Source organism: Hyperolius riggenbachi, chromosome 2, assembly GCF_040937935.1.
Source record: "Hyperolius riggenbachi isolate aHypRig1 chromosome 2, aHypRig1.pri, whole genome shotgun sequence".
In the NCBI taxonomy this organism is placed as follows: Eukaryota; Metazoa; Chordata; class Amphibia; order Anura; family Hyperoliidae; genus Hyperolius; species Hyperolius riggenbachi.
In genome coordinates this window covers 284,660,286-284,773,900 of record NC_090647.1, presented here as the reverse complement: position 1 = coordinate 284,773,900, position 113,615 = coordinate 284,660,286, and the positions used below count along the sequence as shown (strand labels likewise).

The window sequence follows — 113,615 nt, the reverse complement described above, 5'->3', positions numbered from 1 at the left end:
AGGTTCAAAGCACCACCCATGAAGCAATATTACACAATCTCAACACTCCAGTGCCAAAATCCAAATTCCAGCCATACAAGGTTAGATCCAACAAAATATATAAATATGAATTAGTTCCCTTTTCCCTGGTGGCAAGATAGTTGGTGTCTGATGTACATGAAAGGTGCTGTAGGCAGGATTAACATGTAAACCTTGCAGAGATATGAACCACATCATGAGTCTGTCAGAAGGGTGTAGTAATACATTGTGATTTACTGTACTGCAATAATTGCGCATTGTCACAATCATGTATTCCGTATAGTTTGACTAACTTAGGGCCGGTTCACACTTTGCGGTTCTCTGCCAAACGGACCGGATGACCTGACCGGATCCGGATCGGAACCGTACGGTTCTGATCCGATCCGGATCCGGTTAGGTTGCATCAGGTGTTCATCAGGATGCGATCCGGATCCGTTTGGCAAAAGATAGTAGAAACCGAATAAAAATGTTGGGGTCTGGGAGGTCAGCAGAAGGTGGACCTGTGGAATCAGGCCCTCCGCTGTTTAGCACTCACCTCCACCTCCGACATACTGCCAACATCTCCAGCACGTTTAAAGTCACTGCTGCTCCACTCCAAAATGGTTGCCCATGTGTCCCCATCCAAAATCGCCGCTACAATACGCATAGGAAGTGGGGTAGAACATCCGGATTTTTAGCCAGTGTGTTGTGCGCTCTCCGGTTCTCATTGGTTTGTATTGGCCGGATGGTGCAGTCCGGCTCCGCTCCGGATACGGCTGCCGGAGGACCTGGACCAAAAAATAGCGCATGTTGGGTCTTATGCCGGAGTCCGGATCCGGTCCGGACGAAACGGACGCATGTGAACGGACGCATAGGCTTTCATTGCTATGCCGTGCGTCCGTTCCGCATGCGGTCCGGCTCCGGCACGGCGATTCCGGACGGCGACCGCTAATGTGAACCGGGCCTAAATTGTCATCCATCATTTGAGTGCAGCAATACTGGTACTTTTGTTTTCTTTGACAATTTTGTTAGTATATTTTACCAGTCTTGGCACCATTGCCATTTATATTGGTGTGGTGGATTGTGATATGAGTGTATTCTTTATTTGTCTATTTACCAAGTAATCCCAAAATTGGGCATGATACACAAAGCATTTTCACCTGTTTTCCTCTGTTTTCACCTTATCTGTTACATTTTTAAGCTTCTAAAGAGCAAAAATATAGTTAAAGGGGAACTTCAGCCTAAACAAACATACTGTCATTAAGTTACATTAGTTACGTTAATTATAATAGATAGGCAATATAATCTCTTGCCCACCCTGTTTTAAAAGAACAGGTATATGTTTGTGATTAATGGGGGCAGCCATCTTTTTGGTTGAAAGGAGGTGACAGGGAGCATGAGACACAGTTCCAACTGTCCTGTGTCCTGATAACCCCTCCCAGCTGCACACACTAGGCTTCAAATGTCACATTCAAAATGTAAAAAAAAAATTACACCAAAACAGCAGAACGAGAGCAACAACATCAAAAATCCCATCATGCTTTGCACAGCATCAGGGGAAAAATGCCCGGGCAGTTTTCTTCTGTGCAGCTAAAAATGAGGCTTGTATAAGAGAAACAAAGTTATGATGTTGTGAAACTGTTAAAGAAACACCAGGCCTTTCCAGTGCTGCTGAGTCGATTTTTAGTCTGGAGGTTCACTTTAAGGTAAGAAAAGTAATATTGAAATTAAGTTAATAAGCAACAACTTACCGTACTTTGAGTGATTATTTTGCTTGCAAATGTGCTGAAAGGTTATTTTTAACAATTAGGTGATAAATAAGTCATTTTACAGGGGTCCCCAACCACCGGACTGCGGCCCACTGCTGGTCCGTGGGACGTTTGCATTTGGGCCGCTACAGGAAGCCGCGCTCTCTCTCCTGCTTCCTGCCTCATCACAGCAGCCGTGGGGCGCGCTGCTGTGAATCAGTTACACGGGCAGGAGAAGGGAATATAGAGGAAGCAGGCATCGGCTAAGGTAACAGCAGCGGCGGCCGCGGGGGGGGGGGGGGGGGGGGGGGAAGTGGTGACACGGCTTTACTGGGGCACTACCTACCCATACTAGGGCGCTATACTGGGCCACTATACTACCTATACTAGGCACTATACTAGCCATACTGGGCACTATACTAGCTATACAGGTCACTATAATAGCTATACTGGGGCACTATACTGGGCACTATACTAGTTATACTGGGCACTATACTACCTATACTGGGGCACTATACTAGCCATACTGGGCACTATACTAGCCATACTGGGCACTATACTAGCTATACTGGGCACTATACTAGCTATACTGGACACTATACTAGCCATACTGGGCACTATACTAGCCATACTGGGCACTATACTAGCCATACTGGGCACTATACTAGCTATACTGGGCACTATACTAGCTATACCGGGTTCTATACTAGCCATACTGGGCACTATACTAGCCATACTGGGCAGTATACTAGGCACTATACTAGCCATACTGGGCACTATGCTAGCTATACTGGGGCACTATACTGGGCATCTATACTAGCTATACTGGGGCACTATAGTAGCCATACTGGACACTATACTAGCCATACTGGGCACTATACTAGCTATACTGGGCACTATACTAGCCATACTGTGCACTATACTAGCTATACTGGGCACTATACTAGCTATACTGGGCACTATACTAGCTATACTGGGGCACTATACTAGCTATACTGGGGTACAATACTATCTATACTGGGCACTATACTAGCTATACTGGGCACTATACTAGTTATACTGGCCACTATACTAGCTATACTGGGGCACTATGCTAGCCATACTGGGGTAACTAAACTCCCTAAACTGGGGCAACTATGCTAGCTATGCCACCACACCCCAGCCCTCCGCCCCCCCCCCCCCCCCCCCACCCGTAACCCGCTGCGCCACTACACTGTCCACTAGGACAAACACCCCGCGGTCCCCAGAGAAAAATTTGGTCAGAAAGTGGTCCCCGGGCCATAAAAGGTTGGGGACCCCTTATTTATGAGATGTTTTGTGGAGTCCATTGTATTTTTTAGCTCCCAAATAGAGATAAAAGTGCCTTTACAAACTATAAATTACAAAGTACAGGACAAATGCAATATTAGTTGAGTACACACCTTCAAATTCTGAAGCCTGCCGTAATTGGAACCCGATCCTTCAGGCGACAGTTTGGGGCATGATGCTGTAAATACACATCGCTAGCCTCCAAGCTAGTGATGCATTCTGTTGCTATGGAAGGGGGAAGGCGGAGAGTTGATGGCACGGCTTACGCTGGAACAGACAGGGGGAGTATAGGACTTCCGCCAGGCGCGTCAAGGGGGATCAGGAGCCAATGTACACTCGCTGGATTCTTAACAGATTACTTTTAGACAACTACAGAGCTACCTGGGTACCTTGTATTGATACACAGCTGCTCAGTCCTTTTTTTATTTTGGTCTTGTTGCCAGCTGAATCCTGAGGTAAGATATGATCTGCCGTGTACCTCTATGACATGCCTCATAATAGCAAATCGGTGGTTCACTTGACCTTAGCTGTTCTAGCAAACTGCTCATATAAAAATAAAAATGATGTAGCCATCTGTCAGAGTTGGCCCTGTACTGGCCAAATTAGTACACTAGGAACCTGTGTGGTTTTATCAGTGTATCCAGGGTAAGATTGCTTTGGTTTCAAACAGGCTAGAACTGCATGCACAGCTAGCGTGTCTGAAACATGGTGACAGATGGAGAGCCCACGTAAGATTCTATTTTCATTCACTTCTTTTTTATTATGGCCCAACTCCAAGAACAAAAAAAAATTGGAAGATTTGATTCCATGTCTCTGTGAATCTCCTAACCATTGCACATCCAAGTAGGGGCAGGACTGTATGATCACTAGGATAATACCTTTACGGAGAAACTTGCTCCTAACATAGTTATGCCCCCAGTGATGACACTGATGTGTTTAGAAGACTCTTCTTCCTCAAGATCTTGAGGGTGTGGCTATGTCAGGAGCAGCTGCTTCTGTGGTGGAATTTCCCAGTGATTAAGCAGTCCTACAGTGGTATCTTACTTCAGATATGGACTGCAGTCCATTTCCTTTTTTTTTCACAGCACAACTGTGAAAGTAGACATACCACCCAAATAGAGGAGGCGGCAGAAGGCTCTGCTTGACAGTAGGAACAACATGATAACAATTCAAAACCCTCAAAACCATTGCACTGACACACTCCCATTACCTGAAGGGAGTATCTCTGTGTAATCTAAATGTATTTTGCACCTGCACTTTACAGATAAGGTACTGGGAATGTACTCAGCTGGAGGATAGTCAGTAGGACATCTGACAGGGTGGCCAGGTCTGGGTGGTTTGATGATATATAATCCGCGTCCTGGTCTAAGGTAATTACACACGTCCAACTTTTTCAAACAACTTGTCATCCGACTTGTCGTTTGAACGACAAGTTGGACGTGTGTACATGCTGTCGAGCTACTTATGACAGCCGGTTTGACCAACTAATAGACATTCAAACAACAGGTAATTTGATCAGTCATTTAATCTAGCCCTTTGTTCTATTCAGTCCATTGTCCATTCTCAATTTGGTTAAACGACATGTAAATTAGGTAAATTAGCATAGCAGCCGCTTTGTTGGTCAGTGTGTACATGACGTTTGAATGACTTGTTGTTTGCACTTCAACCATTCAAACGACCAATTTAAACAACAATCAGGCATACAGTTGGACGTGTATATGCACCTTTAGTTGTGGTGTGTGAGACACAAATACACCACTCTCTGGCATACCCAGTCCCCTGGAGAGCGCAGTTTTTATTGGTATATTCTATGTTAGTAAAGGACCTCTATTTGTTTGGTCGTACAATTCTTTTGCAGTTGTTAAATGAAATCAATCGAGTAAACAAGGAATTTTAGGTGGTCTTCTTGGTCTGATCCATCAACCAAAGTGTGCAAAGCATTTATGAATCTGATGATATTGTGAGAGGGAGGAAGATTTGAAGGGTGTTATATCAAACATCAAATTGTGCAAGTACTTAGAGATTAATAAACAATTCAGAAAGATTAGTAATGTTTTCTACTTCTCTCTGAACTCCAACTTGGGTCGACCACACTTGTGAATTGAACTTCACAGATCAATAGAATATTGCTATTGTGAGATTTAATCTACCGTAACTGTAATTGGGTTGTAAAACCCTCAGTAGAGGGGGGGAATGTAGTAATTATGAAAGCCAAGTCATACAACCGCCATGAGATGTCATGAAATTTTAGACAATTGTGGTGGATAGTACCATGTGCTCACTAGAACTAGGATACGCTATTTGATTTGACTGACACATCTGTTGGCGAGGGGATGATTGTTATAAAAGAGGCAGAGTTTCCAAAGTAATAAATCCCATATCCCTATATTGGATGCACACCTAAAGGTGCATAAATGCTCATTAACTGAGAAAATGACTATTTGCTATTGATAAGCACCTGCAGCTACACTTTGAGAGACTGTCCTGGTACATACATAAGAGTAGGATTTTAAAATGTTTTTAGTGCAGAACTGGGCATATTTATTTGGTTGGCATTCTAGGGGTGATGTTAAGTAGTGCTAGTAATAAGGAATAGCAGAATTGGAGAAAATGTGTGAGCTGCCAGATATGGCAAGAAAAAATCGCTTATAACAGACGTAGCCATCTGGTCAGGCCACACCATGATAACAGTGGAAAGGATGAAATAAAGGAACATTTGCAAAGTGCCTTTCACTTGTAGAACTCTGAAAAGCTGAGGAGAGCTGTTACCTGGCTGTGTGTATGTAATGTGTGTGAGTGTACAATCTGCCTCCCCCGCTACAGTCTAGGGTCAATTTCTTACCAGAAAGCCAATTAACCCACACCATGGTAGTGTAATGGTGTTGTGGTTAAGGGCACTGCCTTTGACATAGGAGACCTGGGTTCAAATCTCAGCTCTTCCTATTCAGCACCTAATCAGTAATAAGTCCTTGGGCAAGACTCTCTAAATAAAGCCTGGTTCACATTATTTTCTGGCAGATTTACTGGCAGATCGATTATTTCCAACATTTCCAATCGATTTCCTATTGACGTGAACGGAAAACGGTCGGAAATCGATCGGAAAATGATCGGACATCAGATCGGACATTTTGGAAATAATCGATCTGACAGTAAATCTGCCAGAAAATCTGATAGTGTTTACCTAGCATAAAGGGGCCCATACACTGGTCGATTTCAGCGATCGATCGATTCTATAGAATCGATCGATCAAAAATGGAATTGAATATCGATCGATTTGTGGACGATTTTGATGGATTTGATCTATCAGGCAGGATGGAAAATCTAGGTCGATTTGCTGCTTGTAGCACATCCATGGCCTATAGAGTTGCATTGGATCTAATGGTCCAATAATGCATTTAGGTAGATTTCCAATATATTTCATTCGAATGGTGCCCATACACGACACAATAAAAACATTTGATTTTCCCGTTTATTCGATCTAAATGATCGAATCGAATGAAAGTTGAGAACATTTCGATTATGAAATTTGAACGATTATCCTGTTTTTCGAGAAAAATCTGATCGGACATGCAGGAAAAATCTTTATAATCGATCTAATGGAATAATCAAACTAAATTATCTAATCGGAAAAAAATGAAACATTTTACCATGTATGGGCACCTTAAAATCTATTGGAAATCTGTTCCTAGTGTGTGGCACACATCAGATAGATTCCTGTCAGATTCGACTTGGCAGGCATCTGACAGAAATCTATCTGGCCCAACTGACTACTAGCCACTTCTATGCAGAGAAACATTTGGAATGTCCAAAGAGCATCTTGCTTGCATAGGCACTGCTGGTGTCTGTCTGCTATGGATGCCTTGCATAATATATATAAAACACAAAACAATAACAATTTATATACATATGTAGAAATATTTATTATAAACTAATAAATACATGCATACTGCAAAACTGCTTTTTATCATCCACATCTCCTGAGATTATATTTGTGCTGAAAATTGCAGGATTTTCACTTTATTATTGCTGAACAAATAACTCTCTTCATAAGTCATCCATGCATCTACTACTTGTGCTTGTAATTTCTATTATAACTAGCTGCATAGGAAATTCTTCCTAGTCCCTTACTATATTAACCTTCCAGTAACAGCGCAGGTCCTGTCACACTAGCAGTGTCTTCTCCAGAGATTCCACCTCTGCCACTTCATAGGATGACTACATTTTGCACTTTTTGGGGGTTTTGTACCACCAGTCCTACTGGAGACTATCCGGCACCTCTTCACTAGGCGAAGGGGGAGTATCCTGGTTTTCTGCCAGATTTAACTTTTGTCTTGGTGAATTGTTAAGGGATTTACTGCAGAGCTGCTGTATATAAATACATCAGAGTAATATACAAAGTTACAAAGACATAAAGTACTGGTATTAATTACAACATAGTATAAATAATGAAAGCATCGCCAGCAAGAATAATTTATTTATTTATTTACAAACTTTAGTCCTTTATCTCCAAAGCAATGGTTTGTGATAGTCTGATATTTGTCCATACAGTACATGCCCTTTCCTAGGCTCATACACACGTCCAACTTAATGCAGAACACACTACACCACATGACCAACTGTACAACAAGCTGTTTACAAGTACATACACACAAACCAACCAACTAAACAACCAACTCACTTAATACTATGGGTGCAAGCTAAAGAGAACCAGAGATGAAGCACCCTGGTGTATTTTACCTTATAAATCAGTGGGAACATGACAGTAAACACCTAATCTGCCCTTTGTTTCATTGTTCTCTGTGTAATCTGCCTGTAATCACCTCTGATAAGAATCCCCGACTGAGAAGTCAGGCTGCTCCGTCTAGCTTTGCTACAGAAAGATTATAGCTAAGTCTGTCTTCTGTGGTGTTATTTCAAGCCCAAGCCTGCCCCCTTGTGGCTTTGCTATAATGACTCAGCAATAATCATTCCCAGCAAAGCCAGATTTAATTGCTCAGTCTGGGATTCTTGTGACTGCTGATAACAGACACTTTTAGCAGTGAGGGTGAAACAGAGAGCATGGTAAGTGTTTTCTCTAATGTTCTTACTGATATACATGGTAAAATACACAAGGGTGCTTCGTCTCTGGTTCCCTTAAGCAACAAACTGCGCAACATGTCTGCACTCATAAATAACAAAGTTGTTCAAAAGACTTGTACACACATTCCAACAGGCATGATAGTTGGCCAGATTGATCCTCCGGTTGGATCTGGCAAACAAACAACCTGTTATCAGCTGGTCATCTGGCTGTTTGTCAGCCGTACACACACCCAACTTATTTTCCAACAGAGATGTTTGGAATCTAGTTGGACAAATTGTTGGTGCGTGTGTATGAGCCTTTAGTGGTTGTATGGTTTGTTTGGGGCCCATAACGATTGTATTCTTTCACGCAGGGGTCAAACTTGGCTTTCGTGCACATTTTCTGCACAGATTTTAACTGAGAACTCATATTAATCATTAGGCTAGGTCACACATGAATGCAGATTTCACGCGCAGAAAAACAACTGACATCTTGCGCAATTTGTCAGTTTTCTCTATAAATTACATTAGCTACTGTAAGGCAGGGGTCACACTTGTTTTTCAGTTTTCTGAAAAGTGTAGAAAACTGAAAGACAAGTGTGACCCCTGCCTCACAGTGGGTGACCACATGCTGCTTTCGTCCTATAGAACAGTGAACTCAGTACAGTTGGTTAACAAAAAAATGCACTTCCTGTTGATTTTGATTTGTCCAATTCCAAAATTAAAGCAAACCTGAAGTGAAAATAAACCTATAATTGGATGTGATTTACTAATGGTAAATAGAACATTAGTAACATAGAACCCAGACTCATATTTTTATTTTAAGGTTACTCTAAACAGCAGCCATGACAGTCTGGTGTAAAATCTTCTTCATTCAGCCGCAAAACAAACAAACGTAATGACACACTAAAAAAGGTTTTGCCTCCTATTTACCTTCCAGAAAATGGACTGAATTCCACAGGTTTTTGGACAAGCTAATTTACATATATTATAACGCTAGTGTTGTTGTGCTGGAAAACAAAAACTTCAGGCATAATAAAATTTTAATAAAAAAAAATTACACAAATATTTATTATAAATAAACAAACAAACCTGGGGGGGGGGAGATCAGACCCCACCAACAGAGAGCTCTGTTGGTGGGAAGAAAAGGGGGGGGGTCACTTGTGTGCTGTACTGTGCAGCCCTGCAGCTTGGCCTTAAAGAGACTCCGTAACAAAAATTGCATCCTGTTTTTTATCATCCTACAAGTTCCAAAAGCTATTCTAATGTGTTCTGGCTTACTGCAGCACTTTGTACTATCACAGTCTCTGTAATAAATCAACTTATCTCTCTCTTGTCAGACTTGTCAGCCTGTGTCTGGAAGGCTGCCAAGTTCTTCAGTGTTGTGGTTCTGCTATAATCTCCCCCATCCAGGCCCCTCTATGCACACTGCCTGTGTGTTATTTAGATTAGAGCAGCTTCTCTCTTATCTTTTACAAGCTGGATAAATCGTCCTCTGAGCTGGCTGGGCTTTCACATAGTGAGGAATTACAGACAAGGGCAAAGCTGTTTGCAGGAAGAAAAGAGCAGCCTGAAACTTCAGTGCATGAGAGATGCAGGGGGAAAGAAACACACAAATGATCTCTTGAGATTCAAAAGGAAGGCTGTATACAGCCTGCTTGTGTATGGATGTATTTTCTATGTGTGGACATACTGTACATCAACCTACTTCCTGTTTTGGTGGCCATTTTGTTTGTTTATAAACAAACTTTTTAAAACTGTTTTTAACCACTTTTAATGCGGCGGGGAGCGGCGAAATTGTGACAGAGGGGAATAGGAGATGTCCCCTAACACACTGGTATGTTTACTTTTGTGTGATTTTAACAATACAGATTCTCTTTAAAGCTGCAGTGGCCTATTTTCCCAAAAAAGGCCTGGTTTTTAAGTGGGGGGGGGGGGGGGGGGGGGTGGTTAACACTGTGGTTCTCGAGTGGTTAAAGAGACTCCGTAACAAATTTTTCAGCCTTAGCTCTTCTATCCTATAAGTTCCTATACCTGTTCTAATGTGCTCTGGCTTACTGCAGCCTTTCCTGATTGCACTGTCTCTGTAATAAATCTTATCTCCTTTCCTCTGTCGTGTCTGTCGGGCTAAGGCTTGAATGTGTGGAATGTGCAGGGTTGCTTGTGATTGGATAGAAGCGATACACACCCTCTGCAGGCCCCCTGCACACTCTGTATGACTCACACACTCTGTTTATGTGAGCCTATCACAAGCTGGTTAGTTTGTTTGTAAACACTGCCTAAAACTGTTAATTCCAAGCCAGGATTGCAACAGAGAGTGGCAGAAACAGCACAGAGGGGCACAGGAGAAAATAAGGAATAGAATGGTATGCTTTTTAGTGTAAGAATATTAGAGGACAGATTCTCTTTAAGGGGGGGGGGGGGGGGGTAATGTTAGGAAACCTGCAATTCCCTGTCCTACCTGTGGATGGCATTTTGGACTTGGACTGTCATGTACATCCATTACTCACCACCAGATGTCCTCAGCAGGACTTTCTCTGCAATTATGCAGTCATCTGCAGTGAGTCTATTTGAAGACTCCACTCTGCTACACACATTGCCAGAGCTTCAGTTCTAATAGGCCTCTGCTTGCTGCCAGCTGCCCGAACTCCTGGTCCCATTGACTGTTCCCAATTCCCCGGTCTGACCTCTTGCCTGATTATTTACTTGTCTCTGGATTCTGATTCTGTACTGCATTGCTCTCCTGGTTTGTGATTTTGTGCTTTATCTTGACTTGCCCTTGGTAACGATTTGGTACTGCTTTCTTGGATCTGTATATAGTCCTGTTACTTCTAGTATTTAGCTTGTGTGGTGTGCATTCACTGTTGTATATATTTTTGCACTTGTTCAATAAACATCATTGTTACTTGCTTTTTCATCTCTTGTATGTGCTGCAGACAGTGGTCACCAGCTCTGCTATCAGTGAGGTTTATAACAGCCATTCCCTGTTTATTTGCACAAGAATTGGGCACATCTCAAGCAGCCTAATATGCTTCAGCAATTATGCATGGGGTTCTACTTATAACGCCTGTAGATATTTGCCAGTTTATAACTCTTGTCATTTTTTTTCCTCTAAAACCGCTGCATGCCTTATTTCCTACTTTAATACATTGTAAAAACGTGTGCAATGCAATGCACTGCACTGATGTAGAAAGAATATTTATAAATGTGCCCTTTGCTGCCTGTTTTTTTCTTTTTGCTTTTTAGGGCGGCATGGTAGCTTTTTTTCAGATGCCTAAATGGTTCTCTGCAAATGCATCTGACAGAGTATTGGCCTGGCCCCCCACTGAATGGTATATGTGACAATTTTCTGCTGTGCAGTGCAACTGCTGCCATGTGCTGTCTGCAAAAAGGTATCATTCAATTGCATAACTTTGCCACCAGATGGCGATCATTCTCCAGCAGTTGTGAAAAAGCCTTCAATTATCAGCTCATCTAGGAGTCAGCCATTGACATTCATTGTATTCTGATGAAAATATCTTTGCGGTATACAGTATAAATTCAAAATTATAATAAACTACAATAATTGTACATACACAGTACATGTTTCTTTGAAATGAGATGAACTGCTTCTTCAACATCTACTCAGTCTTCTCTGCTGTGAATAGATTTGAATCTATCATCCTTTTTCTCTGACAAAGAGCTGGCTAACAAAAGATCTAATCTATTTTTTACTCATCTGGGGCTTCTTTCAGCCCCTTGCCGTCTCAGTCCCTCGCCGCAGCCCCGGTCCTCCTCGGTGTCCCTACTGGCCGGCCGTTATGACCACGACCCACCGTCGGGGTCGGCTCTTCTGCGTCCACATCATCTGGCGGGTACTGCGTCTACGCAATAGTTGTGTGCAGTAGACCATCCAGAGGCTTCCCTGGATTTTAGGGGGACAAATGAGACACAGAGGCATGTTCCATGACATGCCTCCGTGTTCTCTTGGCACCACTCCGTGCCCTCCCTTCTCTCCGCTATTCCCCTCCCACCCCTGAATCCACTGAAAGCAACTTGTTGGTAGCTCAATAGGGGAAGAGGCGTCCATTGCAGGAAAGGTATTCCTGCGCAATACCCCCTCTGGCATTAGGAAAGTCTCTTCCCCACCTCTCCCCCACACACTTCCCCCCCACACTTTTCCCACCTGTCTGTGATCTCTGCTCTCTGATCAGAAGCAGATAGTTGAGATGCTGATTCTGGGGTTGTGGCTATTTAGGTGCGTTTCCACTAGGAAGCAAGATCGCATGGGTGTAGGAAAGCGAGGTGGGTGATTGCAATTTGAACAAATACAAATCACACTCGTGGAAAAAACAGCACCACAATTTACGTTAAGCTCGGTGCTGATGCGATCAGTAAAAGGGCCGTGATCTGCTTTTTGTTGCGAATTGCAGCTAGTGGAGAAGGTCCCATAAAGAAATGAAAAATCTTCCCAACAGATGAACAGAGTGACGTGGGGCGGTGAGGAGCAAATCATTTGACTCATGGAGGAGAGTTACTTCAGGTAGTACACTTTTTTTTTTGTATTGTCTCTCTGCTGCTTTGCGTTTTCTCTAAATAATAGTAACAGAGATGAATTATACAACATCAACACCAGATGGTGCAATGTTCCTTTGGATGAATCAGTGACTCATGTAAATTCATCATGTTGAAAGAGTTGAGATGCAAAAGTAAAACAATTGTTTCTGCAGTTTGTTTGTTACCATGTCAGCCAAGAGAAATATGTGGATAGGAAAAAATAACAGAAGAATTGCAAAAATGTTGTTTCTTATTGGATAACTATAAATGTCTATAATTATAGTTTCCAGAGAAGTGTCCTTCTACCGATATGTATTCAGACAGTCAGTGCTCCAGAAGGAGTAGATTCCATGCTTGCAAGGAACAACAGATGAATGTTACATGCAGTTTTTGGAAAAGTAATCAGCCGCTATCTCACTTAGCAAGATTCTTGCAAAATTGGCAGTAAAGTTCACCATGTGGCTGCATTAACCACTTGAGGACTGCGGTGTTAACCCCCCCCCCAGTGACAAGGACATTTATTACTAAAATGGCCTCTGCAGCTTTAAGGCCAAGCTGCAGGGCCGAACAACTCAGCACACGAGTGATTCAGGACCAAGAGAGCTCTCTGTTGGTGGGGTCTGATTGCCCCCCCCAGGTGTTTGTTTGTTTTTGTAAATATTTATCTTATAAAATTTGCTATTTTTCTTATATCCCTCACTTCCCTGGCCAGCCAATCACTGTGGATCGCTTCCCTGTATCCCGCTTCCCTGTGGCTGTCACACGGCTGTCCCCAGTACAGCGCTGCTGCAGATCGCAGCGCTGTACAAAGTAATTAGACGGCGGTTTCGCCGTCTAACAGTCTCTCGAGCGTGCTCGCAATCTCCTACTAGCCCCATAGACGTGGAGCGGTCCTGGGGCTGACGCACTGCTCACGCCAATTGGCGTGGAGCAGTCGGCAAGTAGTTAAGCAAGAACAAGGGTTTTATGAGGATATTCCGTGTAAATGATCGTAAGGTATACCTTATTAACATTAGCTGGAACCTCTAATCGATTTTACCCCTTCACCTCCTGGGCAATACAATAATATCACCAGGGGGCGGCGCAGCACTTTTTTTTTTTTTCATGTAGCTAGCCTAGCGCTAGCTACATGATAGCTGCTGTGCAGCGGCATCCCCCCAACCCTTCGGCGGTCAGAGAAAACAGGGAATCCCGTTCAGAACGGGAATTCCTGTTTGGCTTCCCCCATCGCCATAGCGACGATCGGGATGATGTCAACGACTTTGTGACGTCAGAGGGAGTCCCGATCCACCCCAGGCTGCGCACGGGGTCTGGGGCGGCACGGCAGGTAGCGGCGAATCAGCGCAGAGTGGCGGCGATCGGTATATACTGCGTGTAACAAAAAAAATTATGCAAATTGGCCCACCAGGGCTTGAGAAATCCTCCGCGGCGGCTTACTTAGCTCGGGATTATCGCCCAGGAGGTTAATATGAATCGAAAGATGTGATTTATAAAAATCGGTTCACTTCAATTTATGATTGTTTTCTCTAACTGAATAGGCAAGTTTTGCACAACAAATTTGCAAAATGCTTGGGGACCCATTGGAAGCCCAGTGAAAATCTTGCAAACTTGCCAGCCACAATTTTGCTCAGGTGTTACAGTAAACCCAAAGTACCGAACCAACAAATGTCTTGGCTTTAATGGAGTTTTTCTAAATAAACAGCCTTCTGAGATGAGTGATATGTATTATTTCCTTGGGTAGTAACAGGTTTAGCAAGTGACAGGTTTAGTACCCACCAACCCTCATTTTTGAAGTTAAACTATGTCTTCCACATCTGAAAGTAAAGTGCCCATACATAAGATGTATGGGCAAATCAACCAAGAGACATCTGTTGCCTGCCCATACAACACATGTCGATTGCCTTGTGATGCCGCCTCGCTTCCCCCTGCGCTGTCCCCCCTAATGTAAAATGTTCCCCCCTGGTGCTCGGTGCAGTATACTTTACCTGTCCGTGTTGCCGCTGGGTCCGTCTACATAAACGTGGTTGCCGGTGTATACGTGGGCGTGTGTGATGTCTCTCATGTGCCCATGTTACACCGCCAAATGTGGTAGTTATCATCCGCTACTCTTTACTTACTTGGATCAAGCCATTACAGATTCTCATACACTAGACAATTGCTAGCAAATGCTGTCAGGTCCCCTTCTGTCACTATTACCGCGCTGCAAGAAAAGGATTATACATTGAATAAAATATTTTATAAAGGTTTTCACACTGAATAAAGTGGTATCTGTTTGCAATGCTAGTTTTTGAATAACTTTGGCTCCACTTTAATATTGTAACCTTGAAATGTGTAGAAAAACGAAGCAATACTGGACATGTTTTCGTTTCCTAAAATATCCAAGCCTTGTGCTAAACATTTTAAAAGGATACATTGAGTTACTCAGTTCTTCCAGCTGAAAAACACAAAGCAAGAGGGAAAAAAACAAATTACGTGAGCAACAGATTTCAAATGTACTTTAAGGTAGCCATATATCAGGCGACTTGGCGACCGATCAACTGAAAATCGGTGCTGCCAAGTGCATGCCCGACCGACAATGCGACCAATTTCAGGACCAAGTTGGTCACATAAGTTGATCATGCATGCTGCAAGATGTTGGGCCGACTTGCTCGATTGGGTGGGCGACGGTAACGATGTGCAATTTCAGGACGATCGACAAACCCCTGGCACTGTCCTCCTTAATGTTAAAGGAATAGTTAGGCAAAAACAATAAAAAATCAGCATTACTCACCGGGGGCTTCTCCAGCCTCTTGCAGCCGACTGTCCCACACCGACCTCTCTGCTGCCGTCCCTGGGTCCCTGCACGTTGCAGAGGATGACCTCGAGGTCATCCTTACTGCTCCTAGAAAGCCACATTAGTAAAATGTGGCTACATGGGTGGGCAGAGCATCGTAAGTCCCTCATAACTAATTCTTTTATGTAGTCAGGTCAGATAAAGTTTAATAATTGTAGTGAAAGTGTATATGCATGTGTTTTCCCTGCCGTTAGTTCTGCTTTGTTTCTTTGTTTTGCAGGTGCTGTGATAAAGAAAAACAAAAAAAAGAATTGTATGTGTGTGTGTTACCTGGACAGTGTATTCTGCCTCTGTTTTAGTTGGCTGGGGCTTGTCGCGGGTAAGAGTTTTTGGTGGTTTTAGTAAAGGTTGGCATTACCTGGGCCTGGCTTTTAAAAAGTTTGTGTTTTTTCTTTCTTTCATTTCTTACTTTATTTCCTAGCACGTGTCTATGACCATGTTGTATGGGTAAAAGTCACCCACTAATGTGGGTGGGCTTTGTTGTTGTGCTTATTGGAAAAGCTGTTAAATAAAGATTCTGCAGTTTGGTTATTTATTTAAATTATTAATTATTTATTGTATCGTTATTAAAGGTTTACATTTTATAAGATTTTAATTCCACCAATAAACCGCCCGCAGCCTATTTTTATCCAAGAAAGGGTGTGTCGGTGTCTTTATTTATTTTAAAGTTTGGTTAATGTACCTTCCCAAACGGTATGCACTTGCCCTCCCGTGCATGACGCGCTGCTGTCAATTTTTTTTTGCCTGACAACCCCCGCCCCGGTGCCCAGTGCATATACAGTACTGTCTGCCACCTCCACTTGTACCCACTGGCTCCGCTCTACATACACGCGCCCCATGTGGTTGCCTAGTAAGGGTGCACATATTACGTCAGAGGTCATACACACGCCCATGTTACTAGGCAACCACGTGGAGCGCGTGTATGAAGAACAGAGTGCACCTGGAAGCCAGCGGGGACAAGCAGAGGCAGCGGACAGGTAATGTATATGCACTGGGGGGGGCACTTAACATTAGGGGGAAAGCATTGGGGCGGCAATGCGGTCGGATGCGACGTCACAAGGCAGATTTCAGCATGAAATTCATCAGGAATGGGCCAGCGGTGTATGGGCAGCCGACAATTCTCTCTCTCTCTAATCAGATTCAATAAGAGAGAGATTTTGTCTCTTAGTCGAATCTGCCCATCATCGCCTGATGTATGGCTACCTTTATAATACAGCTATAAAGAAATGTGATTGTAGGCAACAGATATGAACCTAATACAAACCCAATTAAGCAGCAGCGTTATCACAAGGAAGTATGACACTGGTTACTCCTTCAAGCAAATTAGAATAATTTAGCTATCTATTTAATTTTATTCACATGAATGTAATATTATCAGGGGTTTATTTTATTTTTTTTGGGGGGGGGGGGGGGGGGCATTTGTTGAGCTCTTAGCTCCAATGCTGTTGGGCATACAATACATTTATTCTGATAGTATTTATTTATTTTCTAAAAATTATTTATCTAATAGAAGTGAATCACTCGTCTGGGTCACTTTTAGATAGAATGTATATTTGCTGGCATTTTAGATTTTTCTACCTGAGGAATCTGGCGCTGATTGGCAAAATAAGTCATAACAAGTCCTAGACATTCATAATTCAGAGTTATCCTCCCAACAAAAGTTTTCCGTTATAATCATTTTATATGCCATGGGACCTCATACTTTCTGTACACCAGAATTAAGATTTGCTTGAAAAAGCAGCCACTCTGATATTCTAATTTCCTCCCTTGTGGTAATATGCAGAGAGTCTCTGCATGCCAGTATTCAGCCACATCTTATCTAATGGCCTAGAAGCTCCCTCTTTGTTTAATGCATGCATGCTCCCTCTTTGTTCCTAATGCATGCATGGCAGCACCTATGGGTAGTGGCCCCGCCCCTAGCCCCCTATAGGACAGGTATCTAGTATAAATTAAGTGTAGCCTGACTCCACCCTGTCTATGTTTTTCGTCCTTGCCCTCGACTAGTATCTGGTCTACGTGCACCCTTACCTCCTCTAAGACGCCAGGTTCAGCCTCTCCTGGTGAAGCCTTGACTCTAATAGTCTCACAGGGCTGCCCCGTTCTGCTGGTCTTGGGGGCATGGTGGCCGCACGGATTACGGGCTGTCAGGTGGAGAGATAAACTCTCTCCTTATAGGCGAGCCACCCTAGTCAGGCTGGCTAATAGCTGGCGGGGCAGGATCCATGTCGGCCACACTCTCTCCCTGTTTTCGCCGGGCAGAGTACATCGCTGCAGAGGAAGAGAGGTGCCGTTCCGAGTACCAGTGACGTCACTTCCGGATGCGCTCCGCAAACCGGAAGTAGGAAGTAGCCTCCGATCCGGAACGCGGCTATGCGCTCCACGACTCGGTATTGGCACTGGGGGGCGGGGAGGCTTAGTGGAAGGGCCTGATAGGCCTATTTAAGCAAGCAAGATGGCGGGGAGCGGCGTCTTTCGCCGAAATTCAGCGTGGACTCTGCGGTGGCCGCTTCCTGCCTCTTGCAATCACCGTAGCCCAGTGTGATTTTCCCTAAAAGGTAGGTCTGGCAGCCTCAGCACCTCACCTTTATATTTGCCCTCATGGCCGCAGCCATACTTAATGCTGGTGTTCTTTTTATCCCAGCATGTCCCAGGCGGATATGGATCCCAATTTGCCCGTCACAGACCAGCAACAGGATATCAGGTAAGGGTGCCTTAGGTGAGTTTTCTTTCTTCCCCTTAGCAAAAGAGAGCGAAGACTAAATGACATGTTCCTTCATGTCTCCTGACAGCCTGGCTACAGTCTCATCGGAGCAACCTTCACACTCCTCGCAACGGTCAGCTTCCACTAAGAGAAAAAAAGGCTCCAAAAGTGACTCGTCGAGAAAACATCATCACAATCGACCCCCAAAGAATTGTTGGGCTTGTGGGGAAGTCACATTGCCAGGAAAATTAGTATGTAGCAGATGCTTCAACCAAATGCCACATGAGGAACAACAACCCGTCGAGGTGTCACACCTAATCAGACAGGCGGTACAGGAATCGATGGCAGAGTACATCGCAACACTACCACAATCAGCTCCGGCTACAGAACCTATACCGTCCACTTCACGCCAGGACTCGGACTCCCAAATGGAGGAAACGGAACTAGGATTCAATTTCGCTATGGTAGAACCGTACGTGAACGCGGTCAGACAGGCCATTGAATGGGAGGAGGAGTCTGAGGACGAATCAACGAAAGAAAGAAAACAAAAAAGAACATATTATAAACACCTTAGGAAGACCTGCACTACATTCCCGTTCATGGAAGAGATACAGGAGGTCATCCAAGAGGAATGGGAAAAGGCGGACAAGAAAATACCTCTGAATAACAGGCTATCAAAATTATACCCTTTACCAGCAAAAAAATCAGTTACTTTAGATAACGCCCCGGTGGTGGACGCATCGGTCATAAGATTAGCAAAACACATAACTCTGCCATTGGAGGATGCCATATCCTTTCGAGATCCCATCGATAGAAAGATGGACATGGATCTGAAGAAATCATACACCGTGTCAGGCGGAGCAATGAAGCCAGCAGTTACTCTAACGTCAGTCGCAAAGGCCTTACGAGCCTGGACGGATAACTTAGAGGTAGCAATAGCCGATGGAACAGATAGGGAGGCCTTGATCAACTCGTTACAAGAGTTCAAACTATCGGCAGACTTCATTGGAGAGGCCGCTGTGGACATCATACGCTCTATATCCAGGGCAATGTTCTATTCAATTACCACCAGGAGGGCTCTATGGCTAAGAGCGTGGTCAGCCGACATGAATTCCAAGCAAAACTGGTGCAAGATTCCTTTCGATGGAAAAAATCTTTTTGGAGAACTTATGGACAAGGCTATCACCAGAGTGACAGGTGGGAAGTCCGGCCTTATACCGCATGATCGCAAACCAAAGAGACCTCACCCACCTCAGCAAAGCCGAAATCAACAGACACGCTTTAGGAATGCCAGGTCTTACCGTCCAGGGAGGGACTATAAGAAGACATGGCAGGGAGGCCAGGCAACATTAGCCAGACTCAACAAACAGAAGGCTTCCAACACTACTAACAATGCACCTAAGGGGTTTTGATGGGACGCCCGCTCAGGTGTGTCCTGTGGGCGGAAGGTTGCAATCCTTCGGACACATCTGGGCGGAGGACTGTCGGAATCACTGGGTGATAAAGACAATTCGTTACGGTCACAAATGGTCATTCAGACAAGAACCACCTGTTTCCCACTTCGCACCGACAAGAATCCCAGGCTCTACACACAGAAGAAAGATTCTAGAAGAGTATATTTAAGACTTGTTAACCACGAGAGCAATTTGCCCTGTTCCAGCCCTGGAAAAGGGAAACGGAGTCTACTCTCCGTTATTCTTTGTAACGAAGAAGACGGGAGACCTAAGACCCGTGCTAGACCTCAGAGCCCTCAACAGTCTAATAGTACTGCCCCGATTCAAGATGGAATTCCTCCAGTCCATTATATTGGCAACCAAAGTGGCAGATTGGATGCTATCAGTGGATTTGGAGGACGCCTACTTACACATTCCAATCCACAAGGACTACCAGCAGTATTTACGTTTCGCCATAGGGGACCTACACCTCCAATTTACGTGCCTTCCTTTTGGAATAAATACAGCACCCAGAACCTTCACCAAAGTACTAGTTCAGACAGTAGCTCTCCTGAGACTGAGGGGGTTGAGGATATACCACTACCTCGACGACATCATACTGCTAGCACAGAGTCAAGAGAAGATCCTAGAACAGAGGGAACTACTCCTCAATGAACTACAACGCTTCGGATGGTTAATAAGCTGGAGAAAAAGTCAACTAGCTCCCACACAAGATATGATATTCCTGGGAGCACGGTTTCTAACCAATCAGAATGCGGTCCAACTACCGGAGGAAAAGAAGAACAACATCTTAGAAAAGATACGGCTCACGATAGATGCACCCAGACTTCAAGCCCGACAGTGTCTGAGCCTGTTGGGAACACTAACATCGACCATCCCCATGATCAAATGGGCTCAATGGCATACCAGAGTATTCCAGTGGGGGTTCCTGACACAATGGGGGAAGAAGAAGAGTATGTATCAATGGATATACTTGGATATTACGATGAGGAACAGTTTATGTTGGTGGTTGAACCCCAACAACCTGAACAGACATCAGCAGATCCAACCACAGAGGGAGATTCTGATCACAACCGATGCAAGTACAAAGGGCTGGGGAGCCCACTTAGAGGGCCAGTTTGCTCAGGGACTATGGTCACGGACGGCGACTACAGAACCAGCGAATATACTGGAACTAAAGGCAATCCTACATGCCCTGGAACATTTTCAGAACCGGATAGTCAACAAGCCAGTCCTTGTCAGGAGCGACAACACAACAGCAGTAACATACATCAACAAGCAGGGAGGAACAAGGTGCTTACGGTTACTCCAGCAGACTGCACCAATTATGCACTTCGCAGAAACTCATCTACTCAGCTTGAGAGCAGTCTACATTCCGGGCAAGTCGAATGTGAGAGCGGACTATCTCAGCAGACATCAAGTAGACAACAAGGAGTGGTCGTTACACCCGGACATATTCCAGAAGGTCTGCAAGAAATGGGGATCCCCAGACCTGGATTTAATGGCAACAAAGGACAACACAAAGTGTGCCCGTTTCATCTCCAGAGCTTACTGTCCCCAAGCAGAAGCAGTAGATGTTCTCACTGCGGACTGGAAATGCAAACTGGGATACATGTTCCCGCCGACACCAATGATAAACAGGGTACTGAGAAGGTTGGCACAGGAGAACACAACGGTCATAGCCATACTATCATTCTGGAGCCACCGTCCATGGTTTCCACTACTTTGGGAACTGAAGATAGCCACTCCGTGGAAGCTTCCGGTCACCCCGCAACTTCTATCACAGGGCCCAGTATGCCACCCAGACATTCAGAGACTACATTTGATGGCTTGGCTCTTGAGGGGGAGAGGCTGAAACAGGTCGGCTGTTCAGATGATGTCATTAATACAATCCTGAGAGCCCGTAAACCAACCACAAACAAGACATATCATCGTATATGGCAAAGATTCATTCAATATGCAACTGAAGAGGGGTTCAACTCTTCGAAACCAGAAGCTTGTAACATCCTAGCATTTCTGCAAACAGGTTTGGAGAAGGACTTAAGTTACTCAGCACTAAAGGTCCAGGTCACAGCCCTCTCTGCTCTGACTAATGTCAGATGGGCACTTAACCCGCTAGTCATACAGCTCCTTAGGGGCGTGATTAAAATCAAGCCTCCGAATAAGACGCTGTTCCCAAAATGGGACTTACCGGTAGTCCTAGAAGCACTAAGGAAAACTCCTTTTGAACCCCTGGAGGATTGCAGTCTCTGGAACGCAACCATTAAAACTGTTTTCCTGACAGCCGTATCCTCCGCCAGAAGAGTTTCTGAACTCCAGGCAATGGGCATAAAAGAACCTTACCTAAGTTTTTTCCCGGATAGGGTAGTCATCAGACCCATGCCACATTTTGTACCTAAAGTGGCGACAACATACCACTTCAACAAAGATTGGACTCTCCCCACTTTTCAGGAAGAAGATACTCACTTACCGGACACACTAGATGTTGGCCGAATGCTCAAAAGGTACTTAGAACTAACGGCAGAAATTAGGAAGACAGAAAGATTCTTCATCATTCCGACATGGTATAGGAAAGGGGAACCAGCTACCTCTAGAACAATTTCATCATGGATAGTGAAAGCTATCCAAACTGCTTACAGGCTCTCCGATCTTGAACCTCCCACTAATCTGAGAGCACACTCTACTAGATCAGTAGCAACGTCCTGGGCAGCATATGCCGGAATTCCAGCAGATCAAATATGCCAGGCAGCAAACTGGAAAACAATAAACACTTTCATGCAACACTGCAGGGTTGACCCCGCAGTGAATTCAACTGTGAACTTTGGAAGGACAGTATTGTCTATTTAAAGGTCTAACGGTATTGTGATGTAATACATTTTTTCTTTGGTGCACTTGCAGACTGTCTCCCGCCCAAATCTGTTCTTAATACTGTGACTAGTTAGATCCCATAGGTGCTGCCATGCATGCATTAGGAAAACGGAAAATTGTATACTTACCTTCCGGTAATTTTCCTTTCCTGATGCATCCATGGCAGCAACATAGGACCCACCCGGGTCTCGGCAAGTCCGAAATTGATAGACAGGGTGGAGTCAGGCTACACTTAATTTATACTAGATACCTGTCCTATAGGGGGCTAGGGGCGGGGCCACTACCCATAGGTGCTGCCATGGATGCATCAGGAAAGGAAAATTACCGGAAGGTAAGTATACAATTTTCCGTTTTCTATACACCAGAATTAAGATTTGCTTGAAAAAGCAGCCACTCTGATATTCTAATTTCCTCCCTTGTGGTAATATGCAGAGAGTCTCTGCATGCCAGTATTCAGCCACATCTTATCTAATGGCCTAGAAGCTCCCTCTTTGTTTAAAGGGGCACCTCTATTTTTTTAAGCCAGTGATTGAGAATATTAAGACCATTTACAATAGGGGCACAGTTAAAGGATCACTATCACAAACAAATTGTAACATTTAAAATATGGCGGTATGCACATGTATAGGATGTTCATTTGTCCCAAAGTAAAAAGGACTAGAAATTACTTTCTTCCTATGTTGCTGTCACTTACAGTAGGCTGTAAAAATATGACATATCTGACAGGATTTGGACTAGCCCATCTCCTCATGGGGGTTCTCAGGGATGATCAATTAGATGCAAATTGTTTTGAAATTATACATATGTATGCAGTTTGAAAATGGACCAGTCAATTTAAACCCAGGTTTAAATTGATTGGTCCATTTGCAAGCTGCAAATACTGTATTTGCATAAGAATTTGCATACATTTGTATCAACTTGGAATATTTTGCATATCTGTGATCATCCCTAATTCTCAGGGTATTTTCAAAAGCACTTACTTTATGGGAGTTGCTCAGTCCAACAGCAAGGATAGTGTGCAAGTGATTAGGGAGGCTGGTTTGCATCTTTGTATAGATCCTTCATAGGAAGTGCTTTTGTAAATAATAAAGGAAATACAAAGAATCTCCCATGAGGAGATGGACAAGTCCAAAACATGTCAGATCTGACATTTTTACTGCCTACTGTAAAAGACAGCAACAAAGGAAAAAAGTAAATTATAGTGCATTTTACTCTGAGAGAGATGTACATACATGTATTTCAAATTCTACAATTTGTTCGTGATAGTGGTTATTTAAAGGGTAGTGGTTGCTTACATCAGCACCCTTATGAGTATTCTGTCTGTTAAAACACTGCTCACTAAAGGCCTGAGCATGCTTGTGCACTTCTGTGCATTTTTCAGCAACAGTTCAATGATACGCAATGCTGAAAAATGCACAGAAGCAATCAGGTGTGCAGGTGACTAAAACTCACCATGTGGTGTAACACAGTGGCATAGTGGATACCGCTGTTACCTTGGAGCACTAGTATCGCCAGTTAAAATCTGGGCCAGGACACTATTTGCACAGAGTTTGTATGTTCACACTTGTTTGCATGAATTTCCCCTCGGTACTCCCACATCCCAAAAACATACAAATAACACCCTCTCCACCCCCTCAAATTGGCCTTAGTCTTCTCTTCAATAAGGACATGCGACTATGACTATGGTGAGCTCCTGTATGGGAAGTTAGCGATATGATTACAGCTCTGTAAAGTGATGCAGCAATGTCAGCTAGATAATGTTAAAGCGGATCCGAGATGAAAAACTAAATATAACAAGTGACTTGTCTATATATCTTATCTAAAGTTTAGATAGTTTACACAGCAAATCTAGCTGCAAACAGCCTCAACAGTATATTAATATTTTTCCCTGTGATACAATGGGAGCAGACATGTTTTCTGCTTGTCACTATTACACAATTACACACACAAGCAAGCTTATCTGTATCTAGGCATGCTAATCTGCATATTCTGTGAAAACTCCACTCTTATCTCCTCCATTACACAGGCAACTGATCTCTATCTGCACTGCAGCTCTCAGATTGTGAAAACTCTGCCTCTGAAATCTATAGCTAGTAACACCTTTTTCACCTGCCCAGACTGAAATCCCACAATCCCTTGCAAGCGCCAAGGCACTCTGGAGAAGCTGTGGGTGTGGTTTGTTTAGTTTATAGGAAATTAGGGTATTAAAACAAAACAAGTATTTGGCTTGAGGAATGCCCTATAAACTATATGTAAGGAACACAATTATGCAAGGAGTAAAAGTTCATCTCGGATCCACTTTAAAAAATAATGTGTGGTCTCTCTCCTTTTTTTTTTACATGTTTCTACAAACCTGAGTACTGATGAAAGCACATTCCTATTTAGTAGAATTGGGGTCACAGGCCTGTCTGGACATTAAAGGGTTCATATATAAGTAGGTCTAATTTAAGTCCCATTTTAAAAAAATATATTTTTTTTATAAAGCTGTGAAGTGTCATCTGAAACCTGCAGAGTGATTATGTGAATCCTTTGCAACGTTCAACCACTGGAATTCATTCTGTAGTCGGGAGTCGGCAGACAGCACAAACCATCAACCTGCAATATTAAAGTCACCTTTTCTCTAGTGTGCTGTTAAAGGGGAACTGAAGTAAGAGGTATACGGAGACTGCCATATTTATTTCCTTTTAATCAATACCAGTTGCCTGGCAGCCCTGCTGGTCTATTTCTCTGCAGTAGTATCTGAATAACACCAGAAACCAGCATGCAGCTAGTCTTGTCAGATCTGACTTTAAAGTCTGAAACACCTGATCTGCTGCATGCTTGTTCAGGGGCTATGGCTAATAGTATTAGAGGCAGAGGATCAGCAGGGCTGCCAGGCAACTGTTATTGATTAAAAGGAAATAAACATGGCAGGCTCCATATACCTCTCTCTTCAGTTCCCCTTTAAAATCCCGAACTCGGACTCCTGGGTTTATTGTTCACTAGCAGTAAATGGGGTTTTGGATGCATGCCTGTCTGACAAAGGCAAAAATTAAACTTTTCCCTTAATCCTGTAAAGATATTGGATATCTCACGTTATTTAGTAGCTGCTCCAAGTTTCTTTCCGCGTGTGTCTCTTCTCTTAGTTCTTCTGCACACACATCTAGGCTGAAATGAAGGCGAGCTAGCTGTTCTTGCATCTCCCTCACCCTCTCTAGCTGGTCAAATGTGCACACCCGCCCTAAAAGAGAATGGATATATGCATTAAAAATAAGAGTCATGGTAGAAGTACAGTAGGCTCAGGGCAAGGAATGAGGAGACATGACAGCACTAAATGGGATATGTGGCAAGGCCATACAGGCATTTAAACTACACATCAACAAACGATTCTGCTCTTGTCATCTCCACCTAGAAAACTTCTCCCACATCTGCCCTTTTCTCACACAGGACACTACTAAACTTCTTATGCATGCCCTAATAATTTCACAACTAGACTACTAGCCCTCTGCTCTGGGGCCTTACTGCTAAATGTTCAACCCCCTACAGTCCATCATAATCACTGCTGCCTGACTCAACCACCTCTCCTCCCACTTCTCCAGCCCTAAACCCCTCTGTCAGTCCCATCACTGACTGCCAGTTACACAAAAGGCTACAATTCAAAACCCTGACTCTCCTCTACAAAGCACTTTACAACCTAGCTGCTTATTTAAATAAACATATTTCCAGATATCATTATACATGCAGTCTACGCTCTACTAACAATATTGTCCTGCCTTTCTCTCTGATCACCTCTTCTCACTCCTGTTGTAAGATTTCTCTTGACCCTCTCCCCTCCTCTGGAACTCCCTCCCTTAGCACATCTGCCACTCATCCACACTTACCCTTTTTAGGGCTGAGACGCACCAGAAGAGCTCCCCAAACGCTAGAGGTTTCAAAAACTCTTCCCAATGTAATGCTATGGTTGTTTTTTTTTACAAAACCTCATCACTCCAGTGTGCATAGACACATAGGATAACATTAGCAGGAGGTTTCAAAAACTCAACATGCCCAGAAAAACTCCTCTGGTGTGCACCAGGCCTTAGGCACAACTTAAAAACTCACCTCTTCAGGCAGGCATACTCTCTCTCTTAGGAAACTTTGGCCACTGACCACCACTTTAACATCTCATACACAGCTTCCTTTTACCTACTGTCCTGTCCCTTAACCCATTAGAATGTAAGGTCAATTGGCCAGGGCTCTTTCTCATCTTTGCCTCTAAAAACTGTGTAATGTGTGTACATATCTTCCACCTTTATGTAAAAACCTGTGTAAGGTCAACTGGCCAGGGCTCTTTTTCCTCTTTGCCACACAATACTGTGTAATATGTGTACATATCTTCTGCCCCTATGTAAAAAATCTGTAAATTATTTGTTCATTGCATTACCTGTAATCCACCACTGTCTTGTATTGTTAATTGTTGTATTGTTTATACTGTACTATGATACCTTGTATTCTGTTGTATGATGCTATATAAATCAATAATAATAATAATAATAATGGTCTGGAGCAGCAAAAGTACAAGGCGAGAGCAGACTGGCTCTTGTTTTATTACCTTATTCATTTTTTTAAATGTGTTTTTAGAATAAAACTATATAAGATTTAATTTACTTATTCTAAACACCAAATAGAAACAGTAACTGTTAGCTGTTATATAGCCCAGTGCTGGCTATCAGCTACAATGCACAGTGTGGGAGCTGGGAGTCAGCTATAACACTCAGCTATATAATAGTCAGGCACCAGTGTCCCCTCTGTTTACTCTATCTACCCAATAGTTGGCACTAAATTATTTATTTTATTTATTACTTATTTATTGTGTTTATAAAGTGCCAACATATTACGCAGCGCTGGACATTAGTTTAGGTTACAGACAATGTTTAGGGGTGACATACAGCAATATGACAATACAGGAATACAAGAAAAACCAGATCACGCAGCACAGTATGAGTACAAGGCAATGCTTAGTCAGTCACTGGAGGGGAGCATGGAGATTAGGCAAGTTTGGTTCACTCAAATGCATAGCATGGGTGCACAGTAATGGAGGTGCATGATCAGGTAGGACACAAAAGGAGGAGGACCTGCCCAAAGGCTTACAATCTAGAGGGAGAGGTAGGGACACGAAAGGTAGGGGTCCAGAGTTCTGCTATGAGTTTGGAGCACTTGTGAGGGGTGGTAGGCCAGAATGAAAAGGTGAGTTTTGAGGGCCTTCTTGAACATGTTGAAGGAGGGAGCTGCCCTAATGGGTGGAGGTAGGGCATTCCATAGTGTTGGAGCAGCTCTTGAGAAGTCCTGGAGGCGTGCATGGGACTGAGTGATGCGGGGGGCGGTCAGGCGAAGTTCATTGGAGGAGCGGAGTGAGCGGCTAGGTGTGTACCTCTGACTAAGATCGGAAATGTAGGTTGGACAGATTTTGTGGACAGATTTGTAGGTCAGACACAGTATCTTAAATCTGATTCTGGACTGGATAGGAAGTCAGTGGAGGGATTCACAGAGGGGAGCCGCCATGGTGGAGCGATGGGAGGAGTGGATAATTCTGGCTGCCGCATTCATGATGGACTGCAGCGGGGCAATTCAGGTCATAGGGAGACCAGACAGAAGGGCATTACAGTAGTCGAGGCAGGAAATTATGAGGGCATGGATGAGGAGTTTGGTGGTGGCAGAGGTCAGGAAAGAGCGGATCTTGCAGATGTTACGGAGGTGGAAGTTGTAGGACTTTGTGAGGTTTGATGGAGAGTGTGGAGTCCAGGGTGACACCCAGACAGCGGGCTTGAGAGGTAGGGCGAATGGTAGTGTGGTTAACAGTGACATGCACATCTGGAAGGTTCAGGGATGGCCGGGGTGGGAAGACATTACACGCAATAATTCAGTATTTATAAGTATCAGAAATCAAAAGCCGTCCCCTGAGGAAGCAGGCTGTGGCCCAGGATTGGGTGATATATCACCGGCTGCAAGTAAGAGCAGGAGGGAGAGAGTAAGCAAATGTGAATGGGTTTTAACCACTTGCCGACCGCACGCTTATACCGTGCGTCGGCAAAGTGGCAGCTGCAGGACTGATTAATCAGGAAGCAGCCGCTCGTGCGAGCGGCTGCTTCCTGTCAATTCACGGCGGGGGGCTCCGTGAATAGCCTGCGGGCCGCCGATGGCGGCTCGCAGGCTAAATGTAAACACAAGCGGAAATAATCCGCTTTGTTTACATTTGTACGGCGCTGCTGCGTAAGGCAGATCGGCGATCCCCGGCCAATCAGCGGCCGGGGATCGCCGCCATGTGACAGAGGACGTCCTGTCACTGGCTGCACAGGACGGATAGCGTCCTGTGCAGCCCAGATCTCCCGGGGGAGCAGGTAGGAGAGGGAGGGGGGAGAATGTCGCCGCGGGGGGGGCTTTGAGGTGCCCCCCCGCAACATGCCTGCAGGTAGGAGCGATCAGACCCCCCCTGCACATCATCCCCCTAGTGGGGAAAAAAGGGGGGCGATCTGATCGCTCTGTGTGGCCGCGGATCTGTGCTGGGGGCTGCAGAGCCCACCCAGCACAGATCCAAACAAACAGCGCTGGTCCTTAAGGGGGGGTAAAGGGTGGGTCTCAAGTGGTTAAATGTTTGTGAGGTTTTTGAGCTGCTGGGGGAAGAGAGATTTCAGGAGAGCTAACAGTTCATGAGAAGCTAAGCAAGGTGAGGAAAGCAGAGCAGGTGAAGTAGGTGGTTGACTTCCTCAGTGGTAGTAGGAGTGAAGGAGGTGAGGGGAAGATAAGGTGGTGGAGGAGCTGGTTAGGAGGGCGAGTGGGAGTTGAAGATTGAACATTTCCTGATGGATGGAGACAACTTTGTTGGTGAAGTGGGTGGCGAAATCTGTGGCAGAGATAGAGGAAACAGGGGGGGGGGGTTAAGCAGGGATTGAAAGTGGCAAAAAGACGCTGGCGGTTGGAAGCTTGTGCTCCGATGAGCATGGGCAAGGGCAGCGTGGAACTGCAGCAGGTTGTACACCTTGTGCTGCCCAGCTGCTTTAGCTATTTGGCAGCACCAGGGATCTGTGCACCCAAATTAACTAATTTTTAGGTCTAGGTTTATTTTCCTAACACAAAAGTGAATAGGCACCATTTATAAAGTACAGAAATCTGGCCATATTTCTGAGAACAGTGTACTATTGTCCCAATTCAGATGGGCAAATGTTACATCTTTGTGCATAAAGTGAGACTTCCACTTAAAAATCTGGTCACATAGCAGTAGGCTCTGTTGTTGGGGCTGCTTGGCTCAGCATCATCCTGTTGCTCAGACTACAAGGGGGCAGATCACACAGAGCCGAGAGCAATATGGCCTGGAATACTGAAAGCCAGTGCTACTGGAAAGGTTTCACATCATCAAGTACTTTAAGGACAACTAAAGCAAGAGTGATATGGAGGCTGCCATATTTAATATATTTCCTTTTGAGCAATACCAGTTGCCTGGCTATCCTACTGACCCTTATCCTCTAATACTTATAGCCATAGACCCTGAACAAGCATGCATCAGATCAGGTGTTTCTGACATTATTGTCAGATCTGACAAGATTAGCTGCATGCTTGTTTCTGGTGTTATTCAGACACTACTGCAACCAAATAGATCAGTAGGGCTGCCAGGCAACTGGTATTGTTTAAAAATAAACAAATATGGGAGCCTCCATATTCTTCTCACTTCAATTGTCTTTTGAGGCTGAGTTCATAATCGGGCACTTTTTGCGAAGCGTTGCTGTACAAGTAATCCTATGGGTTTACTCACACTGCAGCAATTGCGATAGCAGGGTGGCCAGCATACATGAGAATGCGTGGTGCAGGAAAAGGACACACTGTGGGTTTTTGAAATAGGCATGGTGGAGAGATAAAAAGAGAACACAAAGGGAGAGAAAGCATTAGAGGGAAATAGAGTGCACAGAATGAGGGAAAGAAAAGTGGCAGAAAAACAGAGATCGGACAAGAGAGAGCAAAGAGGCAGAGAGAGAAAAAAGTCATGTGGCAGAGGAAGACAGAACAGAGTGCAGAAGAGAACATAATAAAAAAATCAAATAGCACAGAGAGAGACAGAGGGCAAAGTGGCAGAGACAGAGGGAGAACAAAGGGATGGAAATAGACAAACAGCATTAAGTGGTAATGAGAGAGAGAGAGAGAGAGAGAATAGTGGTTATGGAGAAGCTTGAAGGATTCCAAAACTCACTCTATACACCAATCTCACTGTAGAATATAACAGAGAAGGTAGATTTATACAGTGTACAAACACCCAGCAGAGTGGATTAAATCTTATTAATCATTGCCAAACTAAGTTAACCATTACTGCACACTAGAATCTGAAAACCATAATAAACCAAAATCTTGACCTGTATGCTGGTCAGTTCTCCACAGTCTGGAGCCATGGAGTTATAACTGCCATTTACAAGAGTTTAAAGGGGTTCTTTCGCGAAAAAAGTAGGCAGTTAAAAAATGTGACAGATGACAGGTTTTGGGCCAGTCCATCTTTTTAAGGGGGATTCTCAGAGCTTTCTTTGTTTATAACAGCATTTCCTGAACAGCAGTTTAACTGCCAAAATAGCAAGATACCAGCCGGCCTCCCTAAGGGCTCTTTCACATTACAGGCAGCGGTGAAAGGCTAAAACGCTGCGTTTTGGCTGCTGGGCGTTTTCAAGGCGTTTTTAAGGCGTTTTAACGCCAATACATTAGTATCAATTGTAATGAGAAACGCCGCGGTCAGCCCTAAAAAAGCTCCTGGGAGCTTCAAAACGCAACGCTCCAAAACGCAGCGTTAGATGTGAAAGGTAAAATGAAAGTCTATGGACTTTCATTTTACCTAGGAAAACGCCAACTTCGGCTGTGGCGTTAAAACGCTGAAAAAGTCCTCTGGTGTGAAAGGGCTCTAATCACTTGCACACTATTATGTCAGTTAGATTTTGCAACTGTTGTTCAGGAAATGCTGTTGAAAACAAAGAAAGCCCTGAGAATCCCCCTTAAAAAGATGGACTGGCCCAAAACCTGTCATCTGTCACATTTTTTAACTGCCTACTTTTTTCGCGAAAGAACTCCTTTAAGCCAATATGACCTCACCAACTACAGGGCATCTGTTTAAGCAGCACACTAGGAAACAGTACAAGAGCATCCTGAATAGCGTGCACACTACACACAAACACACACACACTCATTCACTCACTCACTCACTCGCTTCCATTACATAAATCGTTGACCTGCCTTTAAAACCTTGCACCACTACACATTCAGTCAGGCTGTAACTAAATATACATCGTAAAATAATATTGATCAGAATGTGATGATAGATGCCTTCCAATGGCCCCCTCCTCCTGCTCTGCTCGTTTTACATAAGAAAGGTCTCAACCTATCAATGATGTGATAAAACAATGAAAAGGCATTCGCTGGTGAGCTGGGTCAATATCTATTCACTCACATTCACCAATGGGGGCTCTCTTGCTTTGCATGTTTGGATTTATTTGATATCATCTAACCAAGGATACACACTTATACACTGAAACAGGACAAGCCCTGCCACTGCAGGCTAACACAGGAAAAATCTGTGCCTCCAGCTGGGTTTCTTTTTTTTTTTTTAAATAACATGCAAAAAATCTGAAATCTGGGTATTTTTATCAATAGGTACTTATCCCTAATTGACATTATATATGTTCCTTTTATTCTAAATATTCTGATCAGTATGTATGAAAACATGAAAATGGAGTGTTACCATGGACTGGGTCCGTAGTAGTATGTCAGCCTGTGCATAAAGCACCATGTAAAACAGAATATCAACATCATGTAAACGCCAGCTGTATAGTAAGCATGCTTTTTTTCCTCTTATAAGCCACACTTTACTATATTAATTTAAACCCTCTCTCCAGGCACAAATGATTGCCCAGACCTGTTCAGGCACGCAGTTGCATACCATGTTTGTGTCTGTGTAGACATAGATAAGATGATGCCAAATAAATTACTTGTAAAACACCTATTTAGGAGCTCAGGTACAGGTCAATTCCTGCACCCATGGCTGTCTTTGTTAAGCTTCGTTTAAGTCGGCTGAGGCGGCCAATAACGACTGCCTCAGCCAGTAATCAGGTGTGTGTATGGCACTCAACATACAACCCGCGAGCCATCCGCTAGATTTATCTTCCCAACCCCAGCGACGCCAATCCCCTTGTTCATGCCGCTCTCCCGCTTGTTGTGTGACATCACGCATGCTCCACTCATCGTCCCTCCATCCTCCACCCGCATAGCTACACAGAGCGTTGTCAGCTACACAGCTGACACGCGTGTGCGTGGCTCCTGATCCCCGAAGAGAGACATCAGTTGGGCATGTGTATGGGCCCTTAAAGTGAACCTCCGGACTAAAAATCGACTCGGCAGCACTGAAAAGGCTTGGTGTTTCTTTAACAGTTTCACAGCATCAGAACTTTGTTTCTCTAATACAAGTCTCATTTTTAGCTGCACAGAAGAAAACTGCCCAGGCTTTTTTCCCCTGATGCTGTGCAAAGCATGATGGGATTTCTGATGTTGTTGTCATCGTTCTGCTGTTTTGGTGCAATTTTATTTTTTTTTACATTTTGAATTTGACATTTGAAGCCTAGCGTGTGCAGCTGGGAGGGGTGATCAGGACACAGGACAGTTGGAACTGTGTCTCCTGCTCCTTGTCACCTCCTTTCAACCAAAAAGATGGCTACCCCATGACAAAGATGGCAGCTCCCATGAATCACAAACATTTGTCTGTTCTTTTAAAATAGGGTGGGTAAGAGATTAGATTACCTATCTATTCTAATTAACATAACTAATGTAACTTAATAACAGTATGTTTGTTTAGGCTGAAGTTCCCCTTTAACCATTTCCAATCTATTCTATAATCATAGAGAAAGAAGGCCCACATATATAGCACCACTCTAATTGATTAGATAATATAACAAATTTATTTCAAAAAATATACATGATAATCATTGACACAATGGGGATTTCAATGCATAAAAACATTTAAAAAAGACCACATAGTTCTAAAACACCAGCTGCAGTATAGTATATAACCTGTATGTGTATATATATATGTGTATACACATATAAATAATGGAATAATTCCAAATAGAATTGAATGCCAACTTGGTGGGCTACAAATAAGAGCCCACCAGTGGTAGAACCCGGGTTCAGTATCTATATAAAGTGCACAGTGAAAATACAATAAAATGATTCCATAGAACAAGGTGCTAAGTGCAAATAAACAATTTGATTATAGATAACAAGGACTGCAAATAACAATGCTGATAATAGGAGCAGCCTAAAGGCCCATACACACGTCGGATTTCCGTGAACGATGGGTCGTTTGAACGTCCCGTTGTTCAGTCGTTCGCCCGCTAAATCGGGCGTGTGCACAGACAGTCGTTCGCTTGATAAGAGTGAGCTTGAGCGATCCGCCGGGCGGATCGCTCAAACTCACTCTTATCAAGCGAACGACAGTCTGTACACACGCCCGATTTAGCAGGCGAACGACTGAACAACGGGACGTTCAAACGACCCATCGTTCACGGAAATCCGACGTGTGTATGGGCCTTTATAGTTAAAGTGCATGAGAGACAAGGGGTGAAAATAAATGAAGAGATACTTAGCCCAGGGTATTAATGTATTAACGCAGCTGGAGAGAGACTGGGATCCCCTCAAACATTCCACCAGGTTCGCGGGCGTCACCCCGCTTTGAGAGGAGGAGAGGACCAGGGATGCTCAAATTCGGCTTCGGGAGATATCCGGATTTTTGCTATCCGGATATCTCCCAGTAATGCTGTGCGGGCTGGGCGGGGGGGTCAAGCTTACCTCTCTGACGTCTTCTTCGGTCGTCCCTCAGCGCCTCCCACGATGCGCTCCAAGCGGCGGTCACCTGATTACAAACACTTCCTCCTTCCGGGTTGAAGGAGGAAGTGTTTGTAATCACGTGACGCGCAAGGAGCGCATCGTGGGAGGCGCTGAGGGACGACCGAAGAAGACGTCAGAGAGGTAAGCTTGACCCCCCCGCCCAGCCCGCACAGCATTACTGGGAGATATCCGGATAGCAAAAATCCGGATATCTCCCGAAGCCGAATTTGAGCATCCCTGGAGAGGACACCGTCAATTCTATGTGTCAATGATTATCATGTATATTTTTTGAAATAAATTTGTTATATTATCTAATCAATTAGAGTGGTGCTATATATGTGGGCCTTCTTTCTCTATGATTATAGCTCTTATTGGTGGGCTCTCAGCACGCTCCTACTTTGCCAGTGTTGCAGATAATTTGTTTAGTACATTTCCAATCTATTGTTGATTTGGTCCAACAGAGGATTATTCCCCCAGATCCTTAAAGAGGACCTCCAGCCTAAATAAAGATACTGTCATTAAGTTACATTAGTTATGTTAATTAAAATAGATAGGTAATATAATCTCTTACCCACACTGTTATAAAAGAACAGGCAAATGTTTGATTTCATGATAGCAGCCATCTTTTTGGTTGAAAGGAGGTGACAGGGAGCATGAGACACAGTTCCAACTGTCTTGTGTCCTGAGCACCTCTCCCAGTTGCTAGGCAACGTGAATAACAACATAGGAAATCCCATCATGCTCTGCACAGCATCAGGGGAAAAAAGCCCGGGCTTTTTTTCTTTGATGGGTGGAGCTTAACTAAAAATGCAGCTAAAAATGATGCTTTGGTAAGAAAAACAAAGTTCTGATGCTGTGAAACTGGTAAAGAAACACCAAGCCTTTTCAGTTCTGCTGAGTAGATTTTTAGTCCGGAGGTTCACTTTAACCACTTTGAAACCCTTGCTACGCTTATCTACTCCCCACAGAACTTCACCTGGAGCTCAGGGGAGTAGATAGGCCTACTTGTGGTTAACAGTGTGCTGTATGCCCAATAAGCTATCTGATCATGTATATAGGGTATCATTTTAACTGTGACAAGTGAGAGAATAGATTTTGTGGCGTTTGACAACTGAGGGCTAAGTCATGTGATTTTTTTTTACTGGAAAACTGAATGAAAAGCAATAAAACTGTTATTTTCATATACTCTGTACCCCCAAATAAAAAAACCAAAAGTGACAGCATTGAGAATACATAAATAGTTACCCTAGGGACGTAGCTTTTAAAATATGTATGCCATGAGAGTGTATTACTGTTAATCATGAAGATAAGAGCTTTTCATTGCTGATAGAGTACAATGAGAAAACAAAAAACACAAACCAGAAAAAATACTCCTTTATTCCCAACTAATATATTATCGCCATACATTGTACTAGGAACATTATTTAAATGTTGAGATAACCAGGACAAATTAGCAAATACAATGTGTGGGTTTTATCTATGGTAACATTGTTTATTTGAAAACTATAGTGGATGGAAATGGAGAAATAGTGTATTTTTATGCACAGATAATAACATAATTACTAAATGCAAATATCACCCTCACAAAGCATAATTTGTGGCAAAAAAACAAGATATAGATCATTTACATCTGATGAGTAGCAATAAAGTTATTGGTGAATGAATGGGAGGAGCGCTGAAATGTGAAAATTGCTCTGGTTTTTAAGCAAAAAACCCTGTGGTGCTGAAGTGTTGGACAGTTGGACTGATGTTGCCGTTAGGGGTGCCATTGTCAGATGTAATCTAACACAGCATCCCCTTCTGATCAAAGTGTCAGACACTTTGACCACCACTGGCTCAAAGGTGGGCCACTGCGCCACATACTATACATTTTACGTGTCTGCATTTGGGCTGCTTGTGCTGCACCAGATCTAGTTCAGCGTAGCGTCAGGCCCTCAGACTGATTACACATAGTCAAGAGTATGTCGCCAATATTGTTTCACAGAGCCACAGCTGAAGGTGCTCTGAGAAAACTCATTTTCAAGCATAAAGAAGAACATTAAATATGTGGTTTGCATTTTTGAGGTTTACCAAATGCCTGAAGTTTTCCTGAGTGAAAATCGTTAAGGAGACTTAGGAGACCACCCTCCATCTCGCAGACATGGGAGACATCAGTCAGGAAAGAGTGCTGCAGACTAGGCCCAGGCGTAACCACTTCACAGGGTGCAGAGGGCCGAGGCCGCTCCTTAATGCCTCTAAGAACAGAAACAAATTCAAAACACGATGTTTGATTTGGTATCATATACCTGTAAACATCTAAATGCTTCATCATTTGTACCATAACAGTTTTGGAAAGCTTAGGACATTAATACTCAGCTCCAAACTCTTTCATTCCTTTGATGGAATGGAGGTATGTTGCAGAACTACTGTCACAAAAAACTGTAAAATGTAAAATGTGTATCAGTACATATAAATATAAGATATGAACTACTGGGTGGAGGTGCTGGAGCCCTGCTGTTTACACTTTACCATCAATACACCTGAAGAAGAAGGACAACCGCGAAAAACACGTTGCCCTTGTGTTTTTTTGTGCAATGAATATGATATACTCCATCATATATGTCCAGTGTATATACCTTCAGAGAGAGGCAAGCCAATATTACTTTTCCTATCAGACTGTTTTAGACTAGGTTATGCAATTTTATGTGCCTCCAACCAGTAGTCCATTACTTTTCTACCTCTGTTCATAGGTTATTAGTATAATTTTTGTTTTACTATAAAACTTATAATCAGGAGTCCCACTCAAGCCCCAAGCATCCAGGGACCCATACCAGAGCAGCGGCTGGTTTTCCTCCACAGACTTTAATTGGTGGTTGCATCCCTTGCAACTCAACTTGTCACTACTATTTACACTATTATTAGTTAGCAGGGCCGGATTTCTGGCAAGGCCACCTAGGCCATGGCCTAGGGCACCAGAAATTTAGGGGCGGCTCAGTGAGGGGCAGTAAAGCTGTTCTATGGAGCCATCACTATCTACAAGGACAGCTTTAAAGGAAAGGTTCAGGGAGGGTGGGTAAAAAATAAAAATCAATTTCCACTTACCTGGGGCTTCCTCCAGCCCGTGGCGGTGGTCTCCGGTCATCGGACGTCCTCCGGGCTCTACTGCGCATGCGCAGTAATTCTGCGCCTGCGCAGTAGAGCCCGGAGGACGTCCGATGACGTCAGAGCGCCGGCGTGGGACGCAGAAGTTCCGGGCCTTGGAGCGCAGAAGAGCCCGACCTGGCAGCCGGCCTGGCCAGGTCGGGTCGGCCACCGGGAGCCTGCGGAGCGGCGGCGAGGGCACCTCCTGCCTGCCACGGGCTGGAGGAAGCCCCAGGTAAGTGGAAATTTATTTTTATTTTTTACCCACCCTCCCTGAACCTTCCCTTTAACCTCTGAACTATCTGTCCTGTACTTTTGTCATCCCTGCAAGACCTGTAAGCTCTGTCCTGCAGGTACACATCAGCCTAACTCACATGGAGACACAATGGGTCCATCATTAAAGAGATGGCAAACATAACATAAAAGTTCTTAAGGAAAACATAACTTATCTATACGCATATTACTAAAATAGTTATTGTCTGTGGCATCCAATGATGGAGACTAGTAAGGAGAATTCTCATTGGGACACACAGAGATAACAACCATACAGACGGTATAGTTGGCCTTGGACGGTAAAAAGTACAAATCCGGCCCTGTTAGTTAGTGTCATCTATACCCACTATTGGCTCCTGGTCTTTTCTTTTGTTTTTCCAGTTCCTGGTGCTCTGTGAAGATCATTGGGATCCCACCTTTCAAGTACATATAAGATCTGTCTCAGAATAAAATGCACTATAAATTGTTTTTTTTTCCTATGTCACGGTCACTTACATTAGATTGTAAATACCTGACAAACATGACTGGTTTTGATCTAGCCATCTCCAGGGCCGGTTCAAGTAACAATGGGGCCCTATGGCAAGATTTGCCTGGGGGCCCCCCAACAGACACTACCCTGACCAAAAAGCGTCATCAGAGGCCCTTTGTTGCAGCCAAATTTAATTCCTGGGCCCCTGACCTGGCTGCTGACCTTCCCCAATCATCCCCCAACTTAACAGACTCTGCAGTGTCCCTGGGGAGCAACAGTTCAGATGGGGGAGGGACAACTTGGGGGCCCCTACAGGCTCTGGGGCCCTGGGGCAACTGCCTATTTTTTCCTATGGTAGCTCCGGCCCTGGCCATCTCCTTATGGGGGATTCTCAGGCCAGCATCAGACTGTGCATTGTCGGCAGCGTTGTGTAGCGGCCCAGGGAGCCGCACCGCCAAAACCAAGCCTTCGGGGATAACTGTGTTAGTACACGGTAATCCTCATCTGGCTCAGATCCAAAAAGTAAGTGACGCTCGCTTGCGGTCACTTCCTGTTTGGCAAATACGGAAGTGCATGGAAACTTATTGTAAAAAATATGCTTCCACGTATGCGCGCCGCTGACACCATCCTTTTTAAAATTCCTGCATTGCCATAGACTTACATGACTTTCTGTCCTCTGCACGTTGCCGCAGCGGTTGCGCGGTAACGTCAGTTTGGGCTCGCGGTAGATCAGCGACTTCCGGGTACACCGCATGCTGTATGAAAGCACCCATAGGCTTTCATTAGCATAGCAGTGAGGTGTGGTAGAATGACCCTTCCGCAACAGTACCAGTGTGAAAGGGCCCTCAGGGTTTTCTTTACTTTCTAAAGCACTTACTGGATGGCAGTTGCTCAGTCCAAGTAATACAATTATGTGCGCAAGCAAGTAGGGAAGCTGGCTGGCATCTTCATACAGATTTGTCCAGGTAGTGCTTTTGTGAAGAATACAGGAAATACTGAGAATCCCCCACAAGGAGATGGAATAATCCAAAACCCGTCAGAGCTGTCATATAATTACTACCTACTAACAGTAACAAAAGAAAAGAAGTAATTTACAGTGCATGTACATCTTACATGTACAGTATGTGTACTCATGTATTTTACATTGTACAGTTTTTTTGCGATAGTGGTCCATATAACAAAGGACAGTAAATAGATAATGCTTATGAGGAATTACCTCTTGACTTTACTCCTTTGCTTTGGGGATGGAGGGTGTGGGAGTCCCAGGCTGAATGTGGCACTCTTACAAGGAGGAGGAGCTACAGGCTTTCGTGCTGGAGCAGGTGGAAGGGTCTGTGTTACACACACCTTAGGACTCCTTTTCTTCCTCTTGTCTTCCATCTCTTTTATCCTGGAAACAAATGAAAAGTAGGGTCACCTTATATTTAAACATCATACACCTCAACTCCACAACAACTGATACAAAATACTCTCAATCAATGCAGAAAAAAAAGAACAATTAGCAGGCCTGGGCCAAGGGAAAGGCATAGAATGCTTCAGCTATGGGCAAAAGACCATGGGGTGCACATTTGTGCCCAAGTGACTTGCCTCACTGTAGAGTTCCACCTTAAAAACCCGATCTTAAGGAGTTGCCGCTGCCCACACTTCTGCTCTGAACCATGGCTCTTCTTAAGCTGCCTCACAGCTGCAGACACAGCTGACCAGCGGGGTGGCAGGCTTCCCTAGTGACTGAGCTCAGAGCTGCTCTACAAGGATGTGGATGGGTGCAGTGTGGATGATTGCACTAAGGATACAGTAGATGCACTGTGTGTGGATGGGTGCAGTGTTGGTGGTTGTTCTAGCTGGCGATAGGTGCACTGTGGGTGAGTGTAGTGTCCATTGATTGCAGTGTGGGTGTAGAGTGTCTCTGGGTGGGTGCATTTAAAGCACACCTGCTCAGAACTTCAACAACTAGCAACAACCTAATAACCTTGAGGCCTGGAACCCACTACAAAACGCTATCGCTAATCGCAATCGCTAGCGTTTTGTATGAGCAGTTTGTAAGCGATTTCATGAGCGGTTTAGGGAGCGCTTTTAAAAAGTGTATCAATTTGCCAGCGGTTGTGTAGCGATTAGCGTTTTAAAGAGTAACTGTTAGCCCCAAAAATCAAATTTAAATCTCTATTGCAATGTTTTAATTACTTTGTAAGGGAGCCAAAAAGGCAATGCAGAAGTTAAAAAGCAATCTAATTTTTTTACTGTGTAGCCTTTTCCCCAAGCTCCTAAGGAGGACGCAAAGCCGCATAACAGATACTGCAGAGCATGCCCATGTCTGCCCGACCCCCCTCTCCCCCTCAGGACCAGGTGCCGATGTCTGCCCGACCCCCTCTCCCCCCCAGGACCAGGTGCCGATGTCTGTCCGCTCCCCCCCCCCCCCTCCCCAAGAGCCGATGTCTGTCCAACCCCCCAGGACCAGGTGCCGATATCTTCTCACCCCAAACAGCTGACACGGAGAGAGAGCGGGAGCTCTGCGGTGGCGGCGCTGGAAGTGTGTAGATGCACTCCGCTCTCTCTCCGTGTCAGCTGTTTGGGGTGAGAAGATATCGGCACCTGGTGGTCGGGCAGACATGGGCATGCTCTGCATGCTCTGGTCCTTTCAATTAATTTTAATTATGTTACAGTGTGTGGTAAGTTTAAAATGCTAGCAAAATCGCTCCATGCAGGTTTTGATGAGGGATTACGCCAGCGATTACATACTTAACATTGAAGCGCTAACGCTCCCAAAATGTTGCATGTCCTGCGTTTATGATTTTTCGAATCGCAATCGCTCCAGTGGAAGTTGCCCCATCCATTTACATTAGCTGAGCATTTTTACAAAACGCTAGCGTTTTCAAACGCTCCCTAAACGCTTCAAAAATCGCCCTTGTGGGTTCCAGCTCTTAAAGAAAAACATTTCTTTGTTACAACTGATACAAATCCTGCAATAAATCTGCAGTGTGTCCACTTCCTGCTTTCATGGAAGCAGACATATTGTTAACATCCTGTGTTTGCCAGTTAGCTCTCTGTCATGGTGGGCAGCTGACACAGCTGAGGGATCACATTACAACTTGTGCTTAGTCACAGATGTATGTAAAAGAGAAAAACCGAGAGCCCAATAGTGTAATATGTTAAAACACGTGGATTATGAAAAGAGTATGATATTATACTCACAAACCAGGGTTACCTCCAGGCAACCACTGTATAGGCAGGTGAGGAGATTCTCCTGTCCTCACTCAGGATTAAAAAGTCGCTCTCTGTAGACAGCAGAAAAAAAGGGGTATCCAGCTCCACCAAGGGTGGATATATATGATCACACAAGTATAGACCAGAGGCGCCAAAAGTATAAAATCAAAATATTAAAAGTTTTTTAAAAAGCTTTGGAGGCAGTGGTGGACCCACCTCCTGCAAGCAGACCCAAAAGGCTGTATTAATTCAACAAAAGTATTTATTGGGTATACTCCAGGGGGAGTTCGCAACGCGTTTCACAGGCTTTGCACCCGCTTCTTCAGGCAATACACAATCGGAGCATACATCTATGAACAAAGGCACAATTTTTGCGTGTCAAAAACCAAATGCTCATATATAAATACAAGTACAAATACATGTAGTCACATACACATCCGTTTTTACACTTATATATACATAAAAACGTGCAGACGTGTGTACCTTATAGCAGCCATATGTCAGTGAATGATCATATAAGAGCTCTAGTGGTGGTGGTTTATTAGGTTTAGTGTCATATAATGGGGATTTTTACTTCCCGATTAGTGGGGTGATTGATATATGCATTATGCTCTTTAAAGTGGTTTAGCAAATAGTGAATGGGGGCTGGGTGTGAGGAATGCGGCAGTGAGAATAATAGCAATGTATCAAAGGAGGATAATAGCAATGTATCAAGGGAGGAGGAGGCTCTAGCAGCGTGGGGGTTTAGGGTATAGAATTAACGTTGTCCATAAGTAGATAGTAATCTTTTGAAACGTAAACCACTTACCAGCAATTGGTCCGGGACACGCTTGGCGCCTAGTTGCCAGAGGGTTCCCATATTGTTGTTAATATGGTCAGTTTCACTCCTTTCCTGGCCAATCAGGAAGCGGAGCGGGCCAGCGTTATGTTGCGTAGTGAGGAAGCGACTAGAAGTATTTAGTCGCCTTGGTGACGTATTTGTATGGGCGGGGGATTCGTATGTACGTATTGTTATGGGCGCTGGAGGTAGGGTAGCGTCCGCTGGCGTCATGCGACTCTTAGTGCGCATGCGCTGAGTGTCATGCGCCCATTACGTTTGAGGGCAAGTCTGGCAAAGGAGCGATATCGCTCCCAGCGTATAGGGGAAGGATTCTTTTGATCCTAGGAGTTGATTTAAATCATACCACCTACTTGGTCTAGTTAATTCCATTTGTAATATGAAGTAAGGCTTATTAATGTTATCAAATTTTGTTATTTTCGTCACTTAGGTAGTTCTCTATTCTAGAGGTGTATTATGCAAGATTTTAACGCCACCTAGTGGGTAAAATCATTATTACTGGTATTTTACAAATTGTCTAAACATCTTTGAACCATCAGGTTATATAGTTTTTCAAAGAATTCCTATCTGTATTATGTTTTCATGGTTAAAAGTCACGAAAAGTTTGGAGGACCTAGAAACGGATAAAACAGATAAAACAACAATTTTGTAAAGAAATAATTGATAGTAGTATACAAACTACAAATATAAGACCATAGCTCTATGTAGGGGATAATTTTCACGCAAGGAACATTTTTTGGGGGTAATTAGGCACATATGTATACATACAAGTATACAGATATACCCGAATTTATATTAACATATTCAAAGGTCCATAATATATATAAAAAATATAAAAAATATATCCAAAGGTCCATAACATATATAAAAAAATGATTCTAAAATTGGTTACAGACATAATTAAAAAACCAAGGCTAATAAAAGAGGCGACTGAATAAAAGAATAATTATTGTAGTAGTTACGGATTTAGTGGATTTTTTCTAGTTGTTCATTGAGACCCTCAGGTACCAGAGTTCTCAACATTTGAATCCAAAACATCTCATCTTAATTTGCCAAAAGCATCCGGTTGGTGTTGGTTAATGGTTTCTATGAGTGTGATGTGAAATTTGGTGGGATCACTGTTGTGGTGAGTGCTAAAGTGTCTGGAGACACTGTGGAGTGGAAAGTTTTTTAGTATATTCCTCTTGTGCTGACCAATTCTACTACGTGCTGGTTGGGTAGTGCGTCCCACGTATTGGAGATGGCAGGGACACGATATGACATAAATGACGTATCTGGTGGTGCATGTGAGATGGTTTTTAATTGGGTATAATGTCTGAGTGGTATTGGAAGAAAAAGTATTGGTGGTTTGAATAAACGGACATGCCAAACATCGGGCATTTCTGCAAGGAGCGCAGCCGGGTGAGGAGTGTGGTTGGGAGTGTCCAATTTCTGTGGGTAATTTTAGTCGGCTCGGTGCTAAAAGGTTACGCAAATTGGGTGCTCGTCTGAAGGTAATGGCCGGGGTTGGTGGGATGGTTGGTCGGAGGTACGGGTCTTGTAATAGAATTTCCCATCTGTTCCTGAGAAACGATCTAATCTGTGAGTGTTGGGCGTTGTAGCGTGTAATGAATCTGGGTATATTGGATTTGGCTGGATCGATGGTGTCCGATAGTGAATTACGGGGTTTTTTGGCACGGAATTTAGCATCTTTAATCAATTTTTTCGGGTATTTTCGGGCTAAAAAATTTTTGGTTAGGATTTCGGATTGTGTCTGGTAGTCTGTGGGGTCTGTGCAATTTTTGTGTATTCTTTTAAACTGGCTATATGGGGTGTTGATAGTCCAGGGACGGTGGTGGAAACTGTCAAAATGTATATAATTATTGGCATCTACTGCTTTGAAAAAAGTCTTTGTTTTAATGGTATTGGAGTCTATAAACAGTGTTAGATCTAGATAATCTATGGTAAGTGGATCTTGGTGAAAGGTCACAGATGAGGGGGAATTGGACAGGCTAAACTCTCGAAATACATACAGGGTGCATTTCTGTTTTCCTTCTGTGCAAGAGTTCAGGTCCACTTTAAATGCATGGAAACTCAAGAAAAAATGCACATGCAACAAAAACATAAAGCCATTAAAAATGCAACACATAGGCATGCACAGCACATCTACAATGCTATAGTGCAAAGAAGCCCTAAATCATGCATGTGTATGCAGAGATCAGGCCTGAGAACTGTAATCTGGCAACAGTTGTCTGAACTAGTTGGGAATATGATTGCTATTGTTCCATTAGGATGGTGAATGGAAACAAGGTCTGATGTATTGCTAATTTGGTAGTGAACAGGAAGAATAAAGGTAGCCATTCACTGGTCGATTTGCCATCAGATTCGACCAACAGATAGAGCCCTCTCTGATCGAATCTGATCAGAGAGGGATCGTATGGCTGCCTTTACTGCAAACAGATTGTGAATCGATTTCAGCCTGTAACCGATTCACCATCTGCTGAGCTGCCACTGTCACCTGTCCCCCCCGCATACATTATCTGAAGCCTGGTCCCGGGCATCTTCTCCACATCACCTTCTGCATCACGACATCCGCGTATAACTTTCCGTCACTCCAGTGACAGCAGAAGTTCAAATAGCGCGCCCTCTATTTGTACTTCTGCTGTCACTGCAGTGACACAGGAAGTTATACACGGATGCCGCCGGATGTCGTGATGCAGAAGGTGATGCGGAGAAGATGCCAGCCGGAAGCCGGGAGGTGATGTGGAGAAGATGCCGGGAGCCAGCTTCAGGTAATGTATACCTGCGTTGATCGTACGCCGCTAGCGATGCGCTTCCTACCCGCGGGTGATCGACGGTAATTTCCTGCATGGAGCGATCGACGGGATCGATCTATTTCGGGACGAAATAGATCGAAATTTAGCGTTGAGCGTGAACGATGTGACAGCAGATTCGATCCCAGTGATCGAATCTGCTGTCGATCAGCGGGTAATCGACCTAGTGTATGGCCAGCTTAAGGGAACACATTAGAAGAGACCTCCCTGTACCCTCCTGCTGTTCTATACTGATAATAGAATAGTCTGTTGTCATCCTCTGAGGCATGGCTCCATTGCCTATCATAAAAGCTGAATAACTGATCAGCACTTAACAAAGGATCATTTGACGGCATTACAATGAAGATACAATGACAATGTTCCAGGAAAGTCATGTGGACAAACAGTGATCACTAGTTATAGCCTTTATTGTCTTGCTATTTAACTATTGGGAGAAAAAAAAAACATAACATAAATGAAATATTAGCATGCTGGCCATTTATTTCATAAATATACAGTACTGTTAGTTGCATACACATCTGCTTCTGCATATTTACTATACATGTAAACAGAATACAGCCTGTCTCACCCTCCTAACATATGACAAGACAAGACAAGACAAGACAAGTAACATTTATATTGCGCTTTTCTCCTGGCGGACTCAAAGCGCCAGAGCTGCAGCCACTAGGACGCGCTCTATTGGCAGTAGCAGTGTTAGGGAGACTTGCCCAAGGTCTCCTACTGAATAGGTGCTGGCTTACTGAACAGGTAGAGCCGAGATTCGAACCCAGGTCTCCTGCGTCAGAGGCAGAGCCCTTAACCATTACACCATCCAGCCACCAGTGATGGAACAAACCCACAAACATGATCTGTTCAGCTAAATGATTTAGTGATATCAGATAGCCTGCGGTCTGGGGACATTAGAAAGTATCCTGGCTTCACCCAACACAAGGGTGACGCTGGGACTATTATTAACATGATATCACCACATCAATAGAGACTCACACTTTCACTGCTAAGAATAGCCATGAATTGTACTGCTACAGTTTAGTGTAAAGCAGTTAGGAACCTAGAAACTGATGCTCAGGATACAAACAGCATAGTTGTAAGGAAAGTTGTGAAAAGGGGACTTGATCCCAGACTATCCCATAAACACAGCAGAGCAATGTCTGCACAAACCGTGCAGTGCCTACTGGAGGGTCAGCAGGCAGAGATGCCACATTGCCACACTCACCCGTTGTTCAGCTGATTACCATTAGGGTTTCTGACAGAAATATCTTTTGTTCAAAAAAAGTACAATCGTTCTTGTGGTAAAAAGTGAGCAAAATGGCCTCTATCATATATTTTATATTGTGGAGACAGCTTAACCGCCACTGCTGACAATAACCGTGGTTTAATTGGACAATCACAAGTGACGCAAGATATGTCAGAATAATACACACTGCATACTACAGTCCTACCAGCCAAAATCAAATAAGCATGCTTCATTCTACCTTGCATCTGTAGGCAGAGACGGTACAGTGGATGCTGGGACCCTGGGCACTAAACAGAGGCTGACAGCCATATCGCACTTAACATGCTTCTTCCGAAGCCTCGAGAGTGGCCGACGGTGATGATGAGTGACAGATAAGGTCACAGGGGGACATTTATCAAGAGTGTCTGGGACAAAAATTGGTAGGATTTTAGAAATCTGTGCAGAACTGTCAGCATCTTAAAGAGGAGCTGTCAGCCATACTATCTCAGCTGAGCTGAACTGTGAAAATCACCCGGGTAGTGAAGTGGTTAAACCCCTTCCCTCCCTCCCTCCCTCCCTCCCCCCAGCCAGCCAATATGGCGATCAGCTCTCATAGGCTTCACCCTATGAGAGCCGATCGCTCTATGCCCGATTTGACCGCCCTTCACTATAGAAAGTGCATTGTCTCAGCATGAGATATATTGGCCAATCAGAGAGGAGCAGAGGTTTGGGAGGGGAAAACAGGAGGGAAAGAGGCTTCATCCAATCAAGCTGCATTAGTTAAGTCTAAGGGGAGGTAGAGAAGTAAAAAAGGACAACCCAGCATGCCCTACAATTTCCTTTATGTGTACCAAATAAGAGTCAGGTAAACTGGGGAATGATCCTTTATCAACAAGAAAAGTAATAGTGATTTTAACGTTTGGATTGCCTGGTTAGCCTCCTTATTACTTGTTTACCAGTTAAAAATAAAGAATTGATTTTTTTTTTATGCCCGACAGTTACACTTTAAGAAATCACTAGATAGTGCAAATTCCTTCTTAACCTCTTGCCGACTGTGTCACACCGACGGGCGTGGCCGCGGCGGCAGCCCCAGGACCATCTAACGCTGATTGGCGTAAAGTTCTGGTGCTCTGTTTTGCAGGAGATCGCGCGCAGGCTGCGCGCGCATCTCCTGCTTGAGGGCGGAGCTCCACCCCGCCTTCAGTCTCCGAGCAGCTATTGCCGCTCGGGAGACTGTTTCTATTTACATGGTGCAGCGCTGCGATCAGCAGCAGCGCTGCACTGGGGACAGCCGAGCGACACGGCTGTCCCCCTGGGGGACAAGAGAGCGATCGGCTCTCATAGGGTGAAGCCTATGAGAGCTGATCGCCATATTGGCTAGCTGGGGGGAGGGAGGGAGGGAGGGAAGGGGTTTAACCACTTCACTACCCTGGTGATTTTCACAGTTCAGCTCAGCTGTGATTACTTTGGCAATAACTTTATCAATAATTATCACAACTAAATGATCTATATATATTTTTTTTTCAGGACAACTAAGGCTTTTTGTGGCTGATATTTGTTATTAGCAATGACCTTATTTTCTACGCATTTTAAAAGGAAAATAAGGAAAAAAGTGAAAAATACACCGTTTATCCACTTTTATACATTATAGCTTTAATGTAAACAGTTATATTGTACATGAAACCCACACATTTTATTTGTCTATCCCTCCTGTTTATTTAAACAGTTCATTTGTCTTGATAATGTATTCCCTGGAAGGAGGAGAGGGGTTTGCTGTCATTATTTTACAACTCTGTAGTGATGTTATTAGGTCAGAAATAAATAAACAGCGTTATCTAAGATTTTGTAGGAAGGAGAGTGCAGAGACTTATTTTCACGTCATAGGGACAGCAAATGGTTAAAGAAACAGCTTTTTTTTTTTTTTAAAGACACGAACAAAAATAAACATGGGGGGAGCGATCAGAGCTCTGTTGGTGGGGAGAAAAGGGCGGGGGGAATCACTTGTCTGCTATGTTGTGCGGCCCTGCAGCTTGGCCTTAAAGCTGCAGTGGCCTTTTTTACTAAAAATGGCCTGGTCACTAGGGGGGGTTTAGCCCTGAAATCCTCAATAGGTTAAATTGTTGTAAAATAAGATGAGCTAGGAAGGTATTTTAGACAGTGCAGTGTGTGGGGGGAATTGCCGTTGCTGAGGTAACCAGTACATCTGCTGTATTGATACTGGCAGGCTCTGAGGAGGAATTCAGCAGGAGGGAGGAGCTCCTCCAAATCATGTCTAGCCTGCACTGCTGCACTATCTGTAGAACTGCTATTAAGCACTTTTTAATCTGCAGCAGTTTAGGAATGGATTTACACTTTTCTTAACTGTAGTGCAGCTCTAGAAATTCATGCTAAACTGCCACTATTACCTAGAATTTAAGAAAGTTCTTATTATCATGCAGAACTATTCTCCCTGCTGGTTAGAACAGTTTAAAGAGGAGGTGTTAGGTATAGGGTCTCAGAGAAAAAAACACATATATCAGTAGCTAAATATTGGCTGTACTTACATTACATATGCATTTCACTGTCCGCGTTTGGATTTCACAGAATTTTTATATAGTATTTGAAGAGAATGATGCTCCTGACAGCTCATGGCAGGTTCCATGTTTGTCTGTCTTGTATGAAGCCAATTGTGGTGTAATATCCTCCCTTACCCTGCTTCCTGATGATTCGACTCACAAAAAAGATCAGGATCAAAGATCCTAATGGTTCATGATCCGGACAACACTACTGTGCAATGAATATTAATTAGCCATGTGGCTAGGAACAATAGCGGACTCATGCAGTGAATATTAATTAGCCATGTGGCTAGGAACAATAGCGGACGCATGCAGTATACTCTAACGGAACATGTGCCCTGTGAACAGCACATTGATTTTAGCTGGGCTGCAAGTTACAAGCTGCTGTAACATGAGCCTGTAACTTCCCACTGTGAAAGTAGCTTTAGGGCAGGATAGGGAAATGAAGGGGGAGGACCCAAGGTAGTGCAGTGGGGAGAAGAAGCAGCCCCAGAATGCTTTGCAGTATCTGTTATGCGTCCTGCCGACCTCCTTAGGAGCTTGGGAATACAGAGCCTTGCTGTTCAGCAAACATCAAAGTAAGAGAGATTTTTAACTTCAGTATTGCCTTTTTGGCTTCCTTCTAAACTGTTTAACACAGGAGAATAGAGGTTTAAATTAGCTTTTGCAGCCTGACACTTACTCTTCAAGAAGAAAAAACGGTAATGCTTTGATAAATCTGGCCTACAGACAATAAGCTGCCCATGTTTGTTGTCCCTTCATCCTCTGAGTTCCAGACACTTGCCCAACTGCTGCAGTTAACATATTTGGCAGCTTGACTGCATGAGTGTGCCAGCCCGCAGCCCTCCCTTTGCTTCCTTGGTGCCCTAGGCCATGGCCTTTGTGGCCTTGCCTGAAATTCGGCCATGTTGATGGCACTAATGGTACTCTCTTGAGCCCATGGCTTAGGAACTGTACATGCCGGGAAGCTCCCAGTGATGGCTGTGACACACAGCCACTCGGGAGTGAGTATAGAGAGGGCATGCAACTGAAATTTCAATTGGGACATTCAGCAGCAAGACAGAGGGATGGTTGGACTAAACAAGTAGCTTGGAGGGGGCCTGAAGAGTCTGTAGACTAGGGCTTCCCAACCCTGTCCTCAAGTACCTCCAACAGTCCATGTTTTTTGGAAATCCACAGATGTAGTTAATAAGCTCTGCTGAGACACTGATTACCTCACTTGTGAATGGTTGTGGTTTTCTGCAAGAAATGCACTGTTGGTGGTACTTGAGGACAGGGTTGGGAAGCCCTGCTCTAGAACACCAAGGTAAGTATATATTAAAAAGAAAATTCCTCTCAGGCCCTGTTCACATTACAAACGTGGACGGCTGTGCGGTCGGAACGCAACGCATACAAACGCACGCCATCCGCGTTTGTATGCGTTGCGTGGCTGATCCCATTCACTGACGTTTCTGTAAAAAATGCATACAGCATGCGTTCCCGGACCGCACAGGTCCGGAACGCATGCAGTATGAACATCAGACAGTGCACTTTATGCACTGTCTGATGTCGTGCGTGTCGGCCTCCTGCACACGTTCCCAAAACGCGGCTGGAAACGCGTGCAGTGCGAACGGGGCCTCAGGTTTATTTTACTGGTTTGATTTTTAGTGAAAGATCATATTTTCAATGATATCATTTAAATCAATTGAAAAGGTAGTTTCTATCATAATTCTTATGGACAGAGCTTCGTTTCAAATCATTTATCCCCACATATAAAACATTTGTTTTAAAAGGACAGTTAAGGGGTACTTATTATTATTTCCTTGTTATTCTTGTCATTTATTATTGCCGTATTTATGATTGATGTGTTATCACTTTTTTATTCAGTATTGACTGGTTACATGTTATCATTGTTTTTCTAATATTCTATTATCATTTTTATATGCACCCTGTATGTATTTAGAGAATTAACCTTATCTAATTCCCCCTTATCTGTGACTAATCACAAATGGTAATTTGATCTCTCAGCTGTGTCAGCTGACTGCCACAGCAGGGAGCTAATTGGTAAATACAGGATGTTAACAATATGTCTGCTTCCATGAAAGCAAGAAGTAGACAAACTGCAGATTTATTGCAGGATTTGTATAAGCTGTAACAAAGAAATGTTTTTCTTGAAAGGTCATTATGCTGTTGTTTATCTTATAGAGCAGAGAGGTAGTTCTGAGTTCAGGTCTGCTTTAACACATTAGCATTTCTAATATGCAGAGACACAGACACTGTTGCCAGTACTAATGATAGAACAGACCAACAACAGCTGTTCTCTCACTGCCCATGTGATGATCATTGTGATTGTGCTGATCACATCACTAGCACAGCACTCACTGTCTGCCCTCATGGCAGCTACAGAACCCACACAAAACATAGAGGCAGAGTCCATGATGGATATTGTTGGGGTGAATATGAGTGCCGTGTATATACAGTGTTCAGGCTGACAAGCAGGCCTATACATACAGCACTCAATACTTCAGGGGTAAACATATACAGTATATTATGAGGTTAGGTTGCAAACCTATTATCTCCTGCAGTGGGCTGCACATCACATCCACACAAACATTAGGAATCTCATGGCTCTTGTTTTTCAATTAATATGGACTCAAAAGTTACATTTATCAAAGGATAACTCTGCTATGCTACGTTCACAGAGCATCCGATGTGGGATGATCTAACAGCCTACAGAATCCCAACACACAGCATGCAGTGCATTATTAAAGCGAGTGCATTAACAGTGACAACTGTGAAGCATAATTTTCATTGACTGTATGCTTCACTGTATGCAACGCAGCGCTCATGCAGCGTGCAGAGTCTCTTTTCCGTTCCTTTGTGTTCCTGCTTTGATATGGAATGCCACACCCACTGTGAACCTAGCCAAAGAGATGGATCACATTTGCAGCATGCAGGTAAGATGTGCATCATTTTCCCACACCAGCTTTCATCTCCATTACAACTCACACACAGTTAGACAGAATAGCTAATCCCACTGAATAACACAGGCAAATTGCACCCGATCCCTGCAAATCTGAACCCTCCCTAATTATAAACTGCAGCTATTTTAGGAGTAATATTGTTCTGTTTATCACAAACTACACAATACCGAATTGTAAAATCAGTTTTCCTTACCCGAGTTCATCTTTAACCGCTTCCAGATTGCGCTAATTGAAATCTTCGCCCTGTTTGGGAGCTGTTATACCTGCCAGGGCATAGATTTCAATTAGCCAGCCACACAGATTCACCACTACTGCCGACTGCTCTCTCGCCACTGCTGCCCACTCCACCTGCCGCCAATCGGTATGATGGCTGAGCTCTGGGAGACGGTCAGGAGCCGATTGCATTGGCTCCTGACCCCGTGATCACTGTAAGCCAATCTCACCCTAAGGATACCCGAAGTGACATGTGACATGATGAGATAGACATGTGTATGTACAGTGCCTAGCATACCAATAACTATGCTGTGTTCCTTTTTTTCTTTCTCTGCCTGAAAGAGTTAAAAAATTGAAAATATCAGGTATGTAAGTGGCTGACTCAGTCCTGACTCAGGCCTAGTGCACACCAGAGCGGTTCTGCTGCGGTTTGCGATCCGCTTGCGGGTGCAGATCCGCTAGGTTAATGTATTTCAATGGGCTGGTGCACACCAGAGCGGGAGGCGTTTTGCAGAAACGCATACTCCCGGGCTGCTGCAGATTTTGGATTGCGGATGCGTTACTGCTTCAATGTTAAGTATAGGAAAAACGCAAACCGCTCTGAAAAACGGCACTTCAGAGCGGTTTGCCAGGCGTTTTTTGTTACAGTAGCTGTTCAGTAACAGCTTTACTGTAACAATACATGAAATCTACTACACCAAAAACGCTTCACAAAACCGCAAAATGCTAGCTGAAACGCTACAGAAAAAGAAGAAAAAGCGTTTCAAAATCTGCTAGCATTTTGCGGATCTGCTAGCGTTTTTTGGTGTGCACCAGGCCTCAGACAGGAAGTGACTACAGTGTGACCCTCACTGATAAGAAATTCCAACTATAAAACACTTTCCTAGCAGAAAATGGCTTCTGAGAGCAAGAAAGAGATACAAAGGGGAATTTCTTATCAGCGAGGGTCACACTGTAGTCACTTCCTGTCTGAGTCAGGACTGAGTCAGCCACTTACATACCTGATATTTAACTCTTTCAGGCAGAGAAAGAAAAAAATGAACAGTAACAGTATAGTTATTTGAGTGCTAGGCACTGTACATACACGTCTATCTCATCATGTCTCTTCGGGTATCCTTTAACCACTTGCCGACCGCACGCTTATACCGTGCGTCGGCAAAGTGGCAGCTGCAGGACCAGCGAAGCAGTACTGCGTCGCCAGCTGCAGGCTGATTAATTAGGAAGCAGCCGCTCGCGCGAGCGGCTGCTTCCTGTCAAATCACGGCGGGGGGCTCCGTGAATAGCCTGCGGGCCGCCGATGGCGGCTCGCAGGCTAAATGTAAACACAAGCGGAAATAATCCGCTTTGTTTACATTGTACGGCGCTGCCGCGCAGCAGCGCTGTAAGGCAGATCGGCGATCCCCGGCCAATCAGCGGCCGGGGATGGCCGCCATGTGACAGGGGACGTCCCGTCACTGGCTGCACAGGACGGATAGCGTCCTGTGCAGCCTCGATCGCCGGGGGGGCCAGGTAGGAGAGGGAGGGGGAGAATTTCGCCACGGAGGGGGGCTTTGAGGTGCTCCCCCCGCAACACCCAGGCAGGCAGGAGAGATCAGACCCCCCCTGCACATCATCCCCATAGGGGGGAAAAAAGGGGGGCAATCTGATCGCTCTGCCTGCAACCTGATCTGTGCTGGGGGCTGCACAGCCCACCCAGCACAGATCACTCAAAACAGCGCTGGTCCTTAAGGGGGGGTAAAGGGTGGGTCATCAAGTGGTTAAGGTGGTCACTAATGACACGATTTGCTGGACAATCGATTATGACCGATTCTTCGTATGAATGATCAGAAATGATCGTTTGGGACCACTAACAGACAAAAATCTCCTATCCGATCAAATTAATGACATCAATCTGGTTTTCGGTTCGATTTCATCAATCTCATCGGATTGGTTAGGAGATTTTTGTCCATTAGTGGTCTCAAACAATCATTTTCGATTGTTCATACGAAGAATCATTCATAGAGGATCGTTCGGCAAATTGTATCATTAGTGGCCACTTTTTTTTTTTTTTTTTAAGGTAGTGGCCACCTTCAGGCCTGGAACCCACTACAAAACGCAGTCACAATCGCTAGCGTTTTCTGTGAGCGGTTTGTTAGCAATTTCATCAGCGTTTTCTGGCATTTTGGTGAGCGTTTTGCAAAAAGTGCATAGCGTTTTGTGATTTATAGCGACTAGCAATATGATTGGTTACTTCCCAAAAAAATTTTTAACCAAATTTAGCCAATGTGTTGGATTTTTTGAGCTTTTAAAGGGGACTACACACCTGTATGAGTGGCAGCATCAGATACTTCAAACAATAAATAATGATAATAATACTAATAAGTACTCACACAGAAACAATAGTGGTAGTTTACTTAACTTTTATTTTCTTTTTGCTTTTTTAATGTTTGGCACCTTTTTCTTATATTTTTTTGAGAAAAACAACTTCAAATACAACTTTGTATCTGTATGAAGCACACATAACCCACAGTATTTTTGGAGTGATGTATTCTGTGTACAGAGCCCGCAGCTCTGTAGCCCTTCCGACCATCCAGCAGACGTCACCAGGAAGTAGGAGACTGTTTTTTAAGGCCTTCTGGGAAGCACAAGGCCTTCTGGGTAGCGTTTCAGACAAGCAAAACGCTAACTAAATCGCTCTATGTAGGTTTTGACCAGCGATTAGGTCAGCTTTTATTTAATTTACATTGCAGAAATGCTAACTGCTAACGCTAAAGATGCAGCATGTCCTGCATTTTGTGTTTTGGTAAACGCAATCGCTCCAGTGGAATTTGGCCCATCCATTAACATTAGCTGAGCGTTTAGGGAAATCGCTAGCGGTTTGAATCGCTCCCTAAGCGCTCACAAAATCGCTCCAGTGGGTTCCAGGCCTCAGAGTGCAGCAGGCTGCCCAAACTTTTTTCCACGCATACAACATAAACAAAAAAAGTACAAGTAATGTGAGATGTTCCATTCCACCCATTGATTGGTATTAGTTGTGCATAGATTTGCGCACCAACTTAAAGTGTACCAGCAGGCCCGTGTTTAACTCAGAGGGGCCTATAGGCACAGATGTCCTGGCACCTTAGACTTCGCCCTCCAGGAACCGACAGACACCCACCGGTCGCACCACATGTGTGCTGGCTGCCCCAGCTGTCACTTCTTTCTTACTTCCCTTGTCCATCATAGATAGCTACAGGTGCCTAGAGGTAGCTAGATGTGCCCCCAAGTTAGCTAGAGTAACCTCAGTAATAAGGAGCTAGAGGTGCCCTATCTGAAGGGAGATCTCATTAGTGAAATGCTGAGTGATTAACCTCTCATTTACACTCTCATCAGGACTCTGCATAGGGAAGGGGGGAGGGAGGCACTCGGAGAGGTTAGTGAGCCGCCTTTCCATAAGGTGCCTGTAGGCACATGCCTACAGTGCCTTATGGTAAATGTGGCCCTGCGTACCAGAGCTGGTATAAATAAAACATTTTATACATACCTAGGGCTTCCTCCAGCCCCATCCGCTCGAATAGCTCCCACGCCGCCTCCTCAATCTTCCCACAGCTTCGGGAACTGGGTCCCCGCACTTCCATCAGTCGGAGCCAGTCTGAAGTAAGTGAAGTGCGCAGCCGCTGGAGAGATACTTAGAGGGCACACTTCTTCTGCGTAGACTGGCCCGACTGACGGAAGTGCGGGGACCCAGTATTGGCGCTGCAGAAGACTGAGGACAGCGGTGTGGGAGCGGATCCATGCGTATGGGGCTGGAGTAAGCCTCAGGTATGTATAAAATGTTTTATTTATACCAGCTCTGGTTTCCTTTAAACAGAGGGTGAACCCTGCCTATCCCTGATACCTGAACCTGTGCAATAACCCACACTAAAAAGAACTATAGCTTGCAAAAGGATGAGTAAGTTACTTTAACCACTTCAGGACCTCAGGCTTACATCCCTCTAGTGACCAGGCCATTCTTCACAATAGAGGGCTGTGCAGCTTTGTCAGCATGCTGCACAGCCCTACAAAGAAGCACACAAATGAATATTACCTCTTTTTTGTCCTTAATAGGAGACTCTGTAGGAGGTCTCTGATTGCTCCTGTGATCTTTGTTTTTCATCGTTAGTTTAGCCCTCTCACACTGAGTCAATGGACAATATCAAAGCATTGCAATGCTATTTAATGATATTCCTATGGGGCTTCCACATCAAATGCAGTGCGGCGGGCTCTGACAGTAATGCACATGCTGTGTGTTAACCGGGTAACGTGTGCGTTTACAGTAGCAGTGATGCATACTTTCATTGCACTGTATAGCTCACTGTATAGTCACATCACAACAGTAACATGCGGTGTGACTTTTCGGCTACTTTGCATTGAAATCTGTTGACAACGCAACTGACTGAGTGTAAAGTACAACAGTATAGTAGCAAAGTGTCTCTGGAAATATTGCAAGTCAGAAATCTATTTTACCTTGCTGTGTCACCAATCTAAGTAAGGCAAGTAATGAAATGATGTATATTATTCTTGTCTTTAATTATCAGTGAGCTTCATCACTTTCATAGTCTTGGATGTGAGTGTCTTTGGTGTGTCCTTTGACATATACTCTGTTGTTAGATGATTCATCTATCTGAATGCTTGGCAGGTGTTTGCTGAGAACAGGAACTGCAAAGATTAATGTCTCTATATAAATGTATAAAATAAATAACTAGCAAGTATTAACAGTAAACTGAGTCAAGTGTTGGAACTATTAAAATAATACAAATATTTTTAAAACATATCAAATGAGCGGACTTTAGCACAGAGCAAGTATTGTGTCACAAAATATTATGTAATTGGATGTCTTGCAATTCACAAGATCAAATGTAAAATGAAAGTAAAAATATAAGCTACTCTGCCACATAGGACTAATACAAGTCTGCAATGTAAGAAACATAAGCATTGTCTACACATCTACACATTTACAGCACAATAAGGCAAGTCTAGTGGATACTTTTATAGAATGAGTGGCACGGTGTCACTGTCAGGGGACGTTTGTGCCGCTCTGAATGGAGACACTCTGTAATTTGTTTTATTTCTCGCTGTCACATGAGATGTATGAATGATGGGGGAACATAGAAGGGTACGCAGATAGAGATGCACAGGGAGTGGCTGCAAAACAACAACACAGAAGAAGAATACAGCGGATGATGGGGCAGCTCGTTCACAATAGGCACACAGATATAAGAGTCAGAGGATGCTGGCTGCTCCTCCATAGCGAGGCACACACAAGAATAACATAGCAGCAACGATGACAAATACCTTGGAGGAGCGCTGGAAGTTGCCGGAGGACAGCTCGCAGATTAACCCTTCCTCTCCACGCAGCCCACCTTCTCTACACGCACTCCTCCATTATCCCGGATCTCTAATACTCCCTCTTGTCACATCGCCCCTCCTCTGCACGTGTGCCTCCTCCTCCCTGTCCCAATGTCCCCATATACACTAGTACTACAGCCTCTCCTGCCATAAACCCTCCCACTCCATCCTCCTCTCTCTCCACTCTCCAGACGCTACTGAGGACCACATGGGATCAAGCTCAAGGCTCATCTTTTTGTCCCCCTCCCTTCTCCAATTCCAAACCAACTATTTATAATAGGCATGTTGTTTGCCGTGATATTAACAATCTAGATACTGAATGGAATAAAAAAAGATTAAACAAATAGTGTTGCTGCAAATAACAAAACTGTAAACGTGTTATCAAATCAAAAATTAATCTAAAAACCAATACAACTACGAAAATCACTGTAAACAGTTAGTTACCCACTTCAGTGTTTCTCAGCATCATTATAGGTGTTCCTATTTCCATATTATAGCATGTATCACTGTGTGTGTGTTTTGTTTTAGGAGTAGAGATAGTAGGATGGCCCGAACCTCCGATTTTCGGTTCGCGAACCGGGTTTGCGAACTTCCGCGGAAGTTCGGTTCGCATGAACTCTCGCGAACCGCAATAGACTTCAATGGGGAGGCAAACTTTGAAAATTAGAAACACTTATGCTGGCCACAAAAGTGATGGAAAAGATGTTTCAAGGGGTCTAACACCTGGAGGGGGGCATGGCGGAGTGGGATAGACGCCAAAAGTCCCAGGGAAAAATCTGGATTTGACACAAAGCAGTGTTTTAAGGGCAGAAATCACATTGAATGCTAAATTGCAGGCCTAAAGTGCTTTAAAACATCTTGCATGTGTATACATCAATCAGGGAGTGTAATTAGAGTACTGCTTCACACTGACACACCAAACTCACTGTATAACGCACCGCAAACAGCTGTTTGTGTAGTGACGGCCATGCTGGACTGGTGCGCACCATGGCGAGATTGCTCTTCCTCAGTGATATTAGGTAATGTCTGACTGCCTTATCAACTTTCGATTGTTCTTTCTCTACCATTGTTAAAGTTTACGTCTATTTTTTTTTAAATTACATTTTCTGCTGGCTGTTCAGTACCTGTAACAAGAATCGGTTATGGAGGGCAAGTCTGCCATTGTGAGTGACCACGGGTAATGGCCGGGGAATCAGGGTTCAATTCCGGTCCAGAGTGGGAGCCTGAGAACCGGCTACCACCACCACACATCCAAGTAAGGACCCATTTGCTGTATAAGTATGTACCTGCCCTGACCGTGCTTTGCAGATCAGGCATCTGTGGTCAGATGGACCCTTGACCCAGCACTGTGTGCCAGATATGACACCACTTGCCTTTAACGAGAATCTGTTATGGATGGCAAGTCTGCCATTCATTCAACTGTGTGAAACGTTCGATGGTACTTTCTCAGTAGCATGGTGACCACGGGTAATGGCCAGGGATTCCTGGTTCGATTCCGGTCCGGAGTGGGAGTCTAAGGAATGGCTACCACCACCACACATCCAAGGAAGGCAGCAGGCACGCTGTGGGCAAAGGAGCAAGAACGGCTACCACACATCCAAGGAAGGCAGCAGGCATGGCATGCACGTCCCGAGGTAGTGACCAAAAATAACAATACAGGAGGACTTTCTAGGCCCTGCTGTATATGACACTGATCGACTTTACTACCTGTAACGAGAATCTGTTATGGAGGGCAAGTCTGCCATCCATTCAAGTGAAAGGTATGCACTGACTGCCAGGTATAATACAAAGTGCAGTTACAGATACAGTGAAAGGTATGCAGTGACATGCAAAAAGCTGTTTGTGTAGTGACAGCCGTGCTGGACTGGTGCGCACCATGACGAGAGTGCAGGAGATGGCGGCTTTCCAGCCCATATGGACGCCAGGCTGAGGTAGAGGAATGACAAAACAGTGACTGTCCAGCTGATCAAATTTGGTCTGTCCACAATGAAGCAACGACCTTATTATCGTTACTCCCCCCCCCCCCCCCCCCCCCCGAGACACTCAACAGGTAGTAGGTATACGCAGTGATGGGTATTACAATGTGCTCCTGTCACACACAGACAGGTACCGGTCAGGCACAGTGACACTGCCTGTGATCACATAGGTAGGTGGGTGCACTGAAGTGAACAACAGGTAGTAGATATATGCAGTGATGGGTATTACAATGTGCACCTGTCACACACAGACAGGTACCGGACAGGCACAGTGACACTACATGCGCTCACGTAGGTAGGTGGGTGCACTGAAGTGAACAACAGGTAGGTATTTGCAGTGATAGGTATTACAATGTGCACCTGTAACACACAGACAGGTACCGGACAGGCACAGTGACACTGCGTGCACTCACGTAGGTAGGTGGGTGCACTGACTGAAGTGAACAAGAGGTAGGTATTTGCAGTGATGGGTATTACAATGTGCACCTGTCACACACAGACAGGTACCGGACAGGCACAGTGACACTGCATGCGCTCACGTAGGTAGGTGGGTGCACTGAAGTGAACAACAGGTAGTAGGTATATGCAATAATGGGTATTACAATGTGCACCTGTCACACACACAGGTAGTCACTGAATGTGCTGGGCCTGGCAGTGGCACACATAGTAGGAATTACCAAGGCTGTCTATGCAACACAAATGTCAGTGGGACACACAAAAAAAATAATAATAATAGATCACAAGATTAGCTCTCAAAAGAGCTGTTGAGGGGTGCTTTTTTAGCAATAAAAATCAGCAAAGAGCAAGCTAACAAGCCTACAAGAGCCTAACTAAGCTTTCCCTATGAGAGCCTGCAGCAGCTTTCCCTTCTCTAATTAATGCAGACACACGAGTGAGTCCAATGCCTGATGCTGCCTGCTTTTTATAAGGGGGGGTGGGGCTCCAGGATGGAGTGTAGCCTAATTGGCTACAATATGCCTGCTGACTGTGTAGAGGGTCAAAGTTGACCCTCATGATGCACTATGAGGGCGAACCGAACTTCTGGAAAAGTTTGCAGTTCTCCACGATTGCGAACCACGGAAGTTCGCCAGGAACCGTTTGGGCCATCTCTATTTAGGAGTACACCATAATTAGGTATAAATGCTTTTCAGATATTCTTTCATGCTTTTAAATAACTATACATGCTGATATAGGCTTGCTTAGTTATGATTTACCTTTTTATCTCAAAATGTACTACTATTTACAAATTGAAATACCTCCTGGGCAGGGAAGTAACTATAAACCACCCCACCCCCCCATCCCCCAACAACACTTTGATCCCCCTCCCATGTTATCCCTTACTAACCCCTTGTGACCCTTGCAGCCTTGGGGCTCATCTTGCAAGGGTCACAAAACAAGGGTGGGCATCATAATCTTCACACCCAGAACACATGTAGCCACAAAATCACCTGATCTTAAGGATGTACTCCCTTTATTAGGGAGTGAAGAAATAGTTGGGGGCCCCTGCTTTCACTGGGGCTGCTCCCCTGTATTACACCCCTTCTCGTTGGACCTACTAAAGCCCCCCCCCCCCCCCCCCCCAAGGTATGGTTACCATGTGTTGAGAAGAGTTTCCCAGATCATCCTTGACCCCACTGCTGCTGCCTGGGACCCTCTTCTTGTTCACAGCCGAGATTCTATCCGTGTATGAGCACAGCCCTATGGTGTAGGAGCAGACCGTACAGAGGTGTGCACAGTGTGATCACGCTCACACACAGACTGGAGAGCTGCCACAAGAGCATATCCGTCAAGACCGTTATCAGATAAAAGGGGTCCCAGTGCTGAATCGGTGGGGTCAGGGATGTTGGGGGAAGCCTCTGAGCTATTCACAAGCTCTAGATCTAATTTTTTCATTCCTACTCTTGCTTTAGGGTCACTGTAAGATGTATTACAACTGTAGTGTTATAACTGTGCCTAACACAACAGCTGTTAACACCCACAATCACTTGTGCAAGTAAATGGTGCTCTATGTGTAATTCAGAGCCCGGATCTTCTTCCAGTTAAATGGTTGACTGTATCTTGCCTTCTATGAGTACCCAGCGTCTCTAAAACTTCACTGGGTCCATGTGGTTAGTTCCCATTAAGAAGGTGTTTCTTTACATGGTGAGTGGATAAGAAAAACCAAGCCTGATGGCAGCATTGCATCAAAGGATAAATTGTCTTTACTGTACCATCACATATTATTTATTGTTTTTATAAAGCACCAACATATTAAACACCGCTGCACAATAGATAAATGGGTTAACATACAAGGTCGAAGTTTTGAATCAGGATGATACCATTTACATACAAGGTCGGACATACAAGGAGCTCACAACAAAAGAAGATCATGCAAATGATTTGATAACAGTAGTTCAGTGTCATTGGTCAAAATAGAAATTGTTCTAGTCCACAAGAGGGGTAACCGAGAGTAAGATTGCATAATCAAGCTGGAAACACTAGGGAGGAGGGCCCTGCCACAGGCACAATCTAAAGAATGGGGTTAGAGACAATAGGTGCGTCTTTTGAGAGGATGCCCAGCAGAACGTATTATGGTGCTGCTGTAGGGAGTGTATGCAAGCATGAAAAGGTGTCTTGAGGGCCTGTTTGAAGGTGTTAAAGGTGGGGGCAAGTTCCAGAGAGTGGGGGCAGTCCTCGTGAAGTCCTGCATTTATGTATGGGAGAGAGATATGCACGGTGCCACCAGGTGCAGATTGTTGGAGGATCAGAAGGAGGTGGGCCGGTATGTGCCTGTGGACAAGATTTGAGATGTAGGTCAGGCAGGTCCTGTGCACTGATTTGTCGGCCAATTTTGGCACAGAATTTTGAAATTGATCCTGAAGCGGATGGGGAGCCAGTGGAGGGCTTCACAGAGGGAAGTTGTAGAGGCTCTGTGATGAGAAGAGTTTATCAGTCTGGCTGCCGCATTCATTACCAATTTAAGTAGGGCAATAAGGTTAGAGGAAAGGCTAGACAAAAGAGAATTGCAGAAGTCTCGGCGAGAGATGACAAGGGCATAGATGAGGAGCTTGGTGGTGTCAGGAGACAGGTAGGAGCGGATCCTGGAGATGTTGCGGAGGTGGAAGTTGCAGGCTTGGGCAATAGTTTGGATGTGGGGTGCAAAGGAAAGTGCAGAGTCCAGGGTTAACTTACACCTAGGCAGCGGGCTTGGGAGGTAGGGCGGATGGTAGTGTTGTCGATAGCGATATGCATATCTGGGAGGGGTGCAGCTGTGTGGGGTGGAAATATCAGAAGCTCAGTCTTGTCCAAATTAAGCTTCAGGGACCTGGCAGCCATCCAGGAGGAAATGAATGTGAGGCAGGTGGAGACCTTGTCCATGGTGGAGGAGGAGAGATCTGGGGTGTGGAGGTATATATGGGTGTAATCGGCAGATGGTAGTTGAAGCCCATGGAGGAGATGATTTTCCCAATTTAGACAGTGTAGAGCAAGAACAGTAAAAGTCCCAGGACGGAACCTTGGGGAACATACTGAGAGGGGCATGGATGTGGAGGAGGAGCCATTGAAGGATGTTGTGAAGGGGCGGTTGGAGAGGTAGGAGGAGATCCAGGCTAAGGTTAGGTCCTAAATGCCCATTGACTGCAGAGTGGAGGAGGAGGGAGTGGTCAACAGTGTCAAATGCCAAGGAAAGATCCAGGAGGAGAAGAATTGAGTATTTACCTTCGGCTTTGGCAAGGTAATTGACCACTTTGGTGAGGGCTGTTGCTGTAGAATGGTGTGGACGAAAACCAGATTGCAGAGGATCGAGAAGAGAGTTGGAACTGAGGAAGTGGGTCAAGCGTTGGTGGGCCAAGTATTCAAGAATTTTCGAGGTAAAAGGGAGGAGGGAGATTGGGTGGTAGTTGGATGGCAGCACGGAGTCAGGTGAATGGGAAGCACAGTGGCCTGTTTGACTATGGAGGGGAATGGGTCATTGGAGAAGTTGGACAGGTGTGCGAGGACAGATCAGGAAAATGTGGGCGGAGGAAATTGGATTTTGACCTGGTTTGCGATTTAGTGAGTGGCTCATCACTTATTGGAATCTTCTTACGTTGACTTATTTAAACTACATGAACATTATGCTGACTTTTGTTTTATACCATTAGTTCAGTTTACAAAAAATTCATACTAGGACTGGAGCATACTGGAGGACTACAAAATACTCTAACTGCCAAGCTACCAGTATCTCCCTCTGTGCATATGTAAAGCTATTAAAAAAAATAACCTTAGCCAATCTAATTGTTGGTGGGTGTGGTTATAATGAATGGCAGTTGGCGCAGTCAAAAAATTTTTCTTGGCTGTCATTAGTAAAGTTGATTACCTACAGGCTCATTGTGGCTTAGACAACATGAACAAAGTACATGGTGAATAGTAATCATTTCTTGATCTCTCGTCTACTTTTTATCTTCTCACTTTGTAATGGATTTGTTTATTTTTTTTTCTCCCTACTACTATTTTTTGGTAAAGTTCCTCTTTACGTTAAATTTAAGAATTAAATCAAAGAATAATCACTGGAAAATTCTTTAGAACAAGAAATTGCAAGAGCTCTTCACACCTGCTTGATCCAGTAAATTACACAGTATAAAAAGTCTATTTGTAGGGCAAATTTTGGAGAGTTATGAAGGCCATTTATGAACAGACGTTTGCACAATGGTCCCAAGCAATAGATTCTTCTCCAGTCAAAATCTATTCTATCCATACACTGCAGAATGATTTCCAAGAGATTACAGCAGAACATTATTAAAAAGTGATAAAACCACAGTGGTGCAATGCTGTGACCTATCGAGTGACCACCACTTTTTCCTCTCCCTTGATTGAAGCTAATCTTTAATCCTGCTGTCAGATAAACAAAATTCAGAATTCTGTCACACAGCAATAACACAATGTGCTTTATTTACATAGAGTTAACTTTCCCTGCAGCTAGGTATTAAATATTTAAATAAAAACCAACAACATGCTCCCTCTCCTGTAAAGTTCCCCACACCTGCCTGAAGAGTATCAGCACCACCAAGCAATACTTCGTCACAGCCATTGTGCAAGTTAAAGAGAAACTCCGACCAAGAATTGAACTTTATCCCAATCAGTAGCTGATACCCACTTTTACATGAGAAAAATAATGATTTTCACAAACAGACCATCAGGGGGCGCTGTATGACTGATTTTGTGCTGAAACCCCTCCCACAAGAGGCTCTGGTACCGTACGGTACTCTGGGCAAACTGCCACAATGTAACAATGTTCAGACAGGAAATAGCTGCTTACAGCTGTCTGTTAAAGCCAGACCAGCTACATAATCTGCCCACAGTAACAATGTCACCATGTAAACCATGTCAGAATGTGAATCTGGGAGAGGAAAGATTTTACAATGAGCAAACACTGACTAAATCATGTATACATAATTATTGTAAAAATGAAGCACTTTTTTTATTACATTATTTTCACTGGAGTTCCTCTTTAACTCAGTTGGTTGCAGCATAAAGCAAGTGGTGCTTAGTCATCAGGGCTGCGGAGTCGGAGTCGTGGAGTCGGGCAATTTTGGGTGCCTGGAGTCGGAGTCGGGAAAAAATGCACCGACTCCGACTCCTAATGAATTTGTAACTGTAATTAAAATAGAAAATATGATAAAATGTTCTATTCCTCAGATAATAGTCATTAAAAATAATGTATATATACAGTATATATATATATATATATATATATATATATATATATATATATATATATATATATATATACACAGTAATAGCTGTGCTTAGTCCACAAAAATGAAATAAACCAATCAAAATTAGTTACTTGTGCTGCTTCAGTAAAGCAGTCCCCGTATTTTTAAGGTAAGATATACACATCTGATTGTGACTGTATATAGGATGTGTACACAGGAGTCTCTTATATATACTAAATAACATCTATGCTGTAAGAATAAAGCCTGATGTGTAGCTGTGTCACTAATAGAGATAGTCAACGAGATGGAAATAATTCTGCATTGATGCTTATTTATGCAAATGTATGTACTCCCTTTGCTGATGAAATCAAATAATTTGATATGTTATTAAAATTTGGTTTGTTGACTACAAATTAAAGGGTAACTGAGACGGATGAAAAGTAAAGTTTTATACATACCTGGGGCTTCCTCCAGCCCCCTTCAGGCTAATCAGTCCCTCGCTGTCCTCCACCACCCGGATCTTCTGCTAGGAGTCCTGGTAATTCAGCCAGTCAGCGCTGTCCGGCCGCATGCCGCTCCCACAGCCAGGAACATTCTGCACCTGCGCAATAGTGCTGCACAGGTGTAGTATGCTCCTGGCGGCGGAGTGTGTGCATGCGCACTACGCCAGACTGGCTCAAGTACCTGGACTCATAGCAGAAGATCCAGGTGGTGGAGGAGGACAACGAGGGACTGATTATCCTGAAGGCGGCTGGAGGAAGCCCCAGGTATGTATAAAACTTTAATTTCATCTGTCTCAGGTTTACTTTGTTACACAGTAGTACTATACTCTACATATGCACTCCCCACAGAGCTGCAGGGAATCCACTGAGAATGCTGTGCACATTGAACACAGAGGTGTTGTCTGTTTACAATCTCCTCATTCCCCTGCAGAGTACCTGCACATCATTCTTACATGCACCCACACTTACATTGCCTAGGGCCTGATAGATGTTCTTTGTTTCGGTTTGTACCTTTTACAAGTACTCTTACCAAGGATTAGTTTTAGTCTAAAGGGAATAAATATAGTAGTCTACATATCCTTCTCACTTCAGTTGTCTTGTAAAATTCCTAAGCGTTGGCAGATAAGAGACAAATTTCATGTTACATACTTTTAATCAACAAAATTGTAATATGCAAATTAGAGGAGTCGGAGTCGTGGAGTCGGTGGAATCCTAAACTGAGGAGTCGGTGGATTTTTGGACCGACTCCACAGCCCTGTTAGTCATAACACTGGATAATACTGTAGGTAAACTCCAAGCTTCTTTTTTTCATTTTGCACAAGAGCTGCAGTCCCTGCCACTAATATGTGCAAAGTATACTGAAGCTTACCACAAGATTTTTTTTTCACATACCCCTCTGTTCCATTCATCCATACTACACCAGCAGAGCCATCTATCCCCCTAATCTTATGCTGGGGATACACAGTACGTTTGTGTACCGTGTATCGGCCAGCTGATAATATTCAGCTGGCCTGATAAAGCCGCTCGACCCACGCCCACTCGATTCCCACCGGCGGACAATGGCAGGGAATCGAGCGGCTGATAAGGACCGCCGGCGGGGACAAGCGGGAATCGATCCGCGCGGACGCAGCTAGGGTCGATCCGGCGGCTAATCAGCCGCCGGATCGACCCGTCTATACACAGCATTAGAGTCATCAGGCAAACTTAAATACAGCCCATTTACTTACCTGGGGCTTCCTCCAGCCCCTTGCAGCTGACTGTCCCACACAGCTCCATTCACAGCTGCAAGCCCAAGTCCCCCGCACGGTGCAGAGGATGACCTCCTTACTACGCATGCACGAAGCACCACTATCAATCAAGCCCACGTTGTACTACGCAGGATAGTAAAAGGTCAATAGATCATGTATTTTAACTTTGGGGCACTTAATAGGCTTTCAAATAAGTTTCTTACCTGGGGCTTCCACTAGTTCCCTGCAGATGTCCTGTGCCATCACTCACTGATCATCCGGTCCCCCACCGTGGCTCAGTTTCATTTTCAGCAGTGAGCCTGCACGGCTGTCCATGCATGTCCTCGATCGCACTCCCATCCCTGTGGACATCTTGCATCTGCGCAATACGTATGTGTAGTTTTACGTATGTATGTGTACTGTGCAGGCTCAAGACGACAACAGGGACGGGAGCGCGATCGAGGACACGTGCTGCCAGAGACACGCCGGTACACTGCTCAGTGACTGATCAGTGGCCAAAAACAAAACTAAGCCACGGTGGGGTACCAGATGATGGTGAGTTACGGCGTGGGCACAGTACGTCCGCAGGGAGCTGGTGGAGGCCCCAGGTAAGTGAAACCTATTTTTTTTTTCAGGTTTAGTTAAGGTTCCCTTTAAAGTGAACTTTAGGCCAGGAAAAAAAATGGAGTTTTACTCACCTGGGGCTTCTACCAGTCAGGACTGGCCACGCATAGCTTTTTCCGCATTCCCGACTGTAACTAGCGCTATTGCCGGCCGCAACGCGTAAATGCCTTCTCTACGCAACTCTCCAGCAGCTGCCACAAGAGAAGAGCGCTCTCTATGTATCTCTCCGGCAGCTGCCACAAGAGAAGAGCGCTCTTTAGATATCATCTCTGGCGGCTGCCACAATAAAACAGCGCTCTCTACGTATCTCTCTGGTGGCTGCCACAAGAGAAGAGCGCTCTCTACGTATCTCTCCAACGGCTGCCACAAGTGAAAAGCCTTCTCTACGCAACTCTCCGGCAGCTGCCACAAGAGAAGAGCGCTCTCTATGTATCTCTCCAGCAGCTGCCACAAGAGAAGAGCGCTCTCTATGTATCTCTCCAGCAGCTGCTACAAGAGAAGAGCGCTCTCTATGTATCTCTCCAGCAGCTGCCACAAGAGAAGAGCGCTCTCTATGTATCTCTCCAGCAGCTGCCACAAGAGAAGAGCGCTCTCTATGTATCTCTCCAGCAGCTGCCACAAGAGAAGAGCGCTCTCTATGTATCTCTCCAGCAGCTGCCACAAGAGAAGAGCGCTCTTTACATATCATCTCTGGCGGCTGCCATAATAAACCAGCGCTCTCTACATCTCTCTCCGGCGGCTGCCACAAGAGAAGAGCGCTCTCTATGTATTTCTCCGGCAGCTGCCACAAGAGAAAAGCCTTCTCTACGTATCTCTCTGGCGGCTGCCACAAGAGAAGAACGCTCTCTACGTATCTCTCCGGCGGCTGCCACAAGAGAAGAGCGCTCTTTATGTATCTCTCCAGCAGCTGCCACAAGAGAAGAGCGCTCTCTATGTATCTCTCCAGCAGCTGCTACAAGAGAAGAGCGCTCTTTACATATCATCTCTGGCGGCTGCCATAATAAACCAGCGCTCTCTACATCTCTCTCCGGCGGCTGCCACAAGAGAAGAGCGCTCTCTATGTATCTCTCCGGCGGCTGCCACAAGAGAAAAGCCTTCTCTACGCATCTCTCTGGCGGCTGCCACAAGAGAAGAGCACTCTCTACGTATCTCTCTGGCGGCTGCCACAAGAGAAGAGCGCTCTCTATGTATCTCTCCGGCAGCTGCCACAAGAGAAGAGCGCTTTTTAGATATCATCTCTGGTGGCTGCCACAATAAAACAGCGCTCTCTACGTATCTCTCTGGTGGCTGCCACAAGAGAAGAGCGCTCTCTATGTATCTCTCCGGAAGCTGCCACAAGAGAAAAGCCTTCTCTACGCAACTCTCCGGCAGCTGCCACAAGAGAAGAGCGCTCTCTACGTATCTCTCCGGCGGCTGCCACAAGAGAAGAGCGCTCTCTATGTATCTCTCCAGCAGCTGCCACAAGAGAAGAGCACTCTCTACGTATCTCTCTGGCGGCTGCCACAAGAGAAGAGCACTCTCTACGTATTTCTCTGGCGGCTGCCACAAGAGAAGAGCGCTCTCTACGTATCTCTTCGGTGGCTGCCACGAGAGAAAAGCCTTCTATACGTATCTCTCCGGCGGCTGCCAAAAGAGAAAAGCCTTCTCTGCATATCTTTCCGGTGGCTGCCAGAGAGATACGTAGAGAGTGACACTATGTCACAGCATGCCACAGACTGAGAGGAGCATAACGGAACTGTAAACCTAAAAAATTTTTTCACAGACTGCTTAGCCACTGTCCCCCTACCCCACCCCCTCCCATGTCCCCCTTTTCCCCTTGCTTTGGCAATACCTTTAATGAATCTTGGTCATGCCAATAAAGCTATCTTTGATTTGATAGCGCACTTCTCTTGCGCAGACTGGCCGCAGTTACGAGACCCGGTAGCGGAGCTGGAGAAGACTGAGGACGGCGGCGTGGGAGCGATCCATGCGGATGGAGCTGGAGGAAGCCCCAGGCATGTATAACTTTTTTTTTATAGTCTCTGGTTTCCTTTAAGTGAGGTCAGGCCTAGATCTTATGCAGGATTGTCCCACGCCAACCTTCACAGCAAACATTTCCATCTCACACTGATGGCTTGCAGTGCCCCACAGTAACCACATCAGGTCTTTGAAAAGGTTCTGTTCTTCCACTTTAACAACAGCAGTGAACAGTTATTTCTGAAATGCCGCTGCCCTTGGCTCAGTAGCTGATGATCATGCCTTTGTACCATGACAGTCATAGTTGCTATATTGGCAACTTGCTGACTTTCTATCGGATATGCTGGAAGTCTGCGCGACTCCTGCATTTTTTCACCGGCTGTCTATCCCAGATGTGGCTAGGCAGTGTTCATTATGTGACTCAACTATATATAACATCATAAAGGGATTTAACCATTACAGAAATTAATTTGTGTGCCAGACTGTTTTTTTTCTTTAGCATATTTATTGGAATGTTCATAATCACCACAATGCCACAAAGTGCACTTTTAGAAGAGCTTCTATCTTCCAAATAGTCTTTGTACAGTGCAGAGTTCATAGTGGATTAATGATTGTGACAGTACATATCAACCTCAGACTAGAACATTTCCACCATGCTTTACAACTGGTATCAGATTATGAGAAATGCTGCCTTACTTGGCAACAATACCAGATGCATGGTATGGCATAAAAAACCAAAACACATTTGCATGAGTAGGGTGTAATGGGGGTGTAGTTCCAGAGTGCCCACTCAGACTCTTAGGCCCCTTTTCCATGAACACTTGATAGGCAGTGAAAGGACTGTTGAACTCTCGCAGCTGCTTGCTGCTGCCTGGTAACTGCTTACTGAGCAGTTACAAGGCAGCAGTACTGAGCCTGTAGAAACCGGCCATAAGTTAACAAAACATACCTTGCCCTATATCAATTAAATATAATGGAAAAAGGTGAAGGACCACAATCATCTCCAAGTAATATGTTGTTCACTGACATTTAGTACTTTCATTTTGTTTTGTTTTTTGAATTTTGAAATCCTCTAATATAAAGCTCTAACATAGAGCTGTGAAAATCAGCATGTGACATTGGCAGTAACTCACCCGTCACCCATGAATGATTGAAGTTATAAAACTCTGTCCCCTCCAGTGGTGCTCTTTGGCCGAAGGGCTTTGGGGGGGGGGGGGGGGGGGGGGGGGGGAGAAACCAAACCCCACCACAGAAGTTTAGCAAATAGGGGAGAGGGGTTTGCCGGGGGAAGCTTCAGAGCTCTATTAATTCGCGGACGGCGGGTGAGTTACTGCCACAGACACCCACAGATCCTAGCAGCTCTGAGATAGAGCTTTATATTAAAGGATTTCAAAATTTCATATAAAAAAGTACTCTTTAATGAATTAGGACCTGTGCAGTACCTATAAGAAAATGACTGAAGGCAAGCCGTTTTTTCATCATAAATAAAAGGCACCATGAGTATTTACATAGAAACAGAAAAAAGGTATATTAGTTACCCAGTTTTTAAATATCCAGGAATAAAACCTGATACAGATACAACATACTCCTTAACAAAGAACATAAAAGATGGAAGTAGAAAGCCAGAGTTTATTCTCAATGATGAAAACTACATTTACATGACAGTACAATCAAGAAGCCTTCTTGCCTCACTCACAGAGTAGGACATTCTCTTTGGTACCTAAGTGCTGGGGTACGTACATAGCTACACCAACATGAGCCCAAAGAGTTTTATCATGGCCCTCAATTCCCAACAGAAACTGAAATGCAGCAAGTATTCATTCTACATTTGCTTGAACATCTGGGAATAGTTAGTGGCAACGCTTTCTTTAAGAAATGTCTTCAAACCATTGTCAAGATCAATAGGATATGGTCATATTTTAGCAACTAGGCTTTCACCTGAAACCAAGTTTTTTAGGGTTTGGTCACAGCAAACAGCACCTCCCTTCAAGGCACAATATAGAGTTTTCTGTGCAATGAGTAACTGTCATGTAACTCTGTTCAGAGAATAGCAGGAAATATATTTACTGAGCCTTCTCATTCGTTATATGGCCTTCAAAACTTGCAGCCAGTCCAGTGTTGCTGTTGCAACTAATTCCAGGTACTGCCATAAGGCTCTACTATATAGGTAATCCTCTGTATACTGTAAAATTCTAGGTGTGCAATTTAACGGTTCATGTTGCGTATGTAGTATGTGTGTGATAAAACGAAGCAATGCTTACAGCAGCATAATGGAATAAGAGCATTCAGCAAATACTAATACTGTAATGTACTGATGTAAAGATAAGATGTTGCCTTCTCCTCGGGTTTATCTGAATTTCGTAGCAATTCAGAAAAGAAATGAGTCAAACGACATTGCTTCCACTGCATCATGTAAAAGATAGTGACTGGGGATTGCTGAGCTAACAGAACTGGAGCAAGCATCATCAGTCTAGGAATGTGTAGCACAGTAATGTATGAAGGCAGGAAGCACTAGTGGCTATGGAATTCACATCATTGGTCTAGGCTAGAACACCATAAAAGTGCAACAGTCTTCTCCTGAGTGGAGACAACGATTCTGTGCTTAAGCATGACCTCTGGTTTACTGAAACAAAAAACAACATTATTTGCCTGCAGTAAGATGCACATTGCATCAGTTCAAAAGATGCACCTTATTTTTTAGGTGAAAAGTAAAAACTAAAAGATACCCATATGTACCTACAGCAGCAGGAAAATTCCACTTCCGTTTACAAATACCAACAAACATACATATGTGCTGGACAAAGCTTTTTGCAATGGAATCTTATAAAATAAAAAAAAAACTCCAAAAGATATTTTCATCTAACTTTAATCCAGCCCCAACATTCCCATTCTTCTGAATTAGTAATTAGCTGCACAGAGCAGTAGCCCTAACATACTTGCCACACCTGAACTAATCAGGTTGGCTGTGACACGCGACACACTCAGCTTGCAAGTTGTGATTTACATAATAAACCAGCTGAAATAATGTTTGCCTATTAATCCTTGCAATGTAAAAATTGAACTTTTTTTTTTTTTTATTTATTTAAAGGAATACTATCGATTCACATATTTTTTTCAATTGACACAGGAATTGTTTGGGAAGTGCTGCTAAGTACTGGTGTATACATTTTAGTAGCAACTTCTTTGTTTACTGTTAGCAAAATACATTCAAAGTTTACTGAAAACTGACAGCTGACTGAGCCATGAGGAGAGGGGAAATTCCCCTCACACTTGATCGGTTAACTCTATGTGTAACTCTGTGCGTGACAGAGAGAAGGCTCCCAACAGCTGCAGCTTCTGTGTCCTGTGTTTCTGACTGACCTGTCTGAAGAGAGCAGAGGAAATGTAACTAATTGTCACAGCTTTTTCATACTGTTTTTGCTTTCAGAGTTTGATATGTTTGATATTTGCTTTCTGTAGTCTGATATGTAACTCTGGCTGTGCATTGAAGCAGACGCCTCTTCTGCAATTGATTTGTCCCAATATAGCTAAATCCTACCCTCAATAAATTACAGCTTTTGCCTCTGATATTTAACATGAAAAGTAGGAAAATGTTTACACAGCTACTTAGACATTATTTGTACATTGTCATTTTAGAACACTTGGGTATCGATAGTATTCCTTTACCTAAAGTGGAATTTCCTTTTAGGCTAGACTTAAAAGGACCACTATTGTGAAAAATTGTAAAATACATTAAAACACATAAAAAGTACATTTCTCTCAGCGTAAAAAGTGCCATAAATTAACAGTAGGTAGTAGAAATCTGACAGAATGGAGGTTCTGGATTAGCCCATTTCTTAATGGGGGATTCTCAGGGTTTTCTTTTTTTTCAAAAGCACTTAGTGAACAGCAGTTGCTCAGTACAGCTGCAAGAATAGTGTGCAAACAGGTGCGTGTGTCTGCATTTTTGTATAAAATCCTTTCCAAGCAGTGTTTTTGTAAAGAATGAAATACTGAGGATTCCCCATGAAGAGATGGACTAGTCAAAAACCTGTTCCATTAGATTTCTACTAACTACTGTAGTGAAAGCAACATAGGAGAAAGGTATTTTATAGCTTATTTTAATCAGAAAAAAAACAACAAAAACATACTTATCTGTATGTGTTTACATGTATTTTATTTTTAGAGAGATAGTGGTCCTTTAATGAACAGGGAATATAGTAATTAATTACATTTATTTTTAACAATGCAGAACTAAGTGTAGGCACTGCCAGCTTCGAGACCTGTATTCTTGTACAGTACAAAATGCACCCTTCAGATCTATTGCCGTAAACTAGTTGTCAAACTATTGGCATTGTTCAGAAGTCAAACATATAATGCAATCCCAGAGTAAGCATAAGCAACGGTAGTTATTACTGGTAAAGACCTAAACCAAATCAGCGACAACACAGGTTGTCCAATACTCAGGCTGCATTTGGGCAGGCCAAGCTGCATAAAAAGCGGTTTAGAGTAGTGTGCATATATAGTAGGTATGAGTAGACCTCCTGCTTCTTCCACTGGCGCCAACTTTTCCAACCAGCCAATCGGGTGGATTGGGCAGGCACCTAATATGAAGCATCATTTGTAGCCTGGGCAAGCAGGAGCCTCAGTTTACAGTCCTGAGTAATAATGTACAAGACAAAGCCAAATAATATTACAGTAAGCCACACTGTGGGGGTGATACACTAAAGAAGAAATGCAGCTAAAAAAATGTTTTACTGCGATTATTGGAGTCATCCATTAATGTGCAGAGAATATTTTATAGCTCCTGTGTAGCTGATTGCATATTGAAAGTGATAACTGAAAAACAGCACTGTGGTTCACTGCCCATCTTTGATGAAAAAAACAAAAACCTCCAGTCTATAATATTGGATGACCGCTAAACCTCTGTATGTGATCACAAAACACCCAGGTGCTAAAGGTAAAGGGATGCGGTGTCCATTTACTGATAAGCAGAATTAGGAAAATGTCATTCCATTCACTCTCTGTCCATAAACTATAGGTCAGCCAGGTATATATGATCCTGCCATGGTCAGAGCCTGCCCCAAAAAAGCATCCATCATCTGGAATAATTCAATATCAATGAAGTTAGATGAAAGCAAGATAAGAGAAACGCCTGTACACAAAGAGCACACAATAAGTTTTAACGGGAAACGCAGCAATGAAGCTGGCACCAAGTTTATCCATCAGGGAAATCATGCAGGCGTCTTTGATCTGACTGCACCAATAAAGAGTGGGGGTGGATGGAACTCTGATGCTCTATACACAGCCTCTGACATTAGCCAATTCTCTATGCCTGCTTACACTCTCACAGTCAGTCATACAGATCATTGCTCCCCCCCCCAAAAAAAAATCATGCATTGGTCAGACTAGCCCTCTGCTCTACAACTCATCAACACATCCATTCAGGAACTATGGCAAGAGCACTTTCATGCAAGACTTTAGTGGGACTCCGCATTAGTGACATAAAGCTAAGAGTGGAGACAGCAGTTTCCTCTTTAGCTAGTAGTGATGGTTATGTGTCTAGGATAACAAATAGAGAAGCATGTGAAGTGATCAGCTGATAGATTTGCAAAGCTTGGATTTGCTGTGATCGCATCCTGCCTTAGCGCATAATCATGATCAGCAAATCAGAGTATTGCATATCTGTGACCTGGCCAAACTGATCACATGCTTCTCCATGAGTTCTCCTAGACATAACCATCACTATTAGCCAGAAGGAAACTATCAGTTTTCATAGCAGGGACCTAAAAAGTCTATCTATAGTTCCAATAAGTCACCTATATTCCAGTCATAAGTCACACATAGATCACTGGAAATCTTAAAAAAAAACAGTATTCTATCTTACAAAATTATGTTGTAAGGACAGTTCTTCGCTTGGGATATTTGTGCCTAAAACCGTTTTATATAATGATTGACTGCAAAACACAGTTCCCACTCATTATGTTTTAGTAAGCTCTTACTTTATGTTCATGGTATTGTGCCTTTTACAGTGCAACTCCAACCCAAACTATTTTTGTTTTGCATAAAAGTGAAAAAGGCAAAAACTGCCTCATTTCAGGTTATGTGAGTAAACAGCTAAAATGGGTGTGGGACAGTTGCAGGAAGGGGATTGGGTCCTTGGCATGGTTCAGGAAAGAGTCTAAGGCTGCATTTCCACTTGTGCGGTGCGAATCACCACGGTAAAAATTCGCATGCGGATGCGAATTTCGCATGCGGGTCTATGCGAATTTCATGCGAACACGCATGAAAATTCAAATGGATGGCGATGTATGCGAATTTAACCATGGCGGTGCTAGTGTGCTTTTCCATTGTTTCTATGCGAATTCGCATGAAAATTTGTATACCCAAACCTCATGCGAATTTCCTATAAAATACATTGTATGTGATTCGCATAGCGGTATGCGATATGCGAATTCTGATGGCTCTGCCATGCGAATTTTTTCTGCACAGAAAAACTCAAAGGAATCCTGACAAGTGGAAACAGTCCTATTCACTTGTATTGCTATGCGAATTTGCATGCGAATTCGCGATAGTGGAAATGGGTCGAAAACATTAAACTTTCTAGTATTACATTTGTGAATTGGGCATTTGATAATATTCATTTTTTCATGTACATGCAAAACTGCAAATTCTTATTTGGGATGATTATTGCAACCATACTGCGGTATAAGTAAATATTTTTAAGTGAAAATATTCCTTATTAAACAAAGCTAATTCAATCAATTAAGGGCAGCTAGTGTCTGCCAAAATTTGCTACAAACTATACCATGGATGGATTAAAGACCTGCATTGTACTTAACATTAACTAACTTTCAGATCAGCTTTGTGTGGTAACATTGCAATCAAATGAGTTCTGAGTTGGGTATGGGACACAGCGCCCCTTGTGGTGCAGTACTGGGGTTTACCCATGCTGCAGATCATGCAATGGAGCATACCACAATATGTTCTAAGTAGCAAGAGCTGCTCACAAAAAATACAGGGCCCGATCCAATTCACTTTTTCTTCTAAGTTTTCTCCTAGGAGATCATTTTTATCTTCTGTTCAGCACTCTGCAATTGAAATAGTACCAATACGTATTCTATGCGTCTTTGCTTGCTGGTGGCTTAAAAGGCATTCTGTCGATAAAATGCAAAATATCACTAGGAGAAAAAAAACTTAGGTGAAAAAGTGAATTGGATAGGGCCTACAGTGTCTAGGAGCAGGAACTAGGTGCAGAGTTGCTTACCCACACTTCAATGCACTTGGTCATGTCAAATAGGTCACATACCCACATACAGGGGGACACATAGAGAGAGTTACTGAACTATTTCTCAGGCACAGCAGCTCCTCTGCTCAACACTGACATTTTTACATACAGCCAGCTCTGAGGCACATTCTGCAAAAATAAGCTGAGAAAAAGGATATTGGGCACAGTGTTCGCACTAGCACACTTGCAGGCTGACCCCTTTGCAAATCTGTGTTCTGTGCAGATCAGAAAAATCACACCCAACAAGACTATTGCATTGATAACCTGTAGATTGCATCTCTATGTAGAACCTGTAGCATTTAAATACAAGGTTTTTGGTTTTTTTTTTGCTCATCTTTAGAAGGAAGGCTGAAGATACGGTATCAGAGATAAACAAAACCAAAACTGAAGTAAAACAAGGGATAGATAGGTGATGTGGGTAGAAAAGTGGAAGCCATCGTACAAAAGGAATTACGTTAGATATGCATTATTCAGGAGAAGCCACCGGAAGAGAAGTTGGCGTTGTTTGAAGTACATTTTGCCCACAAACATCATTGCTGTTCAGTTCTACATTCTCGTTGGTAGGGGGCGCTGTACAGCTCAAACAATCCTCAGCTGAGGTCTCTGGAGAAGAGATGTGTGGCCCACTTAAGCCTTGCACCTTCTTGTTTAGGTCATTGCGCTCGGTTTGTAAAGCCCGACAGAGTTTCTCTAATCTTTGGATCTTGGCCTGCAAAGCCTCTTGTTCTTTATCACGTACGGTTTTCTGAAAGAAGAAGTCAAGAATAAACAGTTTTAACATAAAACAGGACAACTGGACCAAAATAAGATACTTCTAATTCTGGCTTGCATACAAATTTAATGCCGCTTGTGTTTGGACCGTTCAGAATTGTCAGGAAGCTTGTGACAGACGGAATTCCAAGCTGCATGTGCTTTGCATTAAATTTGTATCCGTGGTCACCACTTGTAACTGATACTATTAAAGGGGCACTGCTGCGAAATAATTGTTCTTCAGTAACTGTAATAAATGATTTCTACAAGATGTGCAATAAATTGGCTGGTCACATTTAATCTGTACACCGGTCAGACTAAATTCAAGAGTGGGAATCTCAGCACCAGCTCAGTTACTGACGTAGTTCTATCTATTCCCTGCAGAGTTTAACTGTAGCAGCTGATTTCTAGCCAATGTCACTCCCTCCCCCCTCCCTGTGAGGCTGTACATTGTAATGCTGACCTCCCAGCCCCCCTTCCCCCCTCCCCCCCTTGCAGTTATACAGGCACAGCCCTCCACACCACAGTGCTCTATAGCTATAAGCTGGCTCTGCTCAGACCTCGGAGATCTCACAGAACTACAGTCAGCAGCCTCAAAGGGAGGGGGAGGGAGTAACATCGGCTAGAAATCAGCTGCTACAGTTAACGAGGAACTCCAATGAAAATAATATAATGAATAAGTGCTTCATTTTTACAATAATTATGTATAAATGATTTAAACAGCGTTTGCCCATTGTAAAATGTTTCCTCTCCCTGATTTACATTCTGACATTTATCACATGGTGACATTTTTACTGCTGGCAGGTGATGTCAGTGGAAGGAGACACCGTTTCCTTTTCTGGCAGTTGGAAACAGCTGTAAACAGCCATTTCCCACAATGCAACAAGGTTCACAGACAGGAAACTGCTAGGAGTACCGCGGTCCTCAGTTTCTCGTCTCTGGCCAAATGTAGCAAAAGTTAGTTAATGTAATGAAATGAAGCCGGCGGCAATGTAACTGGTGCTTTAGCAGCCAGTGCCCCAGCTGTGTGAATGCAGCTCTATGATTGGCTGATGGAGATGGGGGACTGACTGACTGACTATGTGACAGGTGTCTTTGTAAATGTAGACTTGTCACTCTTTCGCAGAAGGGGATTTATTTTTAGAATTAAACTAGTTAACTTATTTTAAAGAGAACCCGAGGTGGGTTTGAAGAATATTATCTGCATACAGAGGCTGGATCTGCCTATACAGCCCAGCCTCTGTTGCTATCCCAAACCCCCCTAAGGTCCCCCTGCACTCTGCAATCCCTCATAAATCACAGCCACGCTGCTGACAAACAGCTTGTCAGAGCTGGCTGTGTTTATCTCTATAGTGTCAGTCTGCTGCTCTCCCCGCCTCCAGCAGAACTCCAGTCCCCGCCTGCATCCCTTCCCTCCCTGCTGATTGGAGGGAAGGGACGGGGGCAGGGACCGGAGCTATGCAGGAGGCGGGGGAGCAGCTGAGACTGACACTACAGATGTAAACACAGCCTCACAGCACGGCTGTGATTTATGAGGGATTGCAAAATGCAGGGGGACCTTAGTGGGGTTTGGGATAGCAACAGAGGCAGGGCTGTATAGGCAGATCCAGCCTCTGTATGCAGATAACATTCTTTAAACACACCTCGGGTTCTCTTTAAGAAATATCAAGAATAAAAACTAGTTTAAATTAATCAAGATATTAAAATTATGATAATCAACACAAAGAAAACAAGATAAAAACCTTTGCAAATTGGTGTGTGGCAACTTAAATAAAGGACATTAGGTGTAATTTATAGGGTGTACTGAAATGCATTAATCTAGTGATTTGTAACCCTCTTCAGACTGACACACCACAATAAAACTTAAAATGTTTACGACACCCAACATTACAAGCAAAAACTACAGCATCATCAAAGTATTAAGCAATAAGCAAGTAAACAGTTGGAAGAGACTAAGCACGATCAGTCTAGCCATGACAAATTATACAGGATGTGAACCGCAGCATTCATCTGTGGTAGCCGATACATGGATGTTTATTTAGGAACAACAGAATTCATCCACATTATGCAGGACATTCACGACTACTGTCCCAGAAATTAGGAGAACCAAGAGAAACAGGAAAATAGGGTCAACCCCAGCAACAGAAATAAAAAACTGCACAAGTTTTGCATTATTAAATACAGCAGCTACATCTACCGTATATACTCGGATATAAGCCTTAGGACATGAGGGACCGATGGTAAACTTAGGCCATCAGGGACTAATGGTATGCTATGCAGACTAGCACGAGTGCAGGATGGGTGAGGATGCAGCACCTGTTGCTAGAGTGGCAAGGGACATTACTTCCAGTGGGCGCACTACATTGCATCTCCAGTAAGGGGAACGGACAGCGAAAAAAACAGCTATCCTTTATGTTTTGGTGGGTGGGAGGAAGGGACCAGAGATGATGGCAACTTCTGGGCTACGAGGAAGGAGGGGGTTTACAGAGAGAGAGAGAGGGACAGTGAAAGGCAGCCACTCCACAGGTTGAGATGGGTGGGGAAGAGAAGATGGCAACTTTGGCTCTGTAAAGGGGGGGGGGTGGGGAGGAGGCAGCACCCCATTAGGTGGTTTCAAAGCAGGAGAGGATTATTGGCTGCATGTGGGGGCTTGGAGAATGTATTGGCTGCAGTTGGGGGCTTGGAGAATGTATTAGCTGCAGTTGGGAACTAGGAAGGGTTCATAGCTGCAATACTTTATGAAGTGCAGCCATTAACTTTGTTGTATAGACTTACAATTGAATCATTAAAAAAAAAAACTCCAGCTTAAAGCGGTATTGTCACCATAAAAATCAAATTTCAACAGCAACTGGTCTGAGTGTATTAACCTGCCTGGCGCTCTGATTCCCGCGGCCCTGGGAAAGTTTTTTGCACATTTTTATTTTTCATGTAGCTAGCCTAGCGCTAGCTACATGATTCCCCCCTCCCTGCGGCGTCCCTCCCACCCCTCCGTTCGCCGCCGGCGCAATGGTCCGTCCGGAAATCCCATTCTGAACGGGATTTCCTGGAGGACTTCCGTCGCCATGGCGACGCACGTCGTGACGTCATCGACATCGGCGACGTCACAGGGAGACCAGATCCACCCCTCAGCGCTGCCAGGCACTGATTGGCCAGGCAGCGCACGGGGTCTCGCCTGCGGGGGGCGCTCCATCGCGGCGGTCGGATCGGGTAAGGCACGCAGTGAGCAAAGTGCTTGCTGCGTGTTTTTTTAAAAAAAATTATTCCAATCGGCCCAGCGGTCACCTTCGGCGTCTCTGGACGAGCCTAGCTCGTCCAGAACGCTAGGGAGGTTAAGTGATTAAGATGCTAATCCTGCATTCAAAACTTTTTCTGCTGTTATGGTTTGGAGTTATCACATACTTTAGGAGCACTGGCCCTAGTGCCAAAAAGTTGAATGCTGGGAGTTCTTTTTATCTATAATATCTTCCTCCTCTTCCATTTATTTCCCTGCCTAGCTGATCACTTGTGTTTACAAGCAAGGCTAAGGTGACTCAGTGATTGGATGTGTAAATAAAATAAAAAAAAGACTCTGGGAGGAGGGCAGCTAATGAATACACAATGAGCAAGAGAAGGGAGGGGGAAACAAGAGTCAGGGAGGATAGGATGTCAGCATTAAGCTTGGCAAGATGGCCACTGCCTAGAATAGGATTCTCTGCTTTTCCTTTATAAAATTCACAGGAATCATTACGTGGATAGCACAATACAGCTGTTATGTAAGTAGAAGTAGTATTTATCTACTTATATATGTGTTTTTTATTTCTAGGTTAGCATGGGTGTCGCTTGTTCTTTAAAGAGAATCTTAAGTGAAAATAAAAATAAAAAACAGATACAGTGGAACCTTGGTTTGCGAGCATAATTCTTTCCAGAAACATGCTTGTAACCCAAAGCACTCTTATATCAAAGCAAATTTCCCCATAAGAGTTAATGGAAAACCAGTTAATATGTTCCACAATCCAAAAACAGTTATAGTAAAATGGTAAAAGTGTTGGCCACGTTCTACGATCACTACCACACATCCTCCTTCCGGCCGATTACCATTTCAATTCAGAGTAGCTATGAACTTGTAGCTACTCGGAAGCCCATCACTGGTTCCAGCGCTGGATCCCACATTCAAATCTACTGACGCGGGAGGCTTCGGAAGTGTTCATGAGCACTTAGAATCCCAAAGACAGGTGGCTCTGTACTGTGAGTGCACCAGAGAGAGCGCTGGCACGTGCGCAGTATAGAGTGGCCCATCTTCGGAAGCCCGAGTGCTTCCACGGACTCGACAAAGCCCACCAGAAGCAGAGGAGATAAGTCGGAGACTGCTAATAGGGGAGCCGCCGGGGCAATGGAGGGACCGTGAGGAGACCAGGAAGACTCTAAAGGACTCAGAGCCTTCCCTCTACTTAGGTGAGTATCTGTTTTTTTTATTTTAATTTCCACTTTAAATTCTCTTTAAGAGGGCCAAATATTGGGGTCGACTTATACACAAAATCGACAGAGAATAGACGGTACTAGTCACCCAGTAAATGTACTGTAAATGGCAAGAATTGTTCTGGTAACCAAAGATTGAAAATGCCTTCAGGAAGGAACCAATACAAAAATGTTTTCACATTCCAAGCTTTATTTAAATTAAAAAGAAAAAGCAAACTGGAAAATTACAGCACTACATCAAGCACCGTGCACAAGCAAACAGTGTTATAGCATACAGCAGATTAGATGTACATGGAAGTTATTCAGGTTTTTTTGTTGTATCTTATTGGCTGGCTGTAACCACAGTGTTCCCAGTGCTCACAACATAGCGTTCTCCTTTAAAGACCTTGTTCACACTGGGCATGCTGCCAAGTGGAGCTCGCTGTCCAGCAATGCTATCAGAACTTATAATTTGTATTTACTGTACCTATCCACAACAGTGCAGTGCTGTAAGCAAAAGTTCAGGCTTTAGAATTTATGTGTAGTGGGTGCTGCTGCAGTAATCTGTACAATGTGCCTATATATAGTGTGATGTAGCTCCATTGAAGTATATTGAGTAGGATTGCAAACAAAATCACTGCTATGGATTTTTTCTTTTTTTCAAATGGCAACTCTGTTTGGTGAGAATAAAGGCGTTTAACCTCCCTGGCGGTTTAATTCCCGTGGCTGCAGGAGGGTTTTTTTCACTTTTTTTTAGCATGTAGCTAGCTTAGCGCTAGCTACATGCTTCCGCCCTCCCTGCGGCATCCCCCCGTATGTTCCGATCGCCGCTTGCCCATAAGGAAATCCCGTTCTGAACGGGGATTTCCTTAAGGGCTTCCCCCGTAGCTATGGCGACGAACGTCGTGACGTCATCGACGTCGTGACGTCACAGGGAGTCCTGATCCACCCCATAGCACAGCCTGGCGGCGATTGGTCAGGCTGCGCAAGGGGTATGCGGGGGGCGGGGCCCTGTATCGCGGCGGGCGGCGGCGATCAGACCAAACACGCAGCTAGCAAAGTGCTAGCTGCGTGTTTGAAAAAAAATTATGTAAATCGGCCCAGCAGGGCCTGAGCGGCACCCTCCGGCGGCTTACCCAGTGTCACACACGGGGTTATCGCCAAGGAGTTAAAAAAATAAATAAAAATAAAAAAAAAAGGAGTAGCTGCAAGCACTTTGTGCACACACAGGGCAGAATTATTTTCTGTGTAGACAGGCTAAAAAAGAAAAAAAACAAACACCTTAGGGCCCTTTTCCACTATGATTTTTAAATCACTACAGTCTGCTTTTTAACATAGGAATTGCGGTAGGTAATTTCAACTACCGCAATTCGTTTTTACTCAAACGCGATTGCGCCGCAGAGCGATTTCTGCCACGATTTTGTTATGCTTTGCATAGCAAAATCGCGATCGCAAACGGTGGGAAAATTTGGTCACTTTGCAGAATCGCAATCGCTAGCTCTTAGCGTGAACGCTAGCGATTGCTAGTGGAAAAGGGCCCATAGCCTATTTTCATTAGAGATGGCTTTGACTGCAGCCAAAAATGTTGCTATTTCGCTGCATAATTCACTATGGCCTCGATTCATAAAAGTGCTGTGGGGAAGGTAACGTCGAGCGGGGAAACACCGCTGTCGGTATTTCCGCCTTCAGGGTGGTAATTCATAAAAATTTTGCTAGATGTGACAGGCGTGCGGAGATATTCCGCTGTAGGCAGGCGTAAGGCTGTCGGGAGAAATGCGGAAACAGGGGAAGCAGGCGGAGTCCCTCCGTGCGGTGTTCTCTCTGCAGCTGCTTGGGAGGTCTGTCCCATTCACTCCAATGTATTCCGCACGCTTCTCGCCACATCAGAGGTAGCGGTAATACCAGTCCGCATACCGCTACCTCTAATCTTTATGAATTGACTACTTGTTACTTTTGCTATGATAATCACCGCGCAAGGCGGTGATTGATCACTCTGCTCACGAATGTCGGCTTTTCATGCGGAAAAAGCCTTTATGAATACAGATTTTGCTGTGTGGTCGGTAAAGTGAGCAGTTTTCAGCATTTCCGAATGCGGGAATGCTTTATGAATCGAGGCCTATATGAGTATTTTCTCTCCCCCGGTATGACCAAGCTAAAATAAGTCATTAAACCTTGCTACATATATAGCATATATTACAAACAGAAAAAAAAATCCCATTGAAGCAACTCTCTGTAAACATTTTCAGCCTCATTTCTTCTATCCTATAAGTTCCTATACCTGTTCTAATGTGGTTGGGATTACTGCAGCCTTTTCTAGTTGCACTGTCTCTGTAAAATAAATGCAAGTTATGCACACCCCCTGCAGGCTCTGTGTGCTTTGTTTGCTCCTCACGCTTGGTTCTCAGTTTCAGACAAGACCGATGCAGTTTGTGAGAATCCCAGACTGGAGTGTAGCTAATTCTACTATGTAGTAAAAACATGTAGTAAACTGTAACATGTATATACACACACACACATAAAGGATTATTAGGAATACCATACTAATACAGTGTTTGACCCCCTTTCGCCTTCAGAACTGCCTGATTCAACAAGGTGCTAAAAGCATTCTTTAGAAATGTTGGCCCATATTGAAAGGCTAGCATCTAGCAGCTGATGGAGATTTGTGGGATGCACATCCAGGGCACGAAGTTCCTGTTCCATCACATCCCAAAGATGCTCTACTGGGTTGAGATCTGGTGACTGTGGGGGCCATTTTAGTACAGTGAACTCATTGGCATGTTCAAGAAACCAATCTCAAAGGATTCAAGCTTTGAGACATGGTACATTATCCTGCTGGAAGTACCAATCAAGGACACATGGTGGTCATGAAGGGATGGACATAGAAACAATGCTCAAGTAGCCCATGGTATTTAAACGATGCCCAATTGGCACTTAGGGGCCTAAAGTGTGCCAAGAAAACATCACCCACTCCATTACACCACCACCACCAGCCTGCACAGTGGTAACAAGGCATGATGGATCCATGTTCTCATTCTGTTTATGCCAAATTCTGACTATCAACACTCATCAGACCAGGCAACATTTTTCCAGTCTCCAACTGTCAAATTTTGGTGAGCTCCTGCAAATTGTAGCCTTTTTTTCCTATTTGTAGTGGAGATGAGTGGTGGGGCCTTCTGCTGTTGTAGCCCATCCGCATTAAGGTTGTGCGTGTTGTGGCTTCACAAATGCTTTGCTGCGTACCTTGGTTGTAACAAGTGGTTATTTCAGTCATCGTTGCTCTTCTATCAGCTTGAATCAGTCGGCCCACTCTCCTCTGACCTCCAGCATCAACAAGGCATTTTCGCCCACAGGACTGCCGCATACTGGATGTTTTTCCCTTTTCACACCATTCTTTGTAAATCCTAGAAATGGCTGTGCGGGAAAATCCCAGTAACTGAGCAGATCGTGAAATACTCAGACCGGCCGGGGGGGGGGGGGGGGGAAGAAGAGAGAGAGAGAGAGAGAGAGAGAGAGAGAGAGAGAGAGAGAGAGAGAGAGAGATATGTGCGTGCGTGCACGTGTGTTTCAGTATGCCTTCAACTTTGAATAAATCCCCAACAGTGTCACCAGCAAAGCAACCCCACACCATCACACCTCCTCCTCCAAGCTTCACGGTGGGAACCAGGCATGTAGAGGCCATCCATTCACCTTTTCTGCGTTACACAAAGACACGGTGGTTGGAACCAAAAATCTCACATTTGGACTCATCAGACCAGACAAGCACAGATTTCCACTGGTCTAATGTTCATTCCTTGTGTTCTTTAGCCCAAACAAGTCTCTTCTGCTTGTTGCCCGTCCTTAAGCTACGTACACACATACGACAATGATCATTCGTTGTGAACGACGAACGATCTTTTAATTGCCGAAAGAACGACCTAGCTTTTAAAGGTGTGTATTTCATACTGTCGGTACTGTACTGTAGTAGAGCATCTAGATAATATAGTGTTGACTAAACATACAAAAATACACTTTGTCCTGTTAAAATAAAAATTATGGTATAATCATGTAGTATACAACGCGTCACTGGGCACAATCATAGAACGAACGTTACATCGCGAGGGGAAAATTTAATGTGCTGTGACTATAAAACGAAGTGCGCATGTCTCGCCTACTACGAACGTCCGTTTCTTAACGATGTACTACATTTGCTAACAATCGTCGTTTAAAAAAATCCACCAGGACAGATCTTTAGTTTTTAACGATCTAGCTCGTCCATCGTTTGACTTAATGATCGTTGGCTGTTTTTTTAATCATTCATAGGGGAGTCCTTTTCTTTATGTTTATGTTTTTTTGAATCGATCGTCATTTGAAATGATCGGGGAACGATTGTTTCAAACGACTATAGTCACATGTGTGTACGCACCTTTATTAGTGGTTTCCTAGCAGATATTCTACCATAAAGACCTGATTCACACAGTCTCCTCTTAACAGTTGTTCTAGAGATGTGTCTGCTGCTAGAACTCTGTGAGGCATTGACCTGGTCTCTAATCTGAGCTGCTGTTAACCTGCGATTTCTGAGGCTGGTGACTTGGATGAATTTATCCTCTGCAGCAGAGGTGACTCTTGGTCTTCCTTTCCTGGAGCGGTCCGCATGTGAGCCAGTTTCTTTGTAGCGTTTGATGGTTTTTGAGACTGCACTTGGGGACACTTTCAAAGTTTTCCCAATTTTTCAGACTGACTGACCTTCATTTCTTAAAGTAATGATGGCCACTCGTTTTTTTCTTTACTTAGAATTTGTATTATGGCAAGAAAAAAACAGCTAACAGTCTACTCAGTAGGACTATCAGCTGTGTATCCACCTGAATTCTGCACAACGCAACTGATGGTTCCAACCCCATTTATAAGGCAAGAAATCCCACAATGTGACAGGGCACACCTGTGAGGTGAAAACCATTTCAGGTGACTACCTCTTGAAGCTCATCAAGAGAATGCCAAGCGTGTGCAAAGCCGTAATCAAAGCAAAGGGTGGCTACTTTGAAGAACCTAGAATAACATATTTTCAGTTGTTTCACACTTTTTTTGGTTATGTACTATACTTCCACATGTATTAATTCATAGTTTGGATGCATTCAGTGTGAATCTACAATGTTCATAGTCATGAAAATAAAGAAAACGAGAAAAGAAAAGTCAAGAAAAATAAAGAAAATGAGACGGTGTCTCCAAACTTTTGGTGTGTGTGTGTGTGTGTGTGTGTGTGTGTGTGTGTGTGTGTGTGTGTGTGTGTGTGTGTAGAGTTACATTTTAACTATGAATGTTACAAAGCAGCCATGTCATGGTGATGTACAACCTACCGGTAGTTCGTTCAGCTCACAACAAAAATAACAAAAATAAATAATGAGCTTTTGTACTTTTCAGCACACTTATCAGGATTGTTTACTCATCCAGATAAAAAAGTGTTTTGTTCATAGATTTACTTGTCAAAGCGTCACATGTGCATTTTGCTGCAGTTCCCCCGCCTCACTTGCATGCATACAAGAACTGTCTATTAACCCTTGCAAAGGGGAAAAAAAAGAAACCCAGTAAATGAACAGACAAGTTAATTAACTTGCAGGTTTTATAAGCACCACTTACCTCTTCAGCCATCACCAGTAGAGCCTTGTTACTGCTTTCCCATCTGGAGCGATACATAGTGGTCTCCTTCTCCAATTTTTTTATTTTCTTTGTCATCTGCATAAAAGGCAATTCATTAGTGTATTTTATATTTAAACTGCTCTCAGATAGTTATAAACTGGGTAATGGGTAGATAACCTTTTCCATTTCCTGTTTGAAGGTCGTAAAAACTTCATTACTTTTGGAAAGTGTGTTTTGAAATTCCTCAAATTTCTCTGTGTAGAGAGCCAGCTGAATGAAGAGATGCACAAAAGATTAACAATGATAGAGAAAATTCATGTATTTGGAAAAATATGGTACACATTTGGGTTATTGTTTTGGCAACATTTGCAAGCAGCTGACAATGGTTATAAGAGTGGTGAAATCTGATCTAACTAAACCTCTGCTGGGTGCTCCATACTTGACAAGACAAACATTTATATTACGATTTTCTCCTGGTGGACTCAAAGCGCCAGAGCTGCAGCCACTAGGGCGCACTCTATAGGCAGTGGCGGTGTTAAGGAGTCTAGTCCAGAACTCCTTACTGAATATTTGCTGGTTTACTGAACACGAAGAGCAGAGATTCTAACCCTGGTCTCCTGTGTCAGAGGGAGTGCCTTTAACCAGTACAACCGTGGAGACCCACACATGTGGAGGGTGGATGCCAAAAGTTGCAGCAATCACCCTCAGCCCCATCACTATGTGTGCATTGCATATAACCATACACAGCATGAAGATATAAGGGGGAAGTTAGACAGCAGTAAAATACAAGGATCTACCTTTAACTGCAATCAGAAGAAACCCCAAACAGCCAGAGTGACATAACAGCCTACTGTGACATAAGGGTTTTCAACAAATCGTGTAATTATTGTCCAAGAAATCCTGTGTTGTGTTGTGTGACTACATCCATAGCTTTTATGAGAGGAAAGTACCTAGCTTTATCTCATGAGATACTACGTGATGAGGTGTACTTGTGAAAAGATCAACTTCACCGGCCTAGGAACACATACATAGCTAGAATGACAACAGCTGGGGAGGAAAATGTAAACCACGCAGGAAACATTAGTATAAATCTGTTGGAAACTAGAGGTTGATGTCTGCAGTTGCCTGTGGGATCTCATTAAGGACAAATCTTGGAATGGTTTTGAAAAACTGACCCACAGGTTCTGTTACACGTTTCTTACCCCAAACAGGAGATTGGATCTTTATCAATATTTAAAATCATGCACGGTTTACCTTGTATGGGGGAGGGAAGCAGATGTGCAAATTTTGTAACCTATCCATACATTTTAGAAAACCGCTTTTCTGTGTGAATGTGGTATGCTGCATCTATTCCTAAACTACAAGCATACACGTGCATAACATTTATTAAAAGCCACAAAATCAGAAAAGTCGGGGATTACTTGCTGTTTGAGGTGGGTTTCCTGTTGTTTCATGAGCTCACACATTCTCTGCGATTCCACCGCTTCTTTTAAGAGCTGATGGAGGGAAAAAAAAATTGTAAGACAAAACTAGCTGCAACAGAGGAACAAAACATATCAGTTATGCATGCTTGCTTATTCTTTCATTTCATCAGACCCATGGGGCTCGATTCACAAAAGGGTGCTAAAAGCTTTGGGCGTGCTAACTAGGGTGCTAAGCAGTTGTTAGCAAGCCCAAAGCTTTTATTGATCGCGTGCAAAGTTTAGCGCTGCGCGCGAAACGTTGCATCGGGTGCGTCTGCGCTAGTGTTGGGCGAACATCTAGATGTTCGGGTTCGGGCCGAACAGGCCGAACATGGCCGCGATGTTCGGGTGTTCGACCCGAACTCCGAACATAATGGAAGTCAATGGGGACCCGAACTTTTGTGCTTTGTAAAGCCTCCTTACATGCTACATACCCCAAATTTACAGGGTATGTGCACCTTGGGAGTGGGTACAAGAGGAAAAAAAAATTTAGCAAAAAGAGCTTATAGTTTTTGAGAAAATCGATTTTAAAGTTTCAAAGGGAAAACTGTCTTTTAAATGCGGGAAATGTCTGTTTTCTTTGCACAGGTAACATGCTTTTTGTCGGCATGCAGTCATAAATGTAATACATATAAGAGGTTCCAGGAAAAGGGACCGGTAACGCTAACCCAGCAGCAGCACACGTGATGGAACAAGAGGAGGGTGGCGCAGGAGGAGAAGGCCACGCTTTGAGACACAACAACCCAGGCCTTGCATGAGGACAAGAAGCGTGCGGATAGCAATTTGCATTTTGTCGCCATGCAGTCATAAATGTAATACAGATGAGAGGTTCAATAAACAGGGACCGGAAACGCTAACCCATCACAGATGTTCATTGTTCATGTTACTTGGTTGGGGTCCGGGAGTGTTGCGTAGTCGTTTCCAATCCAGGATTGATTCATTTTAATTTGAGTCAGACGGTCTGCATTTTCTGTGGAGAGGCGGATACGCCGCCGATCTGTGACGATGCCTCCGGCAGCACTGAAACAGCGTTCCGACATAACGCTGGCTGCCGGGCAAGCCAGCACCTCTATTGCGTACATTGCCAGTTTGTGCCAGGTGTCTAGCTTCGATACCCAATAGTTGAAGGGTGCAGATGGATTGTTCAACACAGCTACGCCATCTGACATGTAGTCCTTGACCATCTTCTCCAGGCGATCGGTGTTGGAGGTGGATCTGCACGCTTGCTGTTCTGTGTGCTGCTGCATGGGTGTCAGAAAATTTTCCCACTCCAAGGACACTGCCGATACCATTCCCTTTTGGGCACTAGCTGCGGCTTGTGTTGTTTGCTGCCCTCCTGGTCGTCCTGGGTTTGCGGAAGTCAGTCTGTCGGCGTACAACTGGCTAGAGGAGGGGGAGGATGTCAATCTCCTCTCTAAAGTCTCCACAAGGGCCTGCTGGTATTCTTCCATTTTGACCTGTCTGGCTCTTTCTTCAAGCAGTTTTGGAACATTGTGTTTGTACCGTGGATCCAGAAGGGTATAAACCCAGTAATTGGTGTTGTCCAGAATGCGCACAATGCGTGGGTCGCGTTCAATGCAGTCCTAGGCCGAAGAGGTCATAGCCTAGGGTCACAAAACCTGTTTATTGGGCAATTTCAATGGTGGCGAGTCTGACGTACATAAATCGCAGCAATGGCCGTTAGCAACGTCTGAATCTCACGAAATGTCTCATGCAGGTAGAAGACATATTGTTAGACTTGGGCTCCAAAGATGGGTTCCCTACATCTCTGCAAACCAGAGTTACAGGGCTCCAAATTTGGTAAAATCCCCCATAGGCTTTCATTGGGCCTCCTATTTACAGTTCCAAAATCTCACATCTTTTCAAAGGGCAATTACTCAGCAGTGGCAAATTTTCTAGCATTGTAGGGACCCTTAGGGGGAACATGACTGGTGAGTTTCGGGCCCCTAGGCCAAAGAGGTCATAGCCTAGGGTCACAAAAACCTGTTTATTGGGGCTATTTCAATGGTAGTGATGGTGACGTACATAAATCGCAGCAATGGCCGTTAGCAAAGTCTGAATCTCACGAAATGTCTCATGCAGGTAGAAGACATATTGTTAGACTTGGATTCCAAAGATGGGGTCCCTACATCTCTGCAAACCAGAGTTACAGGGGTCCAAAATTGGTAAAATCCCCCATAGGATTTCATTGGCTCCCTATTTCACTTTCCAAAATCTCACATCTTTTCAAAGGGCAATGGCTCAGCAGTACCAAATTTTCTAGCATTGTAGGGACGCTTAGGGGGATCATGACTGGTGAGTTTTGCCACTGCTGAGCCATTGCCCTTTGAAATGGTGTGAGATTTTGGAACGGTAAATAGGAGGCCCAATGAAAGCCTATGGGGGATTTTACCAATTTTGGACCCCTGTAACTCTGGTTTGCAGAGATGTAGGGACCCCATCTTTGGAATCCAAGTCTAACAATATGTCTTCTACCTGCATGAGACATTTCGTGAGATTCAGACTTTGCTAACGGCCATTGCTGCGATTTATGTACGTCACCATCACTACCATTGAAATAGCCCCAATAAACAGGTTTTTGTGACCCTAGGCTATGACCTCTTCGGCCTAGGGGCCCGAAACTCACCAGTCATGTTCCCCCTAAGGGTCCCTACAATGCTAGAAAATTTGGTACTGCTGAGCCATTGCCCTTTGAAAAGATGTGAGATTTTGGAAAGTGAAATAGGGAGCCAATGAAATCCTATGGGGGATTTTACCAATTTTGGACCCCTGTAACTCTGGTTTGCAGAGATGTAGGGACCCCATCTTTGGAATCCAAGTCTAACAATATGTCTTCTACCTGCATGAGACATTTCGTGAGATTCAGACTTTGCTAACGGCCATTGCTGCGATTTATGTACGTCACCATCACTACCATTGAAATAGCCCCAATAAACAGGTTTTTGTGACCCTAGGCTATGACCTCTTCGGCCTAGGGGCCCGAAACTCACCAGTCATGTTCCCCCTAAGGGTCCCTACAATGCTAGAAAATTTGGTACTGCTGAGCCATTGCCCTTTGAAAAGATGTGAGATTTTGGAAAGTGAAATAGGGAGCCAATGAAATCCTATGGGGGATTTTACCAATTTTGGACCCCTGTAACTCTGGTTTGCAGAGATGTAGGGACCCCATCTTTGGAATCCAAGTCTAACAATATGTCTTCTACCTGCATGAGACATTTCGTGAGATTCAGACTTTGCTAACGGCCATTGCTGCGATTTATGTACGTCACCATCACTACCATTGAAATAGCCCCAATAAACAGGTTTTTGTGACCCTAGGCTATGACCTCTTCGGCCTAGGGGCCCGAAACTCACCAGTCATGTTCCCCCTAAGGGTCCCTACAATGCTAGAAAATTTGGTACTGCTGAGCCATTGCCCTTTGAAAAGATGTGAGATTTTGGAAAGTGAAATAGGGAGCCAATGAAATCCTATGGGGGATTTTACCAATTTTGGACCCCTGTAACTCTGGTTTGCAGAGATGTAGGGACCCCATCTTTGGAATCCAAGTCTAACAATATGTCTTCTACCTGCATGAGACATTTCGTGAGATTCAGACGTTGCTAACGGCCATTGCTGCGATTTATGTACGTCAGACTCGCCACCATTGAAATTGCCCAATAAACAGGTTTTGTGACCCTAGGCTATGACCTCTTCGGCCTAGGACTGCATTGAACGCGACCCACGCATTGTGCGCATTCTGGACAACACCAATTACTGGGTTTATACCCTTCTGGATCCACGGTACAAACACAATGTTCCAAAACTGCTTGAAGAAAGAGCCAGACAGGTCAAAATGGAAGAATACCAGCAGGCCCTTGTGGAGACTTTAGAGAGGAGATTGACATCCTCCCCCTCCTCTAGCCAGTTGTACGCCGACAGACTGACTTCCGCAAACCCAGGACGACCAGGAGGGCAGCAAACAACACAAGCCGCAGCTAGTGCCCAAAAGGGAATGGTATCGGCAGTGTCCTTGGAGTGGGAAAATTTTCTGACACCCATGCAGCAGCACACAGAACAGCAAGCGTGCAGATCCACCTCCAACACCGATCGCCTGGAGAAGATGGTCAAGGACTACATGTCAGATGGCGTAGCTGTGTTGAACAATCCATCTGCACCCTTCAACTATTGGGTATCGAAGCTAGACACCTGGCACAAACTGGCAATGTACGCAATAGAGGTGCTGGCTTGCCCGGCAGCCAGCGTTATGTCGGAACGCTGTTTCAGTGCTGCCGGAGGCATCGTCACAGATCGGCGGCGTATCCGCCTCTCCACAGAAAATGCAGACCGTCTGACTCAAATTAAAATGAATCAATCCTGGATTGGAAACGACTACGCAACACTCCCGGACCCCAACCAAGTAACATGAACAATGAACATCTGTGATGGGTTAGCGTTTCCGGTCCCTGTTTATTGAACCTCTCATCTGTATTACATTTATGACTGCATGGCGACAAAATGCAAATTGCTATCCGCACGCTTCTTGTCCTCATGCAAGGCCTGGGTTGTTGTGTCTCAAAGCGTGGCCTTCTCCTCCTGCGCCACCCTCCTCTTGTTCCATCACGTGTGCTGCTGCTGGGTTAGCGTTACCGGTCCCTTTTCCTGGAACCTCTTATATGTATTACATTTATGACTGCATGCCGACAAAAAGCATGTTACCTGTGCAAAGAAAACAGACATTTCCCGCATTTAAAAGACAGTTTTCCCTTTGAAACTTTAAAATCGATTTTCTCAAAAACTATAAGCTCTTTTTGCAAAAAAAATTTTTCCTCTTGTACCCACTCCCAAGGTGCACATACCCTGTAAATTTGGGGTATGTAGCATGTAAGGAGGCTTTACAGAGCACGAAAGTTCGGGTCCCCATTGACTTCCATTATGTTCGGAGTTCGGCCATGTTCGGCCCGAACCCGAACATCTAGATGTTCGCCCAACACTACACGTGACCCGTTCGGCCAATCACAGCGCTAGCCGAACGTTCGGGTAACGTTCGGCCATGCGCTCTTAGTTCGGCCATATGGCCGAACAGTTTGGCCGAACACCATCAGGTGTTCGGCCGAACCCGAACATCACCCGAACAGGGTGATGTTCTGCAGAACCCGAACAGTGGCGAACACTGTTCGCCCAACACTAGTCTGCGCCCGAAACATCGCACTATGCGACGTTTCGGGCGCACCCAGTGCAACGGTTTGATCGCACCCGGTGTGACGTTTCACGCGCACCGCTAAACTCTGCGCGTCCTAAAGGGCTTTAGACTAAGGGGCTTTTAGGCGTGCTAAGTTAGCACCCTTTTGTGAATCAAGCCCATGGTGGCCCCTTAATGAACCTGGCCTCTCCATGCTGCCACTGTACACTCCCCATTCACATGTCCGACTACTTCCAGTCAGAGCAGGGCGCATGCACCGTCCAGTCCGTGTGCATCTGGCAACTGTTCTCCCAAATGGATGTGCAGAGCAGCCGCGCCTGTGATCGGTTCGCAAACATTAACCATGAATACCGAGTACATGCCCAGGAGCATCTGCTACACCGTGGGCAGAGTGGACAGAACAGGGGGCTACAACAGCAACAAGGAGAGGCGCCTAACCAGAATAATGGAACACTAAGTGTCCGATGAAATAAAAGGACTAAGCAGGTGTGCACAATGTTTTCATTTTTCCTATACCGTACATACTCAAATACAAGTCAACCTAGAGTACAAATCGACACCAATATTTGACCCTCTTAAGCTGGAATTTTTTAGTAACTCAAGTATAAAAGTCTACCCAACAAAGTTAATGGCTGCACTTGGGACTCAGGAGGGGTTAATGACTGCACTGCAACATTATTGCAGCCATTAACCCCTCCTGTCCCTTAAGTGCAGCCAATAACTCCCCCAGGCCCCAAAGTGCAGCAATTATTCACCCCTTTCCTGCATCCCAGTATTTCCCCCTCTGCCCCTTTCTTTGTTAATTGTTGTGGCCAGGACTTTAGGCCTGTTTTCTTGGCATTTCCTTCATCAAGAAAGTGTCACTTACCACTGGTTACATTGCTGCAACTGGGAATGTCACTAATAGTACTCCGTGTTGCTTGTGACTCGTGTATAAGTTGACCCCTATACTTTTGAGTCAGACTTACATTTCTAGACTTATACTCGAGTATATACGGTAATTAACACAGAAGACTAAAAAACTCAATATGCATAGGAATTAATCTGCTAGAACCACCTTTGTCTGCAAACACAGCTGCAAGTCAATGGGGTCAATGATAATGGAAAAGAAGAAGGGTCCGCATCATAGCACATGATTAAGGACCATTTTAGGTCCGAAACATGTCAGCTAAGTGTTCCTTGTGCTGTCCTGGGATAAGTCCCTAATAAAGCTGATGTGACATTAAAGTGGACCCTTCTTTTCCTTGATCTGCGGGGTGGTTGCCCAGGTCCAGCTCTGTCCGTATTGGAGTGCAGCGTTATACCTGCTTCCTTGATGGTCAATGATTATGTAAGGTGATATATAAACATATTCACACAAGTGCTTGATCCAGCAAGTGACTACGTGTCTTCTAATCAATCACACATTTTACAGCAAAAGGCCAAATAACCAATCAATATGACTAAAGTGTGGTGTGAAATGCACTTAAATATGTCAAGAACATCCAACGTTGCTGTAAAAAGTCTCTGCAATAACTGAATTCAGAACCCTGATGCTGTAAAGACAAAGTTTTCCATTAAAGGGGTTCTTTCGCGAAAAAAGTAGGCAGTTAAAAAATGTGACAGATGACAGGTTTTGGGCCAGTCCATCTTTTTAAGGGGGATTTTCAGGGCTTTCTTTGTTTTCAACAGCATTTCCTGAACAGCAGTTTAACTGCCAAAATAGCAAGATACCAGCCAGCCTCCCTAATCACTTGCACACTATTATGTCAGTTAGATTTTGCAACTGTTGTTCAGGAAATGCTGTTGAAAACAAAGAAAGCCCTGAGAATCCCCCTTAAAAAGATGGACTGGCCCAAAACCTGTCATCTGTCACATTTTTTAACTGCCTACTTTTTTCGCGAAAGAACCCCTTTAAGTAACCAAGCATCTCAGATTCCCGTATATGGAAATTAAGGGAGACATTTTTGTAACACGAATCTACATGCAAGTTGGTCAGTAAATATAACCTCTCTCTCTTTTACAGTTTATTCAAAATCTAGCTCTGCTTCTCCCCTAGAGTCTCACTCTTCCTGTTGCAAAAGGGCGAGTCTCACTCCTATTGCATTTTCTTTAATACAAAGTAAACCTTCGGTAAAAAAAAAAAAAAAAAAAAAAAAAAAAAAAAAAAAGATGAAAGAAACAACTGTATCCATAGGTATAATCACAAACAGTACTTCCCTGGAATCCCAGATTCTAGTTTAGGCTGTAATGGTTAAAAACTAGCTTAGGTTGAACTGTCACTAGCATGAGTGCTGTTCTGAAGAATGATCTTAAATGATCTTAAAGACTTAAAGAGAAACTCCAACCTAGAATTGAACTTTATCCCAATCAGTAGCTGATACCCCCTTTTACATGAGAAATAATGATTTTCACAAACAGACCATCAGGGGGCGCTGTATGACTGATTTTGTGCTGAAACCCCTCCCACAATAAGCTCTGGCTGGGACCACGGTACTCTGGGCAAACTGCCACAATGTAACAAGGTTCACAGACAGGAACTAGCTGTTTACAGCTGTCTCTAACAGCCAAAACAGCTAGGAGCAGCTACATAACCTGCCCACAGTAAAAATTTCACCATGTAATAAATGTCAGAATGTAAATCATGTAATAAATGTCGGAATGTAATTACCATAATTAAAAAAATAATTTTTTAATTATGGTAAAAAATGAAGCACTCTTTTTACTACATTATTTTCACTGGAGTTCCTCTTTAAGATAATTTAGATCGGTTTATACAGCTACACAGGCTATAAGACCTCTTATTAAACTATTGAGGAGAATGGCACTGCAGTCAGACTACAACTTACTGCACAAAGACTGGAATTTGTAGCCCTGGGTCATCAGGGATATACCATATTTTTTGGGCTACAAGACGCACTTTTTCTCCTCCAAAAGTGGGGAGAAAAGGTCCCCGCGTCTTATAGTGTGACTACAGTGAGTCCTGACCTACCATCACCTGCCTATACAAGCCGCTGACCAGACGTTATGTCATGGACTCCCTGCATTGACTGTGTCCTGTGCTCCTCCTGTAGGAAGCATTTAGCGGCAGCCGCTATCACTCACCCCGAGTGCCTGCAGTGATCAGCTGCTGTCCCCTCCGTGTCCGTGGTGTTCTCCGTGATCCCGATGGCCTGCTTCTCTCCCGTTCTGCAATTGTAATTAGCGGCGCTAGCCATGGGCATCACTCACCTCATCCAGAGAGCCTTTGGCGATCAGCTGCTTCTGTTTCTCTCACTCCTTCCCCGTAGCACCGACATTTCTTGGTTGTGACACTATAGAAGCGACCAGGCGCTAGGAGGGAGTGAGAGAGACAGAAGCAGTCGTTTGCCGCAGACTCACTGGATGAGGTAAGTGATGCCCATGGCTAGCACTGCTAATTACAATTGCAGAACAGGAGTGGAGCAGGCCATCGGGAACACCACGGACACAGAGGGGACAGCATCTGATCACCACAGGCACTCCGGATGAGTGAGTGATTACTTCCTACGGGGAGGGAGCGCAGGACACAGAGGGGGACAGGAGCCAGATACAGATGGGAACAGGAGGCAGATACAGAGGGGAACAGGAGGATGACAAAGGGGGGAGAACATCCACAAGACGCCACTGGACCAGATTTAGTTTTTTGTTTGTTTTTTGTCCGAGGTTTTTCTCTCTCTAAAGCTTGGTGCATCTTATAGTCCATAAAATACGGTAGATGAAGGCAATCATCTTACGTGGTGCTGATTTTAACCGTTAAAGTGACACAAACAAGTTATCCATATTTATCTTATATCACTTCAGGTACACATTAATAGAATAAAAATTGAATTTGGAAAGTGAGACGTCAATTTTTTTTTAAAACTCCATGCAGAAATCTTGACAGCAGCGAGTATGACTGACAGGAAGAATCTGCTAGAAAACATGTGCCAAAAACTGTTTTGTTACTTTGGAATGGAAAATGCGTATGACATCAGTGGTGACATTATCAACCAAGAAACAGACAGAGAACAGCATTTACTTACAAAGTCTTTTTCCCGCTGGTGACGCTCCTCAACTTCCTTTAGCATCTCTTGAGCCTGCTGAAGCTTGGCATCAACTAACTGCTGCTGAAGGTCTTTGTGTTTGAACACTTTATCTATGTGCTGTACAAAATAGATATGTCATAACAATAAGCATCTTACTAGCACAGAAACAACAATAACCCCAATGACTGCTGCATCCAACTGATCCATTTTAAAGCTGCATACATTTACATAATATTAGCATACAATTTGCATCACCTGACCATCTATAGATACCATGTCCCAACTGAACTAATCTACATATGTAAAAGATATGGAGACAGTCATTTCTAGGACACAGTTGTAATACTGATCTAAATTGCAGCAGAAAATAAATCTGAAAATACACAAGCCACGCAAACAGTTTTTTTTTTTGTTTTTTAAATCACATTATCCTTCACATTCCCACAGACAGTAAGCCTATTTGGCAGAAACCATGTGCTCTTATCCACCACCAAGTGGACTCCGTGACAACTGCTATATGCATCCCTGCATTGCAATCTGCACACAATTGTTTATTACATCATTATTTTGTGCACCATTGTTGAACACCAAAATGTCCCTTGCTTAATGTTGTAATGTCTTCCCTATCTAATGTACAGTGCTGTGTAATAGGTTAGTGCTTTATAAGTTTAAGTTAAATAAGAATATGCTTCTGTGGTGTTTGCCTACAGTATTAGTAGTATTAAACAGGGACATACCATGCCTAAAATTACAGGAATAATAAAAAAAAAAAAAAAAAAGCAGATTCCTCCCTAGGAAGTCTCATGCTGGGTACCTGGTCTTTACTGCATGGGTCTCTTCTGCCAAGGTGCAAGACACACTTAGGATTTGTCTCCACTACATGCAGAAATGCATCAAATCTGACAGCCATTGTTAATCAACTGGTTGTCTACAAAGTTAAATCAAACCTGAAGTAAAAAAAAACATACAAAACAAAAAAATACCTCAGTAGTGGAAAGCCTCTGGATAATACAAAAGTTTCCTGGATCTTCCTACAGCCAATCAATCATTCCAGTGCAAGGTCCCTCTGTACCTCTGTGTGTGCTGCCATGTACGAGCGCTTCCCGCTATTGGGCATGTGCGGAATATACTTGTGCATGCTCAGTGTGGATGCACACATCTACGGCCAGTAGCTAACCAGCGCTGGATCAGATAATTATAGGAGGATCTGGGAAGACTCTAGTATCCAGAGGCTTCACAGTACTGAACTAAGTATCCAACTTTTATTTTTAACTTCCAGCTTGCTTTAAAAAAAAATCCATAATGCTGATCTTGCTGATATATGACAAAATATACAGCACTTCATTCTTTTACCACCCTGCACAGCAACTTATTGTTGAGTTGTAGATATTTATGAAAAGGCATACGAGCTCAAGAACTGGCTCTGTGATCAGCAAGATAGTGAAATAAATTGCATGTAAAGAACAGACGGATTAGCAGTGCACTGAACCAAGCAGCACCTGACCCACACTACCTGCATAGGGCTGCTAAGCCGCTTAAAGGCACACACTGTACTCACACAGCTTACACAGGTGCTCAAAAAACTAACTAGACTCTTACTCAACTTCCCCATAGGAGATATGCTGTAACCTCATCTAAGAGGCATCTTTTCAACACATGTTAGCAGGGACACCACATGCAGGTAGCCTCACGTCCCCACCCTAACCTAAGTTTAAAACTGACAATGATTTGGGAACATGAATGTAACGTGACTTGGGAGCTACTTACCAGAGAGGAAGTGGTATAATAATATAGAATAGATGATACTACAATAAACCTTTTTTTGTTCTAATTTCAATGATTATTTCTGAATGAACAAATCCCAAGGAATTGCTATAAAATGACAACTCAAAAACTCAAAGATTTGGTGCAATTTAAAGCTTTCTGTGCGAGTCAGATTAGAAAGCCCACCACAAAGTTGTCTTACAAACATCTTAAATTACTCAGTGAGATCAGCACCCATGTATGAGGAAGAAGCAAAAAGAAGAAAGCATGGTGCCTAGACCTAGGATGCCTTTGAGTACTATGGAGCAGAGAGTACAAGTAAACGTCCAAAGTCAGGTTGGCACCTCCTGAAGAAACGATCTCTTTAATTTAAAACATAACTCTTTAGCTGTTCAGCTTAAAGAAAGTCTGACTGCCTGAAAAATTGGACAGTCACTTTTTAATCTTTGTTATGCAATGAAGACCTAAAAACATCTTTACCTCCAGTACAAAACATGTTATAGAGTATTTCATATCTCCCTGCTTATAACTAGGGATGATCAATGAGATGCAAATTCTTCCAAAATTATGCAAACTTTTATGCAAATGTATGCAGTTCTAAAATGGACCAATCCATTTAAAGCCAGGTTTAAACTGATTGGTCCATTTTCAAGCTGCATATATTTGCATACAAATTTGCATAAACTGGCATCAACTCGGTAGAATTTGCATACCTTCGATCATCCCTACTTATGACTGTAAGTTTGCCTTATGTAGGTTATCCTTTCACTTACTTCCTCCCTGAGCTCATATTGTTCAATCAGTTTCTTCAGTCTGTCAGCCAGCTCCACATTTTCCTGTCGCAGCTTAGTGTTGCGCTCATTGTGTTGCTCCATCTGTGACTGAATGTCATTGAGGGTCACCTGAAAGTGAGAAGTCACCTCTTTCCGTTTCTCTTCCTCCTCACGGGCTCTTTGTATACCTTCCTCCTACATAAATAAAAACACACGGTTAAAGGCCTCTTTGTTCATAATGCCATGTGCACTGGGTATACTTACGTTTCTATATGCAAATAGTTTATTAGGGTCAGATCGCGGGAAAAAAAAATAAGTTAATCTCTTAAACCGTGGAGGTGCATCTGCATCAAGTGATCTGCCCCCTGTGCTGGTAAAGGCGCTCCCACCCTGCTGCCAACAAGGAACTAAAGTAACATGGTAGGACGCAGTCAGCTTGGTATTTTAAATACATTCATTGCAAAAAAAAGTAGACTTGGGAGCTACTTACCAGAGAGGAAGTGGTATAATATAGAATAGATGATACCCTCGTGACGTCAGCGCTCCTGGGTCCGGACCCAGGAGCGCTGACGTCACGAGGGTAGCGGGAAGTTCGTACGTTCACACTGAAGGAGAGCGGCGTGTCGGGACGCCGGTGCCGCTACAAGGGGGAACGATATTGGTGGGCTGTGATGCCCGACATGCCCTTATTTTATCTACCCATGTGAGTGCGCTGAACTGCGCAGGCTGCTTTGATTTTAAAACTGGATTACGCTATGTGTTTTTAAATTGTTTTACATGTGGAAATTGTGCAATAAATTTGGAGCCATATGTCATATGACAGAGCAAGTGTGAAGGCTGTGATTGATAGTTAGCCGCTTGAAGGCCACGCACTAGACCCACCTGGAATTTGAGGTGGTGTCCATCTGGTGAGCTGCTATATCTAAGGGGTTATATCTCACAGAGAGTGGAACACACTATCACCTGTGCACGTGTTGGGTGAAGAGTTTTGATAACTGTTGATTAAGATTGCAGTAATGCACTATGTGCGATTGTGTTTTCTTTATTTTTTAAGCTGCAAGAGGAGCGCTGTCACAGCAACGTTGGACTTTTGACATAGGTTTTGTGGTAGCGAATACTCATATGGACATTCTCTGTATTTGGCAGGCGCAGTTCTTTGTTTAGTATATTTTAAACAATACCAGTTGCCCATCAGCCCTTCTTATCTGGCTGCAGTAGTGTCTGAATAACACCAGAAACAAGCATGCAGCTAATCTTGTCAGATCGGACAATGTCAGAAACACCTGATCTGCTGCATGCTTGTTCAGGGTCTATGGATAAAAGTATTAGAGGCAAAGGATCAGCAGGGCTACCAGGCAACTAGTATGGTGTAAAAGGAAACAAATATGGCAGACTCCATATCCCTCTCACTTCAGTTGTGCTTTAAAGTGGAACTGAACTCAGAACTTTCTCGCTGCTCTAAAACATGCAGCAGCATAACTACCTTTAAAGAAAAACATTTCTTTGTTACAGTTGATACAAATCCTGCAATAAATTTGCAGTTTGTCCATTTCCTGCTTTCATGGAAGCAGACATTTTGTTAACATTCTGTTTACAAATGAGATCTTGGCCGTGGCTGTCAGGTGACAGTTGAGGGATCAAATTACAACTTGTGATTGGTCACAGATGAGGGGAAAATAGATAGGCTAAACTCTAAATACATACAGGGTGCATTTCTCTATGTTTTCCTTCTGTCCTGTGCAATAGTTCAGGTCCACTTTAATCACAGAGTCAGTTACACTTGCTTGCAGTAAAGCAAAGGAAGCTGAATTAAGTTATAAACCTGGCTGAGCTACATGGAAATTTAGCTTCCCTGGCTAACTGGATATAGTGACAAGTGCCCTATCCAGCAAAATTCAACATGACCGGTGCCCACTGTACCACACAGGCATTTCAGGTAACTTTTTTCCCCCCGCAGAATCGATGCAGGCGATTTTGGTTAAGAGATGATGTCACTAGCAGTTTTATTGTTTCTCCCCTGTCATTTGGAAAACATCAAATCCTCAACCTTATAACGATCCCGCTTCCCAAGACCTAACCTTAGCCTTTAGTGGATAATTACCTTAGTATGGAGAAGCCTCTGCATGATCAAGAGGCTTCCCCCAGACTTCCAAAGCCCTTCCTGTTCCTGCACTGGGACCCCTTTTGAAATATTCAACAATTAATGTTGAATATTGCTTGCAGCCACGCTCCCCTGTGTACGAGCATGGCCACGCGGATGTGCCTGCGCAGTAGCACAGAGCCGCTCACATATGGCTTAATCTCAGTGTATGAGCTACTATGAAGACATGGCTACCTGTGCTTGAATGGAGGGGACACATGCAGCAAAGCATAAATGCAATGAACAGGATGATTCACAGCAACTGTAAACTCGCATGATGCCCGATACTGCACAACATACCTCACATTATGTCAACGGATTTCACCTCAACACACCGATGTGAACCTAACATTACAATATAATTGCATTGTTTTAGCAATGAGATTATATTGTAAGACGCAAAGCCCCAGTGTGAACATAACCTAAATAAAACAATTACATATAATAACCGTATGCTTTCATTTCTGTCACTCAATATATGCTTTACCTTCTAACCCTAACAACTCAAACTAACCTCCACTTACCCTGTCCCACAACCTTTCTAACCTATGTCTAGACCTAACTAACACAGAGTCATCTTTACATCTGTGATAAAAAGCCAAATTCCAAACACCAAAATTAACCCCTCTCAGCAACAAACTATCAGGCACCAAGAATGGCATTCCACTATATAATGGCTGAGCACTGGCTGCATAGCTGTTGTACTGGCACCAAAACTACTAATGCAGATTTTAACTTATACAATGTTTCATGAATGGTATGGATTTTGGATGACTTTCCTTCTTGAATAAATATTCAATTTAACAACATGTATAGATTCAGTTTGTCTATTTTTACATTTTGTTTAAAGCGGGATTGTCACCATGAAAATACAATTTCAACAGCAACTGGTCTGAGTGTATTGAGTGATAAAAGATGCTAATCCTGCATTCAAAACTTTCAAAAAAAAGTTATGCTGTTATGGTTTGGAGTTATCACAAACCTTAGGAGCACTGGCCCTTTAAGAGCCATTGCCAAAAAGTTGCATGCTGGGGGATCTTTTTATCTACAGTGGTGTGAAAAACTATTTGCCCCCTTCCTGATTTCTTATTCTTTTGCATGTTTGTCACACTTAAATGTTTCTGCTCATCAAAAACCATTAACTATTAGTCAAAGATAACATAATTGAACACAAAATACGGTTTTAAATGATGGTTTTTATTATTTAGTGAGAAAAAAAAACTCCATATGTGAAAAACTCTGTGTGAAAAAGTGATTCCCCCCCCCTTGTTAAAAAATAACTTAACTGTGGTTTATCACACCTGAGTTCAATTTCTGTAGTCACCCCCAGACCTGATTACTGCCACACCTGTTTCAATCAAGAAATCCCTTAAATAGGAGCTATCTGACACAGAGAAGTAGACCAAAAGCACCTCAAAAGCTAGACATCATGCCAAGATCCAAAGAAATTCAGGAACAAATGAGAACAAAGGTACTGAGATCTATCAGTCTGTTAAAGGTTATAAAGCCATTTCTAAAGCTTTGGGACTCCAGTGAACTACAGTGAGAGCCATTATCCACAAATGGCAAAAACATGGAACAGTGATGAACCTTCCCAGGAGTGGCCGGCCGACCAAAATTACCCCAAGAGCACAGAGAAAACTCATCCGAGAGGCCACAAAAGACCCCAGGACAACATCTTAAGAACTGCAGGCCTCACTTGCCTCAATTAAGGTCAGTGTTCACGACTCCACCATAAGAAAGAGACTGGGCAAAAACGACCTGCATGGCAGATATCCAAGGCGCAAACCACTTTTAAGCAAAAAGAACATTAAAGAGAACCCGAGGTGTGTTTAAAGAATGTTATCTGCATACAGAGGCTGGATCTGCCTATACAGCCCAGCCTCTGTTGCTATCCGAAACCCCACTAAGGTCCCCCTGCACTCTGCAATCCCTCATAAATCAGGCTGAGGCTGTATTTACATCTGTAGTGTCAGTCTCAGCTGCTCCCCGCCTCCTGCATAGCTCCGGTCCCTGCCCCCGTCCCTTCCCTCCAATCAGCTGGGAGGGAAGGGATGCAGGCGGGGACTGGAGTTCTGCAGGAGGCGGGGAGAGCAGCAGACTGACGCTATAGAGATAAACACAGCCAGCTCTGACAAGCTGTTTGTCAGCAGCGTGGCTGTGATTTATGAGGGATTGCAGAGTGCAGGGGGACCTTAGGGGGGTTTGGGATAGCAACAGAGGCTGGGCTGTATAGGCAGATCCAGCCTCTGTATGCAGATAATATTCTTCAAACCCACCTCAGGTTCTCTTTAAGGCTTGTCTCAATTTTGCTAAAAAACATCTCAATGATTGCCAAGACTTTTGGGAAAATACCTTGTGGACCGACGAGACAAAAGTTGACCTTTTTGGAAGGTGCGTGTCCCGTTACATCTGGCATAGAAGTAACACAGCATTTCAGCAAAAGAACATCATACCAACAGTAAAATATGGTGGTGGTAGTGTGATGGTCTGGGGTTGTTTTTCTGCTTCAGGACCTGGAAGGCTTGCTGTGATAGATGGAACCATGAATTCTACTGTCTACCAAAAAATCCTGAAGGAGAATGTCCAGCCATCTGTTTGTCAACTCAAACTGAAGCGATCTTGGGTGTTGCAGCAGGAAAATGACCCAAAACACACCAGCAAATCCACCTCTGAATGGCTGAAGAAAAACAAAATGAAGACTTTGGCGTGGCCTAGTCAAAGTCCTGACCTGAATCCTATTGAGATGTTGTGGCATGACCTTAAAAAGGCAGTTCATGCTTGAAAACCCTCAAATAAAGCTGAATTACAACAATTCTGCAAAGATGAGTGGGCCAAAATTCCTCCAGAGCGCTGTAAAAGACTCGTTGCAAGTTATCGCAAACGCTTGATTGCAGTTATTGCTGCTAAGGGTGGCCCAACCAGTTAATAGGTTCAGGGGGCAATTTCTTTTTCACACAGGTCCATGTAGGTTTTGAGTTTTTTTTCTCACTAAATAATAAAAACCATCATTTAAAACTGCATTTTATGTTCAATTATGTTATCTTTGACTAATAGTTAACGGTTTTTGATGAGCAGAAACATTTAAGTGTGACAAACATGCAAAAGAATAAGAAATCAGGAAGGGGGCAAATAGTTTTTCACACCACTGTATAATATATTCCTCCTCTTCCCTTTATTTCCCCCAAGCTTCTAATGACATAAGACCTCCACCCATTAGGGCAGCCCCCTCCTTCAACACCTTCAAGAAGGCCCTCAAAACTCACCTTTTCACTCTGGCCTACCACCCCTCACAATTGCTCTAAACCCACAGCTGAACTCTGGTCCCCTACCTCTCGTGTCCCTACCTCTCCCTCTAGATTGTAAGCCTTTGGGCAGGGTCCTCCTCTTTTTGTGTCCTACCTGATCATGCATCAGAAATTTTCAGTCTGAAAAGGAAATTAGAAAGGTGCAGATACATTTTCACACTCCGACATGTATCCTGATGTCCACTAGTTACAGAGAAGACTTGACAAAAACCCAAAAGCTTCACATAAATTTCAACTGCTGTTTTTTTACATTCATATCACAGACCAATATAAATGTTAGGAACAAACAGATAACCCCCTTTATATTGTACTTCACATTTACATGTTGGTCTGCAATGCCTTTAAGTAAACCTGAGGCGAGAATAAAAGGATTAGACACTGACCCAGGGCTTGCTCCAACCCCATAAGCACCGCCGAGTCCCTCGTCATCCTCCGGCTATCAGTCTCAGTAATCTTGCTCAGTTGCGCCAGTCAGGCTCTTCTGCACATTCACAAAAGACCACGACTGGCGCAGCGGAGCCAGTTACTGGGACCCATAACCGGAGAACGGAGGCACTCGGGAGGATGGCAAGAATCTTTATTCTCTTCTCAGGCACACTTTAACCTCCCTGGGGGAATGGATGGGCCTGACTCGTCCAGGGAAAGCTAGCTGAAACCCATATAGACGAGTCAGGCTCACCCAGCAGTTCAAAGGCAGGGTTCCAGTTTTCACATTCAAATTTAAACATGCATGCGAAAATTCGCACACGAACGCAAATTTTAATCTCCCCCCCCCCCCCCCCCCCAAAAAAAAATGTGAAAACACTTTTCCCACACTTCTGCCAAGAAGCTGAAGTGTGGGAAAAGTGTAGCCTGGCTGAAAGGGAAAATTAAATTACATTTATTGACATAATTTTGTGTTTGACATTTTTATTATACTCAAAATGTATAATATACCCTTGCTTGGCACATTTTGGTAAGTTACAGGTAAAAATGTCATGAAATTTAAATGAACCACTTTCTGCACAGATATTCATCAGAAATTGAACGCCAGAGAGGTTAAAACAAATCTATAGGTGTGCTGTGGCCTATTTTGAATACTTACCCTGGGAGAGGGAAGCCTCTGAATCCTGGGAAGGCTTCCCCCATCCTCCTCAGCCATGCCGATCCAGCGATGAGACCCCCGATGTGTACCCACACTGTGCCTGCGCATGAAGACAGGTGACTGGGGGACGGGGGGGATGAGGTCCCAGCGCTGGATTGGGCCTGTGGTGGAGGACAGGAAAATCCTCCACTTTTTTTCCCAACAGGTACACTTTAGTTGTTATTGATACCCTTTTCCAAATTATAATACTATTCCATTTTTATAACAAAACAAAAAAAACAAACAAAAAAATTATGTGAAAAATACAACTGTAATGCAATAATGATTCTAATAAGCACTCTTTCCGACAGTGTCAATGTTCACTTAGACTTGCACCTGCCTTTAGTGTGCGATTGTGCCTTTGCAGCTCTCGACACAGACTCTCCAATTTGCTGCGGGCGAGGATGGCCTTGCTATGTTCATTACGGAGCTGGTCTTTCTCCTGGATAAGCTGTGTCTGCTTCTTCTGAAGAACCCCTCATCTGCTTCTGGGAAGTCCTGTGTTCCTCCAGCTTTGGGGAGAGGACAAAAGGCATTAGCTGAGAATGTTGGCCACTGCTGGCAATGTTACCCATAGATAATAGACTGACATCTCCTCTCACCAATTCTGCATATTTCTTGCACAAGGGCAGCCAATTTTTCTTCTGGTGTGCTCAGTGTGTTCAAAGTCTGCATAAGTAGTGTGATCTCCTTGCCTGGGTGCAGAAAGACTGACTATATTACAAAAGTCATTGGGGGAAATGGGAAAAAAAATCATCCTACCAATGAAAATTCATAAGTACCTACCAAGTTGCAGTGTTAAGACCAAAGCTGATAAGTACAGCTAAAACGGCTACCATAGGTAGCTATGCAGTAATCACTGTTGCCCTAGCAGTGTTCCCCAACCCTGTCCTCAAGGCCCACCAACACTGCATGTTTTGTATATATCCACAGAGGTAGTTAATCACCTCTGCTGAGACACTAATTACCACACCTGTGATTGTATGTGGTTTTCGGCAAAACATGTACCAGTTGGTGGGCCTTGAGGACAAGATTTGGGAACTCTGCCCTACAGCACTCTAGTCTAGGGTTTGAATCCCACAAATAACGGATACTACCATTATCATCAGCTATAAGTCACCATATGCATGGAGTTTGTATGTTCTTTCTATGCCAACACGAGTTTCCATTAGGGACCCGCTTTTCATTCCTGTCCCAAAAGATACTAATAAGTTAATGAACCTTTCTTGTAAAAATGAACCAAGCCCTAGACTGTGGTAAGTGCATTAAAGAGGCACTAAGGCGAAAAATTTAAAATATGTGCAAACACTATGTGCGACGCCGTTACCAGGGGAACCGCTCTCTCCTGCCTCGTCACAGCAGCAGCGCCGGGCGCGCTGCTGTGATACACGGCGAGCAGAGCGAGAGGGGCACCCGCAGTAGAGGAAGCGGCCGCCGGCTGAAGAGGTAATAGCAGCGGCGGCCGCGGAGGGAGGGAGCGAGCGGGAGGGAGGGAGCGAGCGGGCGGGGGGCGCCGGACCACCACCACCACAATAGAGACTCGCATACAAGCCGACCCCCCCAACTTTTGACCCCCTTTTTGGGGGTCAAAAATTCAGCTTGTTTGCGAGTATATACGGTATATAAATAAGAACACCAATCAAAACCTGTATTAAAATAGGTGATTAATAAAATGTTCTTCTGGAAAATCTTTATATTTTGGTTTGTACCCCCATCAGCCAAGCTCTGGTTCTGGACAGATTGGCCTCAATTCTGGTAGGGTTATCAAACAAATTACCTCATGTGAGGTAATTTACCTCATGAGGTAATGACATTTAGCAAACCTGGTAGGTTTGAGTCATGTTTTACCTCATGGAGGTATATTATGGAGGTAATTTGCATTCATTTTACCGAAAATCGCTGAGCTCATGGAAATTAGGGGGTATGTTAGCACATAATTTACTGATCAGTTTAAAGGGGAACTGAAGTAAGAGGTATACGGAGGCTGCCATATTTATTTCCTTTTAACCACTTAAGGACCGGGGCTGTTTTCACTGATCTGTGCTGCGTGGGCTCTCCAGCCCACAGCACAGACCACCTTGCAGGCAGGGCGATCAGACTTCCCCCCCCCCCTTTTACCCCACTAGGGGGATGTCCTGCTGGGGGGGTCTGATCGCCGCTCTGTTGTGCCTTGCGGGGGGCTCCTCAACGCCCCCCTCCGCAGTGCTATTCCGCCCTCCCTCTCCTTCCCATGGGCGGTACAGGATGGCGATCAGTCCTGTACCGCCTCTGATAGGCTTCAGCCAATCAGATGCCGGCGATCCCCGGCCAATCTGAGGCCGGGGATCGCCGATCTCCTTTACGGCGTACGCCGTAAACACCAGGGATTTCCTCCCTGCGTGTTTACATTTAGCCTGCGAGCCGCGATCGGAGGCTCGCAGGCTGTTCACGGAGACACCCTCCGTGAACTGACATGGAACGGCCGCTCATTCGTTTCCATGGAAATCCACTTATGACCAGCCGCCGCCTATCGCCGTTAGGCGATCATTAAGTGGTTAATCAATACCAGTTGCCTGGAAGCCCTGCTGATCCTCTGCCTCTAATACCATTAGCCATAGCCCCTGAACAAGCATGCAGCAGATCAGGTGTTTCAGACTTTAAAGTCAGATCTGACAAGACTAGCTGCATGCTTGTTTCTGGTGTTATTCAGATACTACTGCAGAGAAATAGACCAGCAGGGCTGCCAGGCCACTGGTATTGATTAAAAGGAAATAAATATGGCAGCCTCCGTATACCTCTTACTTCAGTTCCCCTTTAAAGGAGTTATCAGGCGAAATTTAACAAAATAAGTGTTACTCCCCGGGGCTTCCTCCAGCCCCAAGCTCCCAGCATGTCCCTCGCCACAGCTCTGCCCACAGCAGTTCGCCGCAGCTCCCTCCCAGTCCCCAGCGATGACGTCAGGCAAACCTCCGGCGCTGTCAATCACCGCCACGTGGACAGGAGCGGACTTTGGTCCACGTGGCACAGGCCGACTTGGAGATCGGCCTGACGTCATCGCCGGGGACAGGGAGGGAGCTGCGGCGAGGGACATGCTGGGAGCTTGGGGCTGGAGGAAGCCCCGGGGAATTAGCGCTTATTTTGTTAAATTTCGCCTGATAACTCCATTAAGACCTGCTTGTACCGGGAGGTAAATTCAATTTGTATGCATTTCGCAGTTTTTAGTGGAGTTCCTATTGCTGTTTTCGTGTCGTTCCTAGTCAGGTTGTGTAATAGAAAAGAATAGTAGAAATAAAACTCCAAATATTTACTGTATTTTTTTTATAAGGGATGCCTATAAATAAACTTTCCATAGGTTGCTACATAATCAAATACACCTTCCTCCCCCCCCCCCCCCCCCTCAAATAAAAAAAACCACATTCTAAAGGTAGCCATACACTGGTCGATTTGCCATCAGATTCGACCAACAGATAGATCCCTCTCTGATCGAATCTGATCAGAGAGGGATCGTATGGCTACCTTTACTGCAAACAGATTGTGAACCGATTTCATCCTGAAACCGTTCACAATCTGTGGTGGTGGTGCTGCCGTCGCTCCCCCCCCCCCCCCCCCGCATACATTACCTGCTCCGCCGGCGCGACTGCCCCCGGTGACCGCTGCTCCGTCTCCACTCTGGTCTCCGGCCCCGGCATGCTTCACTTCTTCCTGCCCGGCAGGAAGTTTAAACAGTAGAGCACCCTCTACTGTTTAAACTTCCTGCCGGGCAGGAAGAAGTGAAGACCCGGAGACCAGCGCGGAGACGGAGCAGCGGTGACCGGGGTGAGTCACGCTGGCGGAGCAGGTAATGTATTGCCGCTCAATTGCGTCGGTCGTCGGGCACTCGAACGCCGCTAGCGACGCGCTCCCTACCCGCGGGCGATCGACGGTAATTTTCCGCACGGAGCGATCGACGGGATCGGTCGAAATACATCGAAATTCGGCGTGTAGCGGGAACGATGTGACAGCAGATTCGATCCCAGTGATCGAATCTGCTGTCGATCTGGCAGGAATCGGCCTAGTGTATGGCCAGCTTAAAGACTATCCTAACTTATGGAAGACAATTAAAGACTACTATTATTTATTTACTGCATGCTTACCACTGAAATACCCCATGTTTTATCTCACTTTATGTATTCACCTCATGTTTGGAAATGGAGAAAACATTTTCAGAATTGCTATAAAAAAAAAAAAAAAAAAAAGAGGAAAATACCTCATGAGGTATTTCACCTACGAAAAAATATTTACCTCACATAGCTACCAGAATATGAGGCCATTATCACTTATGTTATCAGTGACTGAAATTACTACCAAGATATATCAAGTTGCATCTAATGGCATGTACAATGGCAGCCTGTCATTCATCAAGCCTAACTAACAACCCCATTGTGTTATCAGGGGGACACCTGTGTGCACTCTAGGATTTTCAGCCAACATGATCACAAACTATAATTTTAGCCAAAGAAAATTAACAGTGTGTATATAGCTTTACTTGGGTAAACTATGAATCTCAAATCTTGCTAGTAAGCGGGACTACAAGCAATATTAAGCAGAAAGGTAAACATGTCTTTTAAGAGCTAACAAAAAAAAAAAAAACCCTATGCAGTTTCTTCAGTAATGAATAAGACCAGAACTACATAAGATGGCTTTAGATTCTCTAATGCTGGGAATACACGGCTCGGTTTTGAGCCATTAAGAGGACTCCATAGATAATTTCCGATAAGTCCGATCTCCCGCCCGAACGTTTTGCCGCTCAATTCCAAATTGAAATGAATGGAAAAAGATAAGAAAAACAAGCGGGAGATAAGAGAATTGACTGCTGAATCAAGTTGCGAAACGATCGAGCGGAAAAATCGAGCGGCAAAATCGAGCTGTGTATGCCTTGCATAAAAAGACAGTTAAGAACCGTAATAGCTCAGCTTAGAAAACAATCATCTGTTGGCAAGCTCACTGAAATTGTGTTTCAGTTTGTTTTCATCATGAGGTATACTTTCTTGTGTCCTGCATAAGGGCGTTGACAGCTAGTATCACAAGAATGTGCAGTGCTCAGTTAAGTTTCTTTTCTCTCTGAAAGTAGAATATGGTTTCATTTTCTCAGAGACTACATGCAAAACTATCATGCACAGAGAAGTGATTGTTACTAAAAGATTACATTAACAGCGCTGTGACAAATATATTCATGGTACAAAAGCATACAGTCGTGCCACTACAAAGATCGCTCACCTAGCCCTTTTGCCTTCTTCTTATCTTGTACACGTTTCTGATCTTTGTCTGTTTCATTAACAGTTCTGCTATCTTCTGCAACCCGCAACTCCTCCTTCTCTCCATTGATTTCTGGTAGCGCTGGTTCTGCTTCTCCATTTCTGGTAGACTCTGGAGGTCCTTTGTCTGATTCGTCAGGATCTGCCACCCCTTCTTGCCTAGCATCCACACAATACGTATTCAAAATGTCCTCCAACTGTCGACTAAGTTCCTCTGAAACATTACACAAAGCAGGTTGAGAAATGGTTCCCTCATCTGCCCAGTGGAAAAAATAAACAAAACAAATTTTTCACACCAATGCAGGGCAGGAAAAGGAATGCATCTATTATTTTTAACCCAGACTTGAGCTTGGGCTCCATTAGGACCGAAGGACTATGCAAGGGCCAACCTAGTTACTGACCGACACTAGAGAGGACCAAAATGAGGGCCTCCAGTTATGTGACCGTGGGTTTTAAAGAGAACTTGAGGTAAGAGGGATATGGAGACTGCCATATTTATTTCCTTTTAAACAATATCAATTGCCTGGCTGTCCTGCTGATCCTCTGCCTCTAATACTTTTAGCCATAGACCAGTGTTTCTCAAACCAAAGACGGTGGTGGTGATGGTAGTGGGAAACTAGTGGAGGACAAAAGGGACAGGTCAATCAATTTGTTTCTGTTGGTGGTTCAATAATCCATCAACAAAATGACATTGCAAAGCACTTGGATAGATGCTAGATTTCTGATCAAGATAATCATTAAAAAAAAATCATCTCACAAACATGGTCGCCTGCAGAGATTGGGTCTCGATCCCTCTGGCAACGGTTGATCAAGTGCGGTACAGAAGCATAGTGAGGCTGCAGAGTGGGGAGGAGGGACAATAGCACAGCTTCCAGTGGGAGGAGTAAGGCCCAGTTCACATTAGCGGTCGCCGTCCGGAATCGCCGTGCCGGAGCCGGACCGTATGCGGAACGGACGGAACGGACGCACGGCATAGCAATGAAAGCCTATGCGTCCGTTCACATGCGTCCGTTTCGTCCGGACCGGATCCGGACTCCGGCGTAAGACCCAACATGCGCTATTTTTTGGTCCGGCTCCTCCGGCAGACGTATCCGGAGCGGAGCCGGACTGCACCATCCGGCCAATACAAACCAATGAGAACTGGAGAGCGCACAACACACTGGCTATAAAATACAG

General features: G+C 44.1%; 2 protein-coding genes across 2 annotated transcripts; both read right to left on the bottom strand.

Annotated features, from left to right (window-relative positions):
* Positions 1-6,948: 6,948 nt before the first annotated feature.
* Positions 6,949-57,484, bottom strand: CCDC28B (coiled-coil domain containing 28B). The gene is made up of 6 exons (XM_068265397.1): positions 57,316-57,484; positions 39,444-39,617; positions 36,436-36,599; positions 25,578-25,723; positions 15,059-15,081; positions 6,949-7,383 (listed from the first exon to the last, which is right to left on the bottom strand). Exons 2-6 carry the CDS (start codon positions 39,605-39,607, stop codon positions 7,308-7,310), a joined length of 573 nt encoding a protein of 190 aa, XP_068121498.1. The 5' UTR covers positions 39,608-39,617; positions 57,316-57,484; the 3' UTR covers positions 6,949-7,307.
* A 13,456-nt stretch (positions 57,485-70,940) lies between these two features.
* On the bottom strand, positions 70,941-107,861 carry TXLNA (taxilin alpha). Its single transcript, XM_068268886.1, is given in 10 exon segments — positions 70,941-77,341; positions 87,391-87,486; positions 87,568-87,660; positions 88,812-88,886; positions 98,056-98,175; positions 100,596-100,790; positions 107,507-107,641; positions 107,643-107,678; positions 107,769-107,792; positions 107,794-107,861. Coding segments are annotated over 10 exon segments (1,101 nt in total). The 5' UTR covers positions 107,842-107,861; the 3' UTR covers positions 70,941-77,062.
* Positions 107,862-113,615: the final 5,754 nt, after the last annotated feature.

Coding starts and splice junctions, on each gene's coding strand:
- CCDC28B (XM_068265397.1), bottom strand. CDS start 39,607: ATGGAAGACAAGAGGAAGAAAAGGAGTCCTAAGGTGTGTGTAACACAG. Junction 25,724..36,435: donor AGGAAAACTTCAGGCATTTG/GTAAACCTCAAA, acceptor ATTCTCTTTTAG/GGCGGGTGTGCACATTTGAC. Junction 7,384..15,058: donor GAAGAACTGAGTAACTCAAT/GTATCCTTTTAA, acceptor CAATTCACCAAG/ACAAAAGTTAAATCTGGCAG.